Source organism: Nannobrachium achirus, assembly GCF_963921795.1.
Source record: "Nannobrachium achirus genome assembly, chromosome: 22".
NCBI classification, from domain to species: domain Eukaryota; kingdom Metazoa; phylum Chordata; class Actinopteri; order Myctophiformes; family Myctophidae; genus Nannobrachium; species Nannobrachium achirus.
Genome location: NC_137829.1, coordinates 19390536 through 19534714, shown reverse-complemented (window position 1 = coordinate 19534714; position 144179 = coordinate 19390536). Strand labels below are relative to the sequence as shown.

The following is a 144179-nucleotide window of genomic DNA, read 5'->3' as shown; positions in this document are numbered from 1 at the left end:
CAGGATGACCTCCCACTTGGGATTCTTAAACTCCCCTCTAAGCCACAACCTACTCTCATACCCCCACACACCCCTCATACGGGTGAGCACAGCCCAAACGGGCGTGACCCATCACCCAGAAGGTCCCAGGCCCACCGGACCTGGGTGTGAAGGCATGAGAAAATAAAGAGAGACCCTGACAGACCGAAGTCCGCCTCATTCAACTAAATGAAAAGGACAAGTCCGCCTTATAAGTAAGACACACTATATAAGGAAAACACAGGGTCCCCCCAAAATACCCCAGGTGGCTACATGCCCACCTGTGGGAGGGGAAGATCCGACTCCTCTATGACGTAGAGGAGGCAACTGCACCCAGAACCGAATGCACTAGCGAAGAGGATTCGATATCCAGGTGATAGTAGGCTGCAAAGGTAGAAGGCGAAGACCAATTCGCCGAAACACAAATCTCCTGAACGGAGACTCCCTTTGCCAGTGCCCACGAAGTAGCCACACCTCTAGTGCTATGGGCTTTAAGTGCCGCCGGCACTTCCACACCCGCACTAGAGTAAGCCAGCCTAATAGCATCCACAATCCACCTCGAAAGAGTGGGTCTAGACACCGGCTTTCTGACAAGAACATTGCCCATTTCTACAAAGAGCTGAGAAGAAGCTCTAGAACCAGCAGTCCTGTCACAGTAGGCCTTCAATGCCCTGACAGGACAAAGGCAATTCAGCCGTTCATCCTCCACCGAGACAAACGGAGGAGGATGAAAAGCCAGAAGAACAACAGGCTCCTTAGGAACCACCATGTTCTTAGGAACAAACTTAAGATGAGGCTTGAGCAACACCTTGAGATCATTGTTCATAAACTGCATGCACTCCGCAGACACCGAGAGAGCTTGCAGGTCACCAACTCTTTTAGCCGTGGCCAAAGCCAGCAAAAGAGCCGTCTTGAAACTCAAAAGTTTCAAAGGCATCCCTACAAGCGGCTCAAAGGGAGCCCGACATAGGCCCCCTAGAACCACCTGCAGATCCCAAACTGGGAACAAAGACCTAGTCACCGGCCTCAAACGTTCAACTCCTTGCATGAACTTGATGACCTCCGGGACTTTAGAAGGTGCCTTGCCCGCCACCCCCAGGTGACAGGCATTAATAGCCGCCAAATACCCCCTAAGGGTAGAAAATGCTAGACCACTTCTCAAGCGGTTCTGCATAAATTCCAGAATTTCCTGGGCTGACGCCACATGAGCCACCACAGGTGGAACACGCGACTCACACCAGTCCTCAAAGGCATTCCACCTTCCATCATAAGACGCCCTCGTAGAGGGCGCCTTAGCACTCTGAATGGTAGCAACCACTTCAGAAGAAAAACCGGCTGCCAGCAGGTTTAACCTTTCACGTGCCAAACCCACAGGTCTAGGACCTGCAGGTCTTGGTGGAAGATCTCCCCCCTGGCCTGACTCAACAGGTCCCTGCACTGAGGCAGCTGCCAACCCGGTTCGCAAAGGAGAGGGGCGATCGCCGATCTCCACGTGCCCTTGTAGGGAGCCACCAGGAGCATCTCCAGACCGAACCTCCTGACTCTCTCCAGAGTGGGTCGGATTAAGTCGAAGGGGGGAAACGCGTACAGTAGACCTCTCGGCCACGTGTGCGCTAAGGCGTCCAACCCCAAGGGGGGACTGCCCTTCACCGCGAAGAACAACGGACACTTCGTATTCTCCGCTGACGCAAACAGGTCCGCCACTGGCTGACCAAACTTGCGAAAAATCTGGCTCACCACCCTGGGGTGGAGAGACCAATCCTCGTAGCGAGGACCTCCCCTGGACAGGAGATCTGCTCCGCTGTTGAGGAGACCTGGGACGTGTGAGGCCCTGATCGACTTGAGGCGCGACAAGCACCAAACCGTCAATTCTCGAGCCAGACGGTCCAGTGGCAACGACGACAGGCCCCCCTGTTTGTTGACATAAAACATGGCCGTCGTATTGTCTGTCCTGACCAGGACGTGACAATGCAAAATCCAAGGCTCGAAATGCTTGAGCGCCAGGAGTATAGCCATCAACTCCAAATAGTTGATGTGACGACCCCTCATCTCCAGAGGCCAAAGCCCCTGCGCTGTGCGCCCCTCGAAAGTGGCTCCCCATCCACTGAGACTGGCGTCTGTCGTGATCGACTTGTGGGAAACCACCTCGCCAATCGAGACTCCGCTGGTGAGGAACCCCTCCACCAGCCACGGAGACAGGGCGATCGCGCAGGAAGGGGAAACCGTAACCTTCTTGTACTTCAAGGAGGGCGGGATCCCGAGGGATAACATCCATCTTTGAAAAGGTCTCATATGAAACCTGCCCAAACGCAACAGATGTACTGCGGAAGCCATCATTCCCGTCAGTACCATGCAACTCCTGTAAGTGACCTCCTGGCCCACTTGAAAGGAGTCGAGACATTCCCGAAACCTGTCCACCCTCTCCTCTGAGAGACGGGCCGACATGTCGGATGAGTCCAGAAGGACCCCAATGAATGTAAGACGACTTGCTGGAGTCAGCATGCTCTTGCCGTGGTTGACTATGAAACCTAAGGCCTTCAGGTGAGCCAAAACCACTTGTGTGTGACGCGCCACTTCGTGGGCGGAGCTCGCTGAAATCATCCAATCGTCGATGTACGTCGCCAACCTGACGCCCTGCTGTCTCAGCGGGGCGATGGCTGCTTCGGTCACTTTCACGAAAACCCTCGGGCTCAGTGACAGACCGAAAGGGAGTACTGTATACTCGTACAGGCGACCCTCGAAGGCGAACCGAAGAAATTTCCTGTGTGGGGGATAAATCTGGACGTGCTGATAAGCATCCTTCAGATCCACTGAACAGTGGAAATCCCCTTGCCTGACCGACCGTAACATGGTGGGTACTGTTAGCATCCTGAAAACGTATTTCTTCAGGTACACGTTTAGTGCCTTTAGGTCCAGGATGGGACGTAGCCCCCCCCCCTTTTTGGGCACCAGGAAATAACGGCTCCAAAATCCCATGCGGGATTGGGTCCTGTCCAGCTCCACTATAGCACCCTTGCTTAGCAATGAGCTGATCTCTTCTCTCAAAAGACTTGCTTTTAAACCACGTGCTCTGGTATGAATAACCCTGCTCGAAAGCGGGGGTATATCTGCGAACTGTAACCTGTAACCCCTGGTTATCGTTCGAAATACCCAATGGCTCGGGTTGCATAACTTCCACTGGCGCGCACAGCGTGCTAGCGTGTTTTGAGCGAGAGAAACCCCACCACTGTGCTTCCGTGACGGCGGAGCTTTTTGGCGGCCGGACCGGAAGTGGGGAACCTGCGTATCCGTATCCGGAACGACCGGATGCGGAGCGCAAGGGTTCAATAGGCCGCATGGCGGAAACACCTTCTGGTTGTACCGCTTGACTAGCGGAGCTATTTTGCGGCGGGACCGGAAGTGGGGAACCTGCGTATCCGTATCCGGGACACCCGGATGCGGAGCGCAGGGGTTCAATAGGCCGCAAGGTGGGAACACCTTCCGATTGTACCGCTTGACTAGCGGAGCTCTTTTGCGGCCGGACCGGAAGCGGGGAGCTAGCGAATCCGTATCCGGTGAAACCGGAAGCGTTCGGTTTTGGCTCGATAGAGCGACAGGAAGAGCAAAGCGATTCGACTGATAAACAGACTCGCCCACAACTAAAGCATTCTCCCCTGACAGGAGAGGAACTTTTACGTTTAATACCTGCTCTAAGGCCTTTATGCTTGTCCCTTGACCCGGGCTCATAGTAGGCCGACAGAATTTCTGACTCAAGGTTAAATTCATAGCATCGCTCACGCGAGGGAAAATCCACTCGCGCGCATGAGGAACCATATAATTGTTTGACGTTAACATTACTGGTTGCTGATAAAACCTCTGACTGATTAAAGAGTCCTGACGGGACTCCATCATTCTTACAAGAGGCATGCATAAAGGATTCATATTGTCGACGCGAGGGATATCCCACTCGCGCGCTTGAGGAACCACATAATTGTTTGACATTAACATTACTGGTTTCTGATAAAACCTGTGATTGATTATCGAGTCCTGACAGGACTTCATCATTACTACAGGAGGCATGCACGATGGGGTCGTCTGTGCTAGTGCGAGAGAGTTGGACAGAGACAGACTTTGTTCTTTCAACATGTTTATTGTCGACACAGGAGGCATCAAAATTAACATTTTCATTTCCCCGACACGGGGTACCGAAAAACGCCCTCGTTTGGGGGGAGGGGGACCGAGAGACACCTCGGACCCCCGCCCCAGCACAATTCCCCTCTTCAGAGTGTCATTTGCGCTGTCCCCTACCGCGGCCACCGCGGTATGAAGACTGCTGCCTGCCATCCTTGGACGGGCGGCGCGGCTGAGCGCGCTCGGGAACCACAGCCTTGCTGCGGGGCCTGTCAGGCGCCCTGGCTGCAGAGGCTCCCCTGGAGGAAGACGAGTGCTTCTTAAAAGAAGCAGAGCGGCCCCTTTCCTTGGCGCGGGAGGAGCGGGACGTCCTCCTAGCTTGCTGCGGTTCATCCTGTGGCACTGTGGTGGACTCGACGATGTCCTTAGCCGCCTTGAAGAAGGTAACTCTACCCTGCAGCAGCTCCAAGCCCCCACCCATGAGGGTGGTGGGACTGTTCTCCATGTTTATGAGAGACTTGTACATCTCCCCGCGAGGACCTAGAGGCTTCTCGCCCACGTCCCTCTTAGGCTCGAGGTCGACATAGTCGAGCCAGCGGGCTCTCTCAGACTGGAGGTTGTAGTCCATGGACCTGCCCATCCACTTAACCGCATGCCAATTGACCTTCAGCATGATGTCAAATAGAGTGTTCAGTTCAGCTGTGTGCTCCCCCGTGGGCAGACCTTTGACCAGGTCCTTGGTGGAAGCGAGCAAGAGCTGGATCAGATTTAGGTCCTTAGCGGCCAGAGCAGCGGACCGGTAGGCGTTACGAGCCCTGTCCGACTGTAGCTTGTCCTCCAGGACAGTGAACCCCGGCGGGTTGGTGCCGACGGGGCCAACAAACGGCCCGTTTTTAGCCGTGCCTACATCTTTGTACTGGGGTCTGACAGAACTCAGGAAAGATTGTGCCAACAGGTGGTCCAGGTTAGGGCAGGTGGACATGCCTGCCTCCGCACCGCCCACCAAATCCAACACAGAAAAAGGCAGCTTCCTGGGGTCTTTATGTGTCTTCCATGAGGAATGGAGGGCCTTGGTGAAACCTTTCACCAGCGGCAGCCTGGAGAGGACATACGGGGCGGGAACCGAAGGCTCCTGCCCGGGCATTTCATCATCATCCTCGGCCTCTTCAGAGGGGAGAGGAGGTGGCAACTCCTCTCCAACTCTGGCCAGAGCTCTCATGTAGACTGTGAGATGATCCAGCATTTCTGCTGCAGAATCGACGTCCTCTGCTCCCGCTTCACTCGCTTGACTGGCGGGTGGAGGGGCAGTGGTGCCTGAGGAGGCCTGGGAGCTCCCTGCGGCGTCCAGTTGACGTGCTGGAGCCGCAGGGGCATTACCTTTCACAGTGACCGTGAGTCGAGAACCCTCGTCATCGACGGAGTCCTCCTCCTCCACGGCCGTGTATCCAGAGTATTCAGAACCAGAACCCTCGCTCTGACAGGAGCTCAGGTCCGACTCTCGCCTGAAGGTCTGGACTGTTTTGGTGATGCTCACGTCGAGGGGGACGTCCCCGACGGTCACATCCAAGCGTTTCTTTTTGGGCACCGCGCCCGAAGGGGAAAAGGCTACCGGAGATTTCGTCTGGATGTTAGCCTTCTTGGTCGCCTTCTTAGCGGCGACTTCACCAGACCCGCCAGCTCCAGTGACAGTGGAGCTAGCTGCGGTCGGTTGCGCGGCAGGCGGTGTCTCATGTAGCACGGCGCCATCTTGACTTGGAATGGCGCGCTGGTTGCCAAGCGGATCTCCGGAAGGCAGCGCCGCACCTTGACCAACGGTGCGGTCCGCCTGGGGAAGGAAAGACTGGGCTGTGGGGTTGAGAGCAGTGGACCCACCTGGTGGAGCGCAGGCCCCGAGGCCTGCCCTGGCTAGGTAGAACCGGTGTATCAGTACATCGCGGTCGTAGGCCACGCAGCAGTCACAGAAAGGTCCTGCTCTCCCCTGAGGACTCAGTGCAGAGAAGGCGTGTGCAACGCCCATGCAGCCGACACAGAGATGGTGAAGATCCTGTCCGTCGATGAGTCCTGGACAGCCTGGACATTGCCTCGGCAGGAAGGCCAGAGGATCCATGGCGAAGCACTGTAGATAGAGTTAACCAGAAGCAGACGAGCTAACAAGCTAACGGCTAAGGCTAGGCCACGCTTGATTCGGGCAGGGCCTGAACAAGCGGTAAGCAGTGTAGCTAACGTTAACAATAGCAGACGAGCTAACAAGCTAACGGCTAATGCTATGCCACGCTTGCTTCGGCGGAGGCCTGAACAAGCAGTAATAATCCTTTGTTATAAAAGGAAATAACCGTCGATTTAGGACGGAACAAGAATAAGTATTCTTAAGTACGGGTTAATTCAACACTCGCCAGTGGGCGACTCCAATGCCACCGCTTTAGGCTAATGCGCGAAGAATAATAATACAAGGCTGAGTTTCAACTTATCTGAATGTGATATCGCAGAGAGTGAAAAGAGGATGTTACTTCCGCCTCCGGGGGCTTATATAGCCTGGAGGCGGGTCACTCCGGTTTGAGTGACAGGCCCTTCCTACCTACGTTAGTACGGGAGCTGAAGTAGTTTCTCTGAATGATCGCCAGGGGGCGTCATTACCCAAGTGGGAGGTCATCCTGGAATATTGACAGTAAACAATGGTTTCTATTTCAGCATGTTAACTTCCCAGGAAGAGAAATGCCGTAGTTTCCATTAGCTTGAAATCCCCACCAATGGTGTCTTCTGCCAGAAATTGTGCCATCTTATAATGAAGATAAGCTTGAAAATGGGTGTTCCTGTAAAGCTACAGTATAATCTGGGACCTATTTTAACAACGTAAACCATATTGCCAAGCCTGCTTGTACCAAAGGACTTTATGACTGTTTTCATTCTACACTAAATATCTTTGCTGAAAATAGCCAATCTACAAGCTCACAACTGATTGTAACGCAATGTGTTACAATCACTGTATTAGATGTTGGCCTTGCAGTGCAACGCATCATCATGGGACGTTATCAGACAGACCCCTCCCTCCTCAGACACGTCTGAGCGAAACCCACACCTGGCGACCGAAGAGATCCGCCGCGTGCTGAAGGGTCAGATCCTGTGCTAATTAAAAGCCCCAAATGTCAGCCAAGACCCTGGGGAGGGGGTCACGTCATGTGTCATCCCCCCATGCACCCCTCGAACCTACACACGCACGCACACACACATCATGTCCTGCCAATCAATACCGGCCCGATCACATTTAGAGGGCTGTTGTAACAGGGTTTGCATGGGTGGGGAAGAGGATCTGGGACTATCGATAACACAGCCCCATGCCAGGCCAGAGGTACTGTGCGTGGAGCGCCCATGGAGAGAAAGAGAGAGAGACAGAGAGAGAGAGAGAGAGTGGCGGCAGGCAGCAGCGTGCGTGGGTCAGGGAGGACTTTTTCAGCGAGGGCAAAAATAACAAAGGCAACGATCGCGGCCATAAATCCCGGCGTGGACGCATCAAGCTGTCCGCGCACTCCTTAGGTGGAGCGTGGGTTGTTTTGGGAAGTGAAAATGTTCAACCCCCCATCGTGGCTAACAGGGTCATAACTCAAGACCCCTCAGCTCCCGCGTGAGTTATGGCCCCTCGTTGCGTTTGGACATCCTGCCCTCTCCCTCTCTTTCTCTGTCTGTCTGTCTGTCTGTCTGTCTGTCTGTCAGTCTGTAGACTCATTCTTTCCTCATCTCAATCTATCTATCCTTCCTTTCCCTCCATGCTTTTCTAGTTGCTTACATGACTGATTGGACATGCAGTCAGTCTTCTCTTTCTATATCTCTATCTCTCTTTTCAACCCCCCTTCCTTCCTTCCTTCCCGTCCCGTTCTGGTGTAACTGTGAGCTGTGTATCTGTTGCTGGCCCGCTCCCAAGGGGTCGTGAACACGATATTCTCTTACTCAGCCTCCCAAAAATGCGCCGCAAATGTTCAGCTTGGACGAAGACGGTGGGGAGTGGCAGCGTCGTTTTGGTCATCACGCGGAACTTTATTTTTACGGTTTGCGACACACGACGCTCACATGCGATATGGACGCCTAATCTCCCCTGAGGGGTCATCTAGATTGTATTCCTCCAAGCACCTTCGCTACGAGGCCCGAGGCCCCCCAGTGGACGATGGTGGACTGCCCGAGCGAGAGTGAGAGAGAAGGAAGAGAAAGAGAGAGATTTGGTGAGAGAGGGGGGTGGCCAGTCATGGGATCTATACAGCAGAGGTCCTTGAGGGGTCTGCAGCTAAATGAGTTAAGCATCACATTCATTATCTATCTATATTTTAAAAATAGCAGATGTACAAGAGCACAGCAGCGCGGCACACATTTTTTAAATATTTTTGAATTTCTTAAAGGAGAGTTTTGGCCCAGAAGTCTTTCTTACCTTTAAAAGTACGTATTTCCTCCACCAAACATTGGTCGAAGTGTTAGTTTTTCAAAAGATGCAATACAATCCATTTTTGGCTTGATTTGTCCTACCCGACCAGGGCTTCAGACAGGAGCCATTGGGTAAATTGTTAACACATCGGATGCCCACGTGGTGTCTACAAGTCAATTTCTTTGATGTCGCTGGAGGCCCACAACGCGTTTGACGCGTTGTACAGTAAACTATACTGTACTGTAGCTACTGCACTTGGCTACAGCGGTGATGAAACAAACTCCATTTCCCAACATGCAGCGCGCAATTACGTCACCCGGACGTGCTGTGTGTCTCGTTGACTTCCTGTTTAGCGGCTGCACAAAAATGCTGTTTTCTCTGGATTCTCTTCCTTTTTTCATTTTTTTCTCAAAACGGCAGCCTCTTCTACATGCCGTAACACAAACACTGTGGCTTAGAAATGATATAAAACGGTCCTGACTGAAAGAAAAGATTTTCGCGAAATAAACAGGACATACTCGGATTGCATTTACTCGGATTACTTTTCTCGCCAGTACTCTCGCCGGTAGGTAAAATGACGCGTTTGACGCGTTGCCATGGGCACCAGCAAATTAAGACTTCAAAACCACGTGGGCGTCCGATGTGTTAATCTGTGTATGTTTCTCGCTCAAAAGTCATTTTTTTTTCGAGACATGTCTGCCTCAGATACTGTAAGGGTATTTGAGGACAGAGTGCTTGAAGGTGATGCTATAGATAGAGATAGATAGTCTATATCAGTGGTTCTCAACCTTTCCAGGCCGCAACCCGCAAAATAATCATATTTTAACTGGGGACATGAGAGGCGTTGTGAGCATGTAGATCGGCTATTTTCACAATTTCTGCCTCTAATATTTGACAATTTGACCAATGATTAATTTGTGATTTTAGAGATATTAAAAAGTCCTTAAATTGTCACTTTAAAAGTGTGCAGATACCCTCATATACACTTAAACTTTATGTTGGTTTGTTTACTGTTGAGAGAGAAAACAATGTTGCACATTAACCCATTCAGGCCAGGTACACGTTTTAGTGTATGGGAGGGGCTTACAGTACAGTATATAGCAACATAATTTCTGATTTAGGCCTAACTATAGGTTAGGCCTAAATGGGTTAAGTTAATCATCTGGGGACCTCACAAAATAATTTGGGGACCCCCCTGGGGGTCCCGACCCACAGGTTGAGAACAACTGTTCTATATTGTAAAAATCCTCAGTGCATGATGTGACTGACAGTGTATTCGTCACAGTCACAGACCTTCAAGGGTCCATTTGGTTCCTATCTGTCATTTCTATCATATAGCCGAGGACCCCCTGAAACCCTCTCAAAGGACACCCTGGGGGTCCCCAGGCCCCACATTGAGAACCAGTGGCTTATATAGTAGGGCATTAACGACTCGACCCAGTAAAAAGTTTAGTTGAAGTCGACTTTATCGTTTGATGATGTCATCACATCACACACAACCCCCAATTATTATTTTGGGGGGTCCCCAGTTGATTAACTTAATGTGCAACATTGTTTTCTCACTCAACTGTAAACGAAAGATAAAGTTTAAGTATATTAAAAAGTCCTTAAATTGGCACTTTAGAAATGTGAAGATACCCTCTATATTATAGAGGGTATCTTCACATTTCTAAAGTGCCAATTTAAGGACTTTTTAATACCTCTAAAATGACAAATTAAACATTGTCCAAATTGTCAAATATATAGAGGCAGAAATTGTGAAAATAGCCGATCTACATGCTCCCAACACCTCGCATCGCGAGGCGTTGTGAGCATGTAGATCTACTATTTTCACAATAGGACCATGTTATACCAAATGTAATGTAGCACTATAATATTGGATCATTCTGTCCTTGACAATAAGCAATCCTATACTGTTTGAATGCTGTACAGACGCATACATGGAGCACAAATAATAATAGAAAAAAATAAAAACTATTTTCAACTTCGACTTTCTCTGGTGGGAGTCAACTCAGTCGACTTGTCGACATTTTTCGTTAATGCCTATATAGTGTCCTTAACCCTCTCAGCCAGGATCGGCCTCATCTCTGATCACTTCATTTCCTCCCACTGATTTATCGGGTGGAGGGGGGGGGGGGGGTTCAACATAACCCCCCGACAGGGGCCGTTTAAAGCCCCCCGGTAATTCTTCTGCTCATTTCCCTGAGATGAAATACCGGCGGCTTGAATCAACATGGACGTTCAATGAGCTTTAACTGTTGAGCGATGAATGAGGGATTTATATTTGGCCTTTTTTTGGGGGGGGGGGCTGCGGAAGGGGGTGTTTTCCCTTCGTAATTCGAGTATACGAAATAAAACGCTCCGCCAAGGCGTTGTAATCGAAGCGTGTGAGAGCCGCCGTGCATGCTGGGTAGATTTATCACCCGTACAGCAGCAACCCTCCCCTGGCTAGATAAAAATGTAAAAATGTTACTTGAGAAAATGTCAAAACCCTGCTGCACAGGAGAGCAAGAGTGAAGGGAGAGTGAGAGAATGAAAAAGACATACAGAGAAATCGAAACGAGGTGGTGAGAGATGGAGATAGACATACAGATAGAGAGGGAGAGAGAGAGAGAGAGAGAGAGAGAGAGAGAGAGAGAGAGAGAGAAGGAACTCAAAATGAGGTGGTGAGAGATGGAGATAGATGGATAGCAGAGAGCAGGGACATGCAGAGAATTTTAGAGAGGCAGGGGCTGAAATATCTAAAAGGGCCTTTTGGTGAAAATATTGAAAATAGCAGACCTCCAAGCTCACAACGTGTCGCAGCACGACACGTTGTGAGCTTGGAGGTCGGCTATTTTCAGTACTTGATACCACACTAAACTAACCATAAAAAAGGCAATGTGACGTACAGCATGGAGTTCTATACAGAGAGGGCAATTCTTTCAACATAAGATGCCGCATTGAAGTTCAGGAGAGTTTGGACAAGGCCATTCTCTTGAATGCTGCCTTCAGGTATGGCATGGAAAGAGGGCATTTGCATTTCTTCGGGGTGGGCACTTTTTACAGATGGGTAAAAGGGCAAGGGCTCAAGCCCCCTTTGATGTCTATGTGTGCACGTGCCAGAGAGAGAGAGAGAGAGAGAGACTAGTTAAATAAATCCAGGGTCTTCCTGTCCACTGATCTTCTGGCACGTGTTCTTATCTCATCAGTTGGATCAACTGTAAAGACTCCGGGTTTTCCCCCTCTCTGGTGACTGACTGATAGCCCAGCAGCGGAGGAGAGGAGAGGTTTGTTCAAAGAGATTTCATCTGTTTTCCTTCTCTTTTCCTCCCCGACACCCGACTGGAACTGTGGCGACAGGCGGTCCCCCGGGGGAGGGAGGGGAGGGGAGGGGAGAGCAGCCCCTGTTTAGTCGGCGCTAAAAGAGGTTATCGGTAATATAGCAAGGTGCTAAGCAGAGATCTGTCAGTGAAATCCATCCTGCCTGGAGGCGCTGCGAGAACTGTGATGGAATGGAGGGAGGGGGGTGGAGAGGAGAGGGTTCGAGGGAAGGATGGAGGGAAGAAGGAGCAAAAAGCAGGGGTGGAAATGGAAGCAATGCATTTCGTCGGTGTCGGGTGGAAACCTTGCATGTCCAAAACCATTTGTTTTGTAATTGTCATTTTTTAAAATGATTTAAACTAGTGAAAACAGCCGATCTACAATTGTTGTGTGCTTGTAGATCGGCTGTTTTCACTACTTTTGTGTGACGGCCTTGTATGATGAAGCAGGGCTTTACTTACAAATTTGAAACTTGGAGATACGACTTGGAGATACGAGGTTTATGTCCGACAGTGACGATTTGTGAATCGACAAACAGCTGGGAGGAAGAGGAGATGAGGTCAAGGTCAAGGAGGTCAAGGAGTTTATTTTGTCATTCAGTACAAGTACAAAACAAAATTTGTTACCCAGGTCCTGGACATGGCGAGATAAATATAATAAAATATACCCTATAAAAAAAACGACATAATACCTAAAACACTTTCCCGCTAAAAAAGTCAGTACTAAAGCAGCAGCATTAGAAACAGCATAGTTCATGGTGCAGAGTTCATGAGTAATCTCCCAGTGCAAGATCACAGTTTCAAAGTCCAGAGTTCATTATTCTCACAGCTACAGGGAAAAAAATATTCTTTAGCCTGGTGGCACTGGCCTTAAAACTACACAGCCTCCTGTCCGAAGGGAGAAAGGGCAAACAGATCGTGAGCAGGGAGGGTGACATCTTTCATGATGCTGGTAGCCTCATGAAAGATAGGGCGGGAGAGAAAGACCGATAAAAGATGTGCTGAAAGAGGGAGAGAGGAGGGCCGGTCCAATGTGTGTAGTTAGGGAAAGTTTTTTACCTATCTATTCCATCCCAACTCCCTTGGGACACTTTGTGGGAGCCAATCAAAGTTGACTTTACTATACAGGAACAAAATACAAAAAATAATTCTGCATGTGAGGGGTCAAACTTCACATGATTCTGAATCAAGCAAGCATTTGTTTTGCACAAAAAACCTTCCTCAGGCTAAAAACAGCTCCCACAAAACTATGGTTTGGTGATGAGTCATCGCTTTTCACTATTGATATTCTATGGATTCAGAATCATGAAAAAAACGTACTTTGACCCCTCACATGCTACTTAAAGCAGACGTATTTCTGTTTTCTGTATAGTGAAGTCAATGGGACCCCAACTTAGATTGGCTCCCACAAAGTTTCCCAAGGGAGTTAGTTGGGTTGGAACAAATTCAGAGCAGAGGTGATAGTAGACACATTTATGAACACATTTGTGAAGAAAGCTATTGGTAAGCATTTATTTTCCAGATGGGTCAAAGATTCAGCTAACATTTCCTAACTAGTGAGAGAGAGAGGAAACTGAAGAAAGAGCAGGAGATGAGATGAAGAGAGACAGAGAGAGAGGGCCCCGGGATGCTAGAAGAAGCTACAAGCTTTGAGAATAGGATTCAAATGCAAAGGTAGTGGATCTGCTACTTTTGATGCTTTTGTGTGATACTGTAGTATGATCAAGCAAGACATTAATTTACGAAAAAAACACACAAATATGGAGATAAGAGGTTTCTGCCCGACAGGGAGTCAGGGATGATTACAATTAGGCTTTTAGCAGACACTCTTAATCCAGAGCGACTTACAATAAGTAATACAATAAGCAAGGTAAACATCAATACATCAACATCAATACATCAAATGCATAGAAATATCAATCTAGAAAAAAAGACCAAGCACTTAATCAGTAAAAAACTTTATATAAAACCTAAACATGCTATCTAGTGGTGAGTCTTCAGGCTACGGCGGAAGCCAGGGAGTGAGTCTGCTGTTATAAGTGCGACAGGACCAGGAGGGCAAATTGTCTAGGACGAGTGTATTTTTGTCCTGGGGTTTTTAGCGATGTGATTCACATGACTGAGAGCTCTGGGAGCGCTGCTGCTTCACGGACCAGTGCTGGGGATGCTGTTGGTGGGGTTGCCGTGGCGATGCCGTGGCGCTCCCCCCGGCCATGGGAATGCATCCTGGGATGAAAGAATAGACGACTTCAACTGAGTTGTTGGTCTGTGGGAGGGGAGGGGAGGGGGGGTGTTCTAACTTAATTAAGGACTAATATGAAGCAGTCTGATCCATTCGCTTTGTTCGGCGTGTGTGTTTGTGTGTGTGTGTGTGTGTGTGTGTGTGTGTGTGTGTGTGTGTGTGTGTGTGTGTGTGTGTGTGTGTGTGTGTGTGTGTGTGTGTGTGTGTGTGTGTGTGAGGCCTGTGAGGGCCACAGGGAGGTGAGTGTTATTGCAAGAGAATAGAAGGATTAGTGTGTGCGTGTGCTCGTGTTGCATTGTCTGAAGCTGAGTCACAGGTTCCAGTAGACCTGTTTTTTGAGAGGTGGTCACAACGCTCCTATACGTGGCCGTGTGTGTGGGTATGTCTGTCTGTCTGTCTGCGTCTGTCCGTGTCTGTAGCCTACAGTACCTTTTTTGACCACACATGTTAAGGGAGGGGCGCTGTTGTTCAGGCCCCACACACACACACACACACACACACACACACACACACACACACACACACACTCTTGCTGTTGCGCAGCCTCCACGACCACCGCTCAGTTCACACGGGTGTGATTTTTTTTTTACGGGGAACAAAGAAAAAAATGTACAATTTAAGAGAATTCAAAAATCAAATAAAAAAGAAACGAGAAGCAGTTCTGGAATTAACTGTGGCTGAAAACACGATTTTACTGCAGCTGTTGTGGAACAAATTTGATTTGTTTGAAACTGTTTGAACATCAGAAGGATGGGTGATAAACCTGGCTCACTACATACTGTACGTGCACACACACGCACACGCACGCACAAACGTTTCTTCATATTGGCTTTAATGTTGCAGTTATTCCATTCCAAAGAGGAATTACGTTGGGTTCACTGTGGTCTTGCGTGGTCTGGGGCGACGGAAGTCTTATGATGAGTATCGGCATGAGAAGCTATAAAGTGCATGTGAAGCCTCCTCCCCACTTCCGTTTCATTTTTACAGTCGTGCACATTTATCCTAATATAAATAAAAATCTGCTGCTGCTTGCTGCTTATCAGAAATGATATTTTAAAATGTAATTTTATGACGGAAATATCAGCTTCCGATACTCGCCGTTGGGGAGCTGTAGTTCCAGACTTTAGATAGGAGGTTTAGATAGGAGGTGTGTGTGTGTGTGTGTGTGTGTGTGTGCGCGCGTGTGTGTGCGTGCGTGCGTGCGTGTGTGTGTGTGTGTGTGTGTGTGTGTGTTTGTCTGGCCAGTGCCCTGGTCATTGATAGAGGGATTAGAGTGGGGCTCGGAGCTCAATCCTCTGCGTTGACAGATGACCTCTATTGTGTGTGTGTGTGTGTGTGTGTGTGTGTGTGTGTGTGTGTGCGTGCGCGTGTGCGTGTGTGTGTGTGTGTGTGTGTGTGTGTGTGTGTGTGTGTGTGTGAGAGAGAGAGAGAGAGTCACTCTACACACTCTCTGGAGTCACACACTCCCTGTGTCCTCATCTAACCTGACCTGAGTTTTGTGTGTGTGTGTGTGTGTGTGTGTGTGTGTGTGTGTGTGTGCGTGCGTGCGTGTGTGCGTGCGTGCGTGCGTGCGCTCGCGCGGCAGCGCGCATACTTAGACGATCTACAGATTTGAACCGCTGTTTTAGGCAGTAGATAGGATCTTTGACCCAAGACACAACTTACAGTACATTTGACAAAAAGGTTATTGTCTCCACCAGCCGAAGGCTGAGGGAGAGTATGTTTTCCCCTCCGTCCGTCCGTCCGTCCGTCCGTCCGTGCGTCCGTGCGTGCGTCCGTGCGTCCTCGCAGTTTGTGAACAGCTAATCTCAGTCACCGTTGGCCCGATCGCTGCCAAACTGAGCACACACACTCCCTGGATGCCAATCTAGAACCTCTGCCCCACATTTTTCAAATCAGCCTCATGGTGGCGCTATAACAGGCCGATTTGTGTGGCCTGGTTGTTACCAGCTAATCTCTGGCGCCGCTGGCCCGATCGCTGCCAAACTGAGCACACACACTCCCTGGATGCTAATTCAGAACCTCTGCCCCACATTTTTTAAATCAGCCTCATGGTGGCGCTATAACAGGCCGATTTGTGTGGCCTGGTGGAGACCTGTGCTCGGAAGAGCACTGCTTCTAGTTTTCTTTGTGCTCGACAAAAGTGAAATATATACAGTAATATCTTCATGTGGAGTAACTCGACTTGGGCTCTGCAGCCATGACTGTCTTGTTAGTAAACACAAACACGCCCACAGCGCGTCTCCGCATGTGATGTTCAGGAGTACACAGCTGCAGCTCGCCAATTAATCTGCATAAAAGATTGACTCAGTTCTTCTCAGGAGCCAAGATTACATAAGTAAAATTTAAAAAAATATTCGTTAAAAAATAACGACGTTACAGTAACGAATTACCTTGTAATGGGATTTAACCCATTTAGACTGGGAACACATTATTACACATTAAATCCTACTATGTTTCTATGTCAGTGGTGCTCAAACTTTTTCATGTGAAGGACCCCCAAAATGATATGTATTTGGCCACGGACCCCCATCTCAAAATATTTAGTTCCAGGGACCCTCCAGAAGCAAAATTTGAGTTACAAATGTTCGCTTAAAAATACATATATTCAAAGATTTCCACACATTTTCTCAACTTTTCAAAAATAGCAGATCTACAAGCTCACAGCGCGGCACATGAGCTTGTATATCTGCTATTTTTCAATAGCTAACGCGTATAAAATAACTATAAGGCCCCTCCACCTTGGGCCCTAGTAACTCAGTCCCACTCCCCCCCCCCCCCCCCCCCCCCCCCTTGTGACGCTCCTGGTAGAACCCAGGGCTGCATGAAACACCACAGGACTGGAAGTCATGTTTCTGTGTAGGACCGTTGTAAGAAGACAATACTGTTGCTGAAAAATAGTGGTTTAACAGCTTTTGGAAATCTTTGAATTTAATTTGTTACTTAAACTAGTCCTGTGTGATGAGGGATTGAATGTAGGAGTCTCAGAAGTAATGTTGGAGAAACCAGACCGGTGCCCGTTGGGCAGAATAGTCACCATCGATGTCCTGTTGTGCAATACCCCTTGTATCCGTCTCTCTGGCTGGCACTCTTTTATGCCCTATGGTGTTCTGTGTCCAGGCCAGTCTGTGAAATTTGGGCACTGTAGTGATGTCAGTTGGGCTTTGGTGATGTCAGTTGGGCATTGTTACCATGGTGGCGACACTGTGTAGTATCAGTGATGTCAGCATGACAGACAGACGGTCAGACATTCGCTAAATAGTAGTTAAATAACAGATCTCAAAATGTGTCACAATGTGATGCGTTGGTCAAGTTTTGTATAGTTTTTTCAAATATACTTTCTCATCACTTTTCCGAAGGTTTGCCTGTATGTTGTGGCTTACTGCCTTATAATATATTATTATATTCTACCCCCTCCCACCCCACCCCTCCTCATGTGTCCACCTGTTTTCTAAGCAGCCTCTGTCTGACACGCAGCAACACTCCTCTTTGTTCCAAAATCCTCACAAACCCGGAGTTGCAGACCCTTGATGTCCGTCCGGCACAAACCCAAACAACTCAGCCAATTACCAGGTTGGATGTGGAAGTCTTACTGAATGCCTGTGAAGTGTGGCTCGCTGGCCGAGCCTCGATATCGATGAGTTGTGACATTTGGGAGTGAAGGGGATTATTTTTAAAGGTTTGGAGGGTTCGCATTAAAATGTCAGTTTAAGATTTGGAAATGTCTTCCTCAGAACCTGAACGATTGTTACGTAAAACCTAAGAATCATTTGAAACGGTGACACGTGAATACCGGTAGGAGTGTTAAACTATTAATGTCGCCGGGAATTACAAAAAAAAAAAAGGCTGAACTCTAAGTGAAATATAGGGGCTGTGGCTTGGGGACCGGACCGCAGCGGTTGCCGATGACTGCAAAGTGAACCATGTCAAAAATCTGTCATGAATATCCCATGTGGGGACAGAGCCTGAAATCTTTTAACCCATTTAGGCCTAGAATTATTGAATGCTTTAAAAAAAATAGCAGATATACAAGCTCACAGAGCTTGTAGATGAAAAAGTCGTGAAAATGTTTGCAAATCTTTGAATATACTGTATGTATTTTCAAAGCGAACATTTGTAACTCAAATATTGCTTCTGGGTGGTCCCTGGAACTGAATATTTTGAGATGGGGGTCCGTGGCCAAATAAATATCATTTTGGGGGTCCTTCACATGAAAAGGTTTGAGAACCACTGACATAGTATTCTCTCAAGAACAGACTAACTGAGCTCCAGTTAAGTGAGAAGAACTTTTTCTTTGGCGATGGCTATAGCAAGATTGCTGACATAGAAACATAGGTTTTTCAAAAAATCTCAGAAGGATTCAAAAGACACATATTATACACACATTATAGAATCGGGTCAAAATTCCAATTTTCACGATTTTTCAAAAATAGCAGATCTACAAGCTCGCAGCGCAGCACTCGGTGCTGCGCTGTGAGCTTGTATATCTGCTATTTTTCAATAGTTAAAGCATAAAATAATGATACACAATACTGTGTACCCGTTCGAAATGCGTTTAAAGAGGGCAGGGTGTCTCTTAAAGGGACGCGTGTGGTGGAAGCGGAGTCTTGTACATGTCAGGGTTGCCTTTGGGGGCAGAGAAATTGAAGCCTGTCATGAGTAATGAGGCTATTCCCTTTAAGGCCTTATTATTTTTGTGGAGGTGGAGGGGGTTTAAAAAAAATTGGCGGAGCGGGTAGTGTGGAGCCTGCCGATCCCCAACGCTGTCTCAACACACACACGCACGCACGCACGCGCCACCACCCTGTAGACCACCCACACGCACCAGTGAGCTGTCAATCATTCAATTTCGGGGATAAACATTGCAGTATTTTGTTACTTGTCGAAGGTTCTAGCCCCATATTTCTTTTGTACGCGTTAAAAACGGGAGTGGACATGGATCTATCGCTGTGGTTTACAAACCTTTTTGTGGTTTGCTTCACTCTGGTTGTGTTTTTGTTTTTTCTGCTCTGAGCGGTTTTCTAAATGACTTTATTTTTCTGGACAGGAAACTAATGGAATCCAAGAAAGAGTTTTTCCAATCCTTGTGGCACCTTGTGCTGCCACAAGTTGTACTTTTTTCTGTTTTGTATGTGTCTATGGAGTTAACATTAGTCTAATAGAACACATGGTGTGGTTATAATGTGCAAATTTGCCTTCCCTGAGTATTTTTGTTTTCTTCCTGAAAGCTGGAAGCCTCTGAGTCAAAAGGCCCGATCGAAAACCCCAGAGTTAATGACATCATAAAATCATCCACTCCCCTTTTACCATACATCCAACTTCATCTGGGTCACCATGCACCCACCTGACAACTAAGCAACTGGTGGGTGTGGCCACATAAAAACATAATTTTAACACTTTATGTACACTTTTTTGGAAAATACTCTTCCTCCTAGTATAATCATAATATCATGATAAAAAAATCATGGCACCCCATCTTTAAAGAAAACTGACCCTCTGTTTTTAAACTGCTTGCATTGGGACCTTTTCAGGGAAAACAGTTGCACAGACCAAGAAGGTTCAGCCTATATCCATTCTGTTGTTGAGAGTAGTTCCAGACACCAGGGGTTCTGGGATGCAGGAACACACCGTAGGCGAGCCTTCTGCAGTCATCATGGGCCAAATTGAACATGGCATCATCTGGTTGTTCTCCCCGTGAGGGAGAAAACCCATCCGGACACTGAATGAAGCTCAGAGAATCTTTATGACTGCAACATTTTGACAAGCACTTCAGCTCTTCATCAGCTAAACCCGATGACCTGAAAACCAAACATCATAGCGCTCACCAAACCCCTCTGGCTTGGTTTCCACATGACTGCTCATCCTACCAAGTTTGTGGTGGACAAAGTACTCAACCCCAGTATACAAGGCATGATAGTTGTTATTTTTTTTATTTTTTTTATAATGAATACAATTCTGTCCAATCTGTATGGTAGAGTATGTTAATACAATATGACTTATACAATTGGGGTGGGTTTATTTTGGTCTCCCTGCTCTTCTATTGATGTCTCACCTATAGACACAGGATCTGACACAAACTTTAACCCGATGGTCAAGATTCAATTTATCCCCTGAGCAAGCAGGCTCCATTAGCTCAATGTTAAAAAAAAGAAAAGAAAAAAGAAAAACAGCCCTTGCAGTAAACCGGGGTCAACCGGGTTGTAGAAGTGGAAAGCGTACAGTTTTAAGAATTCAAAAGTATACATGCTATATTCACTATATTTGAAAGAGGGCTTACTGTCTGAAAATGTCCACGCTGAATGTAAATTTAGATATTACTGTATTTGATTGAGAAACATACAACCAAATGTATTAAATGTCTGATACAGTACATGTCTGATATCTGCTGCCGAGTGAACAAGTCAATGGCCTGCACAGGAGACTCAGAAGATATTCTGGTAAATCTGCTGCAGGTGTTTCTCTACTTGCACAAGGAGCATTTCTGCCTAATTTTATTTCTATTTTGACCATTATGCACCTTATGTGTTTGACAGCCAGACAAATATGAGTTGAAACTCTTGAGTTTGCAACAACAACACTGTTGCTGTATAGCACTGGTTCTCAAAGTGGCGTCCGGGGGACCCCCAGGTGTCCTTGGGGGGGATTCCAGGGGGTCCCCCCCAGCAAATGTGTTAATACAGCATCACTATCATTATTATCAAAAATCACACCCAGTGTGAAGTGAGCGGTGCCTTTTATGAGTTAATTTCATTAAAAGTCCTGCCCAGCTTTGCGGGACAGACATACGGACATACTGTACAAAGCCAAATGTAGGAGCGGTTATTTCTGCTCAAAAAAAGCAGATCTACAATCTCACAGCTTGCAAACTTGTACGTCTGCTATTTTTTAATTCTTTTTGAAAAATATCTAAAATGGAATATTATTGAACAATTTCGATGATTTTTTTACATACATCTTCTGTCCTGGGGGTCACTGCCACGAAAACTTTTGGTCCACGGCATGAAAAAGTCAGGGAACCACTGCTGTACAGAACGAATGCTTTGCCGGTGGGTTTCGATATTATTCATGGACACACAAACCCGTTTTTGTATCCTTGGCGTGGGTTTCTTTGTGGATGAAGTTGACTTTTTTCTAAGCACAGGAAATTGCTTGCGCGTCACAAGGGGATTGTGGGTCGGCGACCTGCCTGTATGTCATCACTCCAACAGTGACCATGTAGCAAATCAGCGTTACACAAATTACTCTGTTCCCTTCAATCTGTTATTCTACCACTTAAGGCCTACATAATTTATACTTTGTCGCACGACGATGCTGCACGGTCGAAAATAGCCGATCTGCAAACTCACCGTGAAACACGAGCTTGTAGACCGACTACTTTCGAAAGAATTTGGAACATTTTCTTTTGTAAATGTTTGAAGATTAGGGACGCCCAGTCTTTAGTGGTGAAGAAAATGTGTTATTTCTGAGCTGTTTAAATCAGTAATGTTAAAACTGAGTTTACCCCTGGAAACCACATTTCCCCCTTTAGTGACCTACCTCAAATTGCACACCGCACCTTGTATTCTCTTAGATAAATATATATGTTTTTGTTCTTGTTCAAAATTATGCACAAACAATTCTACTCCAGTATCTGGCTTAAAGTCCTGTTCGCAATTTGGTGTTAGGGGAGTTTCTCACCTGAACTGAGTCAGTGGGTCCCTAGACATGAAAAATCACAGAGGTGCTCGTCCGCCATAGTGCCAGGAATGGCGCAATGGCCAAATCAAATATGGCTGCCATCGGCTATGATGAAAATCCAACTTTTCTGTTTCTGGGTGTATATGCACATGTAATACCTCTATTTGGACTAATTGTGGTGTGGGGAATTCATTTCTGATATTGTTTTGACCATTTTGGGCGATTTGGACCTCAAAAGGTCATGGTCAAGGTCATTTTGCTATTCCGAAGACCGTGGGCCATAACTTGGCCATTGTTAGGAGTAAAAACAGGTGCAGTAGGTCTAAATCAACTAATGATGACATGTATAATTCATTTCTGACATTGTTTTGACCATTAAGGATCATCTTGTCTTTGAAATATCAATGTCAATGCCATTTTCTAAAAACGATTTTGTTCATTACTTGCACTTTTATAGTATTTTTTGTAAGTTTGTTACTATTTTATAGTAAGTTTGTTTTGTTTATAACAAAAGACATACTAGTGGGAAATACAACAAGTAAACATCCACATTTAACTTTAAAGGGGGGTTTTAAATGGGTGTTTAAATGAGCAATAAGTATTTACGAATAAAAGTGACAAATAAAATCACACAACAAAAGCACACACAAAATTAAATAACAATTTCCAAAGTGCACCATATTGGGATTGTGTGCATCCAAGTTAGTATGATGTGTTTTTACAGGATGTATTCAGCAAGGCAGCCATATCCTCGAGAGTCGAAGTGTTCCTTGCATCCGTCCATGTTCCATTGGTTCTAGTCTTTCCTCAGGTTCCTTGGCTGTTGCAAGCAGGTGGCAAGACATGCACTAGAAAGGTGCCTTGTTGGTCTCAGGCAGCAGTTGTACTTCTCTGCTACCAATGCTGTCTTGTTCTGTCAAGGTCTTTGCCTCTCCAAAGTTTGTTAGATATTGTATTCGGTCAGAAGCCATAGCTGCATGCTTAGTCCCCACCTGGCCCATGCAGTCATCTCCAGTTTCCAAGGCATATGTCCCCTGATCACTGTCTTGGCTAGTGGTGCTCCAAGATGAGAGACTGCTTGATGCTGTAGAAGCATGTGCCGCTGCACACCTAGTGCCATACTGCTACCAGATCTACTTAATCCCCAGTGCTTGGAAGTATCACTACGACAACTCTCTGGGGTCCACTCATAATCCTGGCGACCCATTATTCCCTCCATTAGGTTAGGGTTATGGGTAGGTTTAGTTATAATAGGGCCAGTTGACTCCACATGTACCAGCAGCTTGGTGACAGCCTCCTCAATCTAGTTCAATCTTTGGGATCTCTTCACCTCCAGCCCCTTTTGCAGGGAGCCACTCATCATCATCAGAGATAACAGAGTCGATAGACGCACCCATCCCTCATCAACTTTACACATTCTGGGTGTCTGAGGTGAACAAACAGCTCTCCAGCTGTGTGTTCGGAATATGGTGGCCATTCAAGCTTGTGGCGATGTAGGTAGAACGGCTGCCTTGGAATCTGAAGGTTCCAGGGTCGATTTATGTCTCCTCCTGCTTATTTGTCGAATTGTGCTTAAGCAAGACACTGAACCCCTAACTGCTCCCGATGAGCACCTTGCATGGTTTCTTGGTGTGAATGTATGTGTGAATGTGTGTGTTAATGGGTGAATCTGAAATACATTGTACAGCGCTTTGGAGAAGAGCGCTATATACTGTAAATGCAGTCCATTTACTATTATCAGCTCTGTTGTCTCTGTTGATGATGTCGCTAGTGGAGAAGAGATCCCAGACATCTTGAATAGGATTAAGGAGGCTGCACCTGGTGCATGTACAGCCTCCATTATAACTAAGCCTATCCCTAACCTTCACTAACCTAATGGTCAGAATAATGGGATGTCGGAACTATGAGCGGACCCCAGAGAGTTGTTGTCTCCTTCACATTACTGCTATACTACACCCCATATTTCCAAGCACTGGGGATGAAGGAGATCTGGCAGCAGTATGGCACTGGTGAGACTCACTTGCACTGCATCAAGCAGTCTCATCTTGGAGCACCACTAGCCAAGACAGTGATCAAGGCACATATGCCTTGGAGACAGGAGATGACTGCATGGGCCAGGTGAGGATTAAACATGTAGTTATGGCTTCTGACCGAGTACAATGTCTTTGGAGAGGCAAAGACCTTGACAGAACAAGACACAGTATTGGTAGCAGAGAAGTACAACTGCTGAGACCAACAAGGCACCTTTCTAGCGCATTTCTTGCCACCTGCTTGAACAGCCAAGGAACCTGAGGAAAGACTAGAACCAATGGAACATGGAACAGGGCATGACATAAAGGCTTATCCTGTTGTCCGGGACAAGTGCCCATACTATGGAGTGGAGGGAGCAAGGGGGGTCATTAGCCGTCCTTTTGTTATTATTTCAATGTATGACATTTTTATCCGGACAAGTGACTTTTGTCTCCGGACAAGTGAATGGGAAATATACTTGTCCAAAGGACAACTGCCTCAAAAAGTCAATGTCAAGCTCTGATGGATGGAAGGAGCACTTTGACTTTAGTACACTCCTGCCATGTCTGAAGCAAGACACTCGACACTGATGGAGTTCTGTGCATCATATTTTGCCATGGAACAATGCCAAATCAATCCTGTAAAAACACCTCATACTAACTTGCATGCACACAATCCCAATATGGTGCACTTTGAGGGAAATTGTTATTTAATTGTGTGTGTGATTGATTTTGTTGTGTAATTTTATTTGTCACTTTTATTCGTAAATAGTCTTATTTGCTCATTTAAACACCCATTTTAAACCCCAATTTAAAGTTAAATGTGGATGTTTACTTGTTGTATTTCTCACTAGTATGTCTTTTGTTATAAACAAAACAAACTTACTATAAAATAGTAACAAACTTACACAAAATACTATAAAAGTGCAAGTAATGAACAAAATCGTTTTTGAAAAATGGCATTGACATTGATATTTCAAAGACAAGATGATCCTTAATGGTCAAAACAATGTCAGAAATGAATTATACATGTCAGCATTAGTTGATTTAGACCTACTGCACCTGTTTTTACTCCTAACAATGGCCAAGTTATGGCCCACGGTCTTCTGAATAGCAAAATGACCTTGACCATGACCTTTTGAGGTCCAAATCGCCCAAAATGGTCAAAACAATATCAGAAATGAATTCCCCACACCACAATTAGTCCAAATAGAGGTATTACATGTGCATATACACCCAGAAACAGAAAAGTTGGATTTTCATCATAGCCGATGGCAGCCATATTTGATTTGGCCATTGCGCCATTCCTGGCACTATGGCGGACGAGCACCTCTGTGATTTTTCATGTCTAGGGACCCACTGACTCAGTTCAGGTGAGAAACTCCCCTAACACCAAATTGCGAACAGGACTTTAAGCCAGATACTGTATTATTCAGTCTGACCTCGCCCCCAGTCCAGTCCAAACCAAGCTAAAGCTAACTCATTCTAATTCCACCTCTCTCATTCCATTTATTTTGTGCAGACAAGCTTTTGCCTTCTGGTAATCCAGATTTTGGCGTATTATAATAACAAAGATTAAACAGTCCATCCCATCTCATGTCATCCTCTGGCCCAGACGTGCTTTTTAAACCTCACCTCCCCTTGCCTTATGAATTCCTGCTGTGGAGTACCGTTGTTAAAACATGTTTTTGGAACAAATCGGACCAGAACAAGTCTAGTAGATTTTCTTTCTCTTTTTTGGGGGTATTTATTTTCTGTGTTTAATTGGACAAATGAATAGCATTCCAGTGCAGGGAGAACAGTGGCATTATTGTTCTCAGCGAATAAACACAGAAAGGGTCCTGCATGGACTATAAAAGTCCAGAATAAACAGGCCTCTCAAAGGCTGGTATTGAATGACTGTTTATGACTAGTAATATGAAGTGCAGAGCCCTAACATCACTAATTACATCAGCTATGTGGATTTCTGGAAAGGGCTCTTAAAAGGGGTATTGGTAGCTGTATGTGTGTGTGTGCGTGCGTGCGTACGTGTGTGTGTGCGTGTGTGATGTGCGTGTGTGTGCGCGCATGTGTGTGTGTGTGTGTGTGTGCACGCATGTGTGTGTGTGTGCGCACACACCCGCTTGTAATTGTATTACAATACAAGCCACAGCAGAATTTGAGAAATAGACATTGCAAGGACAATTTCTCCTGGTCCTCACAAGGGAAAAGGTTGTGAGGTTGTGGTTAGGGTTGGATTGATTGCATTATATTTAATGATAGATTATTTATTCTGTGTTTGCATTATACAGATTAGCAGCTAAGCACTGGTTAAGTTCACTGTCAGCTAGTATGCTAGATCCACTCCAACCTTTAAATAGATCACGGCGGAAATAGCGAATGACACACAGTATGTGTGTATGTACTTGCTGTACCTGTGAGTGCGAGGGCCAAATGTCCCCACAACACGAGTAGGTATAGTAACTAAGTATAGAATTTGTGAAATAGACATTGCGATTACAAGTTTCCCGGGCCTCACCGATAAATTATTGTTTGATTATTTAAAAAGCTGTTGTAGGGGTTGTGTTTAGGGTTGGAGTTATGCTTGATTCCGTTGTTGTCAGGCAGGAACCTCTTATCTCCATCTTTTAACTTTTCATGTTTTTTTCGCAAATTAACTTGATCTCTACTTGATCATACTACAGCGTCACACAAAAGCATCAAAAGTAGCAGATCCGCAAGCTCGAAACGTGGCGCGGAGCGACGTGTTTTGAGCTTGTAGATCTGCTACTTTAGCTATTTTTTTATTTGAATCGTGAAAAGTAACAGTTTTGGACATACCGTATGATGTTTCCACCCGACAGTGACTATTCATAGTATACTTAGTTGCTTAGGAGGGCATCCGCTGCATGGAAAATAGATGATCTACAAGTTCACTTCACATACTGTACGTTTTTAGGGATTAAACTGGCCAACTATTTGTAAACATGGCCTAAAATCTTGGAAGCACCTGCTATTAAAGTGTCATTTTTAGATGACTCTCGCTCTCTCTCACGCTCTCTCTCTCTTTCTCTCTGAATGAGAGTGAATGGAATCTACTCCTGGTTCTTGGATCACAGAGTAAAGAGGCAACAGATAAATATAATGGACAATATTTGGACATAATACATAATACAGTATGTAAAATTACATAAGACAAGCAAAAAAAAAGAGCCGGTTATTCAGAGAAAGGAAACTTTCATAGCTCTCTCTCTCTCTCTGTGTGTGTGTGTGTGTGTGTGTGTGTGTGTGTGTGTGTGTGTGTGTGTGTGTGTGCAGCTACGTAGTTTCCCCTGAGCAGAACTCAACGAACAGGCCGTCAATACTGCCGGCCAGGGCTGTGTGCTCCGTCACCTCATCACTCAACACACACACACACACACACACACACACACACACACACACACACACACACACACACACACACACACACACACACACACACACAGCTCACACACACAGCTCACACCTGCAGGCTCTGCTGCAGTGCAGGGGTCACAGGGAGGTCTCGTGGGGTCTGAGCTGTCACTTCATATCGTTGACGTCAGGGTAGAAACCTTGTATCTCCATATTTCACCTTAAAGGGGCACTCCACCACTTTTCAACCTATGTTCATGTAATTGGTCCTCACTCAAAAATAGCTTCTTTTTTTTTCCCCTCTCAGAGGAGGGCTGTGGGCAGGTCAGAAACCCATCGTCTTGTGACATCATCGATTGCCAATCCAGTTTATAGAAACTGCAGGCTTTCTATTCCTGAAAAGTTGCAAAGTTAAAGTGGAAGCCATTGTTCTCGCGATAATAAAAATCTAATTTTTTTTTTCAAAAATAAATAATTAAAATTTATTTTTGGAAAATGATGATGTCACAAGACGATGGATTCTGAACTTCCCAAAGCTCTCCTAGGAGACTTGGACTGAGTAGAAAAAAATTGTGATATTTTATCATGAACATTAGTGAGGACCTATTATATGAAGACAGGTTGAAAAGTGGTGAACTACTCCTTTAAGTAAACATAAACATGAGCTCTTAAAGGGACATTTCACTTTGTAAAATATCGAAATACTGAATCATGTGACTTAAAAATCCTTCCAGGATGGCCACAAAAGCTGGTCGCTGATTATTAGACGATAAAATGATCAAAGGTTTTTTTAAAAGTGAAATATCCCTTTAAGCCTAAGTTTTTCGTAAATTAATGCCCCACTTCGTCAGACAAGAGTGTTGCGCAAAAGTCACGGAAACGGACGAACCGCAAGCTCACAATGCGTCATGAAGCGATGCATCGTAAGCTTAGATCTGCGGGTTTCGCATTTATTTTCTTTTATTTCACATTTTGTTTCCCAAAAATATCCAAATGACAGTGGCTGTCTTTTTGTGGGTTTTATAAATATTTAGCCGATGAAAAGTATTAGCAAGAGAGAGCTTGTCACTAAATAACAAATACACTGGATTCATTTATTATACCAGTGATTCTCAACCTGTGGGTTGGGACCACCAGGGGGGTACCCAAAATATTTTTGGGGGTCCCCAGATGGTTAACTTAAAGGAGCTATAGTCAACTTTTTCTTGAAAAACGGATGCTAAAATAAAAATAATGTTTCGAAAATATTTGATAAAAAATATGCTTCATATATGTGTTTCTATTCAAAAATGACCACAAAAAGCGTAAAATAATGATAAAATAATCATTTTGGCCATTGTCAGACCGACACTTTGTTTACATCCTAGTCTATAGACTAGGATGTAAACAAAGTGTCGGCCCTACAATGAAAAAGTTGACTATAGCTCCTTTAATGTGCAACTTTGTTTTCTCACTCAACAGTAAACAAAACCCACATGAAGTTTAAGTGTGTATCTGCACATTTCTAAAGTGACAATTTAAGGACTTTTTAATGCCTCTAAAATGATTAAACATTGGCCAAATTGTCAAGTATTAGAGGCAGAAATTGTGAAAATAGCTGATCTACATGCTCACCACGCCTTGCGTTGTGACTGGTGAGCATGTAGATAGGCTATTTTCACCATAGAACCGTGTTATACAAAATGTAATGCCTCAACTCCTAGTGCTCGTCAGGGTGGGGGGTCCCCAGTTAAAATATGATTATTTTGGGAGTCGGCTTGAAAAGGTTGAGAACCCCTGGATTAGAACACAGGCTCTTTGTGTACATCTCCTGAATAGTAATGGTTTTGTACAGTACAGTACAATAACAAGGTTTCCAACTCAGTGAAGGTATATGAGAGCTGGACACTGAGTTAACACTGGACCCCGCCTCCAGGGGGACCACTGGTCCGGATGGATGATGGACAGCCTAATAGGACAGTTAAGTTCTCAAACGTTTTCATGTCAAGGACCCCCAAATTGATATGTATTTGGCCGCCGACCCCCACCTGAAAATGCTTTGTGTCCATTGTCCCCAGAAGCACGGAATTGAGTTACACATTTTATATAAACTAGACCAGGTCAACCTGGTTGTGCCAGACCCCCTGTCTGTCATCATCATTTATGACATCATGCCTTTTGTAGGCATGTCATCATCATGTCATCATCATATATACCCTTTATATAGAAAACCCGGACAGACCGACATTTGCTTATGTAGGCCTACCCATTTCATGGGTCTGGCAAAAAATATATATTGAAAGTTTTGCACAAAATGTTTTTTATCCCCAAAAGGACCCCACTTTGACAACCAGTGCTCTGGATGGATGATTGACAGCCTGTAGGATGACCAGAGGTCTGGATGGACATGGGTGATTGACGGACTGTTCAAGACGACACCTCCAACTGACTGACCCTCTGACTGCATGGCAGCTGTTACGCAGGTGTGATGACAGTGACGCACGCACACACGCGCACACACACACACACACACACACACACACACACACACACACACACACACACACACACACACACACACACACAGCTGTTACGCAGGTGTGGTCATCACAGTGAGGTCATCATTGACAGAATTGTGCCTCAGTCATTGAACCAATTTTTTTTACAGCGTGACAAGAGGCTAGACGTCTATGAAAAGGGTCTGTCTGTTTGTCTGTGTGTCGGGAGGGGGTTTGGACATTCTTCAATTATTTTGAATTCATTTATTTACATGAATCTTCGACCAAATACACACATTTGGGGGTCCTTGACATGAAATTGATCCCCCCCAAAAAATGGTGGTTTTGAGAACCACCGTCATAGAACTGATCCACTTTGGAGACACACCATTTACAGATAAGAAATTAGAATGTTGTGTAAAAAAGTATTGCAGATGCCCTAGCACCCCAAATCATAACTGACTGCAGAAACTTCCCACTGGACTTCAAGCTACTCTGACTTCAGAAGGTTGACATTTCTCTATTATAAATCCTTGTTTTGAGTGGTCTTGTGATATATATTTTGACTTTTGATATTCATGAGCTGTATGCCATAAAAATTCAAAATGTTAACCAAAAAAGGTCTGGAATAATTCAATGAATGTGCAATGTATCTCGAATATTTGAAAGTTTCAAGAAATATTATGAAAGTTTCAAGAAAATGTACTTTTACACAATATATATATTTTTTTTAGATGGATCTGTATATGGCGTTCCTGAGAACCACATAATGTCGCCGACAGGCAGAAACCTCTTATCTCCATATTCATTTTTTTTGTATGTAAATCAACACCTTGCTTAATCACACTACAGCATCACACAAAAGCATCAAAAGTTACAGATCCGCATTCGTGCCACGTTTCGAGCTTGTAGATCTCCTTCTTTTGACATAAAAAAAAAAAGTGAAACCTAATAGTTTTGGACATAATATGAGACTTCCTTACCTGAAAATGTATTTTCTGATCACTAAAGAGCTGGAGAGATGGGTTACTGAACAAACACTATATTTAGAGCTTTTTCTATTGTCATTCAATGTGAGATACTTAAATGGTTTCCTGTGGAAATAAGCTTAGTCTTTTCATGGATCTCCTTTTAGTAGACCTTGTACCAGTGAACTGTACCGTCATGAAACTGTACCTTTTCCTATGCAAACTTCTAATAAAGTCTTCAATCAATCAATCAATCAATCAAAACACAGATTTTAACCAGAATGTTTTTATATAAAAATAAAATAATAATAACTTACGCTCCCTTTAACCTATTTTATTTCTTTTCTTGAAAACGGGGGCAACGGCTAATACGTCATTTCATTTTTATCACCACTATATCATATTCATATTCACCGGGTCAGATACAGAGCAAGTTTGTATCTCGTGTATTAGATAGTGAGTGATGGATACAATACGCTAATGTTGTTGATCGTGTTAAGAAACACTATCTTGAATGCATAAAACAACAACAACAGCAGCACTCAAATAAGCACCCATAAGGACCCACTTTCACAGACCGCACTAGAAAAACTATATGGGAAATATGGGTCATCCACTAACCTTACATACTGTATCATATTCACCACATATACTGTACATAATGCTACCATTTAAGCCCCATATCCTGCAGTATAATGGTGTGTGTGTTTCATGCCGTATAGATTGAATATCAGCCTTGTTCTCTTCTCTGTTGGTTGACACATTTTCTGTTGGGTTACTGTTAAACTGGTCCAATAAGACCAATATTTGCCCCCTGAAGATCATAAGAAATCCTATGTTAAAACCTACTGTAAATCATAGCCCCATCCAACTATTATGTTAGTTATTTATTGGCACACAGCAAAATCCCCAGTGTTAATTTGAACTCTGAGAGTGTAGACATGGACCCTTTAAGTTTAAGGGTTTATTTATATGATTTTTTTTTTTTTTTTTTTTTACAATTTTACAAGTTAAATTAATAGATAAGATAACAATATAATAATAATAATAATAATAATCACATACACATCCAAATGATCAAAAGTGTAGGCTACGACAGTACATTTCATGTAAGATACACGCACCCCTTTGGAAGGGATGCATTATTAATAAATGAATAATATGAATTATTAACCATGGTACTGTAATGCATTTCTTTCAATGGGAGATATTAGGATTTGTATTTTTCTTTCTTTTTCAGGATCTCCACGGACGCACCGCTCCAAAACAAATGCTGTGGGGTCCTAGTGGCGAGGGAACTTTGCAACGCAACAATAATGTTGTCAGAAACGGTATGTATTAACTTTAAAATGAATAAATAAATAAATACAATTTCGGTACATTCCGTGTTCAGAGGGGGGACACTTGCACTCGCGACTAAGATATAGTGTTTAGAGAAGTTTATCCACACACATTTACTGTATGTGTGGATTATGGTAATTGTGGAAAAATATATCGCTGTAAGTTTACAGTATTGTTTGGTGGAAATATGTCCAGAACTTATCAGGATTTAAATTCAAAATTAGCAAAATTAGGAGATCTACAGTAGGCCTACAAGCTCAAAACGTGTCGCTTGGCGCCACATTTCGAGCTTGCGTATGAGCTACTTTTGATGTTTTTGTGTGATGCTGTAGTATGATCCAGGGGCGGCAGTGGCTCAGGCCAGGGGTAGAGAAACCGTCATTAGAACACAGAGGGTTCCCCCAAGTTAGTGTCCTTGAGCAAGAGTCTGAACCCCTAGTTGCTTCTGGTGAGCAGGTTGGTGCCTTGCATGGTTTCCTCTGCCATCGGTGTATGAATGGGTGAATGTAATGCACAATCTGTGTAAAGCGCCTTGGATAAAGGCACTATATAAATGCACCATTTACCATTCATCTAGTAGGGCGTTGATTTATACAAAAATAAAATAAAACACAACAAGTTAAAATGGTTTCAGCCCGACAACAACGACGATATCAAAAAAATACTTTTGTTAAATGGGAAAGAAATCACACAGCAGTATGACTTCACCACTGAGGATTTGACTGTGAAGATAAGCAGCCACTTCAACAGCTGCTGATGGAGATGGGTAATAAAACCCAAAGTGGACACGCACGGCACGGCAGAGGCAAAGTAGTACTGTATGGCTCTGTGCCCATGCAGCCCATGGGCACTAAAAGTGCCAGTGGTGCCATGTGGTGGTATATCAGTGTGTGTGAGTGAGCGTGGTGTGGCTGGCAGCCATGCCTTGGACAGAGTCCTATAAACCCAGCCATTATAGGCTGAACACTGCAGCAGGTGGTGGGAGGCCGGTATTAAGCCTCCCTGACATGAGGAGGCAGCACAGTGTAGCTGCATGGGATGGGGGAATACTTTTGATACTGTTTTTTTTTATCTTGGGTGTTCTATACATCCGGCCAGTTCGTTGGTGCTTTGCGCTCCTGTGTCTTTCTTGAGTACATCCACATATGTTTAGTATGGGACGTCCTCGTGACTGGTGCCCATGTGTTGGCTCCCACAGCACCAGTTTACTGGCTGGCAGCTCTTGGTGTCTTTGGCAGTGTCCTGTGAGTCTCATTCTCCTGGATGCTATTTTATCGCTCACCCTGAATATTCCAGCATACTGTAGATTCTTGTTGGTAACATGTGTACTCTTGCTGATGTTGAGTACTACACTTAACATTCTGGTGTAGCACCCGTCTAGAGACTTCTGCAGAGTTGGCTTCAGGGTCCAGCATTCACTGCCATATAGGAGAACAGACTCTACCGTCGCATAGAAGAAGCTGAGTTTGATTTGTCGGGGGAGGTTGGAGTTCCATACACTGGCCATGCCATTCAGGGCCCTCCATGCAAGTGCACTGTTTGATTTTATTCTTTTATAAATTATTGCTGAAACATAATTTCGTTTGTTTTGTTCTAACGCTGCTTGCAGACAGAAAAATTAATGACAAATAAAGCAATCTTGATCTTGGATGTACTGGTGGAAGAAGTATTGACAATTTCTTTGTACTTTAAGAATCAATACTGCAATGTAGAAGTATATATTCTTTTGCAAGTAAAAGTCCAGAATTCAAAATGTAGGCTACTTGAGTAAAAGTACAAAAGTATTCGTATCAAAATGTACTTTAAAAAGTACATTTCAAAAGTAGCAAAAGTAGAAAGTACTCATTATGCAGAATGTCACATTTCAAACGTTTTCAAATGTAGAAAACTTAAAAAAATAGCCCATCTAAAACTAGCACATAATAAAAATTTAGATCTGCTATTTTCAAATGGCCGAAATGTAGGCCTATATGTGGTGGAAATATTTAAGGTGTGTTTTGTAATATTAATCAAAATCTACAAATAGGCCTGTATTGCAACTAAAGTTTTCAGTACAGTATTGCCAATAAAAGGTATCTTCATACTGTATTTCAACTTTTTATGTTTTTTTGCGTTAACGAATACTCTACTTCGTCATGCAAGACTGACGCAAAAATAGTTAAAAGAAAAAAAGGCGATCGACAAGCTCATAACGCGTCATATCATGCCGCATTGTGAACTTGTTGATCTGCCATTTTTGAAAAAGAAAAAGGTGAAATGTGGTGGTTATGTGATTTAACAAAGGTGCCATCATGAGTTGAGAAACAATGGCCTAGGTCAGGATTACCAGGAGGAAAAGCTGTGAATGGACAGCTAGGGGAGACTCAAAGTAGGGCAACACTGACATCTAGTGGGCAGGGTTAGTAACAGCTGTGGCTTTTGATCTCCACACAGGCCAGGTCTGTGTGTGTGTGTTTACATTGTGATGGGTTTGAATGTGGCATTAGTGGAAGGTAAAAGTAGTGATACCACAACGCAGAAATATTCTGTTACAAGTAGAAATCCTGCATTCATAATTTTGCTTGAGAAAAAGCATTAGGTTTCAATTAAAGTGGGGTCTGGGGGCGTTCAGTAGTTCTATTCAGGCCGCGACCCCCCAAAAAACATATTTGAACTGTCTGTGGAGTGTGTGCCCCCTGGCACTGACATATTGTAAGAGTTGAGGCATTACATTTAGTTTGACTCTGTTCCACAGATGAATATTGTGAAAATAGCTGATCTTAACATGCTCGCGCCTCGTGTGTCGCTTAGGTTTTTTCCAAACGTCCGAGACCTAAATCCTGTAAGGGTTCAAAATGTTTCACACCTCACACATCACACACTTTATTTTCCGCCAGCGTGTTTATTTCCTGCCCGCAGGGCGTGTGAGAAAGAAAGAAACGGAGCTTGTAAAACACCTCTCTTTTTTTCGCTCTCTCTCTCCACGTTCAGGTTTTAATCTCAAGGCGGACAAAAAAACAAATTAACTCTGTATTTACAAGAAGGCCAAGGGCTCTTTATGAGGCTGGGTTCTGCCTTCACGTTGTAAATGTCTCACCTACCGAAATTAAAAATTCTTTCTGGAGAAATAACAGAGCAGGCCCGTCACACACTCTCACATAACCTGACACTGCATTAGCACCCCGGCAGTGGTTTGAAATAATCACTACAAATTGCGTTTAAGTGGGGCAGAAAAAAAGGTGATATTAAAGCAAACGGATCGTGTGCACTTAAGTGCTGGCTCTTTTGTTTTCATTTAATTTAATTTGACCGTTAAGTAATACATCACACCCTGAAGATTAGATGACACATTAACTCGCATTTAAATAGCAATATCTTTCCCATAATAATGAATGTGAGCAATCCCATTGCTGTATTTTAGTTTGGACAGAATGTCCAAATGTGCTTGGAAATACAGCGGCCAAGTGACATTTGCACATAAAGTGAAAATAGAACGCTTATGACTGCCTAAGTTTTCACTTGTACATAACTTTTACTCAAGTAATTTTTTTAAAGCAGGATGTTACTTGTTACGTAAGACTGCTACCTTATGGTATTGCTTTTACTGAAGTGAAACATCTGAGTGGGCTACGTCTTCCACCACTGGCGTAGGAACTGTATAAATCCAGACAAGGTTACAAGGGGCAGTAAAGCCAAGCTATCATGTGTGTGATATTTAGTATGGGATGACTGCAGTGACAGGAACTGGCAGCAGGGGAACACTCTCAGAGTCTTCCCCCTCGTTGCTCCACAGGTTGCGATCCGGTGGTCCTGGACCTCAGGTGGTCTCCGAGACTCCGACACAGGCCTCAGACTCCTCATCTACTAGATCGTCTCTGTCGGGTGGAAACCCCATACTGTATGCCCAAAACTGTTACTTTTCAGGATTCAAATTCGAAAGTAACAAAAATACCAGATCGACGAGCTCCTTTGAGCTTTCGGGTCTGTGTGACGCTGTACTATGATCAAGTAGAGCGTTAATTTGCAGGGGAAAAAATGGAGATAAGAGGTTTCTGCCCGCCAGCAGCGATATGACCCCCTCTAATTTTTTTGCCTGGTTTGGCCCAGGTCCAGGCTCTGAACGGTTCCCCTCAGGCCCCGCAGTACAGGAAAGCTGAGAGAAACCAGACTAAATCATACCTGTCCAGCTCACTTTCCCTTCTGTGTGTGTACTTGTATTACTATACTTGCAAGGGTCAAATGTCCCCACAAGTATAGTAGACTTTGATAAATAAGACATTATGAGGAGAGGATGACCATTTTCCTGGTTGTTATATTGAGAGTGAGAGCTAGGCTGGTATGGATTAGATGCTAGAAGTTATATTTAGAGGTCGGTTGGAGTTACAGTATGCCAATTTATACCTACAGTAGTTGTGTGGCTTTGTTGCGCAGCAGAAAAAAGCCGATCTATAAGCTCACTACAACCTACATATACAGTAACTACAAACTGCAGGGACAACCATCACCGTTTGAGAGTCGTTTCTTTTGCACAAGGGTCTTCAACAGAGTTACTACAGGGGTCCTCCAAATCTTTGAGTGATGGAAACATTTTTAGTTTTATATTAACCACTTGAACCTTATAGTGTCCATATTCTGAGAAGCCAAAAATAGCTGATCTACAAGCTCACAGCGAGGCGTTGTGAGCCTCGCTGCGCTTAGCCTCGCAAAAGGTTGTAGGGGTCCCTGCTTCATCTCTCTCTCTCAACTAAAGGGTCCTTGGCCTGAAAACGTTAAAGACCCCTGCTTTAGCACACTGATGCCTGGAACAACACGCACGGTGTACTGTAGGTAGGTAATAGTGGGGTGAAAAGCCCCCTTTTTACAAGGAAAGAGTTTTACAGCGGTATGAACATAGTTTACATGGCTTCTATAGCTGCCGTGGGAACCCCAGTACACACATGCACTACATCTCTCTGTTTGGTCTCCCTGACAGACTCGCAGCGACCGTCCAAAGATTTATTCCTTTCAAAAGCCGGCTATAAAAAAGGCAGAGGGAGTAAGAGTGCTTCAACAGGAGTAACAGACACAAGTTTATTTGGGAAATGAAGCGTGCCAGCGAATAACACACTGTTACATCCTAACCAGGATCTTATAACAGTCACACACACAAAAAAACAAGAACCAACGGTGTAAATCTTGTGACCACCCACTGGAATAGCGCTCATGGTGAGGTAACACGGTTAAGGAGGGGAGGGGATTGTAAGTGGATATTTATCTTACAAAAGGCCATTTCTTTCATAGACATAATATACAGTCTCTGTTGTCGGGTGGAAATCTCATGTGTCCAAAACGGTTACTTTGCAGGATTCAAATTCAAACAGCAAAAAGTATCTGATCTACAAGCTCAAAACACGTCGATTCACGCCATGTTTCGAGATTGTAGATCTGCTACTGTTGATGTTTTTTTTGTGACGCTGTAGTATGATCAAATAGGGCGTTAATTTACGAGAAGAAAATAAAACACAAGATTTCTGTTTCTTCCAGACAGCAATCATTAGGTGTTACAGCTTGCCTCAGTCTGCCAACATGGTGGCCAATGTCTGGGTGGTTGTCATGGTGATTCAGGCGACAGTGAGTATGGCTCGCTCTCTCCTCCTGCGCTTCTTCTTCTTCTCCACCAGGCGGCCGGTGGCGTCCGCGAAGAACATCACGTCCTCCTGGCTCTCGATCTCGCGTTGCAGGAACTGGAGGCCCGCGCTGTTGAAGCCCAGGATGTCCTGGAAACACAGCAAGTGAAGGTGGGGGTTATAGGTAGGGATGGGACGATATGAAAATGTCATATCACGATTATTGTGACCAGAGAAATCGTGACCAGAGAAATCGCTCACAATGCGTTGCAATGCGTTGTGAGCTTGTAGATCGGATATTTTTTGGCAAAGAGATTTGGTAGTGAGTGAAAAACATACAGTTTTACCAATAGAGGGTTTAAATCTTACCGGATATGCAGCTCGTCAAATAAAAGGTGAATTGATCCCAGTGCATGACCGAGGATAAATTCTCCAAGATACGATTATCGTGAGTGTTTTTTATCACAATACACCATAATATCGCTTAACGTCCCATCCCTAGTCGGGTCCAGTTTCAAGTCCGCTGCTGAGGTCCCAGAGTATACTGCTGGGTTTCATCCTAGCCAACTTGTTCAGTACGCTTGGGATCCGGAACCGGATCCCAACATTGAGGGACCGGAATCGATTCCATCACATTTGGAAGCGTTTCCAGAACAGCGTTTATCACACTGTCAGAGCTGGTACAATATGTGGCAACACAATACCAGTCGTTCTCAAATTGTTTAATTTGAAGGACCCTCATAATAACCCTGAGAGTTTACAAATGGAAACCCTCCATTTGGCTCCATTTGTACACTCTCCCCCTCAGGCCAGGAACACAATTTTGTGTATTACAGTATGTAGCAACTTTTTTTTTTTTTTGAAAATATATTTGCTTTTTTCTGAAAGTTTTCTATGAAAGCCAAAGGTCTAAGCTATCAAATAGTTTTAGAATTTTGTTTCTAGCTACTACAGAGGCTGGGTAATAGTTTTCCAGAAAAATAGTGATGAATTTTCTCATCGGCCAAAGGTTTTTAAGGCTTTTTCAAATCGGACTTAGGCCTAAATGGGTTAAAGGGAACCGTCAAGGAATCGGAACAATTAAGAGGGAATAGTTATGGAACTGGCATCATTAAAATCCTAAAGGATCTCAAACCTACTGCTCAGTGGCAGTAAACCCTCATTTATCCTCACCAGCCTATGACTTCTCATGCCAACAGGACCTGATCTACAACAGATAAGTTCTAGTCGGTAAGCGAGACACATACATTAAGTTAAGCACTATGTTCTTTGTCGTATGACGAATTGCAATAAAAGTGGATCTCGTCTCATATCATGGTATCGATATAATATCCATATAATGAATTGCATTCTTATAGCGCTTTTCCAAGTGCTCAAAGCGCTTTACAATGGTCCATTCATTCATACATTGAGAGGTGAAGCGGCGAACAGTCGACGCCAGCGTCCTCACTTCCCACTTTCACACACCAATGGTGGCAAGCTTGCACCGGCCAACTCAGTGGAAGCAAGGTGGGGTTCAGCCGCCCCACATAGTGTCCAGGCCATGTTATTTATTGTCGTCCTAGACTCCTAGTCATCACTCACTCTAATTTCCTGGACTTTGGAGATGGTGTTGGTCCTCAGCTCGTCTATGACTGACAGCAGCATCTGGTTACTAGTGATCTGACCAAAATGGATCCTGGGAAGAGAGAGAGACAGAGAGAGAGAGCATCACGTTAGCAGGACCTCTCATGGGTATGATAATCTCCTTTTATTCTTCCTTGGTTGAGATAGTACAGAACCCAGGAAGAGGCAGCGACAGACCAGCTCTCCAGGCCCTGTTATTATTATTACCTGAGCAGGAAGAAGAGGCAGCGACAGACCAGCTCCACCTCCAGGCCCTGCTGCACGTAGCTGTTGAACAGAGACAGCAGCTCTGGGACGTAGGAGAACGGGAGCACCAGCAGAGACACCTCCAGCTCACTGAGAGAGAGGACACACACACGTTTCATTTGACCGGTAAGTACAGATTAGATGACACATTAATTGGATGTCATTATCTTTGTAATTATTTGGATACAGAGTGCCGCCATTCACTGCGCTTTTTTAAGAGCCCCGGAAGCCACAATCAAGTCCATGTTGTGGAAACCCAAAAAATGACTTATTTTCTATCAATTACACACCTCATGAAGCCTTGAATTCATGGAGATTATTTTAGGTTTTGTCACATTCCTAAGCCAATATATAGTTTGATGACCGGCGGAAAGATGCTAATGTCTCCGGTAGTGACCTACAGGAGACTCTGCCGGTCAACACATTATTGGATGCAGTACAAAGTACACATTTTAATGCAGTGACACAAGTACATTGTTGAGTAAATAATTCTATTTCTTCCATGAAAGTAGTGCCCATGTCTTACCTGGAGCGGACCTTCTTTATCACATCTAAGACGTAGCGTGAGGGCTAGAAGACAAAACACCAGGTACAGGGTCACCATTCAAATGAAAACATACTGGTTAATTGGCCACATGGCCAGACCTAAACACATTTACCATCCAATGGCATTGCTACGATAATACAATTTGACTGCTCAACACTATATAAATGTGGTATTCAAAATAACAAATTAAATCTAGATAACTAAAAGTGATCACGTGTATTTGTGGGGTTGTATGTCTGTATACTTTTGTGAAAATCTTATAAATAAAGTTATGGAAAAAAGAAAAGTGAAGTGAAGTGAACAACAGTGATCTATCCGATGTAGTTGTACTTACTGTAACATTTCCAAAGGCCACCAGGATAGGGTTAGGTTTGGGTGGTTTTAACTGCAAAACATAGTTTGATAAACAGCCTTAAAACACAGTACAGTTGTACGTACAGTATCATACAGCAGAAGTCTCCTGATCCAATGTACCGTACAAAGTTTCTCTTGGAAGTGAAGCATTTATACTTCGCCATTATGATGCTTACACCGCCTTCGCTGCGCATGTTTGATCTGCTACCTGGTGCACAACAAAGCTTAAATCAGGAAGTATTAAACATTCTATGGTGATTATCTAAGAAAGTGTTTCAATCAAGGATCAATATGCCTGCTCCTGAATGCAAAAAAGACGGTCTGCATGGCTTTTTCCAAAAGACCAGTTGTGATGGAATCATCAAATGTGTTTCTGGGTGGAGAGGAACTTGAACTTGTGTCAGAGTTCAAGTACCTCGGGGTCATGTTAGACTCAACCCTAACCTTTAAAAAACATGTAAAAAAGGTTACAAACACAATCAAGTTCAACCTTCAGAACTTTAAACAAATCACACCTTTTTTGGCAGTTAGTGCTGCTAAATCGTATCTCCAATGCATGATCCTATCACACATTGAGTACTGTTTCACAAACTGGTCTTGCGCAGGTATAACGACTCTCAAACCCATTGAACAGCTATATAAGAGTGCGCTTAAGGTATTCGATAGGAAACCCCACTCATATCACCATTGTAATATTCTTCAGAGGTACCGTTTTTTGAGTTTCGCTAATTTTAAGGTTTTTAAACAGGTCAGTATCATATATAAGACACTAAATGGTCTATGCCCACCTCCCCTAAAGGAATTCATAAAAAGGAAGCCTGATAGAGGACTCAATACTAGAGCAATCACTAGAGGGGATTGCGAAGTACCGTACCGGGTAACCGCTTTTGGAAAAAACACCCTTTCAGTGCAGGGATGTTCAATCTGGAATGACCTACCTCTAACAATAAGAGACTGTTTGTCATTTCCATCCTTCAAGTTCAATCTAAAAAAATGGTTAGTTGACAATCAAACCTGTGACCATGTATAGTTCTAAGAGTACAGCTCATGCCATGTACGTATATTTTTAACTATCCTTTTTTAATGTAGGGTACTGTTAGTAATATGTGTTGTTCTGTTGTTTTTTTCTTGGTTCAGGAAAAATAGTATTTGTATGTATGTTCTTAGGCGCCCTCTCCTAATGTAGGGTTACTGTTTGTTGGTATGTATTGTTTTGTCTTCATGTGGGGACTACGGATGAAATTTAGCATTCTTGCTAATTCCGGCTTATTTACATTGCATTCATGTAGTGTTCATTAATATGCATTGTCCCGTCTAAATAAACAAATAAAGTAAAGTAATATGAGAACCCGTCTGCAAAAAAAATAAAAAAATAAAAATAAACATTACATTGTTAACACTTATGTTGCAATGATTTTTTCTCTTCAATGTCTCGCGTTGCCATGGTTACCATAGACTTCCATGTAATTGTGCAATTGTGTAAAAAGTGCACGCCCATGCCTAGATGATGCACCACGTTGTAGATGCTGTTCACAGCTTTCAAACAAAAAAATCCGCTTGGAAATCCGTTCAGGCATTCATGATTTATGGGCCATTATGTTTTCTTCAGATGTAAACAAACATGGCTGCCATGTTTGAAAGAATGGGTTGGTATGGGGTTAAACATGCAATTTCGCGATCGCGATCATGCCTAAAGGTGGTTGCACACTGCTGCGTTTTTCGTTGCGAAATGCGTTTTTCAGGGCAAGGAGAGAGAGGGAGATAGAGAGAGCAAGGGACTGAGTGGTGCGCGAAACGGGCGGCAGTGTGCAAACGTGACTGACATAACGTGAGGTTGATTTTTTTATTTGCGTTTTCCGAAATTCACTCCGATATTCGGCCCGAAAAACGCAGCAGTGTGCAACCAGCTTAATACATTTCTGGAGGTCCCAAAAATGTTTTGGAAAAAAAGTTTTTGAAAAAATTTTTTTTTTTTTTTTTCAAAAACGGCCCAAACTCGGGAAACTCGGGGTTGGCACAGCGTTGGTATCAATACAAACTCGGGAAACTCGGGGTTGGCACCAGATGTGTTAACATGCCTAACTCTACACGTTGTAACTGGAGTAGCTGAATCTGTCTTGAGTATATATTATGTATATACAGTATATACTGTATATATAGCATCAAATACATATCATTTTGGGGGTCGTTGACGTGAATACGTTTGAGCACCACTGATATGGCAGAAGTTTTTCAGAAAACCGTCTTATTGATTGATTGAAGAATTTATTAGAAGTTTGCAATAGAAAAAAGTACAGTTTCATGACAGTACAAATCAATGGTACAAGGTCAACTAAAAGGAGATCCTAGAAAACACTACGGCTTATTTCCACAGGAACCACACTTTAGTGGGTTAAGACACATGATGCAACGCGTTCCTGTTGTGTATGAGCGACATGGTGGTGTAATGAGTTATTATGAGGGCCAGTACTGTACCTGTTTGCCTGCGTTCTCGCACGCATATTTATGTTCCTCCATTTTCCTGGCTTCTTCTCTGTAGAGCTCCAAAGCCTCCATGATTCGCTCCGCCTGCAAGGAACACACACACGCACACACAGCATGTCACGAGATCACATTTTGCACGCTAGCACACACGCAATTCAATCAATCGAAAAAGTAATTAATTGAATAATCGCTAAAGACGATAACAGTTACAACCCTGCCCTACCCTGCCGTCTACCGCCGTCACGATTATGTCATCAATCATTGCATTTTTGGCATTGAACATTGGAACATATTTATAGAAATGGCATTTCTGTTTGACTTTTAGTCGTCGTAAACAATTCCACCGATATGGCAAATAACTTAAATATGTTAAGAAATTACATATTTTATAATTGAATACTTATAAAAAAAAGAAAAAATCTAAAATAGCAGAAATAGCTTATTTCTGCTATTTTTGGAAACTATTATCTCAAATAATTGCAATTAGTCGATTATGTAATAATTCTGTCTGTGGCACATCAATCTGGCTAACCATCATCAAAGAAGAGTTCTCTGCGTAGCATCAGAGAGTGTTCTTGAGAGATTAGTGGCACATAAAGCTTAGCCTCGTGAACCAGGCTTTTATTTTGGCGATCGGAAAAAAAATAAAGCGCCTGGTAAGAAACGTCTATTTTTCTGGCCAAAGGAAGTTGGCCCCGCTCTCTATCTGAGCGTCCAATCATGTCTCGGCCAGCTCGGAGCAAACCCGCCCATACCGGATTTGCCAAAATAAAATCCTGTGTTCCCGAGGCGAGGGTCCGTGTAAACAGTTTGTAGATAAACTTTCGCTCACTCTGTAGCATATAGACGTGAAGGATGCACGTTTTGTTTTAACACAGAACGCTGCCACTGTGTTTATTGACTCCCTGCCGTGTACTCATGACTTGTTTTTTGCATTGAAGCGGTCGCTACCTAATTGGAATGGACGAGAAAATTTACTTTGTTTTTGTTTCACCGGATTGAGGATTCACTAGCATCCAGCAGCTACATCGAAGCTAAAGGATACCATACAACGTATTGGTAAGCAAATCAATGTTATTATCTGTCTGGCAGTGGTGTAAAAAAGGGCCCAACATGTATCAATACTGCAATGTAGAAATCCTCCGGAAAGTATTGCCATCAAAATCTACTTAAAAGCATCAAAAGTAAGTCCAAATGTTTGAAAATAGACTACAAGCTCACGATAGTGTTGCATCGCGCCGTGTAAATCCAGACTATGTATAAAGTATGGCTACAGTGCTCAATGTAATATTTATTAGGCTATAATGTCTGCAAAGTACAGTACTGGAGTAAATGTAGCTACTTTACACCATTGTCCGACCATATCATGCAAACAAGAACTGCTTTAATCACATTCAACCGATCACAAACAGTAAAGCATCATTCCCACATGGGCCACAATAATAACTATATAGGTCCTATCTTTCAACCACTTATGGCAGTTGAATGTGATGATAAACAGTTCTTGTTGGCGTGGTATGGCCGGACATCAATGGTGTAAAGTAAGTACATTTACTCACTGTACTGTAGGTTTTGTAGCCATATTTTTATTTCTACTCCATCCCGGATCCAAATATTGTAATTTTATTCCACTATATTATTTGAAAACTTTAGATGCATCCATTATAATACATAATATTATAAAACATACATAAAACACGTTAGCCCTATTTTTTACCTTTAGGCTGTTTGAAAATGGTTGATCTACAGCTCGTTTTAAAAGGGACCATCAGTCAGAGGACATTAATTTGCAACACAATATAGTAGACCTGACACCATGATTCCTGATACTCAATAGCTACACAGAGTAAGCCTTAGAATTGGATGATGTGGTGCTAAGTGGTCTAGGTGTGTGCCTGGCATTCCAGGTACTTTATAAACAATAGATGTTTTGCCTTTGTGTAAATTTAAGGGTATATAGCCAAACAAAAGGTGCCAATTTACATTGATATTTTAATAGCAGTAACAAGAATGCTGTCAGACACAGTTTCCCATTTGTTTTAAGTAAAGGGACTGTTTGAAAACATTGGCTTATTTCTAATTGTAAAGGGTTCATAATTAGCTCAATCATTATTGTTGTTTCAGTGTTGTGATGTTTGTTTTTTCTCTTCTCCCACAGGGCCTGCGACAGCCAGGGACAGAAGTTCCTTTTAGGAAGTGCCATGGAGAGCTGTATTCCATCCTGTTTGCATCAATACCAGTGCACTCACAGCATCAGCGTCTTAGGGAGAACATTCATGTAGAAATGAAATGCAGATTTGGTGTTGGACACACTTGCCTTCTGGTCAAAATGCAACCTCTGGGTGTACAAATAAAGCCTGTTATTATGACACTTGCCTGGACATTTATTTGGATATGCACTATATGTAGAATGTTTTACCTAGCTTAATGTATCACCTGTGCTGTGAGTATTACTATAAATGTTCAATATCAGTCTGCTGCTGGATATTATGACAAATGTAGATTTCAGGTTATTTGTATAATGTATGAGCATATAATAAGGAACTGCTCTTGCAAATATTCCTTGACAGACCTATTTATGTTTTGTTCAAATATAATCCCATCTACATCAAGTAGGGGCTATAGAATTATTATGTTTAATGATTGAGCAAATGCATACATAGACAGCTCTGCTGTTTGGGATTTTCATTTACATTTCTAAAATTAGCCATGGATGCCGTTTGTACAGGCTGGGTAGTAATACAATTTCTGTGGAAGTGCTGGGCCATTATGTTACAGAGATGTAAGCCTACTGACTTGATTACTTTTATATTCAAGTCTAACTAACTTTACCTCTGTAAGAAATAAAGTAACAGAATATTATGATTGTTGGGGCCATATGCTACTATTGGATTTCGTGTTTAATATTACATTATTAGTAGTAGGCTATACTACTAGCTGTAAAACAACTAAACCAGTAAGTCATATCCTCACCCTATGAATGCCTGATTTATGCGTTTTGGTGGTGTTTTCATGAAGGCTATTAAAACGTACGGCATATCTTTCCATTGTTTGATTGCTGCTTATTCTGGTAACTCAGATTAAACTGCTCGACAATCACAGACGACAGTTTATTATGCTAACGAGTTCGGTACTTAATGCTTTCTGTCGGTAGCATTAGCATATGGCTGGCTGACACATTAAGGTGAGTTGTATGTTTAGGCCTATTTGAAATCACCATTTTGGCTGCATACATGCATGCACGTTGCACTGGACTTGGACAACAACAACAAAAAGATCAATGAAACATGATAATGTAATCGGTGGTGGTGACTTTGGTCAGTCAAATGCACTAGAATCAGACCATTACACAAACAATTCACATTCATTGAAATCCTTGACCCTTTATAATAATATTGCTATTTCTAACATGTAGGCATATAAATGTATGTTTAAGGATTGGATTGTTATTTGAACTGGGTGATTCAAAGTAGATTATGTTTATTTTGTATTGTAGCGACCCTGCAGGAACGTTCCCACTTCCCGGTAGGGGTTTCCTACGGTCTCGTTTTACACTGAGCACCCACTACTGTGGGCGACGCCTCCTTTTCTTCATTGGCTGTTGATTTGTGAAAAAAATCACAGGGCAACGCCCCTGCAGACCGGGTTTCAATGCGAATCCCTCCAGACTACATAAAGCTCAACTCACAGCTTTAACAGTCTCAATGGTCTTCTTGCCTGCTGGAGCTGCCTCTCCCTGGGTCTCTCCTGGAACCTGAAGGAAACACAACATCAGTGTACTGGCCTGTCAAACGGAGGGCACTCACAACATCTGAAACCCATCTCCATATTTTCGTAAATGAACGCCCTACTTTTTCATAAATTACGGTCCGAATTTTCAAAAATAGCAGACCGACAAGCTCAAAACCCATCGCTTAGAGCTGTGTTTCGAGCTTGTACATCTGCCCCTTTGGATACATACATACATGTGTCGCTGTAGTGTGAAGAAGTAAGGCATTCATTTACGAAAAAACACAAAAGGTTAAAATATGGAGATAGGAGGTTTCAGTTAAATTGCTCAAAGACAGGAACAATAGCTACTCACCACAGGCTGGTCCCCTTTGGCCATGCTCTCCTCAAACTCAGCCTCTCGCTCCTGTAAAAGGACAATGTTGGTTTAGTTGTGTTCTTTATTCTTCTGTGACTTTAATAACTTAATTCAGTTCACAAAGGGATTTAAAAAAATAAAAGCTTGAAAAGGTGACCCCTCGCACTCGAGCTCTGTGTCAAAAACAATTTGCTCATGGGATGCATTGATATTATTACTCTAAATTAGTTTTGTGATGTTTTACATACAGCCAACCATTTGAAGAAATCACAGATTGGGGCTTTAACCTTATACACAGAATTATCTGTGAACATTATGCTTCTGAAAATGTATATTCTATTGCTAGTTAGTTCACATAGCTTCATTTATCCCACATATGTGGGGTAGTAAAACCATGTGAAAGAGGCAAGACATGTCTTTTGGAACTCATTGTAACACTCCTATGTTTTAGACACGTCACATTTTCAAGATGGCGCCCACGTGAAACGACTTCTCTCTCCACCCCCTCCTGTGTGGTTCTTATTATCTCCCTCTCCTTCTCTCTTCACCTCCTCTCTGGTTCTCTTACCATCTCTCTCTCTTTTTTTTATCCCATGATTTTGTAACGCAGCGTCAATTGTCTAATGTAATCCTGGGCACTACACTCCCTCTGCCAACCCCACCTAGGGTATGGGCACTGATGATGCGGAGGAGAGAACATGCCCCCAGCGCCCACAGCGCCCCCGGCGGGAATCGAACCCAGGACTTTCTAGCTGTGAGGCGACAGCGCTGCCGACTGCGCCACCATCTTACCATCTCCCTCTCCTCCTCCAGGATGATAGGCTCCCTGGTTCTCTCCCAGAGGCGGAGGGACTTGTCGTGGGATGAGGAAACGATGTGGTCCCCGCTGGGACTGATGGCCAGGCACCACACCTCATGATGATGACCCTAGAACCAAGAGAGAGAGCAGAGTTACAACACAGAACCTGTGAAGTAAATTTTAAGGTACTTTTACGTTACTTGAGTATTCAGTTGCGCCTCAGGTTGCACTTGTTGGTGGTGACGTCACCAAGAACGGTGCTCTCTCATTGGCTAAACGCCCTGCCATTGTACTGTCCACCGGATACAGACGGCACCGAATGTAGTACTGTCTTGCGCGCGTATAATTAAACTATATAGAAAGTATCTCTTAGCAAAATGCAATAACATGATTCCCGATGAAGCCGGTCGATTTGACATATGACCCAAGTGCGTGCCACCAAAACTGTGGGAGGGGTAGAACGGCAAAATAAAGTTTAGGTCTCCAACTCGTTTTTATCTTACTTCCTCTAGCTTCACGGTTCAGTTTTTTGGAGGCCACAGAGCTAATTGAAACAATTATTCCAAATGTCTGCAGTCTTTAATCCCGGTAATTAGCTCACAAATCTTTCCAGGAGTGTGATGACAGAGAGCAAGAGCCCGGTTTCCAGAAGAATAGCAGCGTAGTGAAAAGAAAAGTGGAAAAGGAGTATTTTCCGGTCTCTGTGGGGAGGATGAAACTTATTTTAACAGCTTCATCCAGTTTGATGGCTGCTCAGATGGATTAGAGTACACAGGATGACGAGCTGTTACGGGGTCAAGTGTCTTGCTCAGGAACAGTTAAATATCCGTACTAACTAGGCAAGGCGAAAGAACAGACCTGCTGCGACTATCCAGTTCTCTACCCACTCAGCCACGGCCACCAAAGAGATATCGTCGCTGTCAGGGCATATTCTAACGTTTTGTGTATTTTCGTTAAATTAACACCCTACTTGATCATACTACAGCGTCACACAAATCATCAAAAGTAGCAGATCTGCAAGCTCGAAACGTGGCACATTCTGAGCTTGCAGATCTCCTACTTTTGATATTTTTGAATTTGAATCCTGAAAAGCAACAGTTTTGGACATAAGAGGTTTTCTCCCAACGGAGACGATAATAGCTTAAATTATATACATAATTATTAGTCACATGATACCGTTGCTCGGCAAGAAAATGACGATCTACATTATACAAGCTCACAGTGTGTTGCATTGTAGGACTAAGTATAAATCAGGCTATAGGAAGAGAAAGAGATGAATGAATAGTGAAGAAAACGATAGAGAGAGACAGTCACCTCTAAGGTCTGGATGAGCTCAAACTTGTCAGCGTCCCACTGTTTGATCTTCCTGTCCTTCCCCGCCGTGAAGAACAGATGAGTTTTGGGGACAAACTGCAGGAACATTACGCTGAAGGGGGGGGGGGGGAGAAGAGAGAGAGACAGAGAGAGATTTAACTAATGGAACAGATGAGAAAACAGATGTAGAAAGGCAGTGACATGACAAGCAGGCAGCTGGTGTGAAGTCACTGGTCAGAGAGCAGTCACCAAGGACATGGATCACAGCCTCTGGCAACAACACATGAAGTCATACGGTACAGTATATGGTAACTGGAAACACAAAACCCACAGAGGCCAGAGCTTATTAAATGATATCATTACACACTTACTTGTGTTTCTTTATGCAAACAATGAACACATAAGCTGTGTGTGGGGGGTTTTGCCTGTATGCGTTGGGTTTATTCAGTGTGTGTGTGTGTGTGGGTGTGTGTGTGTGTGTTGCCTTGACCATCAGGTGATGGGTCTGTATTGTATCTGAGCAGTCTTTATTTTCTTGATATACTGTACCTTTTTTAACAATGGAAAACATCTCTGTCTTTTGTCTTCTTCAATAAAAGTTAGATTATTTTGCGCTACCAGTACTTCAGTACTTCATGTCCAGTTACACACTGGAGAGCTGAGGAGTAGAGCGCTAACCCACCCGAAAAGAGTTACAGCCCATCTCGCCGCAAACTGACGCCATCACATTTTACTTCTGCATTGTTCTTGTTCTAGTAGGCTATACAGTGTGTGCGTTGCTGCTCGCTAGCGAGCCTGGCTCTTTAGTCAACTGGGAACGCACATGCCATCGGATATCGGGGTCCCGGGTTCACCTCCCAGCCGAGGCTACATTATCTCTGAGCGCACGGAAACTAATTCCAAATCAACTGTAAGGCTTGGCAATGAAAGTTTTGTTAATATCCTCTACAAGAGTGTCGTACTGGCTCTCTCAGTAACTCTGGGGATCCGTCCCTTTGTGGAGGCCTATGCTACAAAAGGAAACACTGCTTTCAGTTTGAAAAATAACTTCAGTACCCCAGGGAAGGCTTTAGCTAACCTGTCGTCGTGAGCAAACATGGAACGATGGCAGTCGCCAAAGTCCAGACCCCAGATCTTCACGTTCCTGTCGGCGGAGCCTGTGGAGATCAGTGTGCTGTCCTGGAGAGAGAGAGAGAGAGAGAGAGAGGGAGAGAGAGAGACAATGACGATGACATATCGTCTATCGAGTGTCCGAAACGTACTTTCCAGCATTCAAATTCAAAAACATCAAAAGTAGCCGATCGGCAAGCTCGAAAAGCTTGCAGATCTGCAAGAGAAAGCACTCACGTGTGAGATGTCCAGGCAAAGTACAGGCAGCTTGTGTCCGTACAGGGACAGGAAGAACTGGAGAGAGGGAAACATCAGTCACATCATCAACTAGCCTAAAATTCCATCCCTTCACACTGAATGCCATCGAGGAGCTCTGCTGAAGCTAGCCTTTCTCAAGTACTGTACACCTCCATGGATGCCTGATTTATGTCTTTATTTTTTATTATTTTCTCGCCTATAATTATGCTAATTAATCCACCCCACACATTTCTGTGTTTGTTGTACTAGCGCCTTACGTCCCTTCCCGTTCCCTCAGATCCAGTGAAGCCCAAATCCAATTACAGTACCTGGGGGGACAGGGCTTTCTCTGTTGCTGCCCCCCTCCTCTGCGAATGCACTCCCCAAGACCCCAATAACCATCTAAAAAATGCCCCCTTACTCCTTCAAAACCTCACTCAAAACCCACCTCTTCAAGATAGCTTTTCCCAGCTGAGGTCTGGTTAAGATGCCCCCACCCCATGCTTAACCTTTTTCTAGTTCTTGTCCAGCTTTACTATTATTTCATCTAGAGTAACCCCAAAAGTCCATTGAGTTCAATGGAGGAGTGGTGCAGTTTGTCAACCTTCACGTGACATCACAATACATAATATAAATAGGCAACCACACTTGGAATTTCCAAGAATTGCACCTTTCTAGTATTTTATAGTTTTTCATCTTAATACAGTTGGTTCCTTCTTTTTCTTTATGTGAAGTGACTTTGGGTACTTAGAAATCTAAGCTATTACTATTATTATTATGTTACCTTGAGAGTGTCTGTGTAGAAGATCTTATTCTTATTATTGATCATGTTACCTTGAGAGTGTCTGTGTAGAAGATCTTGACGGTGCAGTCCAGCAGAGAGACGGCCAGCAGCCTGTGGTTGGGAGAGAACTTGACACACAGCACATCCTCCTCCAGCTGCAAGGTACGTGTGTGCTTCAACGTCAGCCTCCTGGATTAGGCAAGGTAAGGTAGATGTTATTTACTGTTAAGAGTTCTCAAATTCTGCCCGAACCAGACCCTGCCCAAACCCGACCCTAACCGAACCTGACGTGACTTTTATGGTATCGTAGGGCTTAAAATGTATGCAAATTAGTAGGGCCGGGCTGGGCCTCGGGCTCAATGAAAACAGAAAATATAATTTTGTATTATTTATATTACTTTTACTCTGTGATAGAGTTCTCAAATTCTTTCCGAACCCGACACTACCCGACCCAATGTTTTCGGGCCGGGTAGGGCCAAAATATGATAATTAGTCGGGCCGGGCTGGGCCTCGGGCTCAATGCAAACAGAAGATAGAATTTTGTATTGTTTATATTACTTTTAGTCTGTGATAGAGTTCTTCTTGAACCCGACACGACCCGACCACAGATCGCGTTAGACCGGTAATTGCCGGTTTTGACAGTTTTTTTATGGCCAAGACCGGAAAATAAAATTCCTCCCGGACGCTCTGACCGATTGCAAAACTGCTCCTCTGCGCAGGCTGCCTCTTAGCAATCAACCCATATAAACAAACACGATACAATTGATTGAAGTTCTTTATGAGGAGATGGAGTGGAGACAGTAGGAAGAACAAACATGCACATGGACGCACTGTCTGTGTCACCACTCGACAGTGAGTATTGGATTCATTGCTGGCCAGATGACTCTATCAACCTTATGAAGCAATTGCTATTTTTCATTATTCTGAAGACAAGACATGGTATTGTATTGTTGGCATGAAACATGTTGCAACAGAAAGACCTTGTTGTGAAAGCAGTGTGCCACATGCAGACAGCCTGCGTGATTAGTCCAATATAATTCCCTTATGCAAGATTGAAGCGTTTTCTTTTTAGCCTACTTTTTCATTCAATTCGTTTTCAGTCCCAACTATGCAGTAGGCCTAATACTTTAACTGTTGCTATTGGCTGTTTGTGCACCTGCTTGTAATTTATGCATTAAAATGATTATGTCTGGTATTTTCTTAAGATGTCCGGTAAGTTTAAATCATGCCGGTCACGGTGACCGGCAGTTTAAAATCCTAGCGCAAAGTCTGTACCCGACCCAACATTTTCGGGCCGGGTAGGGCCTAAAATATATGATATTTAGTCGTTAGGGCACAGTAGGGCCAGGCCTTATTTTTCAGTTACAAGGTGCTGCACAACAACAATAAAATAGGACAGGGGTCTTTGACTGGGGGTCCTCAGCGTTACTACAGGGGTCTTCGGCTGGGGGTCTTTCTTTCTCACAATCTTTGTGTGATAAGAACTTTTTTCTTGATGGTTAATTGATGGTCTAAGTGGTTAAATGTCTGAAAATACTGTACACTTTAACATGAATCTAACATACACTGATGACAGTGCTCGTCAAACAAGTCTATGGAACCACCTAAGAAATCTATGAATTTAATCTGCAACACAGGTATATGTAATGGGGGTCCCTGCTTCATCTACTCTCCCAACTTAAGGGGTCCTTGGCCTGAAAAACGTTGAAGACCCCTGAAATAGGATGTTTCAAAAGAGGTAAAACAGGATAATAAGACATTAAAGCTGCAACGCACGAGTGACGACTTTGTGATGACTTACTTCTGTTCGGTCTTCTCGTCCTTGACCAGCTCAAACTCCCAGAACTTCACGGTCTTGTCTGCACCTCCAGTCACTATCCCACGCTGTGGAAATTAAACACAGATTCAGTCGCAGTTTCGGATTACGTCTGTTTTCAAACCCCAGTGAAAGAATTACCAAACAAAGGTTTCAAGGTACAGTACTACACAGACAGACAGATGGTCAGTACCCAGCGATCAGTCAGACAGACAGGGCGATGCCATTAGATCAGGGGTCTTCAACGTTTTCAGGCCAAGGACCCCTTAGTTGAGAGAGAGATGAAGCAGGGACCCCCACAACCTTTTCATAGATTCCATAACGTTTGACAGCACAATCATCAGTGTATTTTGGATTCATGATACCTAATAAACTTGACATCTCACTCTGTACTTGGTCTGCCCTTTTTCCCCCCTAAACCAAACCTCTTTGCTGCGAGGCGTTGTGAGCTTGCAGATCTTCTCAGAATATGGACACTAGGGTGGTTAATATAAAAAAGGTTTCTATCACACAAAGATTTGGAGGACCCTTTTCTTGTAGTAACTATGGGTCCACCAAATCCAAGTCCCGGACCCCCGTTAAAGACCCTTGCATTAAATAGATCGGAGAGACAGACAGACAGACAGACAGTGACATATACCTGGTCAGGAGCCAAACAGAGGGACCACAGGGCTCCGTCGTGTGCGTCTACTCTGTCCAGGAGAGTTCCAGAGGCCAGGTCAAAGATCTGCAGCTTACCACTCTGAAAGGGAGAACATGATGATAAATGTGATGTCCATTAAAGCTGGTGTACAGCAGTGGTTCTCAAACTTTTTCATGGCAAGGACTCCCCAAAATGATATGTATTTTGAAAAAAAAAACAAAAACATTTGAGGTGAGAATAAAAACCTTTGTTCCAAGGATAATCTGTCTGTCTCCGGGCACAAAGAGGGAGCAGAGGGCATATTCACATGCCATGGTACGTATCACCTGCAGAGTAGACCTGAGAGGGGGAGAGGATTTTATATAGGGGGGGAGGATTTAAATAATAGCCCAATAAATGCACTAATACATTTTAGCATGCAGCATGTGACATCAATTCACAACATACAAAACCATTGCGGAAAGAAAAATCAAACCATAAAAGGCCACACTGGCCTGTAGCTTTTGCCATAACATTTTTTTTTGTTAGATTGAGACTACCTGACACACAGAGGCAGCTCATTCCAAAGAGAAATACCTGTGTAAATAAAGTAACTCTTGCCACAACCTTTGACTCTTGGTATCAAGAGGGAATATGGGGAGAGGGAGATACCTCTCAGGCTAACGTTATAGCCAATCGAATCAACTCATTTCACATTGCCCACCTATCAAAATAAATACAAATAAAAAACAACAATCGATCCTCACCTGTTCCACACTTTGACAGTTTCGGCGGAGGCGGAGAGGACAGCCATGTTGTCTGAGCTGAAGGCCAGGGTGCGGGCGTCGCTGCGGTGGCCGCCCAGGGTGAGGCGGGACGTCTTGTTGGCGGCGGGGAGGGGTTTCTCCTGCGTCTTCAGGCTGTACGTCTCCACCGTGTTGTTCTGCAGCAGCAGCGCCACCTTCAGCTCGCCGCCCGCACACGACACACAGTCCACCCACCTGGCGGGAAGCCGGGGAAGGGATGGTATTAGAGTTCAGGGAGTTCCAGCAGACAAACACCTACTACACACAGTAAAGCCTAATTAGTCGCTTACAGATCTACAAGCCAACAAATGCGTTACATCGCAATGTGCCAAATCGCAAAGTGCCAAATCCCAACAAGTTGTCTCAAGGTACTAACATGTAGAGCAGAGAGTCATTTGGCGTCACGGTGACACAGAAAAACTACAATTTAACTGGAAGAAGACAGAGAGAGACAGAGGCCTACCCATAAATGCACCCAGTCAGACAGACAGACAGACAGTCAGTCAGTCAGTCAGACAGACAGACAGACAGACAGACAGACAGACAGACAGACAGACAGACAGACAGACAGACAGACAGCACACTGACCTGATGCTGGCAGAGGCTTTGATCTCAGTCAGTCTGAGGATCTCGTCCTTCAGCCTCCTCTCAACGCTGGGCTCCACCGTCTCTTCTGCACCTTCCTGAGCTCTACAGCAGGGGGCAGTCACACCACTGTTAGCACTTCTAATGTCATGCCCAAGATCTCATCACTGCTCTTATTGTTCAACCATTTAAAAGGGTTCTGATAGTAATCATTGCTAAAGAGTGTTTGGTCAGTAACAGGGTCCTCCACCATCTCTCCAGCGCTTTCATAAACAGAACATACATTTTGTGTACTAGTTTCAATTAAGTCTGCTCTTTTCATTTCTCATTTCATATGAGTTCTCTCTCCTGATTGGATAAAATTGGTATCCCGACCTGAAAATGCATTAAAGGAGACCCCTGTTATTGAACAAACACTCTATAGGAACAGAATATATAGTCATTTAACACTTATTATAAGCAAGAAATATCACTCAACAATAGATGCCCAAAATAATGACGAAACAAAAATATCAATATCTGTTGAATGACAGATATATGAAAACATGATGTGTGTTTATGTAGGGTTTCCACCAGCCAATTTCAACCAATATCACGATTGAAGATGACTATTACAATTTGCTACGGTTACACATCATACAGAGACATGTTTGTTCTCACTCTCTCATCTTCTTCTTGGCCTTCTTCAGTCTCTTGGCCAACTTCTTCTCCACCTCTTCTTCTGAGAGCACAGAGAACAGCTCTAGAACCGAGTCTTTACCCTGAAATGAATACATCAAAACACAAAGTTTTATCGGACAAACCATATAAAAATTACATACAGAACAGGGAATCAAAATTGCAGACTGAGATTACATCCTCCAGTGTTAACCACTTGAACCCTATAACGTTGCTGTCCCCATATTTTAACTTTGTGTCTTTCCGTAATTTGAATGCCCAACGTTACGTGATCACACCACAGCGTCACACAAAAGTAGCAGATCCACAAGCTTGAAAGAAATATTTTTAGCTTGTCGATCTGCTAAGCATGTAAGAGTGTCCACCGTGCCTCTAGCCTGGTTTAGGCTGGTCCGGCGCATCTCAGGAACAGGACTTGAATGTGTAGATGGAAGGTACTGGAGCAAACACGGACTGTTTAGGCCTTTTTTATAAGGGTGCAGGCAAGAGTGACAAACGTTTTGATGTCAATACATCTTTGTCAGGTCATAGCATGGAGCGTCTACAAAATGGCTTAAATACATGGGAAACAGGGACTGGCCCTTCAATTAGCCAATGTCCAGAGCCAGCAATAATGACAATGACAATTTTAACGTGGAGAGTTCTCCAATAGTGAAACAATAAGTGCCCTTAGGGCTACATAGTCACATATAAATAGCACAAATCAACATTACATAGATTGCAGATCATAGGCATATAATAATAAGCTTTTTATAAACACTTTTTTAAATATTTGTGTCGATCTGCTACTTTTACAGTTTTTAGAATTTTAATCCTGAAAAGTAACAGTTTTGGCCATGAGGTTTCCAAACAACAGAGACGATACCGACTCCCCCCAGAGGCTCATGTTTGGTCCGTTCCTTTTCCCCCCCTCTTACACCAAATCCATTTACTGAAAATAACAAGAAGCGTTGCGACGCATTGTGAGCATGTAGGATCAACTATTTTTGCAGAATGTTCGCCCCCAGAATAATATTATGGACGCTAGGTTTCATGTTGGTCAAGGTGCGGCAACGTTGCAACTGAACCCACGAGTTCACTCGCTTGATACACGTCAATGGAGTCTGTATAGGTGGTGTACAATCGTAAAAAAAAAAAGAAAAGATAAATATTCTGCATAATGAGCACTTTTACTTTAGTTGCTTTTAAGTATATTTGGAAGCCAATACTTGTGCTAACAGACTTGGCCTCGCGAAACCTCTCGGTGGAGCCTTGCGGCTGTTTGAACAGTCATAAAGTCTGACGTTACAGAGACAGTCACACACTCACATGGCACGCTAACACTTTGCCCCGGGCGTCTGTCGTCATGGAGACCACCCGGTCCCTCGCTGTCCTCAGGATGGAACCTGCTTCCTTACAGCTCACTATCCTCTGTGAAGAGAGAGAGAGAGAGAGAGACAGAGAGAGAGAGAGAGAGAGAGAGAGAGAGAGTTAAAACACACACTTAGAACAACAGACTGACTTCCTAGCTTCCGCTGTGGCCTGAAGACTCACCTCTTCAGACTCCACCTAAGCCCATAGGACTTACCCTAGCACTCACCTACCCTCAATGACCATATATGAAAGCAATTACATGAAAAGCATTTTTAGGTTTTATATCAAGTTTTTACTGATTAGGTGCTTGGTCTACCTACGTTTTTTTTTTTTTCTTGAGTGACATTTCTATGCCTTTGATGTATTAATGTTGATGTTGACCTTGCTATTGTATTGATGTATTACCTGCTTATTGTAAATTGATCTGGATTAAGTGATTAGTGACTAGTGTGAGATAGCCGAGTTCATTAACTCATTGACTGCCAAGGCCCGAGTTTCCCGAGTTATTACAGTAGTCCCAGGCTGCCACAGCCCGAGTTTCCCGAGTTGGAAGCCATTTTGATTTTTTTTTTCTTTTTTTTTTTCAAAAAAATGTTTTATAAAAGAAATTCAAAAAATGCCTCAAATGTATTAGGCATGATCGCATTTGCGAAATTGCATGTTTAGCCCCATAACAAACACATCTTTCAAAATGTCAAAAATGGCTGTTTTGTCTGACTTTGAAGGCTTGTATCTCATGAATGCCTGAACAGATTTCCATGCGGATTTTTTTGTTTGAAAGCTGTTAAAAAGTACTACACATATGGTGCATGATCTAGGCATGGGCGTGCACGATCCGTGCACTAAAAATTGATCCGTGCACTAGAAATTTAGGAAGGTGGCAGTGTTTGTTTTGTCTGACTTTGAAGGCTTCTATCTCATGAATGCCTGAACGGATTTCCAAGCGGATTTTTTTGTTTGAAAGCTGTTAAAAAGTACTACACATATGGTGCATATATGGTGCATGGGCGTGCACGATCCGTGCACTAAAAATTGATCCGTGCACTAGAAATCTAGGAACGTGGCATCCTGGTACTTGGCGGCCATCTTGAAAAGGGCATTCAATGAGTTAAGTGTTGTTTAAAACCCATTATGGACGGGAACATATTTTTGTGTAGTACAGCACATGTACAATATGCAGCATGTTTGTTTTTGTCATTTTTGAATAATATTAGAAAATGTTCAGAAAACTTCAGGTCAGGCCTTAGAAGGCACTCCCAGAATCTGCCCCAGGCCTAAATGGGTTAGAGCAGTGCTTCTCAAACGTTGTCGTGTCAAGGACCCCCAAATTGATGTATATGGCCAGGGATCCCCATCTGAATAGGTTTTATGCCAGGGACCCCCAGAAAGAGAAGAATTATGTAAAATAAATTCAAAATTATTCATCATTTTCCTATACATTCTCAAAAATAGCAGGCATACAAGCTCTCAGCGCAGCACGCGCTGTGAGCTTGTTGATCTGCTCTTTCGGAATAGCCAACGAATAAATGGATGAGGTTTTGCGAGGACCCCTTGGAACACCCCCAAGAGACCCCACTTTGAGAAGCACTGGTTTAGAGACGATAAGCTCAGTCAGTGCTCACCTCAAAACAACAATTCATTATAAATGTATTCACTCCTTTGAACACTCCTGTGATCATTACTGTACCTCTTCAGCGCTCTCATCTGGCCCTTCATCATCATCATCATCCTCCTCGTCCTCCTCCAGTAGACTCTTCCCCTTCTTCTCCTTAGGCTCGCCTTCTGCTTTACCCTAAACAACACAAGACAGACTCATCAATCCACTGATCCAATGTGAACCAATGTAGATCGCTAAAGTGATCAAAGACAGCAATTTACACAAGACAGCTTTCAAAATAAGGTGTTCAGGAATTAAGTCTAAATCGTTGATGAACAAATCAAGCTAGGCTAATCAAATTGTATTGAAGCTGGGCAAAGAAGATGTTTGAATCTACACACCCACAACACAATTCATCAATCATGTTCTTTAATGAAAAGAAATAAAAAAAAATATGGTTTTAGCGGGTTAATTTCTACTGGCTGTAAAGCCAAACTGACTACAGCTGTGTGTCCTCACCTCCTCCAGGTAGCTGAGGTCCCAGGCTCTCAGCTCACTGTCTGAGGAGCCAGTCAACAGCCTGCGCTCCTGGTTCAGTAGCACCATGCTCCACACCTAAAACATGCACACGCACGCACGGACGGACGTGCGCACACACACACACACACACACACACACACACACACACACACACACACACACAGACACACACACACACACACACACACACACACACACACACACACACACACACACACACACACACACAGTATACAAGTCACATGTATTTATATAGCATTTCATACGACAAGCACAGACTCAATGTGCATTAAAGAAAATGCAAAGGTCAGTAATGACACAAAATTAACACGATTACATATGATTAAATGTAAAAATGTATTAATAACACTAAAGTACAGTTTAACAAAACACTCAGTCTGAACCTAGCTGAAAGCTTGTGTGAATAGGTAGATCCTTAGTTTGCTTTTAAAAGAAGACACTGTTGTAAGGATATATTTCCCCCAGGGGCCTCCTCCTTTTTTCCGCTCTACATCAAAAACTCTTTGACGAAAATAGCAGACCTAGATCATCTGCTATTTTCTGCTAAGATTTTCCCCAGAGTAGGGACGCCAGGGTTCATGTGGTTAAATTAATAACGACACAATACACAAGGGGCAATGGCTCAAGAGGTACTGCATGTCAAAGTGTTCTTGAGCAAAACACTGAATCCCTAACTGCTCCGGATGAGCAGGTTAATGCCTTAAAATGATTGTCTCCACCACAGGTGTGGTGACCAGACCATTTACACAAAAGCTAACATGTGGAAAACAGAGAGGCGCTGTGACTCACCTGACTGCGGTGTCCCAACATGGTTTTAAAGCAATGCTGAGTATCCAGGTCCCACCACTTTACAAAGGTATCTGTGGAACTGGACAGCGAGAAATCAAAGAAAACATACAGTAAGTCAGTGTGATCCGTAGACAAAAGTGTGGTTAATTAAGCATTTAAATCATATGTCCTTGTTGTCGCGCAGAAACCTCATATCTCCATATTTTTACTTATTGTATTTTTGGAGCTGTGTGCAGCTCCCTATACGTGGCTGTGTGGGTCTGTCTGTGTGTGTGTGTGTGTGTATGTAGCCTGACTTCGGCGCGTAACTAGTGCCGCACCATTTACGCCACTCGCGCAATATATACATCAAAATGTGCGGCTCGGCCGGGAATGGTGTTCTATTACCTTTCGTTCCGATCCGCCTTACCATGCCGACGTAATCGGCAAAAAACGATGCTTAATTGTCCCCATTGACTTATAATGGGACAATGCAAGAAATCACTTTCAAGTATTTTTCTCTTGTAAACCATAGGAGCTACAGTTTCAAACCTCGGAGAGGAGATTCATAATGATTTTAAGAATGAATCGAAAAATAATTACATCACTCGGCCTCATGGTGGCGCTATAACGGCCCACTTTACGTTTTGCCCCGTAACTCTTGAACCGTAGATCGGAAAATTAAAATTCTTTTTTCCCTGGATTCCTTGGGTCAAGACGCATCTCCCCATATAGGCCACGGATAGATTTTCCGCCATCTTGAATTTTCTCCAAAACACACTTTTTGCTCCTTTTCCTACATATTTTCTTCAAATGTCACAAAAATCGGTACACATGATCTACACACACACACACACACACACACACACACACACACACACACACACACACACACACACACACACACACACACACACACACACACACACACACACACACACACACACACACAGCTCCACTTCACACGGGTGTGATTTTTATTCTCACAAATGAAATCTGATTTTTTAAAGTAATTTTAATAAATAAATGAAAAATCTAAGAAATTCCAAACATTGGATAACAAATGTCTAAGAAGTAGTGAAAATAGCCGATCTGCAAGCACACAACGTGCGTTGTGAGCTTGTAGATCTGCTGTTTTCACTAGTTCGGGTCCCGGGGCAAACGTCTAATTTCTCTTTTGGGTCACGGGCTAAAAGGTTTGGGAACCACTGCTCTAGACCAAATCTCTCTCTCAAATGTTCACCTGTTCAAGCCCAGGAGAGAGATGCTAGGATGCATGTGGTCTGAGTTTCCCTAGTGGCTCAATGAAGACAGACATGTTTACCTGGTGACCAGCAGGTTCTTGTCCTTGAGGAACAGCGCCTGGGTGATGGCGTTTTTGTGACCCTTCAGCCGGTACAGACCACACTCGTTAATCACGTCCCAAACGATCACATCCGTGTCCTGAAGGAGGGGCAAGGAAGAATTATAAATTATATATACCATGTTGTTTTTATTGTCGTTTATATCTAACCTTTATTTTACCATCACTCAGTCATAGCACTTACAGTATAATTAAGCAAAAACAGCGCACTTCTGCGCTGCCTACGGAACTCGCCTTCGGCTCTTTCTGCAGCAACACAGGTGTGCTGATATTCACAATAACACACAACTTCAAGTGTAATATTGTGATTATACAACAGTTACCCTTTAAAAGAAATATGTGAACTTAATTTCATTGTAATATTCGATAGGGATTTGTAAATTTTCAATGCCACATTTAGCTACTATGTCCATGAACTTCACATGAAACTGCTAGCGTAGCCACTTACAAGGCATCACCTACGAAAACAATGATAGCGAGCAGGGAGCTTTTTTGCGACCGGCACAGGTGATTTCTCTGTTTGATGAGACCCGTTCCATAATGCTCAATATCACCTTGGGTAGATAGCCATTTCAACCAGATTGCTTCGTTGGAACTACCTGTTGTATAAATACATTATGATATGATATTTGGCAGCCTGTAGGAGCAAACATTTCTCAGTTAAACCTGATAACTATTGTTTTGTTACAGCCAAACTGTTATGGTTCAGCTAGACAGTATAACTAAGGTCTGAGCCCTGTGTGTCTAACGTACTTAGACCATAACCATCACCACGTAGATTATTGTCTCTCGACTGCTATTGCCACTTGTACTGTACATCATTCATGGATCATTTTTGTTGCATTCCTTCACGGTGAATGAAGAATCCAAAGATAGGGGTTCCACCAGTATTAACAACGGCTAAACTAAACGTCTTGTGCATGAACGGGGAGTGCCGGAGTGGGCCTGTGCGCGCACGTGGGGTCAAACACAAGCCGGGTTCATACAGACGTGCTCTCCCAGGGAGCGCTCATCATTCATGGTGTCAGACTGTATTTCCCAGAAGTGTTTTAAACAGTCAAGTTTGAGAGAAAAATGCTTGGAAGTACCGAGGATACGCCTGGATACAAAACACACGTGTGGAAGTTTATAAACTGATTCTTATAGTTTGTCTTTGGTATTTTCTAAAAAGAAATATTCTTCATTCACAATCAAGGTATTGCAATAAAAAAACAGACAGTTGAATGACACATGATGACAATTACATATCGTCTCCGTCGGGTGGAAACCTCATACTTCTATAAAACTGTTACCTTTCAGGATTCAAATTCAAAAATAGCAAAAGTAGCAGATCTACAAGCTCAAAGCGCGTTGATGCTGTAGTATGAACAAGTAGGGCATTCATTTACGCAAAGATAAGAGGTTTCTGCCAGACAGGAACAATATGCGTTGCTAAATGATGTTACATAAACAAAATGGGAACAATTTTCTTTTTTAAAACACAAAGACTGTTGTTTTACCCTAGACCCTGTGACCAGCCGGGCCCCCAGCGCATCATAGCGGATGACGGTGACCGCTGACTTGTGGCCGTTGAAGGAGACGTTGCTTTCGCCGCTGACCAAGCTGAAGATGCGCACGGCGCCATCCTCGTAACCCACGGCGATGTGGATGCCATCGGGGGAGGGGCAGAGGAAGGTCACTTCGTGTTTGACTCCCTCTAGAATCAAAATCTGCAGGGAAGTGACAGAAAAGAAAGGGTTGTTGTTGGACCGAATATGGAAGCAAGTTCCCCAGCTCTTATCTGGTAGGGAATTAACCCCAGAGGTTGGGCAGATTGATTGATTGATTGAATAATGTATTAACAGTTTGCAAAAAGAGGTACAATAATACTAAAAGATTTCAAGATTATTTTATTCAGTCCCAAGGGAAATTTGTCTTGGCCATGCAGGCTGCTACATAACATACAACAAGAAAAACAGAAAGAAAGAAAATTAAAAAGAATAGTGCAAACCACACAAGTTACTGAGTGCATACATTACATTACACTACATTATAGTCACCACACCCTACTAACGGCCTGAGTTTAACAGAGTAACGGATATGGGAATAAATGGGTATTTGTATCAATTCAGATGTCTTTTCTTATTTTTCACTGGGACTCTGTAACGTCTGCCAGAGGCTAGCAGTTCATATTCTGAATACAGGACGGGAGGGGTCGGCAATTATTTTCTTAGTTTTCCTAGCTAATTACAGTTTCCTCAAAGATTGCTTTGCCTTGAAGGATGGGGTGCTCCCTCACACTCATGTCATCAAAAGGATGACACAAAAAGCCCTGTCAAACAACTAGGCTCCTGAACTGTCTCACCTTCTCAGCTTTGCGTGTGTCCCAGATGAAGACGTGTTCGCACGCGGCCACTGCCACGTAGCGTCCTTTCTCGCCTCCCCGGAGGGTCACGTAGCAGAGGTTGGCCTTCGGGCTGCCGATCACCCCAAAAACTGCGCTGGCAACGTAGCGCAGGTACTGCTTGGTCAACCCCATGGTGGCTGGTGGCTCTGCAGAGCCTCGCGCCAACGATGGATGACGATGCTCTGAAGTTACACAAAGGAAGGGTTTATTAAAACAATTATTTTGCTTTTGATCAACCCCTACAACCCCACTCGTTCACTCAGATCAGCTAACACAGGGATGCTGACAGAACCCTCGCTAAAAACCCCAGGACAAAAATCCACTCGTCCAAAACAATTCACCCTCCTGGCCCCCAAACTATGGAATAAACTCCTTATCGCACTTAGAACAACAGACTCACTCCCTAGCTTCCGCCGTGGCCTGAAGACTCACCTCTTCACACTCCACCTAAGCCCATAGCACTTACCATAGCACTTGCCTACCCTCAATGACCATACCTGAAAGCTAGATAGCTTTTTTTTTTCATATAACCTTTTTTTTTTTTTTTTAATTAGGTGCTTGGTCTACCTACGTTATGTTTTCTAGATTGACATTTCTATGCATTTGATGTATAGGTGACAACAAAAGACAAGCAGTTTTAACTTTTAGTGGAACTACTAGGCCTGTTGGAAAACAGTTAACAACAGTAAGGTGTTCACATACTAACTGCATGGGCTTGTTCTTATCCACTGGCTAGGTAGGATGATGAATATGATGGTTTGCCATCCTATTATGACACATTAAAAAGACACAAAGCCACGTTGAAAGATTTTCATATATATAACATTTTCAAAAATAGTGGAAACAGCAGATCTACAAGATCTGTGACGCGTTGTGAGCTTGTAGATCGGCTATTTCCACTATCAATGTTCTATTTTAAGTATAACGTTGTCAAACATGTCAGTAATTTCTTTCTATATTTAGGTGACAATTAATCGTAATGTAAAATGTCATAATCATGACAGCCCTATAGGTGCTGGCTATTTGCTATTTGTGGAAGCTTTTCATGTAGTTAAATGTTATTCTTCACCAGAAATTGAACAACAAACAAACAAACAAATAACAAACAACCGTGTAACTACTGACCATGTACAGTAGCTAGTCAAAAGCTCCATCACTACATTTGCAGTGGCACATCGAGGGGTGAGAGCGGTTTTTAACATCTTTCATCCATTTGTAGCTTATACACAGTCATATGTGTTATTCACTCATTGTCATAACATGTCACAGTACCAATGCATTAGGTACACATTAATACAAAAGTCTTAACTTCAATGTAGCCGTCTACTATTACACTATTGACTTTGTAGCAGCTATAGCTATCTACTTATGTTTGAAAGAGACCTTTGATGTAGCTTTACGAATACAAACTAAAACTATACTGTAGTGTAGCCTGGCTACACTGATTGATTGATTGATTGATTGATTGATTGATTGAATACTTGATTGAATACTATTAGAAGGTTGCATAGGTAAAGCACAGCACAGGACAGTACAGTTCAGATACAAGGTCTACTAATAGGATTTAAACCCAAGAAATCACTATGGCTTGTTTGTTTTGTACTGAATTCATAGAGTTATGAATAATAACTCTGCTGTAGCATACCCTGGCTATACATTATAGTTGTGTAGCTTTATAAATAGTCACTATACTGTGGTGTAGCCTACTGACTGTGTAGCTACAGTATAGTTTAATGTAGCTTTATAAATAGTCACTGTAGTGTAGCCTGGCTAGTGGCTACAATGTATATTATAGTTTAATGTAGCTTTATGAATAGTAAGTAACAATACTGTACTGACTGTGTAGCTGCATTATAGTTTTAAGAGAAAAACTGTCAACATCAACAGCGTGTTCACATGCTGATTGTTAGTTTCATTTAACGGGTGGGCAGGATGAGCGGGGTTTACAATGTTTACACCGTTAAGAGACATCTATACCCCCACCAAATCGGCCAACATTCACGGCAAAACGAGCACACCTAGTAGCTTTGCCACAGATCACTCACACACATCATGCACCCACGTGGTTGTGTTCCTGCCTGGAAGGAACTATACTTTACAAAAACACTAACACGAGTTTCATTGTTGGGGAAACAGATGTATATAATTGTCTTACATTTATAGCGGATCATAGAAGATTAAAACCTTGATCTTACCTTTAAAATACAGCAACTACTAGCTAACAGTTCGTAGAGTGTTTCCTTTGACTTCACTAGACTATGTATTCCAGGTCCTACCAATCGAACACAGCTCGATCGATGAGAAGGCGGTCGCATTTGGTCTGAAGTTAGTCTGAAGAGAAGAACGTCAACACCTCGTTTTTAATTTATTTTCTTAATTAAATACGATAAAATACGCGTAAGTCCTTAATTGCATCTGTTACTTTGTTTAAATATGTCATGTCAATATACATAATAAGGTATGTATATCTATAGCACGTACTTTATTGCTTCTTTTGTTTGAATTTTTCTGTCATTTTTATTTAATATAATTTTCAAGGAACAAGTGAGGGAAACGGAAACGTACTTTCCGGACTTTTACCTGTAACGTAGTATCTACATGGCAGTAATTGGTACTTTTAATCAAGTAGGAATTTTTAGTACTTTTTCCACCATTGCTCCGAGATGAAGTTCCTGACTATTACACACAATCGGAAAGTTGCGGGGAAGCTCCGCCGTCAGGAACACTTCTTACCTTTTGTGTACATCGTATCCAAAAATTAAAGGTCCCATAACCGTCTCTCAGGTGTTTAATTCTTTAGCGTGGAAGAAAATCTAAGCGGCGTGTTGAAATAAAGAGTTTAAATCGCTGTTTTTATCAGCCTGTGGCCATTCCTCCCCCCCGATGCAATTTCACGTGACTGGCCATCTGTGTTGCAGAAATGTTTCGCCACCAAGCGGTCGTGGCGAGAAAACTGGCCACAGGCTGACAAAAACAGCGATTTAAACTATTTATTTCAACGCGCCGCTTAGATTTTCTTCCACGCTCAAGTAGTGAACACCTGAGAGACCGGTTTAGGGCCTTAACTTTTTGGATAGGATGTTCACAAAAGGTAAGAAGTGTTCCTTGACGGCGGAGCTTCCCCGCAACTTTATGATTGTGGATGACAGTTGTGAGGAACCTCATCTCGGTGCTACATAGCGGAGGGAGAGGTTCTGAAAGGAGCTACACGTTTTCCACAAACGCTTTCATTGACCACACGTCCCTAGCCATCCACAACGGAAGTGTTGTTTTTTTCTGTCATTGTCAGCTGATCAGGAACTGACTCTCACCACACACACTGATAACATCACTTACCTTTAGCATTGTGCCTACACATTGTTATATGCAGGCACAATCTGACCGCACATAGAGACGGAGTGGATCCGTGGACGATGAGGGAAAACAATAATACTTTGTGATTTTTGTTGTTGTAATTATTTCAACATTTTGTATTTGCTGCCACTTCCCTCCAGTGCTGATAGAAGGAATCGCAAGGTAAGTGACAATGCTAATTTTATATTGCTTGGCCCCATTAAAATACGATTGAAGTCGATAACTAAGAAATCAGTTCAGAATAATTTTAGCCAAATTTAGATGACGATACATTTTTTTTAATTAAAATAAATCACTGGATGAGGTATTGTGGTTGCACTGCCTCGAGTCGCCGACGCTGATTCCAGCGACGTCATCTTGTAGTTCAATATTTGATTTATTTACTTGATTTCATGGATGAAAGTTCTGTCGCCTAGACTGATTTCACAGTCATTGGATTCCATCGAGGCCAGCCCAGCAAGCATGTCTTTCTATTGGCTTGTGCCTTGTGGGCTTTAACACGGCTGCTCTGCTTGCGAAATTAGAGTCAAGCCTAGAAGATCAATTTTATTTTAAGATTAAAGAAGAGTATTGGTCAAACTGACAATTTCAATATAGACCTGTGCTCAGAATCTTCCATAAAACCCTATACCATTGCTTTCATAAAGGCGACAGTCTGTGATTTCTTTCTTGTGGCTGTATGTCAAAAGCAGGAAATATAGTCTAATAGAAAGATAATATCAGAACCTTTTACAGTACATAATTGTCCTGGTTGTTTTAGTGAACAGAGCGCTGTGGGGAAGCTGCCTTTTCACACTAATTCAAAATTGCAGATTGGGACTTGGCCTAACAAAAACTGTTAGTCATGAGATTTGTTTTGACTAATCCATGTGATTTATTCAATCACTTGTCTTGAACCATCTACAAGCTCACGACTTGTAGATCGTCTATTTTTGGCCAAGATATTTGGTGTGCAGAGAGATATGTAGCCGAGGACCCAGGTCAACTTTGTGACAACGTAGGTAGGCCTACAGTATGTGCTGATTTACTTTATTTATTTATTTAATGCTATGTACCATCTGTGGAGACGAATACAAGAACGCTCGCCCCGGGTCAAAGCTGGAGACCTCGGAATTGTCACCCCCAGGTATTCCTAAACGTAACCTCAGTAAAACTATGCCTAAACCTAAGCGTATTCCTAAACTTAACCTCAGTACAACTATGCCTAAACCTAACCTTATTCCTAACCTTAACTTCAATAAAACAAATACAAGAATGAATACAAGAACCACTGGGGGGCGAGCGGCCGGCCCGTTACTGTGGAGACCAACAGTCAACTCTCTGACTTCCAGAAAGTGTTTACCAAAACACAGTTAGAGTGTGTGTGTGTGCGTGCGCGTGTGTGTGTGTGCATGGTTTGCTGATGATGGGGATGAAGTAAGTAGGCTACTAATGGGCTGAATGTGACTCGCAACATGTTTTTTCCTCTTTCAATCAAATTCGCAGATGCAATTAAGTTGCGATTTATGGACCCGATCAAATGGGAGCTAAACACACAACAAGCAGTGTGTTTTGGAAGTGGCGGTCAAGGTTATGATGAAAAAGCAGACAACCTTTTTAGCCACCCGTTGTGGTCGTGTCTCCGTTCGCATCCCTCTTTTACACCATCTCTCTCATCCGTCTTATCTTTGGGTACCCCTCCTGCTCTGGTTCTTGCATGTTGTTGTGCTGTGCATTATAGCATGCAGAGTTATCCCCTCCTCTCTGCCTATCTGCAGTGGAGCTGCCTTGAGATTTGGTGCTGTGGTCCCGTGCTGAGGAGGACGGGCAGGAGGAGGATGGATCCTCTGGGAGCTCGCTCTCAGTTTGTGGACATCCAGACTCTTCCCACATGGGAGCGGGCGCTGCCGGAGGCCGGGCCCGAGGAGCAGCCGGACCCCCGGGCAGAGGAGGTGGAGACGGCGAGGGAACACGATGACGACGACCTGCAAGCCTTCCCGTCTCCCTTCCCTTTCAGACCAGACATCAACAGGAAGATTGTTCTCTTGTGAGTCAAAGCTCTCCGTTTCTTCACGTGTAACTCGTTTCCATGTGCTGTTTTATTTCATTTAGGTTTATTTGATCCATTAAGACCAAATGCCTTCTAAATCCGTGTTTCTCAAACCTCTTTGTGCCGAGGACCCCCAATCCCCATGATGCAAGTATAAAGACAGTACAATTCTATATGTTGTTGTTGTATAATAATATGCCTACCTACAGTAATAGGTAATTTCAATTGAGTGAGAAACTGTGTATGCTTTGATGACGACCAGTGATGTTACTAGGTTTTCAATGTAATGGGTCCCGGGACCCACAGGTGGTCATTCAAATGGGTCCCAGAAAAGTTTTATGAGTCCTCAATATAAAGTTTACGCGCGCAAAATGGCGTCGGACGTCGGTGGAATCAAAACATTGACGTTTCTATCGCCTGTTTAAGACTTTCTACGTGGATTTTATTTGTGTTAACTTAGGGTAAAGTAGGATGCTTTCACCCATGAACAATGGTGGTGTCTGTGGAACTTCTTTTACCGGTAAATTATTTTAACATGGACTCCAATGGAGGCGCATCCCCGGGAGTCGGGACCCCAGGACCATGACATGAATGAGTCCCTGGGTGACTTGAATGAGTTTTTGATGCGGGATGCGCACGTAATGACATCACTGGACGACTCTTATCGATTAACAGGTTAAAGAGGTGGTGCCATAGTTTTGTACTTTTTCTGGTTTTCATGTGTCTAGGAGGTTGACAGTACTTCATTAGACCCCCCGGTGTGGTTGTTATGAGCAATTATGCATTCTCTTTATTTGGGTTTTTAGCCGGAGGATGCCACCTGCTGGGTCAGACGTGCCGTTCCAAAAACACCCATACTTATTACATCATAGAATCAACCCCTCCCCTAATTACCATTCACCCAACACATGTGGGTGTGGCTAACTTCAGCTGGAGTCACCACCCACCATGACAACCACGCATACCAATGAACTGGTGGGTGTGGCCACATAAAAACATCATTTTAATTTTTTTGGAAAAATTCTTCCTCCTAGCATAATCATAATAGTAGATAATCATGTTTTATAGAGGGGGAAAATCATGGCACCCCATCTTTAAACGGTTAATCGTTAACATCCCCAGACGGAACATGTCATAAATCCTCTTTTATTTGCAGAGCACATGACCGCCCAGAGCCCAGGCTGCCAGGAGCCTCTGTCTCGCTAAAGCCCCCCTTGTGCCCAGCACACACATTCCTGCTGCTGGGCTATCAGACCTCGGCTCAAGGGAGAATTGACCCTGAGAATTAAGGGTGGCATGCTTGTGCTGCTAGACAGAGAGAGAGACGCATGCTTGTTCTAGAGACACACACTGATAGTATTGAGAAGTATAGAGAAATATTCAAGATCTCCCATTAAAACCATGAAGGCGCCTGTGTCACTCATTATTTTATATTTTGGCTATTAAAATAGCAGATGTACAAGCTCATAGCGCGTCATTTAGTGCCACGCTTTGAGCTTGTAGGTCTGCTATTTTGGAAAGAGTTGAGTTGCTGATTTTACATCGTATGTACACACTGTGTGATGAAAGATTTGTAGATGGAAAAGACTATGGAACAACATTGATTCATTGGACAAAGATAAATCTATACCTGTATTAGTAAAAAGGCCTTATAGCAACTATTTCAGAAACTAATTGCTAATAAGTATACTATACCATAAATAACATGACCTCTTTGGATTTTTCTGTCTGTAGGCGTGCTGTGTAGACCATAAAATACTAGTGGAAAAAGCTGAAAATGCTCTGGTTCAACAATAATTCACCCTATCAGGATGCCTCGGATTCTGCTGTGTTCAGATCTTGTGACGAAAGAAAAAGATACGCTCACTTGGAGGTTTTGTCCTGCTAAGCATGTTTCTAGCACAGATGGGCACTGCTGCTAGCTAGGTGCATTTCAAGACAATTCCCTGTTGTTTATGCTCAATTTATATGAAAATAGATGATCTAGAAGCTCACAGCACGCTAACCTGCAGCATTATAACATGTATAAATCAGGAAATCAGCATCGCTGATAATAATAATAATAATTAAAAAAAAAGTATTTGCGTTGCGATCCTCTGTGAGTGTGACACATCAAGCTCTTCTCTCATCCTATTTTTTTCCTCCTTTTTCTCTTTCGCCAATGCTTGTTGAGCCCCACAGCGCGTCTTGTGATCAAGTGCTTTCAACACATGCTTGTGTAGTTCCCTCTTTAGGCCCCAGTTAAAACCCGAGTGACTGTAGAACAGGGAACAGGAATGCCTATTGAATGCTCTCACTGATGTGGTAATTAACGTTTCACTAGAACTGCTGCTCTTCCTATAGACCTAGACTATGAAAACAGTATAATAGGCTTTAACCACTTAAACAATATATCGTTGCTGAGAAAAAAACAGAGACCAACCGGGTGCTCAATGGAGATATTAGACGTCTTTAAAAGTGTGTGGTGCTTCTAGGATCAGCGTGAATAATTGTTTCCACCTGTAAGGTCTTCATCAGGGCAAGAACTGACTGACTATATCGTTGCTGTCGGGCATTACTGTATCTCCAATTCAACATATTCTAACTTTTTGTGTTTTTTCGTAGAATGAACCCCCTACTACAGCGTCACACAAAAGCATCAAAAGTAGCAGGTCTACAAGCTCGAAATGTGGCCCGGAGAAACTTTGAGTTTGCTATTTTTTAATTTGAATCCTGAAAAGTGACAGTTTTGGACACCTGAGTGACACAATATATTTCAGGTGACGTCATTAGTCTGTGTTTGGCTCCCCCCCCCCCCAGCACTGGAGACGTAGCGCTGCTGAACTGCACAGCCATCGTCAACACCAGCAACGAGTCGCTGACAGACAAGAACCCGGTGTCTGACAGCATCCACCAGCATGCAGGGCCCGAGCTCCGGGACGAGCTGCTCAAACTCAAAGGTATCACAATAAGAAACACTTGTTTACTTTAACATTGAGGGCCCTATCTTGCCTGACCCCTTATGCCGCCTACACCTTTTTGGCATTTGTTTGCTATTTTGAAAAGGCGTGCAAGATAGGGCCCTGAAAATATGCATTTGTATACACTGTGCATTTTTCCAAAAAGAAAAAAAGATGCGTTGTAAGCTTGTAGATCTGCTATATCTGCTATATTTTATATAAATGTTTGACATTTTTTTATTTTTTTTGGTCTAAATGTTCAACAATGGAAACGTTTATGACTATTATGCTCAGATCAGCTAACAAGGGATAATGACAGAACCCTCGCTAAAAACCCCAGGACAAAAATCCACTCGTCCTAGACAATTTGCCCTCTTGGCCCCCAAACTGTGGAATAAACTCCCTGTCGCACTTAGAACTAGTCTTCAGGCTGTGGCCTGAAGACTCACCTCTTCAGACTCCACCTAAGCCCATAGCACTTAAGGTCATTGCACCCTGCTGCGTTTTTTCGGGCCGAATATAGGAGCGAATTTCGGAGCACGTAAATAAAGAAATCACCCTCACGTTATGTCAATCATGTGTGCACACTGCCACCCGTTTCGTATTTATTTTCGGACCACTGGGTCCCTTGCTCTCTCTCTCTCTTTCTCTCCTTGCCCTGAAAAACGCATTTCGCAACGAAAAAACGGAGCAGTGTGCAACCAGCTTTACCGTAGCACTTGCCTATCCCCAATGACCATACATGAAAGCTAGTAGCATTTCTTAGGTTTTATATAAAGCTTTTTACTGATAAGGTGCTCGGTCTACCTACGTAATCTTTTCTAGATTGATATTTCTAGGCCAGGGGTCTTCAACGTTTTCAGGCCGGGGACCCCCAAACTGATGGGGAGATGGAGCAGGGACCCCCTACCACCTCGTAGGGTGGGGGGGGGGGTCGGGGCTACGACATATTTTTTATTTTAAACATGTACAAGTTACAGCGAGCAGGGTGGGCCGTACCACTACCATTTCTAAACATACTACTTATTAACTGAGAACCAATGTCAATAATATCAACAATCTGTCAACTGCATAGTAATCATGTATTCAAGCTATTCAAAATGGATAGGATCATGATTTATTTTTTAACATAAATGTGAAAAAAAAAACATTTTTTGAAATCTTTTTTTTTTTTTAGCAATAATTTCGCGGACCCCCTGCAGTACCTCCGCGGGCCCCCTAGGGGTCGCGGACCCCCTGTTGAAGACCCCTGTTCTAGTCATTTGATGTATTGATGTTATTTATTACCTTGCTTATTGTATTGATGTATTACCTTGCTTATTGTACGTCGCTCTGGATTAAGAGCGTCTGCTAAATGCCTAAATTGTAAATTGAAAAATAATTGAGACTATCACTCTGCATCACTAACGCCTGTGGTTGTTATCACGGCTGTCCGCAGGGTGTCGGACAGGTGAGGCCAAGATGACCAAAGGATTCAACCTGGCGGCGCGGTTCATCATCCACACCGTGGGACCCAAGTTCAAGGCCAAGTACAGGACGGCTGCCGAGAGCTCGCTGTTCAGCTGCTACCGGAACATCCTGCAAATAGCCATGTAAGAACCTCCGCTCACTCATAGCGTTTTACAGCCCCGCCGCCACCAGACAATTCTGACTTCCTGTTTTCCCCACCCGCACCAAACTGTATACATCTAGGGATGGGACGATATGAACATTTCATATCGCGATTATTGTGACGAAAGAAATGGCGATTTACGATATTATCGCGATAATCAAAATATCCCCAAAATCCATTATCGTGGTGCGTAACATTTGACCAAAAATAGCAGATCTACAAATTCACAACGTGCCGCGTTGCGAGCTTGTAGATCGGCAATTTTGGTAGAGACATTTGGTAGAGAGTAAAAAAAAAAGACTCGAGTATGTATATTAGAAGTATGTTTTACCAATAGAGGGTTTAAATGATTCGGATATTTAGCTCGGCAAATAAAAGGTGAATCGATCCCAGTGCATGACGGAGGACGATATCACGATAAATTAAATCTCCACGATAGGATTATCGTGAGTGTTTTGCATCCCAATAAACGATAATATCGCTTATCGTCCCATCCCTACTCATAGCGTTTTACAGACCCACCACCAGACAATTCTGACTTCCTGTTTTCCCCACCCGCACCAAACTGTATACATCACGCCTCAGCAATGCTGTGGCAAGCAGGCGGCTCGGATGAAGGTGTGGTTTAGGTTTTGATAGTGGGAGATGGCTTTCTTCTTGCTAGCCGGTCCCGGTGCAGTGGTCCCTATCTGGACCATTAATCCGGACACCTTAAACAGCTGATAAAACAATCTGGGAACCCATTTGGTAAGAATGGGGGCTGGTGCCTCTGAGGAAAAATATGTGTGGGGGCTTTTAACCCATTAAATCTGTGAAAGCATCTTTGTTATTTGCTATTGTTTAGCGTTACAGCTTGTAAAAGCTTGTGAAAGTGTGAAAACTATTGATTTTAGAAGGCCTGTGTAGAATCGGCCTCAGGTCTTAATACCAGTAAGACACCTCAGGGCGACAAGCGACCTCGCGCCATGTTTGGCCATCTGGCCAGTGATGTATATCGGACCAGTTACCAACACGGAGACCCCTGGTACACATATATGGAGATCCATGGTATATGGAGATATGCTGTGATACCCCAAACATGCTTACTCAGTTATTCGTTATGTGAAAGTCCTATGACGTCTATGACATCTGACATCATACATACCCTATTGTGCCCATATATGGAGATCCCTGTCTGTAGAACCAGCCACACAGATTTGGGCTGTCTTCCTCCATATATGGGCATTCCCATATGAAGTATTTAGATATGGGCTTGATATTGATGACATCAGGGATCTCCATATAAGGGCATAAAAGGGATTCTGTTAGTGTGGTTCCCTTGACATCACAGTGATGTCAGAGCGTGATGTCAGAGCGTCAAACCCATAGACCGTAAAAAAGCATACACACCTACACGGACAGATGTCCGGACGGATGGAGACACGATGTGCCGTTTCTCATACTAAATTAGCCAGACCCGTGTGTGTTTGACCACTATTGTATGGTCCGGAGGAGCCTGACTCGGTCCACTTCTCTCCTCCGCTCCACCTCGTGCTGGTCAGGATTGAGTTTAGCCGAACCGCTCAGATGTCATCTCAGGACTTGTTGATTTGATTTGGACTCATTCACACACACAGAGGGAGTTCTCTCCTCTGCGTCTGAACAGAGAGGGAGCACTCATTAAGCTCATGTTCTCCACTTAAGTCACTTAAACACCCAACTGTGTCCCGCTTTGTCTGAGCTGCTGTTGGACTCTCTGTGCCCGGGGGCCAGTGTTAGAGGCTGTGTGCTGTGCCGTGTATGTGCTGTGTGCAGGGACATAACACACACACCCCCTTTCACTGTGCCTGTACTGTACTACCCCCGCAAATCTGTGTGTTAAAAAAAAGTAAAAGAAATATGACTCATCACTAAACCATCGTTTTGTGGGGCCATTTCTAGCCCAATGAAAGTTTTTGGTGCAAAACAAATTCTTGCAATGGATTCAGAATCATGACAAACCCCTAGTTAGACCCCTCACATCCTACTTAAAGCAGATTTATTTTCTGGGTATTTTCCTCCTGTATAGAAAGTCGATGGGAGCCCACCTTGATATGGATATTATATGGGTAAACATCAAAATAAAGTTTGGTACCCAAGGCTAAAATCCATCGTTAGGTCCTAAAGAAGCCCCAAAAAAAGTTTGCCGCTTTTATCCGCTTCGTTTCAGCCCTACTAGCAGGTATGACCGATCCACGATAAGACCGTTAGAATGACACTGAGTTAAAATGTGAATTTAAGAAGATAGTAAGTGCCAAGCAGGGAGGCACTGGGTACCATTCTTATAGTCTTTCGTATGACCGGGCAGGGATTGAACCCTGATCTCAGGGCGGACAATCTAACCACAATTGTTAGACTATAGAAACCATGAGAAATACCAGTGTTGCGTCCATAATTTCTGTTCGATGTTTTTATGTATTGTTCATGATTGCAGAGAGCAGTCCATGGTGTCTGTGGGTTTGTGTGTGGTCAGCACAACCAAAAGAGGCTACCCGTTGGAGGACGCCACACACATCGCTTTCAGTAAGACACACACACACACACACACACACACACACACACACACACACACACACACGTTGGAAGCTTGCACATAGATCAGCTATTTCCGCTATTTAAAATACATTTTTAATTATTGAATTATTAAATGTCAGTAATGTCTTTTTATGTTTAAAATTTGTCATATCTTCCCTGTCCAATTTTTGATTATGAAGCTTTAAAGCTATTGTTCAATGACTTTCATAAATGTGACAGCTCTAACACACTCACACACACACACACACACACACACACACACACACACACACACACCGCTTTCAAGACAGTTATCGGTTTCAGCCCAGAATGTCCCAATCTCTGCATGCTTGTGAAATAAAGGGGGGGAAACAGTGGAGTGTCTCATCTAAGCACAAATAACCTTTTGGTAAACTGAAGCAGCAGTCGATCACATGCAGCATTTCATTGCTCGCGCTCCTCGCAGACAAAAACACACAATCACACATTCACACACATATGGACACTCCCCCAAACTGGTCACACATGCAACACACAGCTAGAAATGTGATTATGACACACACAGTGGTATCACTTAGCCCAGTAATGTTACGTCGCGGACATGCCACGGTCGATTAGGTCTAACACGAATGATTGCCCCATAACTCATTAGCTGTGGCATGTAGAGGAAATCACACACAGGCTGTGGTCGTGAACGTTAAGTTCACCCTTATTTCTGTCCAATTTCAGGGTAAGGCTATATCTGTTTACACCAACTGTTTGTACTTTGGCTATTCAAAAATAGCAGATATACAGTTACATGGCACGTCATTTCATGCCACTCTATGTGCTTGTAGATCTGCTATTTTAGAAAAATCGTGCAAATCTTTGAATGCATTTATTTTTAAAGCAAATAATTTTGGGGGTCCTTGACATTAAAAAGTGTGAGCACCACTGATATAGCAACATAAGTGAAAATCTTTAGGATTTAAAATATATATATATATTTTTTTAATCTGCCTCAGATCTTAATGGGTTAAATAGTCTTAAATTCATATTAAAAAAAGGCTTCACAAGGTATTGAATAAGGTATTAATTAATTAAAGGTATTGTATATGTATATCGCTTAGACCAGTAATGTATATGCCACGGTTAATTAGGTCTAACACGAATGATGGCCCCATAACTCATTAACTGTAGCGTGTAGAAATCACACAGGTTGTGGTCTTGAATGTCAAGTTCACCCTTATTTCTGACCAATTTCAGGGTAAGGCTATATCTGCAAGCATGCCTGACTATATGCCAACAAACACATCCTTCTTAATTAAAAAAATAAAATATCTACCGGTAAGTGCGGAGAGAGCTTTAGGTGTGTAATCAGGGAAATTAATTGAAAATATATACCCAGAATATCCCTGCTTGGAATCCCACATTGCACAGGGGGGATACTGTTCTCCAGTCCAGACAGTAATACAAATATCTTTTCAGGCACAGGTTCTTGGAAAATAGTGACAGAAGCCTGGCACGCCATTTTCTCCATACTGTGTACAGTGTTAATGTATCCATTTGTAACCCTGAGAGTGTACAAATGGCCAAATAGACACTTACAGCAGACTTTTTCTGTCTCAGGGCACCCCTGTAAATAACTTTTTCATCCACGGCACCCCTGAATTACACTGTTAATTTTTAGAATCTCACAAAGAAATATCCGTTTCCATCAGAACTGACTGAAAATAACGTTATATTTGACGTTTAACCACTTGAACCCCATTATGCCTATTCTGGGGGAAAGGTTCACCAAAAAATAGCCGATCTACAAATTGTGAGCTTGTAGATCTGCTATTTTTGGTGAAGAGAGGTTAAAAGTTTTAAGAGTATAATAAAGTGTGTGTGTGTGTGTGTGTGTGTGTGTGTGTGTGTGTGTGTGTGTGTGTGTGTGTGTGTGTGTGTGTGTGTGTGTGTGTGTGTGTGTGTGTGTGTGTGTGTGTGTGTGTGTGTGTGTGTGTGTGTGTGTGTGTGTGTGTGTGTGTGTGTGTGTGTGTGTGTGTGTGTGTGTGTGTTACAAGGAACGGTGCGCAGGTTTCTGGAGAGCCATGGGGAAAGCATTGAGACTGTGGTGTTTGCTGTGTCAGAGATGGAGGAGGTAATGCATGTTTCATGTCTGTGATTATGGATTACGGTATTGATGTTGCTGTCGGGAAGAAACCTCCTATCTCCATATTCTAACTTTTTGTGGGTTTTAGTCTATTCCACTATAACCTATCACCAGTCTTTCCTGGGGAAAGCTTGGTATTCGTTTACAACAGGCCGTTTGATCCGGTCTAGGCGGAAACCACAAGCAGAAGAAGCGGTGTCGCATTGTTTTGGTTCCCCCCGTTTGTTTCCCTAATCCCTATTAACTCATTTGTAGCCGATCCCGAGTATACTCGCGAAATATACTCGAGTATTTATAGTGCCGATCCCGAGTATACACGCGATATTTACTGTATATACAGTAAAGCTGGCAAGGACTATGTACCGTCCGTTGGAAAGTGCTGGCACGGGTGGACTCGCCGATTCATCATCGCGCATCCACGTGCACACAATAGTGATCCCTTAACATGGAAGCCAACGGTCTTTCTCATCTTTGATGTCCATTTTCTCCAAAAAACACTTTTGATGCCAAGGATGGCATTGGATTCTCGCTAAAATAGTACAAGCTGAAAGGCATCGATCCGCCATTACTGTTTACGCTTTGGACGACAACACTTCCGGGTAAATCTCAAACATCGTCAAGTAGGGAATTGTGAGCGTGATCTACTTCCGGCCTTCAAAATAAGAGACTGGCCGCGGGCGGAGCAGGCAGCCGGCAGCTTGGATTTTTAACCCTTTCATGTCTGGAGCACTAAATGGGTTAAAATGCTTGTGTAGCCTATTGTAGTCTTGCCCGTCTCTAGGAGTTGGACTAAAAGATGCATATACCAAACGAATTTTCCAAAAGCAAAACTACGCATCAAGGGGTTTATTAGGTAGACTAAAACATGACGTAGAGTGGTTTCCGCTCCCGACCGGATCAAACCCCTAAATGTGAAGCGATCCCAGGCTAATTCCACTACAGTATATCTGATTGAATAGACTCTGGAACTTTGCTTATTTTTTACTAGAGGGCAAGACTGTACCTCCTCTTGTGACTCAACGCTAAAATCATAATGTGTGAAAAACGCCACATAACTTCATTAGCAACTATTTTCAGAACGGATGTACAGTACCGTGAATCTGCACAGGGTTTAAGTTCTTGTTATTTTCCCACCAGCCAGTGAGTGTAGTAACTTTTTATTTATTTTACCAATAATTGGATGCATTGCTTGTGTACATTTGGGTGTTTCTGTGAATGCTGCCTGCGACAAGTGTTTTCATTAGTGTGTGCACATGCGTGTGTCCGTCCCATAGCCGGTGTATAGGAAGTTACTGCCTCTGTACTACCCTCGCTCGGAGGAGGAGGAGAGAGACAGCCTGCCCCTCATCCCGGCGGACATCGGTAACTCCGAGGGAGAACCCGTGGTGCCCGAGAGACAGATCCGCATCGCAGAGAAACCAGGCAGCCTTGAAGGTAAGAGAACAGAGGTGAAACCTCTCTTCATATCGTGTCTCCCCTTTTTTCTAACCCTAACCCTGGGAGAAAGTTGTATAATATTTATTGAGGCGATATGTTCCCAATCTGACTTTAAGTAATGGTGTGATAGAGTTTTGCCAAGTGATAAACCGAGAGAAAATGAAATACGATAGAAACCAATCATGAGGGGCGCCCGCTGGCCTAGTGGTCAAGGCGCATACCACATACTAGGCTATGATGCCTGCTGGCGTCGCTAGTTCGATTCCCGATGCGGACGACCTTAGCCACATGTCATTCCCCATCTCTCTCCCCATTTCCTGTCAGTCTACTATCCTATCAAATAAAGGCATAAAAAGCCCAAAAACAAATCTTTAAAAAAAAAAAAAAAACCCAATCATGACATTTTCTTTCATACTTAAGGATACCTTTTAGGTTAAGTCACGTGGCCGCAAGAGATCGTTCGTCGAAGGCAAACTAATGGTTCTACAGCGATTCTGACAAGACACTTTTTTACTTTGTCCTTCTTTGGGATTCAGTCAAGCAAGATAACAACATGCGTTCTCTGTAAGATCACCATACTAGCAAACTAACAGCTTCATGGGTAAAATGCAAGTTTAAAAGATAAATGAATAACCAACGTGGCCCTGTGCCTGCTTAAGCCCCATTTCTTTTTTTATGATTGGTACTTTATTAAGTTTTCCTTTTTTTTTAACAAGACAATAATGACAATACAACATACAAACATACACATACAAAAAATAAAAATACAAAAATACAATATAAACAGTTTTCAAGCGCGCACAGGAACAACGGACATCCACAGTCAAACCCCCTATAAAAATGTTATTGTTCACGTTCACCAGTGAGTACAGGCTCGCTCACGAGCCGGGAACGCCGCCCAGTCCCAAGTCCTGCAGCAGGTAGTGACCCCACTTCAAATCGTATTTGTCCGTATTGTTAAGCAACCTGTAAGACAACCTCTCATAGGCCGCGACTTGACCTAAGGCTGCACTCCATTGTGATAGAGCAGGAACTGTTGGATTTTTCCACTCTTTGACCAGGAGCCTCCTGCCTAGCATGATAGCAGTCTGAATCCATTCGGCCAAACAGGGGGCAAAGGCGGACAGTATATTGGGGTCTCCTAAAATGAACAAGCTAGGATTGAAAGGGATGATCAGGCCTGTTATCCGCTGCAGTCTCTCGTGAATGCCCCCCCAATAGTCTTGGACTTTAGAGCAGCTCCAAAGCATGTGTACCAGCGTACCGTCTCCGTCTTTGCATCTCCAACATTCAGAGTTTTCAGTGAGGCCCACCCTAAATAGTCTTGAGGGAGTCCAGTAAATCCTATTAATTATTTTAAATTGAATCAATCTAGTACGTAGTTCTCTCGACATTTTCCTGATATTCCCCAGAATTCTGACCCATTCCCTGTCCGAGATTGTCACCCCCAGATCCCTTTCCCAAGGGATCTTGATTGCGTGCATAGTAGTATCGGATGCTTCACGAAGCATGACATAATATGCCGACGCTTCATGGCCAATCCCGAAAGTTTTTAATAGAATTTCTACTGTATCGGATTTGGGGGGGGGGGATGTAAAGGAGCCGAATGTTTTTCCCAATAAATGTCTTAATTGGAAAAATCTCCATTGATGATTCTGTGGTATACCGAATTCAGTTTTTAATTCTCCAAATGATTTTAAGACAGAGCCATTATACAAGTCTCTCAGAGTTGAGATACCTTTTCGGTGCCATGATTCCCAATAGAATGGCTCTTTATTTATGCACAGCTTAGGGTTAAGCCATATCCCAGCAGACCAGTGAAGAAAGGGATCGAACTTGAACGTACATGATATTTTCTTCCAAACCCAAACAATATGAGATATAATAGGATGTTCCCTGGTTACAATATCCAGTTTAGTTGACAATGAGTCAAAGGGCTTGATTGGTGATAACACCGCACTCTCAAGACCATACCACGGCGGGGCCCTTTCCGGAGGTAAAGCCCACTGCATCATATGCCTCATAGTGAAAGCATAATGGTATAATAGAAGATTTGGGACACCCAGGCCTCCTTTGTCCACCGGCCTTTGTAATTTTTTCAAATTCATCCTGGGCCGTTTATTATTCCATAGAAATTTGTTGCAAATTTGGTCAAATTGTTTAAAGTAGTGCAGTGGAATTTTAACCGGGAGAGCCTGAAGCAGATAGTTAAGTCTCGGAGCGCAGTTCATCTTGATAATGTTCGCCTTACCCCACATTGAGAGATACAGAGATGACCATCGCTCTACGTCAGTCCGTAACTTATCCAGTAAAGGTTCAATATTAGTCTTAACCAAGTCATCCAATTTAGGTGGGAAAGTTATGCCTAAATATTTTAGGCCCTTTTGGGGCCATTCAAAGGAGCCCAAATTAAACAACGTCTTAGGACAAAATGAAGAGAGAGGGAGAGCTTCAGATTTGGACCAATTCACCTTATAGCCTGAGATAGATGAGAACTTATCGATAATGTTGAATAGCACCGGGAGGGATCGCTCTGGTTCAGAGACAAAAAGGAGGATGTCGTCGGCATAAAGCATCAGCTTATGCGTTGAGTGTCCCATTATTATACCTGGAAATGCCTGTTCTCTACGAATAGCCGCGGCTAAAGGTTCAAGGGCGACGGCGAAGAGCAGGGGAGAGGCTGGATCTCCCTGTCTGGTCCCCCTACCCAGCTGAAAAGGGGATGATATAATACCGTTGGTTAAGACCGAGGCAGTGGGAAGAGTATATATAAGTTTTATCCAATTGATGAATTTTTCGCTAAAACCAAAACTTTCCAAAGTGGAAAGCAGGTACAGCCACTCTACACGATCGAATGCCTTCTCCGCATCTAAAGAAATGGCCGCCAAGGGGGCGGAGTCATCTTGGGTGGTCCACATTATGTCAATCAGACGTCTAATATTGTCAGAGGAAGTGCGGGAGCGAATAAACCCGACTTGGTCTGGGTGGATAAGGGTCGTAATAACCTTGTCCAGGCGGTTAGCCAATATTTTCGAGAATATTTTACTGTCACATGATGTTAAACTAATTGGTCTGTAGTTTTTACACTCTAACGGATCCCTTCCTGCCTTAGGAATGAGTGTAATAACTGCTTCAGTTAATGAAGGAGGAAAGTGACCCTCCGACAGTGCCTCATCATACATTTTCAATAATAGCGGAGCTAGCTCCTCAGCGTAAGCCTTAAAGAACTCAGCCGTGAATCCGTCCAGACCAGGAGCTTTACACGTAGGCAGAAGTTTGATAATGTCTATAATTTCGCTTATAGTAATTGGCACATCCAGACGAGCAGTTTGGTCCTCTGACAGTTTTGGCAAGTCTAAGGTCGTTAGAAATGAGTCAATTTCGTCTTTGTCCACTCGTGACTCAGAAGTGTAAAGGTGTTTGTAAAAATCTCTGAACGCATAATTAATCCCTCTGGGGTCCGTGATAAGATTGCTGTCGTCGTCCCTAATAGCAGGGATTGCACTCATAGCCTCTCTTTGTTTTATGTATCTGGCGAGTAATCTTCCGGCTTTATCACCCTCCTCAAAATATTTCTGCCTAGCCCGGAATAGACTGAATTCCGCCTTCTGAGTCATAATAAGGTTGAAATCATATTTGAGTTTAGTTAAATCAGCCAAATTTTCCGTAGACATATCATTTTTGAATTTAGTTTCCGCACAACCAATCTTGCGTTCCAATTCTAGGAGCCTAGCCGCATTCTCTTTTTTTTTGTACGCCGCATGTTGAATTATGTGGCCACGGAGAAAAGCCTTCAAGGCCTCCCAGGCGATCCCAGCCGATGGAGCAGAGGGCACGTTGGTTTCTATGTACAGGTTAATCTGTGCTCTCAATGATTCCTTAAAGGTCTCGTCCAAAAGCAGGCTAGAATTGAGTCTCCATCTGACAGATCTCTCAGGCTTACGAAATGACGACAGGTTTAAGTAAATTGGGCTGTGATCTGAAATAATTCTATTGCCTATTTCAGTTGTCACTACTGATGATACATAAGACTGCAAGACTAAAAAATAATCAATTCTACTAAAGGAGCCGTGAGGGGAACTATAAAAAGTATATTCTCTTTCCATTGGATGCATTAGACGCCATATATCTACCAAACCAAGTTCCGTTGTCATATCATTTAGAGCAACCTGCGCCCTGGATAAGCGGGGAGCTGACGAGCTACGGTCAAGTATATTATCCCGGACTTCATTGAGATCGGAGCCAAGAATAATAGGATGATCCCCCATTTCTCCAATCATCCGTTCAAGAACACCAAAAAATGAGGGGTCATCTACGTTGGGAGCATACACATTAGCTAATATCACAACGTTCCCTTGGATTTGACACAATGTTAACACAATTCTTCCCTCCTCGTCCCTGCTCTCCTTGATACATTTAAATTGCAGATGTTTACTAATCAGTGTGACCACCCCTCTGCTACGACTATTTCCCCAGGCTGCTCCCACAAATCCTACCCAGTCCCTACATAACTTCTTTGTCTCTTGAGTAAGTAAATGGGTCTCCTGCATGAACACAATATCACATTTTTTGGATTTAACAAAGGTCAAAACTTTTTTCCTTTTAACCACGTCATTGAGACCTTTGACGTTCCAGCTCATGAGCTTCAACCCACTTGAAGTGCCGGTTGACACAAGGTCAGCCAGCTAGTGCAGAGGTCTAACTGCAACTCCCCTCCCCTGTGCTTGCTTAGCTTGAAATATACATTATACAAAAAACACATAGACATACACTGAACAAAAAAAACAGCAGACACCCCCCTCCCTGACCGTCTGGTAAACCAGGCACAATCCCTGCCCTTAGATTGGTCCATGACTCCCTCCAACAGCTGCCTGAAATCGAACCCTCCCACACCCGCCCCACATCCACTAATCTAACCCCAGCTGGGCGGGAAGGGGTGGGTGAAACGTCCCCCCCCCCCCCCCCCCCCGCTCCATCATTAACCATCGTATATTATAGTAAAGAAACAAAAATTATAATGATTGTAAAGTACACCCACCGACCTCATTCGATTTTTAATTATGCCCAAATTAGTAGTGCCGCTAGGACCCTGGATCATTCAGTCTAGCTCCCTCATATACCCGCATACACACACATGCACGCCCAGATTAACATACAGAGTGTGGGGCCAATAGCTTCATCCCCCACTTTATATAAGGCAAAGAACGAAAAGGAGATGGAAAACGTTGTTGGCCCCCGCCTACAATCTCGCACGCACATGTGCGCACGCACACACCCACACCCACACACACACACACACACACACACACACACACACACACACACACACACACACACACACCAGGACCCAGCAGCAGCTACTCTCATTTGCAATTTCCCATCAAACAGCCAGCCCTGAATTGAGCCTGCTGCAACAGCCCTGAGAGTATCCCCGTTTTATCGGGGCCTCTTTTAGACCCTATGTGCAGTTGTGCACCTAACCCCTCAAACAAAAAATAAATAAAAATAAAACAACAGTTTACCTATATAAATGGGAGGCTCTTATGAACTGTCCCCCCATGCGCACACACACACCTACACACAGAGAAGGCATACACACACACACCCAGACAAATAACTCAACATTAATCTGAAGTATTTTCATACTAAACAAACCCAAGCACACAGATACACACAGAACACATACCCACACACACACTCCCACAGACACAAATGCTGGCTGAGCGACACGTGAGTACACTGCATGAATTTACACTATCTAACCACCAGGTGACGACCCCTTCCATGTTTAGAAGGGTCAGAGGCCGTAACCTAGCAACAGAAGAGGCCATGTGCTTTGAGCAGCTGTAGCTTGTAGTTTTGATCAGAAGGAATGCACACACGCCCCCTAGTTACCGGGCAGGCCTCTTCCCCTTAAGACATAACTCCATGACGTCACTCATTCACACCCTCCCTTCACTCATACACAGAGCGCATGGCTTCGCAGCCCCAAGGAACCAGCCATACGGTTCACGTTTAACCCCACCTCATCTCGGGTCTAAATTGAATCCTTGAATTAGATTAAACACTTTGTTGAACACAACATTCACCTAGTTACTTCTTCATAACTAAAAATTGTTACAGAAACACAATAGAATAAAAACTGAGGATGAAAGGTAAGAAATAAGAAAAATAAAAGATAAAAGCTATACATATATATATATAAATATCCACCTATACACACATACGTACATACATACATACATACATAGATCCACAAACCCATAAGTATAAAAATAAATACAGAAATAAAAATAAAAATATATAAAGTAAATTATAAAAAGATTCACCCCAGGCATGGGCCCCAGAATGAGTATATAATATGGCCTGCCTTAATACAGAGCACTCTTAAGTCACCAACATGAAACATGTTACCTATAGCAAAATACAAAATGAAAAAGAACCAAGATCCAAGACTAGGCCAAGTTTTAACATTGCCCCACCAGTTCTATCCTATACTATCCCTTACGAAACAGAATGGTAGCCTAGCTACACTTATTATAAAAAGTAAATACAATTAGCTTAAAAGCTAGGAAAACAGTAAAAATAGAAACTAAGGAATATAAAATGAGACCAAAAGAAAAAGAAACAAGGAAACAAGAATAGACTTGATTAAGGCATTAAAAGAAAAGGGTCATTGTAAATTAAACAAACAACAGAAAAACAAAACAAAGAGAGAGGATTAAGTAGAATAAATAAAAAATGTAGGTACTTGTACTCAAAGAGCTACCACAGCATCAGCGTGCGAAGATCACCCCAAGGATCGGATGAAGACCATGGCCTTTGAAGCATCTTCAAAGCGGCGCTTCCCCTGCGGCGTCCGAATGACCAGGACCGCAGGGAATTCCAGGGAGAAACGCACTCCCAAACCGTGGAGTGCTTTCTTGCTCTCCTTGAACTTGAATCGCCTCTCCATGACGAGCTTGGAATAGTCGGCGAACACCATGATGTGATGGTCGTTCCATACGACGTTGCCCATCTTCCGTGCTGCGTCGGCGACCAGGTTCCTATCCTGGAATCTCAGGAATCTGGCGATGATGGTTCTCCCAGCCGCAGGTTGACCACCGCCGCCGTCTGCGCCGCCCGTCTCCCCGTCTCGTAGTGGGCCGGTTCGATGTGCCCTCTGGAACTCCAGACCGTGAGGGAACTGTATGTTCAGCAGAGTTGGTAATGTGTCGCACAGAAACTTGATGACGTCACCCTGCTCACAATGAGGTGGAAATCCAACTAGTCTTAGGTTTAAACGCCTTTCCCGGTTCTCAATGTCGTCCAATTTCAGTCGTAGAGCATCTAATTCAGCTGAGGAGGTTCCCGGTTCAGCGGCCCGTATGTCGTCGACCGCCTCCTCCAGCGAAACCACCCGTCTTTCCACCTCGGAAATGCGGTTAGCTATGTCAGCTAGCTTGCTATCTGTAGCTTTCGTCGTCACACTAATAGCCTCCAACTTTTTATCATGAGCCTTGGATTTCGCCAAAATAAGTGCAGTGAGTTTCTCAAACTCCTTACTCACGTCCCCAGACATCCCCCTGTTGCGAGTGTCCACGGTTTTATCTTCCAGTCGTGTCGGAGCCGGAGATGGGGGGAATAAGTACACTCTCTGCGAGTTACCCTGTGTTTGGTCGACGCTAGCCTCGTTGTTAGCCGCGTTGCTAGCTCCTCGTGTGTTGACCGACGACGTCACGCTTGCTTTAGCCGCATATGAGACTTTTCGTGTCTCTTGGGGCATTGTGGCACCTTATAAAGGTTTCTACAAGTCGGTTCGAAAAGTTTTTAGTTCTTTACTATTAAAAATAAGCAGAATGTGAAAAGATGTGAGAGCCGTTCTCCTCTACGCAGCCATCTTGGTTGAGCGCGTCACGTGACTCCTGCTTAAGCCCCATTTCATACCAAGTGTGGCATAAGCTTTGGTCGGTCTGCTGATAGTGAGTGGCTTTCACAAAGGATGCACATGACAATATTGTTAAATAGTTTTATAGTATGTCGAAACCCAAAGGCGGCTGACACCCGTGTTCCTCATGAGTCAGTCAGTCTGTCAGTCAGTCAGACAGACAGACAAACAGACAGTTGGTGACGTCAGCAAGCTGTTCCGAGGTAGTCGTCTAGTCGATGGACATGGGAGATTAGAAGCACGTAGGAATGAATTACTGGGGAACATCTGGACACAGCGCACTGTATCTTCTTGTCTTTTTATTATTTGTTTCATGTTTTGACAAGACAAACTATACAGACAAAATAACATCACAGCACAGGAGAGCAATTTACTATAGCAAACGCAAAACACGAATGCATCTTTTTGCCGCATTTCGCGCTTGTGGATTTGTTACCTTTGATGCTTTTGTGCGGCGCTGTGGTATGATCAAGTAGTAGGGCGCTGATTTACGAAAAACAACAAAAAGTTAAATAAAATATGGAGATAAGAGGTTTCTGTCGGACAGAGACGACGTATTGTTTAGCGGTCGACCGGTCGTGTCAAAGCGCTGTCCAGGGATGTGTGCGATGCTTTGCCAACACTGGACCGTGGCAAACGGAGAGCAGGCGTTCCTCTGATGCGTTCCAACAATGCAAGATTCATAGCCTTTATGCTTTGCAAACATGAGCTGTAGCAAAGGGGGGGGGGGGGGGTCATTTATTTTATTTTATTTTGGTTCATGCTGTTTTTTCTCAACATATGTTACAGTTGCTGTTTTCTTTCTTCTGTTTTATGATTTGCTGGCCTGTCTTTCACTTCCTCGTTGCTATGACTTTGGGTTTGACCCCCTGTTTGCCTTCCTGAGACCAAGCAAGGGTTGATTTACACAGCAGCAGCCTTTCCAAAAAGCAAGAGTTCAGGGCTCTACTGTGAGAGGCATGAAATCGGGTGTTTACATGTTTTCATGGGATTGTATGACTTTGACCTTTTCCCCGGCTTTGCACGTTAGTTTTGTTTTTTTTTAGACAGCTGAGCTTGTCACTTCCCGCAACCTCGGATCTGATGTCTGCTGTCCGTATGGGCTCGGCTAGGGACATTTTAGCCACGAAAGTGTTGTTTGCAAAGCAGGCACGCGCCTGTGAGTAAGCCCCAAACACAACAAACTAACAGACACACGCCCGATACGCAACATGGCTGTAGACAGTTCCGTATGGCCATAAACATCATAAATTACAGAAACAAGTGAACTAGAGCCTGATGTTTGAGGGAAGGAACTGGAGGATAGCCCACAACCTTGAAACACACACACACACACACACACACACACACACACACACACACACAGATACAGAGGCACTCAGAAATCCTCTGATGCGCAGAACCAAATCAGCAGATCAGCAGCAGATGAGGTGATATGTGGCGCAAATGTGACACAGATCTGTGTTTATACGCAAACCGAAACCAAAGCGCATCAATGGGCTTTTTTGGAAAATGATCAAAATGTAAACAATGAACATAAGCCCCGGAGAGGTCATCTAAAGTGTCTGTTTGTATTATGTTACCTAATGTGGACAAGTGAAGTGTGTGTGTGTGTGTGTGGGAGAGACCTCTGGAGCATATCGTTGTCGAGAAAGAACCTCTTATCTCCATATTCTAACTTTGTCTTTTATTTTTGATCATACTTCAGTCTGTCACACAAAGGTATCAAAAGTAGCAGATCCACAAGATCGAAACTGAATATATGAGGTTTCCACTCGATAGACGATGTCTACAGTGCGCGAGTGCCCACCGTCTCAAGCAGACGCTCGACTCACTCGCTTTATCTCGCTCGGCAGTGTCTCACATGGCTCAAGTCCGCTTCAGACGGTGGGCCTCCGTCATCTTCACCGAAAATAAGCGTTTCTTTACAAGGCATCTCCTACGGATACAATAATAGCCTTCAGTACGTGTGTGTGAACAGCACTGTTGGAGAACATGATACACTTATCAACTGTCCAAATGTTTTGTTCCTGTGCATGACATAATGAGATTGTGTGTGTGTGTGTGTGTGTGTGTGTGTGTGTGTGTAGATGACTCTGAAGACGACAGCCTGGACTCTGACCTGGGCCAGGTGGGGACCCACGCCTTCGCCAGGATGGAGGGGGACGTGGACAAGCAGCGCAAGCTGATCCTCCAGGGCCAGCAGTCGGAGGCCGCCATGCAGAAACAACACCAGCGGAAGTGAGCTCATCCTTCCTCCTCGCACACTCTGACCAATCACAAGCGCCTTAGGAAAGATCCAATACTCTAGTCCTGTGTCCGGAGGTGTGCACAGTAGCCTATCTGAGGGATTGAATGTAGGAGTCTCAGAAGTAATGTTGGAGAACCCAGACCGGTTTTATCTGTCTGTCTGGCCCTCTTTTATGCCCATATATGGTGTTCCGTGTCCAGGCCAGTCTGTGATGTCATCTCCAAATTTGGGCACTGTAGTGATGTCAGTCATTGATGTCAGTTGGGCATTGTTGATGTTAGTTTGGTATTGTTGATGTCAGTTTGGCATTGTTTTAGCACGCGGCTGACACTGTTTAGTATCAGTGATGTCAGAATGCAGACAGACGGTCAGACAGCGGACGCCGTACGGACAGACATTCGCTAAATTAATAGTTGGATATTAATGATATCGGCTACAACATGCTAACGGATAGTGCGAGCCCCGGATACGCATGCTGTAAAAATAGGATTGGTTCTATTTTGTACACGCGGGTATGCGTTTTGTACACAGACTCCTCAGGTCTCCCGCACAAATACTCCCTCCTTGGTGTAGCCAGGGGCTTTTCGCACGCGTAAGGACAGTGCTCGCGTGTGTGCACATTTTCTGGAGTATTCCGGCCGTCAGACTTACTAAAGGACCACGTTGTTGTCTCCACCAGCCGAAGGCTGAGGGAGAGTATGTTTTCCCCTCCGTCCGTCCGTGCGTCCGTGCGTCCGTCCGTGCGTGCGTCCGTGCGTGCGTCCGTGCGTCCTCGCAGTTTGTGAACAGCTAATCTCAGTCACCGTTGGCCCGATCGCTGCCAAACTGAGCACACACACTCCCTGGATGCCAATCTAGAACCTCTGCCCCACATTTTTCAAATCAGCCTCATGGTGGCGCTATAACAGGCCGATTTGTGTGTCCTGGTTGTTACCAGCTAATCTCCGGCGCCGTTGGCCCGATCGCTGCCAAACTGAGCACACACACTCCCTGGATGCTAATTCAGAACCTCTGCCCCACATTTTTTAAATCAGCCTCATGGTGGCGCTATAACAGGCCGATTTGTGTGGCCTGGTGGAGACCTGTGCTCGTTCCATCTGTACACTCCCAGAGTTAAGTGTGCACTCAGGACTGTGTAATATTATATTTATGACATGCATGCTCCAGCAAATCCAGAAATCATTGAAAACACATTTTGAAGAACGTCATTTTTGTAAATGAAATATTTGTATTGAAAGCACACTTTGATGAACACAAATGATGGCTATGTCATTTTTGTCAAATTAAATATCCATATTGAAAACACATTTTGATGAACGCAAATGATGGCTGTGTACATTTTTGGTAAATGAAATATTCATATCACTAAACTTTTATTTTTGAAAAAGAACAGTCCTTAAATACTAATTGGCGCCACCCTCTAAATTAAAATTACAGTGTTTATTCAAAGTAAATTAAAAGCAGGTCCTTCCCTTTACTCCAAATTCGGCTTACTTCTTGAGAGAAATGGCCTTGAGGTTTATGACTTAATATAGAAAATTGTCACGCATGAGTTGCACCAGGTGCAGCGCCAAAGTACACTCATCAGCGAACCAGTGTCTAATTGGTATCAGCCATTAAAAGTCAAAATGTCCCAGGGATATCAGACATTTGTTTACATGGCCTCATATCCTTTAACCGGTTAAACCCATTCGTTGTCCAGCGGGTCAGAGCATGGTTTCCTCCATGAAATTGAAATGTATTGTGAAGTGACCAGTGAACTATAACCTCTAGTCTAAGTTATTTACTTTTAAGTTGACATTTGTCTCCTCTGTACAGTTATAGCCGCTGGCTGTGTCAAGCCAGGGCCGAAGATCTGTCGGATATAGCTTCACTTAAGGCCTTATATCAAACTGGTAAGTGTGTGTTAGTGAGAAATGGATACAGAAATACTGTGTGTGTGTGTGTGTGTGTGTGTGTGTGTGTGTGTGTGTGTGTGTGTGTGTGTGTGTGTGTGTGTGTGTGTGTGTGTGTGTGTGTGTGTGTGTGTGTGTGTGTGTGAGTGTGTGTGTGTGTGGGGGGGGGGGGATGTATCTGTTAAGGTGAGGGTCAACATTAGGCATGTGATTGATTGAATACTTTATGAAAGGATTGTAATGAATTTATGAATGGATTGTATGTTTTCACAAAGATTGTTTAAAGAATAACACAAAAAGCCCTAGGGGCTTGTTTCCAAGTTAAAGGACAACTTTGTTTTTTTTTTACAACAAGGGTTCATATTTTGATTGTAATTAGAGAAAAGAAAAGGTGAGTGTTAAAATGTTTTCATTTACTTTGTTCTATCATTTTAGCACGTTTAGCGATTTTGATTTCAGTGGGTGGGGCATGCATACAAGTGGCTAAATATGTCTTTTTAGACAAAATAAGCCGGCAATTTCTTTATTACTATTTACAGTAACACCAGTAAGGCTCCCTAATCGGGAGATAAGCGACCGTAGGTCACTTATCTCCACAAATAGGGCAAAAATGTGTTTTGCCAAAATCTTCCTGATCCATGTTGATGACATGAGTGTAGACATACTGTGTAGTGATTTTCGTGATTTTAGGGCAAAATCTGTAGGAGCAGTGTCCAAAAATGTGTTTTAAAAAATCGGCCTGGAGGTGGCGCTATATGGGAGAGATTCATGTTGATGGGATGAGTGTAGACATACTGTGTACCGATTTGCGTGATTTTAGGGCAAAAATTGTAGGAGCAGTGTCCAAAAATGTGTTTTGCAAGAATCGGCCTCATGGTGGAGTTACGGCATTTTATGTGAGCTGCAGTGTAGGGGGTCCTCCACTGGGGGCGCCACCACTTTTGCATCCGTTCTGGAGCACCAGGAGTCGGTGGTCCCCGGGAATTCCCCGTGAGCAGCCCCGTTGGGGTGGTCATTTGGTCAGTTTAGCAAATTTGGTCATTTTTTACATCTGGGGGTCCCCCAGGGACCTGGGGGTCCCTGGAGCTCCGGGGCAAAATTTGGCATGGATCGGGGCAACGGTTGCGGAGATATGAGCAGGGCAAGAGTGTGACGTGTGAGGTGTGACTGACTGACGGACTGACGGACGGACTTACACTTTGTGCAGGGTTTGATAGTAAATGCGACCTACGGTCGCAACTACTAGCCCCCATAAGTCACATCTGCCCATGAAAGATTGTGGTTAATCTTGGGAATGTGTTTATTATGTGTAAAAATACATATTTAGACACTTAGAAAGGAGTACCGGTAAATGAAAACATATTAACACTTTTATTTTCTTTAATTACAATCTAAAATGTGAACCCTTGTTTTAAAAAAACAAAGCTTTCCTTTAAGCTCAGCATTCTTATTGGGCATGGATCTGTTAGCCTAGGGTTACGGTAATGCTTAATAGGATGCCATCATAGGGTTAATGGAACTTACCGGCGCGCGTGCATTGTGCGTGCGGACCTCGGCGTGTGTGACGGGCGCACATGCGATCGATAGCGTTTTGATCGATAGCGTTTTGATTTCGCTCATAACATCCGCCATTTTACATGCATTCTCTATGGGGGCTTGTGAAGGCTGCGCTACGCTGTGTCCTGTGCACGTGGGCTGACCAGGAAGTGCTTGCGGCTCACCTGGCGATAAATAAGCCTTATTTATTATGATTTAATTCCAGACATAAATTAATTGCCAGCCTTGCATTAAAGACGTCCCCAAATGTCTTAAGGCAGCCAAATAGTTAAGTCGATGGGATATGGAATGAATGCAAAGTCCCTAAAGGTTTGCAACACATGCATGCGCGCGTCTTCCCTGTTGCTTTTAGAAACTTCTCGGCTCTGTGGAGGACATAGGTCATCAGGGATTGAAGTAAATCCCTTTTCTCATTATCTGTTTCCGGGATTATAACCAGAAAAGAAATTGAATGTCCTGTGTGCTCACAGTTGGCGCTCCTCTCAAACACACTGCTCTTGAACCTTCAGCTGTCTCCATTTCTGTCTATTATCTGCCCCTGTATCTCTCTTTGTCACTGGCCCTTACGACCAGTAGGAGGCAGTATTATTCCACTGGCAGGCTTGCCAACAGACCAATGAGACCATCTACAGTACTTTTTACCTTATCAAGCTTTTTCTGACAAGGTCATGCAAACACATAATGAAAACACAATTAAAATAATTGTCCATTGTTCAAATACTTCTCCTTCCTGTCTCTCTCCTGTCCAAACAAAACCCCAAAATGTTATAGAAGATCTTAAAAAACACACATGAACTTGGACTCGATTATATTTCATCTTCATATAATTGATTCACACTAATGGGACATTAGTAACATTTTTGTCTACTCTGTGTCTCAGAGGAGGGCTGTGGACAGTTCACACTAAAGCATCAAAACAAGCAGATCCACCGTTCCACGTTTCGAGCTTTTCGATACTACTTTTGCTATTTTTGAATTTGAATCCTTAAAAGTAAAGACATTTGAGGTTTCCACCCGACGATTATTGTCATTGCAAACGGATCAAAGGACTGATTTAAACAAGTCTGTCCTCTTGCTTTCTCGCTCTTCTATATCCAGATAGCATAGATAGAAACATAAACACCTCATAGGCCGCTGCATGTAGTTCATTGGAGCAACCTGTCTCTGCGCGCCCATGTCCATTGAAGCACATTTTAATCAAGCAACAACTTGTTAATTCTGTGTGCACACTGACATGAGCATAACTGTGTATAACATGTACATGGTATGTTTTAGGTGTGGACATGTGTGGCAGAACAGTAATGGTGGTCGTAGGAAGGAATATCCCCGTCTCCCTCATTGATCTGGAGAAGGTAACTCTCATGACTCTGAAATGCCATTTTGAAACCCTTTGAAAATAGAAATGCGTACAGTTTTCAGGACAAGGACCCCTTAGTTCAGAGAGAGATGAAGCAGGGACCCACCACAACCTTGTCATAGATTCGATATAGTTTAATTGTTTGACACCACAATCATCAGTGTATTTTGGATTCGCGACTAATTTGTGTTTTCAGATATTTAACCACTTGAACTGTCGTCTGTCAATACTTAAAAAACTTGACCTTTCACTCTGTACTTAGTGTGCTCTTTTTTCCCTCTACACCAAAGCTCTTTGCCGAAAATAGCCGATCTACAAGCTCACAACGCCTCGTGCTGCGAGGCGTTGTGAGGCTGTAGATCTGCTATTTTTGGCTAAAGTTCTCAGAATATGGACACTAGGGTTCAACTGGTTAATATAAAAGTTAAAAGAAAAATGTTTCGGACCCCCTGTAGTAACTCTGTGGACCCCCTAGGGGTCCCGGACCCCCTGTTGAAGACCATTGGCATACAGGATATGTGTTGTCTATATCCAGGAGTCCATGGCATGCGTATGTGTGAGGATGTTTGGCGGTTTGCTTTTTACATCTGTGATCATAAATATTTTTTGACCGAAAATGCGGTGACTGTGTCTCCACAGATTATTTGTCGAGGTAATTCCTAGTATTCATGGATTAAAGTTCAGTCATTTAGATTCCACCCAAGCCAGCATGTCTTCTTTGAAAGCAGGTTTCGCACCGAAAATAGCAGCAGCGTGTTTAGAAGTTAGAGATATGCCTGATTTACACTTGCATGCTGGTGTCGTGCACCAAGAAATTACAATCTACACGTTGTCAGCTTGTAGAGCTGCTAGTATATCAGAAAATAACATTCATAAATCACTATCGTTAAACCATTTAGGCCTGAATGCAAATCTGTGTCGCTTTAGATTTGAACCACTTTAACCATTATTTAAAAATAATAGCAGATATACAAGCTCACATCGCGGCACCAAGTGCGAGCTTTTAGATCTGCTGTTTTTGAAAAATGTGTGCAAGTCTTTGAATATTTTTGTCCCGATTCTATAAATGCCTTCTTCTAAATCAGTGGTTCTCAAACGTTTTCATGTCAAGGACCCCCAAAATGACATGTATTTGGCCATTTGGCAAATATTTGTGTTAGAAATTTAAAAAGATATATTCAAAGACTTGCAAAAAAATCATACATTTTCAAAAATAACAGATCTACAAGCTTGCAGCGCAGCACTCGGTGCCGCACTGTGAGCTTGTATATCTGCTATTTTTCAATAATTAAAGCATTAAATAATTCTAGGCCACTTGAACACTTATGTCTTCACCAGTAACGTGTGTGTGTGTGTGTGTGTGTGTGTGTGTGTGTGTGTGTGTGTGTGTGTGTGTGTGTGTGTGTGTGTGTGTGTGTGTGTGTGTGTGTGTGTGTGTGTGTGTGTGTGTGTGTGTGTGTGTGTGTGTGTGTGTGTGTGTGTGTGTGTGTGTGTGTGTGTGTGCAGGCCCTGCTGTACTTCATCCACGTGATGGACCACATCACAGTGAAGGAGTACGTGATGGTGTACTTCCACACCCTCACCCTGGAGCACAACCACCTGAACGCTGACTTCCTCAAGAAGCTCCACGACATCGTAGATACCAAGTAAGATCCATCCATCCATCTATCCACCCATCCATCCATCCGATTTCGTAAGAGTCTCTTACGAAATCGGCAAGAGTGCCTCTCATTCTCAATACATAAAAAGGCTAAGCTATATAACCTCTCCATCATCAGCAATAGTCAGTGGTGCGTGTTCCCCACACTCCCAAGCCCCCACCGTTGTGCTCAGGTTCACCGGGAAATACTCGGTCGCATCCATAAGATGGCAAACAGTGCCAGTAAGAGGTCAGCCCATTTAGAGCTTTCTATATGAAAAGGACAATCTTGGAAGTTGATTCTGAACAGTAATGGTAGCCAGTGAAGAGAGGCCAGGACAGGGGTTATATGGTCTCTCTCCCTTTTGGACCAGTTGGAGTAGGGACTAGAACGACTAAGCCCAGTGTAAAGGGAGTTACAATAGTCTAAACGGTATGATATGAGGGCATGGATGACTATCTGGAGGTCTTGTACAGAAATAAATGTATCTTTTTTATGTATAAAGCCACCAAATAAGTCTGGTTTTATTATGTGTGCCATACTGAATCCCCATTGTGATAACCAGGACCACAGCGATCAAAGAAGGACACGCATCCATCGATCATTGAAACGTTTACATTGATCTACTCTAGGCCTATTTGCATTGCAAATTAGTCAAATCGCTTGCATATCTTTCCCTTGAAGACGAGAAAATGGGTCCAGCCTTCATCCCTCTCTCTCACGATAGTGTTTTCACCACGGCAACACTGTTTTACTGTTTCCAGGACAAAAGACCTTTTTATTGTCTGCTGCTGTACTGTATGTGCTGAGGTTCTTTCTAAGAATTGACATAATTTGGCTTGCAACCGCTTCTCTGACCGCATCTCCATGTTTTAGTAGCCGGAGCTGTGTCCAAAACCAGATTCAACACAAAGTCTTTCAGTGGATAGGCGATATGGTTTCAGAGTGGAAGAATGTCCATCCATATGGCATAGCGGTATGCCATAAGCCTCCCGACAGCTTCTTGGCCTTGCTCGGTTGGGGTAATAAGATACTAAGTCTGACCAGGTGCAACCTGTGGATGAAACGTGCAGTGCACAGTGCAAGATGAGCTTGTTCTTAGGGATGGGACGATAAACTATATTATAGTTAATCGTGATAAAAAACACTCACGATAATCGTATCGTGGACATTCATTTATTGTGAAATCGTCCTCTGTCATGCACTGGGATCAATTCACCTTTTATTTGCTGAGCTGCATGATATCCGGTACCACTTACACCCTCTATAATTGGTAAAAAGGTATTTATAATATACGTACTTGATACAGTCTTTTTTCACTCTCTATAAATGACTAGCAGTGACTGTTATGTGCACTCTTTTGTTTGGCACTGTTTGCTAAGTTATGCTTGAGTATAGCTTTTTTTTGTGTGTGTGTGTGTGTGACGTGTCACTTATGAGCGTTGAATGTTTCGTGGTCACTTTATGTATATATTCTTCTTCTCTTTTTGCAATAGCTTTCGACACTTTATGTTTTATTTATCTTTTTTTTGTGCTTGCTCTTTGGACTGTATACTACAGTACTCTTTTTCTTTTTCTTACTTCTCTGTAACTTGTAACCTTAACTGCTGTGCTGCCTCTGGGAAACTGAATTTCCCCTGTGGGATAATAAAGGTATCTATCTATCTATCTATCTATCAAATGTAATTGACAAAATATCTTTTGTCAAATGTTCCACTCCAGGATAATGGATGTTGGGGATATTTTGATTATCACGATAATATTGTAAATCGCGATTTCTTTGGTTACGATAATCGTTATATGACATTTTCATATTGTCCCATCCCTACTTGTTCTCATGCCCTCCTCTTCCCGAATTGCTCTTCAAACCGTGAAGACCAATGTCTCTAAACCGTCGGTTTGTAGTTCTGGGGGTCTTGGCTGTCACGCTCGATGAGAGCCTGTTTCCTCCCAAAGCCCTGTTGTGTCTCCAAAATGGATAAATTAACACTGAGGATTTTACTGCACTTGCAGCTGCACGACGCGGCCAAGGTCGCAGTGTTTTGACTTTTGGAAAAAAAACTAAATGAGCTGTGAAAAGCATTTCGGTCTTTTTTTTGTGGGCCAGTTTTGGAAAATCTGGCGCACCGCTTCTTTCTCTGGAACAGGAGCCTTCCCTCCCCTTGGAGAGTGTCCTGGCCAGGTGATGTATTGTTTGCGACGCTTCCCAAATAGAGTTTTGAAAAGATGCCATTGTTTCGCTCACAGCCCTGGACGGACTTCAATCTATTTTTACTATCATCACTCTGCAAAAGCCTCATTACATATGGTTGTAAACTTCACTAGCAATACAATGAAACTCTGTTAGTGTCCAATATCTTACCAACCGCAATTAAAAAGCCATGAACCTATTCCTTTTGACAGCCCTTTACATTTTATGATGGAGAGATGCACAGGGCTGAGAAAAATGTCTATTATATTGATATTGTGATAATGAAACTAGACATCATCTGGGATTGTTAATATTGTGATGTGATATAAGTGTTGTCTGTTTCTTTATCACTTACGCTATTTTATGCTTTAAAAAATAACTGATCTACTAGCAACAATATCGATGAAGGTATATTGGTCAAAAAATGCACATCGCGCACGATCTGTGCACGGATCATGCACCAGGCGTGTGTATAGTAGAGGACCTGGCTAAGATATGTATGCGCTTAATTTAGGAGAGAATATCTCAACTGTTCTTGGCTAATATGACCCCAAGGAACAACTTAAGAACTGTGCGAAATTCTCTATCCGGGGTGAAATACCCGAAAATGACCACGCCCTTTTAAAAATGACCACAACTTCCAACATGGCTTTATCTTCTAAACCGTTGGAGCTACACATTTTCTGAAGTGCTCAACATGTTCAGAATACCAATGTTTAGGCGGACATATACGTGTGTAACATTTCTAATTTCGATATTTTATGACAAAACAACTAAGAAACGCTAAAAACGGTCAACTTCTTATTGTCCAGGGCCTTAGGGAAAATTTTTGCACTAATCAGTGTAAAACCATCAAACTTGTCCCAGATGTAACCCAGAGCATGCTCTAATGTTTTAGGAAGGGTGCCCAGCGACTCTTCAGGGTCATCATTGTGGCCAAATCCAATATGGCCGCCATCTCAAAACAGTTTTGGCTATAACTATTGAACCAGATGAGCTACAAATGCAAACTTGGTGTCTATTTCATGTTTTTTGACCATTAGAAACATGTTGGAATGCTTGTCTTTATGTCTGGGTGTATCTCAACATATTTCAAAGATGACGTGTATCTGAAAATGTATTTGACTGTACCTTACTTAATCTTTGCCACCTTTTAGCAAACATTGTGTCTAAACACAAGGGTAGAGCACTAGAGCACTTTAATTAGCTTATTACGAGTAAGATGCCTCAGGGCGACAAACGACCTCACCCTAAAGGGCGAGGTCGCGCCATGTCTTGGCCATCTGGCCACTGATGTATATCGACCAGTTACCCATATATGGAGACCCGTGGTACCCGTATATGGAGATCCTTGTACTTTATATGGAGATGTGCTGTGAGAGCCCAAACATGCTCACTCAGTTATTTGTTATGTGAAAGTCCTATGATGTCTATGACATCTGACATCATACCCTTTTATGTCCATAGATGGAGATCCCTGTCTGTAGAACCAGCCACACAGATATGGGCTGTCTTGACCATCTGTCTTGGCCATATATGGATTCCGTTAGTGTGGTATGTGGCCGATGTGGCCTCCATATACTGTATGGGCATGGGCATGGGTATGAGCATTCCCATATGAAGTCATGTGAAGTCCTTATTATGTTGCCTGGTTAATAAACCAGACTGCACTCAACACCACCCCCTGGCGGTAGTGAAGTGTGTGATAGAGGCTGGCACCGCCAGCAACTTATTATGGGCTTAATATTGATGACATCAGGGAACTCCATATATGGGCATAAAAGGGACTCTGTTTGTGTGACATCACAGTGAAGCCAGGGCGTGACGTCAGAGCGGCAAAGCCATTCTGTTAGAGTGGTTCCCCTGACATCACAGTGATGTCAGAGAATTATGTCAGAGCGGCAAACCCATAGACCGTAAAAAAGTGTACACGTCCAGACGTCCACGCATCCAGATGGATGAAGTCAGCATGTGCTGTTTCACATACTACACTGCGGCCTTCATGACATCATCGTGATACATTATTACATGTATCATTATGTAACATAAAGTTTCATCCAGATTGAGTGTAGAGTTCTAGGAGTGAGTTAAAACTGGAGAAAACAAACAACCTATGTATCTTAGATGCTTCTTCTCCTTTCGCGTATCATCGTCCGGTTGGCAACATTTTAGAAAGTAACAAGAAATTTTAAGATTTCTTGTTACTTAGGGGAGGCCATGGGGCTGGCTGTCGTCTTCTCCCCTTTGCTGACGTCAGCCTAGGCAGGGTCTGAACCACTCACCTTCCGTATGAAGGGCTGGGCATATGCACTAACCACTACACCAACGTCGCTTCTTAGATGCAATTTTATTGAAACAATATAAGAGTAGACACAGCCAGTACAATATTGTGTAACAATGTTCAGCAAAAATGTTGTATATAAACGTCATTATCTTTGAAATATGCAAATTGGTTCGGACCCACCCAATCATAAAGATAAGCATTCCAACATGTTTAAAATGTCCAGAAAACATGAATAGACACCAAGTTTGCATTTTGTAGCTCATCTGGTTCAATAGTTATAGCCAAAACTGTTTTGAGATGGCAGCCATATTGGATTTGGCCACAATGATGACCCTGAAGAGTCGCTGGGCACCCTTCCTAAATCATTAGAGCATGCTCTGGGTTACATCTGGGACAGGTTTGATTGTTTTACACTGATTAGTGCAAAAAGGCCCTGGACAATAAGAAGTTGCCTGTTTTTAGCGTTTCTTAGTTGTTTTGTCATAAAATATCGAAATTAGAAATGTTACACACGTATATGTCCCCCTAAACATTGGTATTCTGAACATTTTTAGCACTTCAGAAAATGTGTAGCTCCAACGGTTTAGAAGATAAAGCCATATTGGAAGTTGTGGTCATTTTTAAAAGGGCGAGGTCATTTTCGGGTATTTCGCCCCGGATAGAGAATTTCGCACAGTTCTTAAGTTTTTCCCAGGGGTCATATTAGCCAAGAACAGTTGAGATATTCTCTCCTAAATTAAGCGCATACATTATCTTAGCCAGGTCCTAGACTAGTACACCCGATCACAGCTTTCAAAGAAAAAAAATCCCATTGAAAAAAGACACTTCCATCTGAGCTCCTTCTAGCACTGTTTACATGATAGCTAACGGTAGCTGCGCTTTGGTCCTGCCCCCGACCGGATACGTGGTGGATTAGACCCCGATGAGCGATAAACAGCGATTATACATTTAAATGTTTTATAGCGATTAAAGCATGTTAAATTCTCTGGTTTATCGGGCCTGGCGGAGAGGCTTTTTCTCTGGATTATCGGGTGAGGCAGTAAATGAGTTAAATGAACACCCTACTTGATCATACCACAGTGTCACACAAAAGCATCAAAAGTATAAGCTCGAAACGCAGCGTGAAGCGATTGTACATCTGCTACCTTCGCTGTTTTGGAATTTCCATCCTGAAATGTTTTGGACAGATGAGTTTTCCACCTGACAGATATGTGAAAGTGAATGCGTGGCGGTAACATTTGGTGTCAATAAACCCTTTTGTAAATCCCGCCCCATTCTGCCCTGTTACTATGATGGGACATTAACCCTGGGCAGATTGTTTTTATAGTGGAAGTGGATGGGATTTTTTTTCCCTTCATAGCCTCATTACAGCTATATAAAGTACCACAAAAAACACATCTACGTGATATTAATAAAAAGGGAAGAAAAAGGTACAGTAATTACATAGCAAAACAGTAGTTTTCCCCCGAAAAATAAATGTTTTAATTAGTTTAATCCTCTGGATCAGAGATAGAAAGAGAAGCGCATTGCATCTTGGGTACTAGGAAGAGGACAGAGAGAATGTTTCTCCTCACATAATAGGCTGGCTTTTCGTAATTCTGCCCATTTAAATTATATGTACCCAATCGTGACTCTTAGACCATTGATAAGGTACATGTGAACTAGTTTGTTGAAGCTTATTCGTTATGATGAGCGAGATCGCTTGACGCTTGCCGTCGCTATCACCGTACCGGCCGATCTCCGTGTCGCGCACTGCGGACAGTTGTTGAAAGCCACATTCAATATTCTCCACTGCACAAACTCCACCCCCGATAGCAAAAAGTGAATGTTTTTTTCTGGTTGGCCAGTCAGGGAGTCTCAGGGACCAATCAGAAGGCTGACAAACGGTCTATTGCGAGATTAGCCCTGGACAGACAGACAAACAGACTGCAAGCCTCCTAACAAAGAGATTAGCCCTGGACAGACAGACAAACAGACTGCAAGCCTCCTAACAAAGAGATTAGCCCTGGACAGACAGACAAACAGACTGCAAGCCTCCTAACAAAGAGATTAGCCCTGGACAGACAGACAAACAGACAGACTGCAAGCCTCCTAACAAAGAGAGATTAGCCCTGGACAGACAGACAGACAGACAAACAGACTGCAAGCCTCCTAACAAAGAGATTAGCCCTGGACAGACAGACAAACAGACTGCAAGCCTCCTAACAAAGAGATTAGCCCTGGACAGACAGACAAACAGACAGACTGCAAGCCTCCTAACAAAGAGAGATTAGCCCTGGACAGACAGACAGACAGACAGACAGACAGCAAGCCTCCTAACAAAGAGATTAGCCCTGGACAGACAGACAGACAGACAGACAGACAGCAAGCCTCCTAACAAAGAGATTAGCCCTGGACAGACAGACAGACAGACAGACAGACAGCAAGCCTCCTAACAAAGCCACACCGTAAAAACATGTCTGAAGTATCTTCCAGAAAGTGATGCTCACCAGCTTCTGGTGAAAATACTTGATACTTAAATATGGACTCTGTTATTTTGAATTTTTAATATGTTTTTGAAACTTAGTTATCTATAAAAATCCTGGTGGTTTTTAGCACTCTGTTTTTTTTCTAAAGCATCTAATACATGTTTACCCCCCTAAATGGCCTTCAGAGCCCCCTCTCTGTGAAAGCAGGTTTGACACTCGGTTGTCTTCGTGATGTCATCCCAGAGCACATCAGGACGCACCAATCATGGCCTCTTCAAAGTCTTGAATATATATAAAGTGTGCCGATTTGGCTATTCAGCCTCATGACAAGAAGCAAAGCTACAAGTAGGACCATGAAGTAAACACACACGTGAAAGAATGTAATAGTAGGAAGCAAAGCTACTAGGAAGTAAACCATGAAGTAAACAAGCAGGTCGAAGAATGTAGTTGGCAATATCTAGTTTTTTTTTGCTCTCTCACGTTTGCTCTCTCACGCATGTGTGTGTGTGTGTGTGTGTGTTTTGGTGCAACATAACGCGTTTCTTGCGGCGGGGAGCATTCTGCATATTAAGTAGGGGGGATGTCGCATGTTGGCATATTAATGAGGGCATATTCGACAGGCGTGGCATAGTTGCATATTAATAGATCCTGGAATTTTAAATTTAGTATAAATAGGGTAACGTTTGAGAGGCTTTTGAGAGACTCCAAAAATCTAAAATACACAGGGAAGACATTTGCATATTAGAACCACACCTGGGGGTCTGTTAGAGTAAGGTTAACTCCATAGACACATACAAAACAGAAAAAGTACAAAGCTATGGCAACACCCCTAAAACTACTTTAACCCAATTCTTAGTTGACTGGGGTCCACAAGGGTTGTATACTTAGTGCACTCCTTCTTTACCTCTACACCAGATCTTTACACCAAAAATGGCTGAGCTTGTAGATCATCTATTTCCGCTAAAATGTTCACCCTGGCCTACACTTAGGGTTCATGGTTTGCAATTTGCATATCATCTCTGTCAGGCGTCCAAAACTGTTACTTTTCAGGATTCAAATTCTAAAGTATCAAAAGTAAAAGGTAAATAAATAGTAACTGGTGCATTAGCGCCTTTATCCAAGACACTTTACATAGATTGTGCATTACATTCACCCATTCATACACCGATGGCGGAGGAAACCATGCAAGGCACCAACCTGCTCACCGGGAGCAACTCTTCAAGGACTCTTCGACACTAACTCTGGGGGAGCCCTGGATCGAACTGGGAACCCTTTGTGTTCTAATGACGGTTTCTCTACCCCTGAGCCAATGCCGCCCCTAAAAAGTAGTAGATCGACGAGCTGTTTCATGCTTGTAGATCTGCTACTATTTATGCTTTCATCTGATGCTGTAGTATGATCAAGTAGGGCGTTAAACAACACAAAGATATGTGGTTTCTGCCCCGAAAACTGCGATATCCGCCTATCCGGTTAGGAAATAGGGTGGCCATTCTGGCCAATGGTGCAACTCGGAGCAGACCCTCACATTTTTTTTTTCAGTCAGTTTAACGGTAAGACAGAGAAGAGAAGCCACATCCTCCCCATGTACAAAACCGCTCTCACCTAAGGCCATGCTTGTGCACAGTAGTGTCTAATAAGATTCATTAACTTCTATCAGTGTGTGGTGTGAATGAAGGCTTCCTCTCTTGTTTTTCTCATCTCACCACATCCCCTCTGCCTCGGGGACAAAATAAAAAGCAACTTCCTCTGTCACTGGGGAATGTCTGTGCAGTGCAGTCACAATGCATGTTTTTAATTTCCATGTGTTCCTGCCTGGGCCATTCATGTTTGGCCCGGTCCGGTCGGACTGTTCCAGATACAGGCAGAGAGGGGGAGGGGGGGGGGGGGGGGGGGGGGGGGACAGTGAAAAATAAGAGAGAAGCGACAAGTTGGGTTTCATTTAACAGTGCGTGACTCTAGTAACTTTATTTACAGGTTATTTTCTGTTCTTTGTTTTGACATTTATATTGGGGGTATTATTGGTCACATTGAACTACAGTAAAGAGTAGAATACCCATTCCTAAAATCACTATGGACATGCACACAGGCAGGCACTTAAAGTGCAGGCACCATGCAATTTACCTTGTAAAAATGTCTCTAAAAGTCCCCCTAAGTATTTTTAACATATATTTCATATTAGTTTGAAAATACATAGTTACATTTGAGGTTTATAAACTAATAAGATCAACTGCGGCCATTTTGGGAAATAACTTCGGAAATAAAGTTGTTGCATGAAGATGACGAGAGCGAGCGAATCTCTCTTGCCCTCTTGTCTGATCTTGTCTCGGTGAAATGCAAGCTGGACTCGCCCATCACGGCCGTACAGACAGAAAAGCGCAGCGGTGGAAGAAGTACTCATATTTTGTACTCAAGTAAAAATATATTGTGATTAATGTATGTTTTGTAATAATAATTAAAATCTACAAAGTATTTTTTTATTTTTTTTTAAATAACTGCAGGGGAGTAAAGTAGCCTACAATGTTTTCTTCTGAGATGTAGTGGAGTAGAAAGTACTGAAAATGTGAAACACTCCAGTAAAGTAAAAATACCTCAAAATTGTACTTAACATTTTTACAATATTTGAGTAAATGTACTTAGTTACTGACTGCAGGCGAGCCGATTAGAAGGAGAGCTGGTCGTGACTATCTCCGCCTCAAAGTACATCAAAAATTGTACTTGAATAAATGTACTTAGTTACACTCCACTCACTGCAGGCTAGCTGCAGCAGAGATGCGAGCGGCTCTCATCCTCTTATAATGATGAGCAGGCCTCGGTCAAAGTGCTTGGTTTAATGTTTTATTTAACTCTATCTTCTAATTATGATTAGCTTTCCCTCACAAATAGTCGCCCTGTCCGGCTGTCCCCTATTTATCTTATTTTGTCATGATGATTTGGCCCTGGAACGGGAAAGAAAAGCTCCATAAGAATTCACCGAGTCATAAGGCTTGTTCGTACCGCACATGAAGCTCTCATCACGGCATGAACAGCGGACAACAGCCGCTGTCCGCAAAGCCTGGAGCGAAGTCAAGACCCGCCCCTGTGCGACTCGTGCTTGCTCTGTTTCAGCATGAATACAGCGAAATCAGTCAGGTCAATTACAAAAAATAACAACGTGTGATAGCATACATATCGTTGGTCATGGTCGCTGACAGTTATGTATTTACTTTATTATTAGAGTACATAATATCGTAATTCCAACAGCCAATTCTCCATTGACTTACATTGGGTCACGTGACGAAGATTCTATAAGTGACACGCTGTTTTGGCTTTTCACTTTCTGAGCTTGTTGAGCGGTGCTTCTGGAGTTGGGACCACACTCTTCCTACAGCTCCAAATATTAACCCTTTCAGGGTATAGTTGCATTGGCAAATATTTTCACAATTATGTCACAGTTCTTTTGACACAAAGTAGAGCCCGTTCTGTTACCTTTCCATTAAATTTAATTAATCTATTGTCATTGATACCTTTGTCGCATTTCAGAAGAAGGCCACCAGGTTATACCCGTCTTACGATTTTACGAGAAGGAGGATGTTTTGAGCCAAGCATACATCAAAGCTTCCCCTTTCACAGTGAACAGGGGGAAACCCTTACACTCATAAGAATCCAATGGCTGTTGGAAAACCCTTAGCTCATTGGTTGCTGACAACCGTGAAACGAGTCGGTCTAGTGTACCACGCAAATTACTTTCCGTCAACTTCCTCAAACTCTCATCACACTTTCAGATGGGACTAATAAATCTCACTAGAACGGTGCTGTCATTTACAGGGCATTGTTTTGCTGCCAAGGCTGGCAGTCGTTGTGTGTTCGAGTTCATCAGGCTGTCAGTCTCCATATTCTTGCACACGGTTGGACAGAGAGAAACAAATAAGAAGAATGACAGAGAGAAGATACAACTCTTAACCCCTTCAGTCCGGGAAAGCATCCGTCCATAGATTTTGCTGCATTTAAACTACATTTCGTTGCTGTTGGGCATTATGTCCACATTTTAACTTTTTGAGTTTTTTTAATGCCCTACTTTATCATGCTAAAACGTAAATAGTAAATGGTGCATTTGTCCCATTTTCCGGTATGACCCTTCAGAGTTTCAGAGAACTGATACATTTGGGTTTGGCCAATCAGAAAGCATACAATAATCTCCCAATCTCCTCAGACCCACGGTCAGACTTTTCGGTAGCTTTTCGGTTCTCGGAAACCGTTGGTCCGTCTGAATCGCCCTTTGGCACAGTACACCTCGGGGTCAAACGAGACACAAGCAGAAGGTTTGAGAGCGTTCGGTCGGACACTTTCCGAGTTGAGCTGGCCACAGAGTGTCACACACACACACACACACACACACACACACACACACACACACACACACACTCACACACTTGGAATTATAGGATTGATAATGGCTTCTTATATTGGGTACAATTAACATTAATTTCTCTGTGTTGTTCAGAATATCTTGGAACAGAACTAGGGATGAGGAGGATACTTTTCAAATGTATTATTCCTCTTAATTGGGTAATTACTGCAATAGGTAATATCATTTTGATTACTTCATCAACATAATGTTGATTACTTCATCAACACAATGTAACTTGATTACATTTTCATGACTTTTCTAAATCCAGGCATTGTTCTGTGTTACACAGTTACACTGTTGGCCTTCGTTTAGATCTTTATTATTTTCTTGTTTAGTAATTCTGCACGTACTTCAATACTTCCCAACCCTGCTCACTGTTTAATAAACACCACTTTAGAGATATGATTATGTTGTGTTTTTAAAGTGGACATGACATCCAAAAATATTTTTTTATTTTTTTTTATTTTTTTTTAATGTTTCCTGGCCTCAATTACACCAAAAAAAAAAACGCAACTTTTGACATGCAGTGGTTTTCCTGCTATCTGTGTGTTTGTGCCGGTTTCTGCATAATGAGTCTCAAACGCGCAGTTCATTGGCTACTGGACTCATGCGTCGTCAGTCGATTCACCCCCCCCTCCCTTCCCCCTCCTCTCTCCCCTCTCCCAGTCTCCCTGTCTGTATTTCTCCACAGCCCAAGTTTTGAGGAAGTGACCTCTTACATTATATTATCTTTTAATTGTAAATATGGGCATATAAAATATATTTACCCATTCGGATATCTTATTTACATCAATATCCTTCATATCAAGTAGTCAGTTTATGCTTTTGTGAAATAATGAAAATCGCTATGTATCGCTATGTATTTTCCGCCCTGGCTGGGTCCGTGGACAGCGCCTCCCTCCTCATTACCGAGTCCGAGGACAGCGCACTTCTCCCGGGGCAGAGCTCCGTGGAGCAGCCGACTATAACTCCACGCTGCCCTGTCCTCCCCCCACACACACGGGCACGGCGACTCGGCGAGCAGACAGTAAAACGCTATGATAACACAAGCAATAGGTGGTTCTCTAAACGGAGGCATTTAGCCAAAATATGTTACTATAATAACTACAGAAGGACCGTGAAGTTTTTCTGCAGCGCGGAGCAGAGCTATTGAAACGTTACCGCGTACGGTCTAAATTGAACTCCGCAGATGTAACCACAGAGATCCGGTAACCTCGGTCCCGGGGTAAGAAAAAAACACTCGCGACTCTAGATGCTCTGTGTGTGTGTGTGTGTGTGTGTGTGTGTGTGTGTGTGTGTGTGTGTGTGTGTGTGTGTGTGTGTGTGTGTGTGTGTGTGTGTGTGTGTGTGTGTGTGTGTGTGTGTGTGTGTGTGTGTGTGTGTGTGTGTGTGTGTGTGTCACAGTGTGTCTTGTACCAAAGCAAAGCAGCAAAACACATGCATCGCGTCTGCGAGCATGCATCTCTCGGTCATTGTGTTGGAGCTGGGCGGACCTCTGTGTGTGTGTGTGTGTGTGTGTCACAGTGTGTCTTGTACCAAAGCAAAGCAGCAAAACACATGCATCGCGTCTGCGAGCATGCATCTCTCGTCATTGTGTTGGAGCTGGGCGGACCTCTGTGTGTGTGTGTGGTGTGTGTCGTGTGGTGTGTGTGAGCGTGCGTGCGTGTGTGTGGCCAGTGGCCACTTTGGGTACCATAGTTTGAGAACTGCTGGCCTATAAGGGCTGAAGTGAGTGATTTGTATTAATAATCAAAATCAAAATGATTGTAGTGGAGAGATAAAGTGCATTTGCCTCTGAGATGTAGTGGAGTAGAAGTATAAGAATTGAAAATTGGAAATACTCAAGTAAAGTACAAATATTTAGAACCAGTAAGACTCCCTAATCGGGAGATAAGCGACCGTCAGGTCGCAGCGTGATTTTAGGGCAAAATGTGTAGGAGCAGTGTCCAAAAATGTGGTTCAAAAAATCGGCCTGATGGTGGCGCTATATGGGACATCCATATTGATGAGATGAGTGTAGACATACTGTGTACCAATTTGCGTGATTTTAGGGCAAAATCTGTAGGAGCAGTGTCCAAAAATGTGTTTGAAAAAATCGGCCTGATGGTGGCGCTATATGGGACAGATCCATGTTGATGACATGAGTGTAGACATAGTGTGTACCGATTTGTGTGATTTTAGGGCAAAATCTGTAGGAGCAGTGTCAAAAAATGTGTTTTGCAAGAATCGGCCTCATGGTGGCGCTAGAAGAGGGCCATGTGAGAAATGAGGGGTGGGGTCTCCGCGTTGCCTTGGCGGACGAATAGGTACCGGCCCCGGCTCTCCCGGACGCTCCTAGCCCGAGTTACGGCATTTTATGTGAGCTGCAGTGGAGGGGGTCCTCCACTGGGGGCGCCACCACTTTGGCATCCGTTCTGGAGCACCAGGAGTCGGTGGGCCCCGGGAATTCCCCGTGAGCAGCCCCGTTGGGGTGGTCATTTGGTCATTTTTGCACAATTGGTCATTTTTTACATCTGGGGGTCCCCCGGGGACCTGGGGGTCCCTGGAGCTCCGGGGGTCCTTGGAGGTTGTAGTTTGGCAGGCAAGGAGTGTGTGTGCAAAATTTGGCATGGATCGGGGCAACGGTTGCGGAGATATGAGCAGGGCAATAGTGTGACGTGTGACAGACAGACGGACGGACTGACTGACTGACTCACAGTTTGTGGAGGTTTTGATAGTAAGTATTTCAGGTGACAGACCGTTTTTCATGACACCTAAACAGAGAGAGAGACCATGTCTCCATGGAGTGGATTTTCAAGTTTAAACATTTTAAAACATGTTTTTAGGACCAGGGCAAAGACTTTTATGATTGGTAAAAACAGAATGTCATTTGACCTTTAAAGTATTGAGCAATGAACATCAGGTCATTGGTTTTCCCCTAAATTATTATAATTTTTTTTGTGGATAACCAGATTAACCACTTCTGCTTCCTATGAAGTACTTGCTGCTGTAGCAGGGTATTATATTTTTGTTATTTAATCCTCAATAATTCTTCACAAACATTTTCATGAACCCCCAAATTGATTTTGTATTTGACCACGAACAGACATGGTGCCAAAGACCCCATAAGAGAGGATTTGTCAAGATTTTTCAAAAATGGACAAAATCTAATAGGGCTCAAATGTTAAACTGTTCCTCATTTTTCTGGGGTTCCTCCTGGCACCCCCTACCCCCTCAAGGACCCTTGTGTTGTGGCTTCCCAGACTCTACTTTGAGAACTAGTGCACTACGGCATTTCATAGATTCCATATAGTTTCATCGTTTGACAGCACAATCATCAGTGTATTTTGGATTCATGTTTGGATTCAATTTGTGTTTTCAGATATTTAACCACCGCGTTGTGAGCTTGTAGATCTGCTATTTTTGGCTAAAGTTCCGAGGATATGGACACTAGGGTTCAAGGGCATGCATATAAAAAAGGAGAACAAAAGTTTCTATCACACAAAGATTTGAAGGACCCCCTGTAGTAACTCTGAGGACCCCCTGTTGAAGACCCTTGCACTACGGTATTAGTGCCCTGCAATAGAAAGGACAACCAGAAAGGTTTAGGTGACAAAACTCATTGGCAGCTTAGTGACATAGGACTGCAGAGCGAGTGGAGAGCACCATTCAAATACACGGGAGACAATTACAACTGTCACGCCAAGCTACCCTGGAAGGTTTCACAGCTCAAATGTTGAGTCCTCTGCCAAGAAGTGATCTGAGACCCTCGGGGCAGAGTTTTTATGCCTCCCTGTCCAACACCAATGACTCGTACTTGTAACTCAATTCATGTCACGTCAAACTTAATTTGTGTAGCAAAGGAAAAGTCATACTTCCCAGAGAAAAGTAAACAAATATATATTATACAGAAATGGTGTGCATTTCCCATGTGAATATTATGATATAATTTTATATTGTATGAAGTGAAGGTGGATCCATGTTTTTGTGAGCATTTATTGTCTCCACCAGCCGAAGGCTTGGGGGAGAGTATGTTTTCCCCTTCGTCCGTCCGTGTGTGCGTCCGTGCGTCCGTCCGTCCGTGCGTCCGTCCGTCCGTCCGTGTGTCCTCGCAGTTTGTGTGCAGCTAATCTCAGTCGCCGTTGGCCCGGTCGCTGCCAAAGTGAGCACACACATTCCCTGGATGCCAATCTTTTCAAATGGGCCTTTTCTAGCGCCACCTAGTGGCCGATGTTCGCAAAACACATTTCTGTGCACTACTCTTACAGATTTTGTCCAAAAATCCTACAAATCGGTAGGCAGTATCTCGACAGTCATGTGATCGACACAGATCTGTCCGATTTTGCATATTCCTTCCTGATTGGCTAAAATTGGCTTCCAAAATTTGTAGGATTGAGACGTTTTGAACAAAATGCCTCAAATCCCAAACGCAAAGTGCAATTATCATGAAATCGCGCACACATGTTCCCACTAGGCCGAGGAAGAAATGCCACTTACTTTTTTTTAAATCAGCCTCATGGTGGCGCTATAACAGGCCGATTTGTGGTTTTACCTATAACTCCATCGATCAGTTTCAAACTTTGTAAGCGCACTCCCTAGAGGCTAAGGATAAACCTTTGCCCTGCATTTTTCATATCAGCCTTTTATAGCGCCACCTTTGGGCAGACTTATGTAAAACACATTTTTGGATATTACTCCTTGAGATTTTATCCAAAAATCACGCAAATCGGTACACAGTATCTCTATAGTCATGTGATCAAGTCCGATCCGTCTGATATTTCATATTCCATCCTGATTGGCTAATATTAGCTTCCAAAGTTTGCAGGATTGCTCCGTTTTTGAACAAAATGCTTCAAATCATCAACGCAGCTTGCGATTACCGTGACATTTGCCACACATATTCCCACTACGTCAAGGAACAAATGCTACCTTTTTTCACATTGGCCTGTTATAGCGCCACCAGCAGGTAGAGTTTAGCAAAACACATTTTTGGAACACAATGCTTCAAATCATGCATGCAGCGTCCGATTTCCATGAAAGATCTATGGTGAAGAACACATGCCACCCTTTTTACATTGGCCTATTATACAGTAGCACCACCGGGACACACGGCCTGGTGGAGACCTGTGCTTGGAAGAGCACTGCTTCTAGTTTTGACTGATTTCTTTGTTGTATTTAGCTCGAGTTCCTTCCCGTCTCATATACTACGCATATGTACAAGCTTGTACTTTATCTATGCAATTTTTCTGTTCTAAATCCGTTATCTGTCTAAACACCTGAACGTGGCCAGAGCGCTCTGACTTCTGGTCTGTGGAATGTGAAATAAGAGCACTGTTTACCTATAATGTGCCGTTTTCACTGTTGCTACACCTAAAAATATAAAATAAGTGTGAATCCATAGTCTTATTCATAGCTACTAGGTATTTGGCATACAAATTGAGGTATGACATTTATTGCACAGCCAAAGAAAGTAAAAGAAATACTGTAATTAAAATGTAACCTATTATTTTATAATGGACGATTTACTTTTCGGGCAAGTGGGCATGACCTTTGGGCAAGTAGAAGACCTGTACTTGCCCGATGGGCAAGTGCCTCTGAGACCTTAGTGTCAACCCCAGTTAAGTAACAGAACATCTATGTTCAGGTAGGGATACCAATTTCAGATCAAATTGGGGAGAAAAAAAGGGTTAAAAAGACATTGCTTAAGGCCTAGAATTATTGAATGCTTTAACCAGTGAAAAATAGCAGATATACAAGCTCACAGCGCGCGCTGCGAGCTTGTAGATCTGCTATTTTTGAAAAGTCGTGAAAATATGTGCAAATCTTTGAATATATGTATTTTCAAAGCGAACGTTTGTAACACAAATTTTGCTTCTGGGTGGTCCCTGGAACTAAATATTTTGAGATGGGGGTCTGTGGCCAAATACGTATCATTTTGGGGGTCCTTCACATTTGAGAACCACTGACATAGTGGTCTCTCAAGAACAGACTAACTGAGCTCCAGTTAAGTGAAAAGGACCTTTTTTTTGACGATGGCTAGCCAGATTGCTGACATAGAAACATAGTTTTTTTTAAAAATCTTAGAAGGATTCAAAAGACACTTATAGAATCGGGTCAAAATTCTAATTTTCAAGATTTTTTTAAAATAGCAGATCTACAAGCTCGCAGCGCGGCACTCGGTGCCGCGCTGTGAGCTTGTATATCTGCTATTTTTCAATAGTTGAAGCATAAAATAATGAGGGGCGGGTGACGGCAGCCAAGGGTCTTGTGCTTGATAGCAGGCTTCCACGATTTGTAGCGTAAATCATCTTAATTGACGTGTAGTAAGACACACTTTGGAACGGTGCCTTTTTCGAAATGTCATCGGTTCATCCTTTACTAAGCATCTGGCCTGCACTCCTCTCTGTTCTGTCCCGCTGGCCATGTTTTAGCAGAAGGATTCATCCACATCGAATCGTTGTTCGTGCTCCCCGCGGCCCCCAAGCCGCACCGCTCTGTGGCCCACAGCCCCTCCGAACAGCCGTCCTTGAGGCCAGAAAAACACTCCAAAACACTCATGGAGATTATGATCTATTATTATTATTATTATTTTCTCCAGGAAACAGATGAGGTGGTTGAGGAGGTCAGTCTGTGTTTTTTGGGGGCTCTAGGGATGCAGGGGGGGAGGGTTAGGATCAGATCATGTGATCTTGATCATTACGTCACGTTGTAACACTCCATTCTGAGTTTCTCTCCGGGGTGCATTTGGTAAGTTTGTCAGCTGGTGTTCATCGCCTCGTTGGCTCATGCTGACCTCTGTCTATGAACAGATGCGGTCCATACCAGCCGCAGCACCAGTGTGTGTGTGTGTGTGCGTGCGTGCGTGCGTGCGTGTGTTGACAGCCCTGTTCTGGTGAAGAACGGGGGCTTTTTGCACTGATGATGAGTGACTTTGTTTTGAAGTACTTGAAGCTAATGACTCACTATGGTCTGACATTAACCGATATTGTCGCACATATGAATATGAATATCTCCATATTCCAACTTTTTGTGTGTTTTTCTGAAGTTAAGGCCATACTCAATCAGACTGCTGCATCACACGAAAGCACCAAACGTTTTTTGATGTTTTATTTTATCTTGAATCCTGAAAAGTAATAGTTTTGGACATTTGAGGTTTCCACACAACAGATGAATACTCTGTGAAATCGTATTTTATTTAACAACTAAATCCTATTCATTACACAGCTTGGTTGAATGCTTGATTCTGATCGGTCAATGACTGAAATCAGCTGTGAATTATTTCTGTATCATGACCGCTCCGCTCTATAATGGACCGATGTCTAATCAAAGGCTCAGAGCACCTGCTGCACTCAGGCTGCACTGTGTGAATCTTGTGCTGTATCCAACATGTCAGCCATGTAAACAAACACACAGCGACATTTACAACTAAACGTTGCTCTCAAGAATGTTTTTGAAAACATTTGAAGCGAGAAATAGACAATGCAGTAACCAAATATGGATTCTATTTGATCAACACTTCCTTGTTTGCGTCCAGGCAACGTTGCGCTCTGTGGACGGCCAGTGCAACACTTGTGGAATACTTTCACTAAATACTTTTTATTAATTAGCCATGTAATAAACGGGATAACGTCTCGCTCAGCGGTCATTATCGAGTGATATAATCTCTTCAGGCTAAAATGAAACTAAAGTTACTTCCCCAAAAGGAATGGCAGGTCTAATATTAATAATGCAATTATTCAATATTTATATTTGCAATAATTCATCTATATGGCATGCTAATGTTTTGAGTATCTTATTACTACATAATAGTAAATAAATAGTTCTACACAATAAATACATGTTTTAAATAACTGATCTTAATATTATGGACCAATAGTGATTATAAGTTTTGCCATAATCATGTAACAGAGGCACAGCCATGACAGCATTTCTTTTTTTTAAGTGTTTATTCGTTTTTCGGCCAAGTGTTTCCTATATTCGGTTTCGGACAATAATTTCCCTTTCGGAACATCCTTAAAGTATTAAGATATGACAAATGTTTCTGTGACCAATTAGTGACAGTGATAGTTCAGTGATAAACATAAGACTTCTTTCACCTTCATGTTGTGCTTTTTTTTTTTTTTTTCAATCTGCCTCAGGCCTGGGATAAGGTGTAATTATGTCGATTTATCTGAACAAATTGTGTGACCACAATTTGCACAGCAATGTCACGTGTAGCCAGTGGATTAACTAGAAAATATCATCTGTTCTAATGACCCTGTGTCTGTAGAAGGGAAGAATGAAGAGTTAAAATCTTAAGGAAATTAGTAACTGCTATTTAGATAAGACTGATTAGATTATTTACTTAAGAGTATGTTGCTTTTATGAGTAGCATGTTCAGCTGTTTTTCCGCAGGCGTTTTCCATTTGCTCAATATAACGGTGTGTAAACTCTGATTGGTGATGTTTAGTTGATGAGGATCCATGCAACGTGGGGGAGATATTGGCTAACTGTGAGGGAAAATAGTTACGCTAGGTGGTCTACTCTGGGTCCCTCTGTAGCACTGGTTCCCAAAAGAGAAACTTGACGTCTGCCCGGGACCCAAACTAGTGAAAACAGCAGATCTACAAGCTCACAACGCGGTGTGTAGCGACGCGTTGTGAACTTGTAGATCGGGGAGAGCTTGTAGATTGGCTATTTTCACTACTTCTTCATCATCATTATTATTATATTTAATTAATGGAATTTCTTAGATGTATTTGTTTGTTTGAAAATGTATACAATTATTTATTTCAAAAGATTTTCCATCTTTTGAAAATATATATTTTATTTTTTTGTAGGCAAACTAAATGGGATTTTTACTCGAGTCGTGACCCATAAAAATCGGTCTGTGACCCACAAATAGGAAACAGTGCTCTATAGTGTGTATAAATCGTCTCTGTCGTTTGGAAACCTCATATGTCCAAAGCTATTACTTTTCGGGATTCAAATTCAAAAATAGCAAAAGTAGTAGATCAACAAGCGTGAGACGCGTCGCGAACTCGTAGGTCTGCTACTTCAGCTACTTTTATGTGTCGTATGATCGAGTAGGGCGTTAATTTACGAATAAATACAACAAGTCAGAATATGGAGATAAGCGGTTTCTGCCCGACAGCGGCGATATACACTATGTTTAAGTGGGTGCATGTGTGTGTACGTAGTCCAGCAGGTAATTGTTGACATGTGATAAAGATGGCCTTTTTATGTTTTTTGTTCAACACACGTGCAGCTTCTTCTGCTCTGCTACATAGCTTAGAGCAGTGGTTCTCAAATGGGGGTACATGTACCCCAAGGGGTACGCAGGGGTACTGCAGGGGGTAGTGAGAAAAAAAACTAGAAAATGGGAGTATGCATGTGTGAACCTTTTCAGATGTAAATTGTTAAACCAAATTACAACTGTCATTGAATAGAAAGCAATGTTTATTTGCCATTATGCAGATTTATTTTTGAACATATCAGTATGGGAACTGGACTTTTGATCTAAAACTTTCTAAGCAAAATGCTGTAGTCAGGGAAAGGGGATACTCGGCTTCAGAAATCAGTATAAAGACTCTATCAGAGTCCAGGGTGAAGAGCTATTCACTTCACCGCCTTGTAGTTTCCTAGCTATCACCTCGGCTTTGTTATGTATTTTTAGGTGATAGCTAGAAAACTACACAGTGGTGAAGTGAATAGCTCTTCACCCTGGACTCTGATAGAGGCTTAAGGGGGTTCCGACATGGTGTGCTTTGGGATTTTGTCACAACTATACAAAAAGTTATGTTTTTTTCTTTTTTAGTCACTATTTGAGCACTCATTTCCAATACGGAGGCTACATGTAGGTCATAGTACTTTATAACACCGATCTCCCATGAGTCCTGAACATCTGTGAAAATGCCAAAAGGCCACAGGATTGCACTATTATTTGGAAAGAAGGCGTTGATTGACTGAATTAACAAGAGTGGCACTCGATCATTATTTGGCAGTGAGTGCATTTAATATAGTTGAATTACAGCCTGGAAATTGCAGGAAATTACTTTACCAGGTGCTGAAAATATGGAAAATCTCCCCCTTCCCCATTCCACTGTCGAGTAATTAATTTTCAGGAGAGTAGCAGTGTTAGCTCTTGCATTGGCTGCAATACAGTTCAGAGACATATTGCATTGTTTCTTATCACACACTAAAATCTGTATCTGTACTAATTTAACTCTGAAGAGGGTGCAAATTGTATGAAAAATTAACACTGATCTGACAACAACTGATTTACAAACAACATGAATAATTTGCGTACATGTATGATTACATGTGTGTCCTGTCCACATGCATGTGTGCGTGGACTCGTGCATGCGTGTGTGTCTGTGTGGGTGTATGTGGCGGTGCTCGTGTGTGTGTGTGTGAATGGTAAATGTTTCCATGCCATTGGATGATTGCGAGTTGAGTGTGTGTGTACCGTTTGTATTCTTTGGGACAGGACCACGTACCTTGGCCTCAGAGAAGTGCTTTTGGACATACTATTAGAAGTGATTATATGCATATTTGGCCAGTCCATTAAAAATAAAATGAAAAGGAAGATAAAGTAAAATAAATAAATAATAAAAAAGAATGGCATATTTTTCCCCTCTGTCATATTTCTGGGTTTGATACAGGGGCTGCTGTTTTTATTTTTTATTTATTTTTATTTCGTCGGACAGGAAATAACGAGTCATTATCACGATAACGATCTCACATTCTGATACAGCGCTGTAAGCACTTCTGTTTTCTGCATTTCAGGTTTAAAAGGAACCTGAGGGCATTCTACTTTGTACACCCAACCTTTCGCTCCAAGGTAAACAAAACAACACACAATACACTCCCATTCTTAACTAATTGGTATAGTTAATATCTGTTTCATGGCTTTGGTGGTAAGAGGTGAGATGAGGTCCCTGGATTCACATGAACATGGATCGAAGCAGTTTCAAACTGTGTGTGTGTGTGCATTTCAAAACTTCACACGTCCTCCCATTGGCAAGACAGTAGATTTTCAGGGGATTTGCAGAACATTGAGCTTGCAGATCAGCTATTTTTATGACCTTCTCTGACTTCGAAGTTTACATTTAACTATGAAGGTGGATTCTGCTTTTCAATGGGAATGGAGTGGGTTAGTGGGCCATTTGCAAGTTTCTCACACACACACATACACACACTGTGTATATACAGTATAGACCGATTTCCTGAACGCTACCAGCAGCCAGTGGTGGAGTAGAAGTGAAATTATTGAAAATGGGAAATACTAAAGTAAAGTAAAAATACTCAAAATTGGCTACAAGTTACTTAACACTACGGTTTACACTGCAGCTAATGGCGGCGGCACCCTCCAATACAGGGTGTCGCTCAGGAAATCGGTCTATATATAGGCTTGTCTTTTTTCCCTTAATGACTATGTCTGTGTGTCCCTCCCCTCCCCAGGTGTCCACATGGTTCTTCACCTCCTTCAGTGTCTCTGGGATGAAGGAGAAGGTGCACTACCTGGACAGCCTGCGCCAGCTGTTCACCTGCATCAAGCCCGAGCAGATCGACATCCCTCCCTTCGTACTGGAGTACGATGCACGGGTCAGTGGCTACACGCACGCACGCACACACGCAGGACGCGCGCGCGCACACACACACACACACACACACACACACACACACACACACACACACTCACACACACACTAGGGCATTAACGAAAAAGTAGACAAGTCGACTCAGTTGACTGCATTACACAAGTCGACTCCCAGAGAAAGTCGAAGTTGTAAAAAAATCTACAGTATTGTGAAAATAGCAGATCTACTTGCTCACAACGCCTCGCAACTGTAGATTGGCTATTTTCACAATTTCTGCCTGTATATACTGTATTTGACAATTTGGCCAATGTTTCATTTGTCATTTTAGGGGTATTAAAAAGTCTTTAAATTGGCACTTTAGAAATGTGAAGATACCCTCTATACACTTAAACTTTATGTTGGTTTGTTTAGAGTTGAGTGAGAAAAAAAAATTCACATTAAGTTAATCATCTAGGGACCCCCCAAAATGGGGGTTCGTGTGTGATGTGATGACGTAATAAAACGATGAAGTTGACTTCAACTCAACTTTTTACTGAGTCGAGTCGACTTGCAAAAATCACAAGTCGTTAATGCCCTAACACACACACACACACACACACACACACACATGCACACAGATGGAGACACACATGCATGACAGGCAGATGCAGACAGATGTACGAACCCATGCAGATAAACGTTCACAAATGGTCACTGGAACGTGCACAGTGCATACACACATACAGGTGCTGATACCAATATTTGCTTACAAACAAGTACACACACCCTGGCTCATGCATTCATTCATTACATGTGCACACACACACACACACACACACACACACACACACACACACACACACACACGTAGGCTTTCAACGGCTTTCACCTTTTCTAACTGATAATTGGTTAGCCACCACAGCAGAGGAGAAGGGCTCGCCAGCCAAAGCATACCTGCGTTCTTTGGCTGGTTGGCTGGTGTTGGTTCACGTTCCCACCCTGGATGAAGGATCCACATTGACGTTTCAACCAGGCCCTAGCCAAGCCCCAACTGCACATAAAACACACCGAAATGTGTTCAGACACGGAGATGAATTGGGCTTTTCATTGTATCCCACCTTTCCCGGGTTTGCACATTTTTCTTGGCCGTATTCTATTCAAACAGAGAGAGGTTTTCCTTCATCTCTGGCTGTTCATACAGCTACTTTTATGTACTCCCATAAGTCCCATTATTTATAATTATATTTGATGAGTCATGGTATACTGCTGCAGGCTAATCTGTAGTATGATCGTAGTAGTAGGGCGTTAATTTAGGAAAAAACACAAAGAAATGTAAATATGGAGATAATTATATATATATATATATATATATATATATATATATATATATATATATATATATATATATATATATATATATGGACCCCTTAGCTGAGAGGGAGTTAAAGCAGGGACCCTCACTACATATTGTATAAAATTGTGTAGCAGATTTTCACAGATTTCAAAAATGGATTCATAGACTTGTTTGACAGCACTGTCATCAGTCTATGTTGGATTTGTGTTAATGTGTTTTTTCAGACGTTTAACCACTTAACCTCTACACCAAACCTATTTGCTAAAAATAGCAGATCTACAAGCGCTTTAAAATAATTATCCTATCACACAAAGATTTTGGCGGCCTCCCTGTAATAACTCTGAGGACCCCCTAGGGTTCCCGGACCCCCTGTTGAAGACCCCTGTCCCCTGTGACTTCCCCTGTCAACGTATCATTGTGTTTTACTGGAAGCATGGAAACCTGACCTCAAGCTGATCTCTCTCTACACCGTAGCTCTGCACGCTAGCAGCCAAACACTGAACATGTTTTTAAAGGCCACGTGTTTATGGTTTTCACTCATGGGTGCCTTGTTATAGCAATCACCATTTATCAGGAGTTTGTGAGAGAGGTAAAGCAGAGCCCGAGAAAGGAATACGCAACAGAATGGTGTTTGTGAAATAGACCAGAGCATATGAGGGGGGTTGGAGTTAGGGGTGTCTTCTAAAAATCGACGAATCGACGCGTCGTTTTAAGCCCCGGGAATCGACGCCAATTGTTTGAGTCGAAGCGAAAATATATATTTTTTTATATCACCAGTTATAGCCTACTACTGCCAGTACTGCGGTGCACTGCTGGACTGGTGTGGTGTCATGTACTTCCAATGAGAAGTAGCAATTGGCGAACAGTTATTTATTGTCTCGCACCAGCGTCGGGTTGAAAGTGAGACGGAACGGCCAGAACGGTTCAGAACCGCCGCTTCGTTAAAACATTCAGAGCCGGGACAGTGTTCCGTTAAGAGGAGGAAGCACGCTGTCAAAATCCCATATTAAATAACCTGCCACAGCACAAACGCGCGTCCACTAAGTAGTAAACCAGTAAGACTCCCTAATCGGGAGATAAGCGACCGTTGGTCGCTTATCTCCACAAATAGGCCAAAAGTTTGTTTTACCAATTATCAAGACATACGGGCAGTTGACAGTTTGCCATGGTTACTCATTGAAGTTGAATCTCCATATATGGAGACATAAGTTGCTCATACCATAGCAACCATGTTTTTTACAGGGCCTGGGATTGATGACATCAGAAATCTCCATATATGGGCATGAAAGGGATTTTGTTTCTGGAAATATGTCTGTGGGGTGCCACATTTGGAATAAAACACTTACATCACACATCTGGATATCCATACAGCCCATCTAGTTTGCCTGTGTCCATTTATGCCCATATATCTGATGACATTGGGACAATGATCTCCATATATGGGCATAAAACTTATGTTAATTAGTAAAGCCTGGGAATCTCCATATATGGGCATGAGGGGTACCCTAAAAGGGCATCATCTGGGAATAGCAAATATAGTTATCCTAGAAAGTGAAAATCTTACATCAAAGGCCATAACTACCTACCTACCACCATACTGCATTCCTCATTAAACTACCTACCAGTAAGATGCCTATAGGGAGAAAAGCAAAGGGCGAGGTTGCACCATTTCTTGGTCTTCTGGCCAGTGATGTATATCGGACCATTTAACCATATATGGAGACATCTGGTACCCAAATATATTCACAGATATGGGCTTAATATTGATGACATAAGGGATCTCCATATATGGGCGTAAAAGGGATTTGGTTCCCCTGGCATCACAGGGATCTCCATATATGGGCATAAAATGGATTTGGTTACCCTGGCAACACGGGGATCTCCATATCTCCATATATGGGCATAAAAGGGATTTGGTTCCCCTGGCATCACAGGGATCTCCATATATGGGCATAAAAGGGATTTGGTTCCCCTGACATTACAGTGATGTCAGTGGCTGGTTCTACAGAGGGGATCTCCATTTATGGGCATAAAAGGGAATGTATGTATGATGATGTCAGATATCATAGACGTCATAGGACTTTCACATAACGAATAACTGAGTAAGCATGTAAACCCGTAAAATCTATATTTGGGCATGGCTGATTTATGACCTCATCATGATGACACGAGCAAACACAGCTGAATTGTATAAATGATCAGTGCAGAAACCAACAGAAGTATTTGACCAAGACTCTTCGATTTAAACATCAACAAAGGTGTGACGTTTGTTGATGGTCACAAAGGTGTGACGGACGGACGGACGGACGGACGGCCGGTGGAGGTTTTCATAGTAAACTGCTCCCTGGCGGTCGCAACAATCTTCTAAAGTCAAATTAACATACACAAGTGTAGGCTACAAGTTACATTTTCTAATTAAAGTGCTTCTGAATTGTTCCAGTGTTGTAATCCATGATGAATGATTGTGTTTCGCTGTGTTTGCGTCCATGACATGTCCACACTGCTGGCTCAAGCGGGAGCTGTGCCTCCACCTGTTTATGATCAGTTTCTGAAATGAATCCGTTCTCGACACCGACTCATTACTCTGTCAGTGCTCTGTGTCCCGCGACTGCGGACTGGATCCCATCGTTCATTTAAAAGAGCCGTTCAAGAGAGCGGAATCGTTCGCGAATGTCTCATCTCTACTGCACGCTGCAGAGAGACGGGGCAGAGTTGAAACAGCGGAGATGTTTTATTTGTTTTAACGGTGTGTTATAACTCTACGGTTGTACACTGCTATGCAGATAACATTTGTGCTCGCGCACCGATATCACCGAAAACACTGTGTATTCAATCCATCTCTTAATGTATTATTCTATTATGTTGACGTGGTTTAAAGCAACACTTTTTTATCCTTTTTTTTTTTACACAAAGTAGACTATAAAACGATTCGTCGACGCGTCGGATTAACCCCCGCGACTCGAATCGACTTCATAAATCCTGTGTCGAAGACAGCCCTACTTGGAGTTACTATCAGCTAATGATTGTAGTGTGTAATACATGTTGTTGCAGTGTGTCTATACATGTCAGTCTGCATGTCTCTGTGTTTATTTACAAATCCTGATCAAGCATGGCAGATGTACAAGCTCGCAGGGCGCCATGACGTGACGTGATCAGCTTGTATATCTTCAATAAATTATATACCAGTAAGACGCCCTAAGGGCGAGAAGCGACCTCACCCTAAAGGGCGAGGTTGCGCACATGGGCACGTGCACATGGCTGCTTTGGCATGTATACCCCTATGCTGAGCTGGTCGAGTCATCACTGTGATGTCAGCTATATCCATATATGGAGTCTGTGAGGTCAGATGTAAAGGTAATGACCGGCTCCATACACGTCAACCACACTGGTTAGACTCACACAATGTCCAAATATGGGCATTCACAGATATTTGCTTAATGATGGGCATAAAAGTGATTCTATTAGTGTGGTTGCCCTAACAGGGCATCATCTGGGAATCAGATGTAGAGGTCAGCTCCATATGGAGATCTAGGTGATGATCCAGTCGTCTCCATGTACTGATATCCAGGGTTTGATGAGGTCAGTGTTGTGATCTTCATATATGGAGATCCAGGTTATGATAGTCAGCAGTCTTGATTTGCAAATGAATTCTGTCTTGGCCATATGGAGCGTCCATATATGGGTATTACCAAATATGGGCTTAATATTGATGACATCAGGGATCTCCATATTGCCAGAACAGGCTGTCTTGGTCATTGAGTCAATGTGATGTCACAACAGGTCAGCTAAAGACGTTGAGGTGTTATTGACCCACTGCCTCACTGACGTACGGACAGGATCTGCCGGGTTTCATAGTAAATTGCGACCTATGGTTGCAATCGTTTAAGTTTCTGAACCACTGAGTTTGTACACAGACCGTTATGCTCCCACAAGTTTAAATATTCACATAATGCTCATAAAATGGTCCATGTGAGTGAGAGGTGGTATCCTTGACCCTCCTCCCTCCTCTGTCCTTGGTTTCCCGTGTGTGTGTGTGTGTGTGTGTGTGTGTGTGTGTGTGTGTGTGTGTGTGTGTGTGTGTGTGTGTGTGTGTGTGTGTGTGTGTGTGTGTGTGTGTGTGTGTGTGTGTGTGTGTGTGTGTGTGTGTGTGTGTGTGTGTGTCTGCATGTGGCCTTGTGTTTATCTTCACGTCTGCGTGAATGAGAGATTGATTAATCACTCAGCTTACTCAGCCTCAATTAAAGTGACATTGTTCCGTCGGACCTCCCTTTTGAAGTTGCAAGGTTCTGGTGTGTGCCGTATGTGGGTCATGTGGGGATAACCTGGAACCGAGCGCGCGGTCAACGAGGGGGTTTGGCGGGGCTTTTAAGGACGAGGTCTGGTTGTGTATGGAGGAGAAATTATTCTAAAAAGAAACGTGTCTCTGACCAGAGCGAGTGTCTGTCCGCCCCCTCGGCACCACCTACAGTAGACGTGTGAAAACGAATGTCTTTTGTTTACCGCATGAACAGAAGCAGGTGTCCACAGGCAGTTTAAAGAAAACCAGGGTGTCTTTTTTTTTTCTTAATGGATGGAAGGGTTGGACTGCATCATCACTTTGGCTACCTGTGGTTGTCTTCTGTGGAGATGTAGCCTCGGGATCCAGTAAATTTAGCGGAGATGTACGGTACTGTAGCCCAGTACAGTACATCCTAAGGATGTAACTATAATATTTGGACCTTGTACAATATACATTATTATACCAGTAAGACTCCCTAATCGGGAGATAAGCGACCGTAGGTCACTTATCTCCACAAATAGGGCAAAAATGTGTTTTGCCAAAATCTTCCTGATCCATGTTGATGACATGAGTGTAGACATACTGTGTAGTGATTTTCGTGATTTTAGGGCAAAATCTGTAGGAGCAGTGTCCAAAAATGTGTTTTTAAAAATCGGCCTGGAGGTGGCGCTATATGGGAGAGATTCATGTTGATGGGATGAGTGTAGACATACTGTGTACCGATTTGCGTGATTTTAGGGCAAAAATTGTAGGAGCAAGAATCGGCCTCATGGTGGCGCTAGAAGAGGGCCATGTGAGAAATGAGGGGTGGGGTCTCCGCGCCGGCAAGGCGGACGAATAGGTACCGGGCCCGGCTGTCCCGGTCGCTCCTAGCCGGAGTTACGGCATTTTATGTGAGCTGCAGTGTAGGGGGTCCTCCACTGGGGGCTCCACCACTTTTGCATCCGTTCTGGAGCACCAGGAGTCGGTGGTCCCCGGGAATTCCCCGTGAGCAGCCCCGTTGGGGTGGTCATTTGGTCAGTTTAGCACATTTGGTCATTTTTTACATCTGGGGGTCCCCCAGGGACCTGGGGGTCCCTGGAGCTCCGGGGGTCCTTGGAGGTTGTAGTTTGGCAGGCAAGGAACGTGTGTGCAAAATGTGGCATGGATCGGGGCAACGGTTGCGGAGATATGAGCAGGGCAAGAGTGTGACGTGTGAGGTGTGACAGACAGACTGACGGACTTACATTTGGTCATTTTTTACATCTGGGGGTCCCCCAGGGACCTGGGGGTCCCTGGAGCTCCGGGGGTCCTTGGAGGTTGTAGTTTGGCAGGCAAGGAACGTGTGTGCAAAATGTGGCATGGATCGGGGCAACGGTTGCGGAGATATGAGCAGGGCAAGAGTGTGACGTGTGAGGTGTGACAGACAGAGGGACTGACACTACTTACACTACTTACACTTTGTGCAGGGTTTGATAGTAAATGCGACCTACGGTCGCAACTATCGTCTCCATATTCTAAATTAATGCCCTACCTGATCATATACACAAAAGCATCAAATTAGCCGATCTGCAAGCTCGACGCAAGCTTGTAGATCTGCTACTTTTGCTGTTTTTGAATTTAAATCATAAAAAGTAACAGTTTTGGACACATGAGGTTTCCAGCCGACAGAGACGATCCACAGTACATAATTTCAAACCGTAATATTTGGACTAATGATCTTTGTTAACCACTAACGCAGCACATTGCGACGAGTTGTCAGCTTGTAGTTTTGTCAACATTGTGTTAACATTTCTCAAATCTTACAAAAATGTGCCTGGTTGTGAGTGGTAAAAAAAACACTGGGTATTTCCATGATTAGGTTTGATGTTCCCACACTATTTATATTGTTAATTCATCCCTAATACGTTTGGATTGGACTTCAAACTTTGAGAGCTTGTGGTTTGTGTTGGCCCATACCAAGGACAGATGCATACATGGCCTGGTGTTCTGCTGGAACTGGGATGCTGCCCGAGGTGCAAAGTAACTTGAACCCGTCAAGTTGTTACTGCTCTCGGGAGAACCGCTGAGAGAAGGCTTGACATTCACAACTCTTTTCCTCATCACGGATTCTTTGATTGAGACTCGAGACAGTTGTGTACAGCTTTGTCATGGTACTTACTGGTGCAGCAACGGTATTTTTTGGTTCTGGAAGTGGGGTCTGTGGGGACTGGGGACCCCCAGGTGTACTTAGGGTGGTTCCAGGGAGGTCCCCAGCTTAATCACAATAATTTTGACCACTTTATCCATTATTTTATACTTTGGCTATTCAATAAATAGCAGATCTACAAGCTCAGAGCTTGTACATTTTTGCTTTTTTATACAAATATATTATTTAATTATTTGTATTTTTATCATTTCATTTAAATATTTTTGGCGGTTCCCAAAATGTTTGTTTTGGACATGTTGTCTTTGGGAAAGGTGTGATAGATAACATTCAGCTACACATCACAACACCTCTGTTGCATAAATATACCCGTAATTGCCGGACTATAAGCCGCAGCTTTTTCCCCATGTTTTGAACCCTGCGGCTTTTACAATGGTGCGGCTTATATAGAGATTTTTACAGCTAACGGCCAGTTAGTTATTTTTACAATGGTCTTTAACAAGGATTTATATATAGATTTTTACAGCTAAAGGCCACAAGGGGCGCTCTTGCAGGAAGCAGGAAGGACACCTGCGGCTTATAGTCGGGTGCGGATTATATATGTAAACATTTGTTTTTTGCTGGTGCGGCTTATATTCAGGTGCGGCTTATAGTCCAGCAATTACGGTATCTTCTTTTTTTTTGTAGGAGGTGATGCTTTTTATCGACACCTTTTTTTAAAAGGTCTGTGGACGTATTGTTTTCTTTTTATTATTCGTTTACATAACAATAAAAATGTTATCGATATCACCTTTTGAGTCAGACCTTTGATTGTTTGCGACCGAAGGTCGCATATACTCTGAAGAACCGTGTCGCTTGAGTGTCCTTCCTTCCTTCCTTCCTTCCTTCCTTCCGTATCCTCGTGACCGTCCTTCCGTATCCTCTGTGATGTCAGTGTGATGTCAGCGAGTTGTGACATCACTTCCTGTACAGGGCGGCTACACGAAATGTGGATAACACTATATATGGAGATAGTCCAGTCCATCATGTCATATGGGACTACCGTCATAGAAAGTAGCCATTGTTAGGCCGGAGTCATTGGCTGTCTAAACATGGAGATGTGGATAACACTATATATGGAGATAGTCTAGTCCAATATGTCATATGGGACTACCGTCATAGACAGTAGCCATTGTTAATCCGGAGTCAATGGCTGACTGTCTGTACAGGAAGTGATGTCACATGACATACTTTTTATGCCCATATATGAGTCCTAACATGGAGATGTGGATAACACTATATATGGAGATAGTCTAGTCCAATATGTCATATGGAACTACCGTCATAGACAGTAGCTATTGTTAGGTCGGAGTCAATGGCTGTCTGTCTGACTGTCTGTACAGGAAGTGATGTCACATGACATACTTTTTATGCCCATATATGAGTCCTTCTGTACCACATCTCCATGTTTAGGCAAACTCCACACAGAAAGGCCCTATCGCCAACCCAACCTAGGGTGTGAGCGATAGGGCCTTTCTGTGTGGAGTTTGCCTAAACATGGAGATCTGATCCTCTGATCTGATACGGGCGGCTGGACTTAGATCACCTATGAAAGGATGTCCATGAAAGAATGTCCATCCACCTGGAGAAAAGAAATTGTAACAAGGAGGTGGCAACAGGGCGGCCAAATAAAGTTATTAGGCCTGGATCCAACTTTAAGTCGACGCACATGATTCCAGAAGTGTAGTGCTTATTCGCTCTTGTATCAAACCGGTACTCGAAACGTACTTAGAATTTAACATATTTTCTAAAGTAAATATGGGGGCTGCTGTGTTAAGAACGTTTCGTTGTCAAGCTCAACGTTGGGCATTTGGACCTATACATGGAGAAATGGAGCGAATCTGTTTGGCCTAAACATGGAGATGTGGATAACACTATATATGGAGATAGTCTAGTACATCATGTCATATGGGACTACCGTCATAGACAGTAGCCATTGTTAGGTCGGAGTCAATGGCTGTCTGTCTGACTGTCTGTACAGGAAGTGATGTCACATGACATACTTTTTATGCCCATATATGAGTCCTTCTGTTCCACATCTCCATGTTTAGGCAAACTCCACACAGAAAGGCCCTATCGCCAACCGAACCTAGGGTGTGAGCGATAGGGCCTTTCTGTGTGGAGTTTGCGTGTTCTCCCCGTGTCTCCTAGGGTTGATACCCTCACAAAAACATGAACAAACTCCCCCCAGAATGACAACAACTAGAATCGTCAGAGAAACGCTGTGGTTGGCCAGATTGTCAAGAATTGGCGCGACCTCGCCCTTTAGGGCGAGGTTGCATGTCACCCTGAGGTCGCATTCCACCCTCGGGTGTCTTACTAGTATTGTTAGATGGTTAGATAGCTAGATCCTGAACAGATCTACCGTAGTTTCCCTCTCTCTGTAATGAGTGGCGTGGGAGGTGTTGATAGCCCGGGGTAACTAAACAACTGCACTATGTTAAGCCCAGTTGGCCCGCGAGGCGTTCAGCTCATCAGAAGCTTGGTACGACGCCAGCCAGGCTTCCTTGAGAAGCCTCGGCGCTGTGAGAGAGTGGACACGTTCAGCTCAGTTCAGTTTTTATTTATTTATAGTGCAACATCACCCCAAGGGCTCTCTGTACACTTCACACCAAGTCATACAACAAAAACTCAATAGCAAAGAATACAGAGTAAATATGCCAGCACGTACAGTATGATTAAACAACCGATATACGCCGGTGCAGCTGTAAAAGTACAATCAAAAAGTAATTAATACAGTATTTAAAACCACAGGGTAAGAAGAGGTGGAAAACCTTTTTTTGTAAATTAACGCCCTACTTGATCATACTACAGCGTCACACAAAAGTATCAACATTCTGCAAGCTCAAAACGCGGCGTGAAACGCAGCGCGAAGCAACATGTTTTGAGCTTGTAGAACTGCTATTTTTGATGCTTTTGAATTTGAATTCAGAAAAGTTTGGGACAGGAGATTTCAACCCGATAGAGACGATAATTATATGTAAAGAACCTCAAGTTTGATAAGTCCCCCTCAAGGACCCCTTGAAGAGTGTTGGGATCAGATAAGAATCTAATGAGATTAAATTCGGACCAGAGATGAACTGACCGATGCACACACACACACACACACATGCACATACAGTAACCCGCACAAATACACGATACGCAGCACGCACAGCTACTCAACCTTGCGATGGTGGTGTGCTGTGTTTTATTGCTGATAAGCTTGTGAGAGAGTGACAGACGGGCGGAAGGAGGATGAGTCGTGCCCTCCCGACAGATAGCAGAGTTCCTGGAACAAAGTGGTGAAGTGATAAACAGCAACCGTGTTGCACTTTAAAACCCATTTAGGCCTAGACTTATTGAATGCTTTAACCAGTGAAAAATAGCAGATATACAAGCTCACAGCGCGGCACCGAGTGCCGCGCTGCGAGCTTGTAGATCTGCTATTTTTGAAAAAGTCGTGAAAATGTGTGCAAATCTTTGAATATATGTATTTTCAAAGCGAACGTTTCTAACTCACATTTTGCTTCTGGGGGGTCCCTGGAACTAAATATTTTGAGATGGGGTTCCGTGGCCAAATAAATATCAGTTTGGGGGTCCTTCACAAGAAAACGTTTGAGAACCACTGACATAGTATTCTCTCAAGAACAGACTAACTGAGCTCCAGTTAAGTGAAAAGGACCTTTTCTTTGACGATGGCTGGCCAGATTGCTGACACAGAAACATATAAAATCTTAGAAGGATTCAAAAGACACTTATAGAATCGGGTCAATATTCTAATTTTCACGATTTTTCAAAAATAGCAGATCTACAAGCTTGCAGCGCGGCACTCGTGCCACACTGTGAGCTTGTATATCTGCTATTTTTCAATAGTTAAAGCATAAAATAATGATACACATTAATGTGTACCCGTTCTAAATGGGTTAAAAGCCTCTCGAAGCCCGCCTGTCCCGTTCAAAATGTCCAGGCTCACCTTGATGGTCTTTCATCTACAAAAGTGATTTATGCTTCAGGCTCCGTACCGTTCGTCACATTCTCTGCCGCGAGATAGTGGTGCGCACAACTGTTGCTGCTTCATTAGGTGGGAATAACGAGTTTCAATGCTCTGTTTAATTGTCTCTGCCAGACCGAAGGTGTGGCCGATATGTTTTGTCGTCTGCCTGTCTGTCTGTGTGTCCATCTGTGTAGAGCTAATCTCCGGCACTGGTTGACACTGTGTGCACACACACTCCCTTAATTTTTTATATTACTCCGACATATTTTGTCTAAACATCACACAGATCAGTACACATTATGGTTATGTGAATTGGCTAAGATATGCATCTAAAGTTTGGAGGAGTGGTTCGCTTTGAACAAAATGCCTCAAATCAATCAGCGTTCGATTGGTGTGTAAGTCACCCTTTTCACATTGGTACTCCTACACATTTTGTCCAAACATCACGCAAACCGAGACACAGACATTTAGTCCATCCTGATTGGCTAAGATTGGTATCTTGTTCTTAACAAAATGCTCAAATGAACACAGTGCAAAAACGTCGTCAACATTAACCCCTCAACTTCTACAGATTCCACTGACCTATAACGACTTTCCTAACACTGTTGGCCCACAATAACCTACCTGACCTGTGCTCTGACTCGGAATTGCATAATAAAACTAGAAAAAGTGCTCAGTAGGGACGTACCAAAAATTCTTGGCCGAAACCCAATACTGAATATAGGAAACACTTGGCCCGAAAATCAAATACTCAAATAGCTGAATTCTTAATTATATATATAAAAAAATTGTACCGTTGCTTTCATGGCTATTTTAGAGCTACATGACTATGGCAAAAAGTACAAGGGTCTATATTGAGATCAGTTATTTAAAACATATATTTATTTATTGTGTAGAATTATTTATTTACTATTGTGTAGTAAATTTGTAATAAAATTCAATATGTCTCAAAATATTAACTTGCCATACAGTTGAATTATTGCATAATAAAGAAATATCAAATTATTAAAAATAAAGACATTAATTAAAAATAAATAATATGCGTTTTTTTGGCGCTGAATATTCGGCCACCGAATATATTCGGTGCGTCCCTACTCCTGAGATCTTCTGAGGAGCACTTAGTGAGGACCGATTATATGAAGATAGATTGAAAATGGATGAAGTCGTCCTTTAAGTGGTTAATTCTACAGGAGAACAGCGGCCATCGAGATAGTTACATCGAGATAGTTACTAAACTTGTCTTCTCTGTTTCAGGTGAACGGGCCCTGCAGTCCCACCCAGCACGGTTTGTGACCGGAGAGAGAGCGACCCGAACCAACTCACCGCTGTGGATGGGAGGTGAAGGACCATCCAACAGAAGCCCTTCTGGCAGTCGCCATGTTGCTAACAATGATTCTGCAACTCCCGAGAGCTTGTCAAGGCTCTGGGCCTCGCACTGAGGAAACCGTCGGCTGAGGACGTCCTATGTAAAGACGAGATGTAAAGATACTGTATACAGTAGAGGTAAAAGACTGGCTTCTCTGAACAGCAGGTTGTGAACCTTTAGAAATTGTCAGAAGAACTTACTGAGCTGGAAGACGTATCGTACGGTATTTGACCGGCATTCTACTGGAGGCTGTGCTCGTTGTCCTGCCCTCATTTTTCTTTTCTTTTTTGGACTACGTTTTAAAGCCCAGAGGTTGGTATATGTCCCATCTCCCCTCCAGGAAGATCATGGATTTTCATTTGCTTGTCAAGGGGATTGTTGAGAGCATTCTTCAGTAGGGCATTCACAGAATATTCGAATATCAAAATCACTATTCAACGTTGTTCACCAAAGTCGTTTTCTTTTTTTCTTCATGGTTTATACAGCTTGGCTAGATAGGAAGTCATAAGAATGAGTTGTCAATGACCCTGGTGTATGAATTGGTTAATGCTCTATACTGATGTCATGCACCACGTTCCGTCTCCCGGAACTAATTATCAGTGGGAAAAACAGCGTCCAGCCGGCAAACTCGATGTCATGATGGAGGAAGAGCCAGCTAATGCAACTGTCACTACTAGACAGAGAATTGTTCATTTTTATTGGATGAAAAAAAAAGAGAAATCCTGTCAAATATTCGACTATTTGAATACTTTGAGGTTGAATTATTTGAATACTAAATATCACTATTGGTGAATGACCTATTCTACAGTGCATGGCTCTGTCTGGGACGTCTCCTGTACTGTGAGGTTATTCTGTGTGCTGGACGACCACAAGTGATGGTCTTCCACTGTTTTATTTCAAATAGCTTTCTTGTACAGACTAGAGCGTACGTGCCTAGACCTTATGTACCCGGCGACCAGAACCCCAATGTATGTCCTACCATACCTTCCAGAACCTATGTACCCTACCACACAAATCCCCCCAAGTCCCCAAATTATTTTGGTGGGTCCCCAGATGATTAACTTAATGTGCAACATTGTTTTCTCCCTCAACAGTAAACAAACCAACCAACAACAGTATAAGTGTATACAGGGTATCTGCACATTTCACCTAAGTTACAATTTCATGACTTTTAAGACCTTTCTAATACTAAATTGACCAAATTGATAAATATGATTTAAGAAAGAGGCAAACATTGTGAAAATAGCCATTCTGCAAGCTCACAATGCCTCGCAGTGCGAGGCGTTGTGAGCTTGCAGTTGAGATTACACGACACACGTGTCAACATGGCCACGAACTACACTCTTGTATTCCTTATAGCTGCGTTCAAAAGACCATGGAGGGACTCAAGAACATCAGATCCAGAACGACGTTCTCTCTCAGGAATGTTAATACAATCAGATTATCAGTCTGATCTCTCCTCTTAGAGCAGTGTATGTGTGAGAAGTTGATCTCTTCTGGATTTTTCAACCACTGCACTCCATGTGTGCTGTACAGTCCTTTACCATTACTTTATTTTCCATCACTATTTGCCCCTTTGTGCATATGTGCGTGCGTGCATGTGTGTGAGAGAGATGAGATGAGAGATGATTGAAGGATAACCTCTCAAAATTATTATTATCATGTCTGAAAATGTCGTTTTGTTATTTAATCACTTTTTTTCCACAGCGTTCACTACAATTTCACAAACTAAACCTAGGTTTACAGGGTATCTGTAATGAATGAATGAATGAATACTAGTGTTTTTGTTGTACATTTCTGTGTAACAAGTGGGTGGGGTTCACTGCGGTCATGTATGTTGGGGGTCCATAAAAACACATGTGTAGCTCGCTGTGCCATATACTTTCTAGCGCTGGTTGGCTGACTTACATGTGCTAAACACCACTGGTTCTCGAAACCCTTTCATGTCAAGGACCCCCAAAATTATATTTATTTGTCTGCAACCCCCATCTGAAAAGGTTTTATGCCAGGGACCCCTCATAGTAAACACAAATCTTTATGTAAAGAACATTTTTTAAATCTTTCAAACATTTTAGATACTAAGTGGAGTCCCCGGACTTTGAGAACCAATGTGCTTAATGGCATGTAGCCTCCCCAAGCTGTGCAACAAACGACAAACTATAAACAAAAATGTGCAGATCTACAAACGCAAAACGTGCCACGATGCGACACATTTTGAGCTTAGTAGATCTGCAAATCTTGTTGCCGCTTTTGTGTGACACTGTGTAGGGCATTAATTTACCAGGAAATACGAAATCATGTTATTGGATTCCCACCTAGAGCGCTGAAGTCTGACATCACTGTCCACTAGAGGGCAGCATTGCCCCTGGGTCACGGCGCTATTGTTTGTATTGGAATTCCTATAGAGGAATCTTAGATCTGGTCATATAAGAAGTGTGTTCCAGGAATAAACAAATGAATCCTGCGATTTTACTGGATATGGATATGAAGCACCAACTGACGGTAAAACATACTTATTTATCCAAAGAGTAAGACATTTAAGTGTAGTTTTTCCAAACAGACGTTATCAAATGTACCTCAATATAATAAACAAGAGTCACATACCTGACAAATTCCTGGGGTGGTTTGTTTAGAGTTGTTACATGACGCGATCAAAGATTACTCTATTTGCAGTGGTCTTCAACCAGTGGTCCTTCAGGGAGTTCCAGGTGGTCCCCAGCTAAATGATGGAGAGTTGGTAACCAAATGGACCCTATACCCTTTAACTGAGTGATTGGCAAAGTGAGTTTAACGTTGTTTAATGCAATCAGATAGGCCTTTTCTGTTTGGATGTGTGGGCTGTCAAGGCTAGAGAGTAGTTTTTTGCCACTCAGCAGGCGTTCCCGCACAACGTCCGGGTATGCTGATGATGTCACGAGCATACCCTCTACAGCATGACATTGTGGACAAAATCTCATCCGACAACAAAATATTCTAAAGTTTTAGGTCTGAGAGGCTAAATCTCCAATGGTGGTCCGTGGCTCAAATGCCGAATAAATAGCGAACCCTGATGTGAAAAGGGTAGAAAACCATTTCCCTATGGGAATTCCAATACAAAAGATAACACCGTGACCCCGGGGCAGTGGGAGAGACGCCAGGACTTTCGGTACGCTGATAGATGCTTCTTTTCACACGCTAATCGCTGTGCACTGTAACCTCACCGCATGCGATTCCCACACTCTAGTTATAACGTCGAGGTCACACACATCTTTAAATCATCGCATTAAAGTGCTGGCAGGAGGAGGAAGGCCACCTCGTGTTGTTTTCCGCCAAGATTAAATATTTTCCCCTCAGATATCCCTTCCATAAAGAAAGAGTGATGTCATTGAAACGTTTGATCTGACATTCTCTCCCGTAGCACTGGCCGGGGTATTTTTAAACCACGACAGTCTTGACAGATCGATAAGCTGTCGGCGAACCGCTGTGAGTGTTTAGTCGGACGCGTCCAGAGATCTTGATTAAGGTTTGGCCGACCGGCGTGATATTCCACAGAGCGAGTGAGCGAGCAGGTTGTGTGTGTGTGTGTGTGTGTGTGTGTGTGTGTGTGTGTGTGTGTGTGTGTGTGTGTGTGTGTGTGTGTGTGTGTGTGTGTGTGTGTGTGTGTGTGTGTGTGTGTGTGTGTGTGTGTGTGTGTGTGTGTGTGTGTGTGTGTGTGTGTGTGTGTGCCCCAGCGGTACGAGAATCTAACTTCTGACAGCTAAAGCATGATTCAGTATATACTGTACTTTGTTGCGTGCCGGTGTTGTGCTCAGTAAATAGCAGATGTACAAGCGTGCAACACGTCACAAATGCAATTTCAACTCTTCCTTTCAACTATACAGAAGAACTACAGATCTGTTCAGACGAGACTGAACGTGCAACCTCTACCTGAACTACTGTAGTAGTTCTCTCAAACTTTTTTTCTCTCAAACTTTTTTTTCTCTCAACAGTAAACAAACAAACAAAGTTTAGGTGTATAGAGGTTATCTGCACATTTCTGAAGTGTACAATTTAAGGACTTTTTTAATACCTCTGAAATGACATTGGCAACGCAAGGCGTTGTGAGCATGTACTTCTGCTATTTTCACAATAGAACCGTGTTATACTAAATGTAATGCCTCTTAGTGCTCGTCAGGGTGGGGGTCCCCAGTTAAAATAGGATTCTCTTGGGGGGTCGCTGCCTGAAAAGGTTGAGAACCACTGACCTACAGATATATAACATGATGTCATGTCGTCTCTGTCAGGTGGAAACCTCATATGTCCAAAACTGTTCACTTTTCAGGATTCAAATTTAAAAAGTAGCAGATCAACAAGCTTCATGCCGCGTTTCGAGCATGCTACTTTTGATGCGTTTTTCCTGTGACGCTGTAGTATGATCAAGTAGGGTATTCATTTAAGGAAGATCACAAAAACGTATGGAGATAAGAGGTTTCTGCCCGACAGCGACGATATAACATTTTCTACTGCTCTGGGTTGGTGGTCCGTGGCTCCCTGGCTGTTATGGCAAAGAGTCTTTAAGAGGCCTAGAATTATTTAATGCTTTAACTATTGAAACATAGCAGATATACAAGCTCACAGCACGGCACAGAGTGCCACGCTGCGAGCTTGTAGATCTTTTATTTTATTTTTTTAATCGTGATTATAATTTTTTTGCAAGTCTTTGAATATATCTTTTTATAAGCGAACATTTGTAACTCAAATATTTGCTTCTGGGTGGTCCCTGGAACAACATATTTTGAGATGGAGGTCCTTGGCCAAATACATGTAATTTTGGGAATCTTTAACATGAAAAAGTTTGAGAACCACTGATTTAGAAGAAGGGTTTACTTTAGAAGACATTTAGATAATCGGGTCAAAAATATTCAAAGACTTGCACAAATGTTAATGATTTTTCAAAAATAGCAGATCTACAAGCTCGTAGCGCGGCACTCAGTATATCTGCTATTTTTTAATAGTTAAAGCATAAAATAATGGTTAAATTGGTTCAAATCTAAAGTGACAGAATTGCGTTCAGCTGAATGGCTTAAACAATGTACACACACACACACACACACACACACACACACACACTATCTTCAATGTGATGTTTTATGCTGTGATCATGTGCAATGTATATAATATACAGTAAGATTTAAAATATAAAAGTGTATATTTTGTCTTTTTGTTATGATTTAAAACTGAATTAAATAGAGGTTTACTTGTCTACAAAGTAGCCTACATTGTGAAGAGATTGACATTTCAATGACTTGATTAGCAGAGCATCAGTTTGGTTATATTTTTGTTTCCTTTTTTGATATACTCAATTAAAATGATTTCCTTTATTATTTAAAAACGCTTTTTGTTTCTTTATCAGTCGAATGAGGAGAAATAAAAGAATTGTATTGTTCTGTTGGAACAACATTCATTGTACATATTCAATCACCAAACTGGTCATCAACTGGTCATAAATTATTTCAAATGTGTGTGGGTTGGAATTTGAGAAAACATCCACAAATATTCCTATAAAAGAGCACAGATTCTGAAGGTCATTGTTCTCTATATTTTCCGATCGCTAAAGCCAAATGTATAACCAATATATATCGATGTTATATCGATCTTGCGATATATAACTTCTAGTTATATTTAATCATACACAATAAATTGCACAATAGGATGTGGCTAAGGTGCTGCACTGGTGTATAATTAGGTGTCTGTGACATGGATGCCGAGTAGAATCGGAGCAGGTTGTTGCCGAAGTTCACGGCCCCCAGTCACTGCGCAATGCAGAAGGGAGGCGAAGGGAGACCTCTTGTGTAAAGCGCATCTCCGCAGACAGCACAGTAGTAGTGTAAATACAATACTTTGGTATTTTATCAAAATGTTGCTACACTATTTTCGCTACACAATAAAAAAAAATCAAACACTTCTTATGCAAATACAAACACACACTCGAAACTGGTAAAAGATAACAAAGCCTATCCTCACCAAATACCATTTATTTTACACTGTGTTTTACAGTTTTTGTTTTCTTCTTTTTCTACATAGCACTGTGTTTTACTTGTCTGTCATTCTATGTTGTGAGTTAAAAAGGACCCCAATTGAAACAAAACAAGCACAAAAGCTTTTTTGAGGTATCCTTTTAGTTGACCGTGTACCAGTGAAGTGTACTGTCATGAAACCGTACCTTTACCCATGCAAACAAAAGCTCCCAAGCCGCGAGGGGTGTGAACTTTGGCAACAACCCGCTCCCATTCCACTCCTCTCAACATGGACAGACTGCTGGAGCTGCTGCTGCAGAGCCGTGTGGCCTGCAGCAGCAGCAAAAGTGCAGATTCAACATATTATAATCATAATTGTGAAATCATAATTTGAAGGGTCAAGGTTTGGCATTCATGGCAACACTTTGTGTTTTGTGTGTCGTCAGACCAAAGCTCTATTCAGCCTATATGAGATGGTACAGGGAAGTTGACAAAGGACATTAGTGTTATACTGTAGGTAGACAAAGAGAGACTCAGGGACGGCGATGTTGCAGTGGACGGTGACAAAAAAGAGAGAAGGACCAGGGAGAAACAGCCATGCGTTTGTGGCAGTTGGGCACAAGTTGTACTCTTTTGGAGGGAAGCGCAACTACAACGATCAGATTGATGTGCACGTCTTCAACACAGTGTCTTTGAGCTGGGTGGATTTGCCCCCAGTGACGATTGATACAGTAGAGCGTTTCCCTGAGGTATCCTCTACGCACTGGGGCCACACAGCCATGCTGATAGAGGATATCATCTACATCTGGGGAGGTGCCCCTTATGGCAACGTGCTTTATGCATTTGATGTCAACATCTACAGTTGGTTCAAGCCCAAGGTTTCTGGGACTGTTCCGGAGGCGCGGTGTTGTCATTCAGCCTGTGTCCTGGGGAGGATCATGTATATATTTGGAGGATTCACCTGGTCGACTAAATACAGCTCCAATGATATCTACAAGCTGGACACCACCCCAATGGTCTGGTCTTTAATTGACACCACCAGAGGCACTCTGGCACCACCTTCGGAATGTCACTCTGCCACCATCATAGGTAGGAAGATGTTTGTAATGGGGGGACAAGAGAGTCACTACAAATACCACAACAACATCAGAGTGTTTGACACAGAGACAAACTGCTGGCTGAGCACACCTTCCGCTCGGCTTCCTTCAGAAGGATACATGTGTCATTCAGCCTTTGCTTACAATGGTGAGCTGTATTTATTTGGGCACACTGAAATCAATGATTTTTGGAAGTTCAGCCCAGAGACCTTCTCTTGGAAGAAGGTTGAGCCCAAGGGGAAAGGCCCATGCATTAGGATGTGCTGTTCCATGGTGGGAGATCGTGTTGTCCTCTTTAAAGATGACCTGTACATCTTGGACTTTAATCCTACCATGAAGACGTTGTGCAAGATGGCAGTTATTCAGTATGGCCTTGAGCACTCGGAACTCCCACATGACATTAGGTGGGAACTGTCAGCCATGACTACAAGCGGCAACAGATGACAACAGCAGAGAACAAGTTCCAGACAATTGATATTTTTTTGTTTTTACGGCAGGGGTCTTCAACGTTTTCAGGCCAGGGACCCCTTAGCTGAGAGAGAGAGAGAAATGAACAGGGATCCCCACTACATATTGTATAAAATTGTGTTGCAGATTAAAAATGTTCATGGATATATATCTTAGACTTGTTTGACGGCACTGTCATCCTGTTTTTTCAGACATTTAACCACTTGAACCGTCAAATACTTAGTCTGCTCTTCTTTTCGGTCTACAAACCTCTTTGCCAAGAAATAGCCAATTGTAGATGTGCTATTTTTGGCTAATGTTCCACTAAGAATAGGGATCCCAGGGTTCAAATGGTTAATGTAAAACACATGATCCTATCACACAAGGATTTGGTGGCCCCCCTGTAGTAACTCTGAGGACCTCCTAGGGGTCCCAGAACCCCTGTTGAAGAGCTCTGTTTTATGGCATGGCTTGGTGGCTTTGTTGCGGTTGTACCCGTGGCCCATGATTGGCTATGGGTGTAAACACAGACACAGACAGGATTACTAGATAGATATAAGATACAATGACGTGTTACGATGAGATGCGCTGCTAGAAGTTTGTTGGTGGGGGAGGGGGTGACTCAATTTTAATACAGAAATGCACTGATATTAATAAAATAAACTTTAATTCCCAAGTGTGACCTGATATATAATTACTTTTGTCATTTATTTTTTTCATCACAGTCACACAAACAGTTGAGCATGGCATTAGACCTCAACCAGAGAGTCCTGTGTGAAATATGCTGTATTCAACAACAAAAAACGTGACTCTTCAAAGCATCATACAATAGCTCAAAGGAGAAGAAAGAGAAACTTTAGCCTTTTGTTCAAAGTGCCCTTTGTATTTTTTTTTTCTTTCATCTATAAGTTTATCGGGAGCTGGACCAATTAGCTCAACATTTATTGAGCACACTGCAAAGTCAATAGAGGTCTGACTAGGATGTCAGTATCATATAATCTTATCATAGCCCAATCTGCCTCTCCATTGACTTCCAGTGTTAAATGATTTAATTTGATTTTAGTTTTTAGACACTAATACATTCTAATTGTATGTCATGTAATTTAGTGTCTCGGTGAGGTTCTCATATAAGCCCTCCTAGGGTTTCTTACCTCACTGGCACAACAATATTCATTAATCTTTCCTAGGAAAGCAGTAGTATACTATTCATATATGTACAATACATCAGATCAATACAAATCTAATCATATTACCTTCCCCAGATCATAGCTTGTAGATCTGCTACTTCAGATGCTTTATGTAGTCTTGAGAGACTACATAAAAGCAGACAGACTCTATGCTATGCGAGAAGAGGAACTTTTCTTTGACGATGGTAAGCCAGATTGCTTTTATGTGACGTGTAGATCAAGTAGGGAAATTCATTCACAGGAGATGAAATAGTTAGAATATGGCGATATTGTTATTATAGTTTGGAGGCCATGGAGGTAGCCTGGGATCACTTCCAATTTCGGGCTTCTGATCCGGTCGGGAGCAAAATGGTGTCCTACATCATTTTGTTGTCAAAACGCTTTGGCCGGAACTACCAAACCGGATTCAGTTTTAACCGAAAACAATTCTCTGCGCTCAAGGACATAATTTCAGTACCTACCCAATAAAACCCTTGATGCGGCGTAGTTTTGCTTATTTTTTTAAATGTTTGTTTGGTATATCCATCTTTAAGTCCAACTCGCAGCGACTGTCAAGACTACACTTCTCTAGAATTTAAATAGAGATTGGGGAAACAAACAGGGGGGACCAAGACAAAGCAACGTCGCTTCTTTTCTTATGCCATCCAGTCTAGGATGCCATCCGGCCTAAACCGGATCAGATGGCCTAAACCGGATCAGATGGCCTGTTGTAAACGAATAGCAGGCTTTCGTCCAAGGTGGAAAGACTGGTGATGCGAGGTTACCATGGAGGTAGCAGGTATAGAGAAAAACAGCAGGTGTTTCACCCAATCACCCACCCTCCCCTCAGAGTCATATTCCAGGAAGTGCCCCCTCCCCCCTCCCTCCTCTGTATCTCTCCTCCCATGTTGCACGTCCTCTCATCATCCCCCCTGTCTATCTCTAATCTTTTGATGAACTGTAGATGGATTAAAGGGGCTGAAAGGGAGGATGGGGATGCTGTTGTTGTGTGTGTGCTGTACGTGAAGGAGCCAGCAGTGTGCGGAGGAGTACATTCATCTTCCACGGACCTCCCTCCGTGACGGGAGGGGATTAGGTGGACCAAATGGAGCGCTATAGAAAGAACAGGCTCACGTATTCGGCCAGACAAACGACACAGGGCTATGAAGACAAGGCAGACACACACACACAGCTATGAAGACTACACAGGGACAGACAGACAGACACACACACACACAGAGCTATGAAGACTACAAAGGGACAGACGCGTGTGCACTCTCGCACACACGCGCGCACGCACGCACGCACACACACACACACACACACACACACACACACACACACACAGATGGACAGAAAGAGACACACAGCAAGGCCCATATATTTTGTTAACAAAATTGAAATTCTATGACACCAAATGTGTGTATATACTGTAGCTTGTCTATTGTGTGTCACAGTCACCTATAAATATGAAATGAAAATTTAAAGGTCTCTATTTGGAAGGATGGAGACATAAATGACCAAACAGCACTAATTTGATGACAGGGAAGGTCCCGGATCCAATAAACTAGGTGCCGGGTCCAATTAGGCGAGGGAGCGTGTCCCCCCTTGCTCCCCCACAAATTAAGCACTGGCTAGGCCTATAAAGATCACATAGGGACCTTCATAGACAAACCGAGAGAAAATAATACTAATAATGTGTTCTAATAAACAACTACTTTATTAGGAAAAACTTTAAAGCAATAGAAAACACAAAAAGACACATGCATAATAGGCTATTGCATACACGGACACCTGCAGATATATACTGTAGAATAGATACAGTATAACACACACACACACACACACACACACACACACACACACACACACCTGGCTGCCCTTGGCTAGAGTGTGAGAGTGGCTGCGAGATTGAGTTTGAAGCTTACTGTGGGAACATTGAAGGGTTTTCTCATGGTGTCTAATAGTAGAACAGAACGCAAAATCATTTTGGTGCCGAGGCACATTTGGATAAAGCAGAGTCCAACTTCACACTGCACACAATCAACTGTTCGGAAACATTGTGCTCAATCCCCGCCAGACAGCAAAAACAAAGGACGTGCTTGACTAGAAGATTCATTAAGAAACGTAAACATTTAGAAAATACCATTTGAATTAAGCAAAATGTCAATTCCTCTCCTCAGGTTTTCTTAACCTTTGAGCAAGTGTTCAAGGCACAGATGATGAGCTCATTTCATGGTACACCAGTCAGTATGCCTTGCCTCGCCACCACACCTGTGGAAAAACCACTGGACTTGAACAATGTGACCTTTTATCCCATCCCTCAGTAATTAGAGGTGCAAGTACTGCAGGTGTTGGAGCACTATTGTTTTTGCAAGACTTATTATTGTGGGCTCATCTGAAAGACAAGACCAGTATGTTATGTTATGCCAAAACTTTATAGGTCAAGTTTATTCTCCTCAAAAAAATGACCGACAATACAAAGGCCTTTAGCCAATGAGGTGCAGCGTTCTTGGTGACATCACCACCAACAAGTGCAACCTGATATAAATAACAACACCCACATAAACTAGACCAGGTCAACCTGGTTGTGCCAGACCCCCTGTCTGTCATCATCATTTATGACATTATGCCTTTTGTAGGCATGTCACCGACATTTGCTTATGTAGGCCTACCCATTTCATGGGTCTGGCAAATATTTGGGCTCGCTGAAAGGTGAGGTCAAAATACTGTCTGACAGTACTGTTAGGATAAATTATGATACATAATTATGTTATTGGTGTATGAGTCTCATATGACCATATAAAGGCATAATATGAACTGAACGTACAGTATATAAGAGACCACAATTTGGTCGCATACTGTAGGTTCAGGCAAACTGATTAAAGGTCATAATAACTTTGAATGCCCTGAATAGAATCATGTTTTGATATACTGTGATACTGTATAAGTCACGAGTGGTGGAAAATAACCAGCACTACGTGGCACTTTCTTCCTGTTATTTCCTTGTTATGATATAGGAACAAATCAATGAGTTCCTACTACTTCCTTGTTATGATATGGGAACGAATGAATAAGTTCCACGACTTCTTACTGTCATAACTGTACTCTTTATATACTGAATGTAACTTCCATTTTGGGAGAGAGAATCCTCTGTCCTGCCGTTAGGGTGGGAAGAGATTATCG

The 144179-nt window shown here is 43.1% G+C and overlaps 2 protein-coding genes across 2 annotated transcripts; one reads left to right on the top strand and one right to left on the bottom strand.

Moving 5' to 3' along the window:
• Positions 1-36956: 36956 nt before the first annotated feature.
• wdr3 (WD repeat domain 3) lies at positions 36957-65920 on the bottom strand. Its single transcript, XM_080753070.1, has 27 exons — positions 65831-65920; positions 63594-63817; positions 62749-62958; positions 61211-61329; positions 59908-59986; positions 59077-59172; positions 58648-58752; positions 56916-57017; positions 55590-55690; positions 54933-55034; positions 54306-54539; positions 53805-53898; positions 53557-53658; positions 52902-52984; positions 51151-51289; positions 50317-50373; positions 50048-50148; positions 48970-49081; positions 47649-47783; positions 46854-46904; positions 46458-46523; positions 42761-42853; positions 40266-40316; positions 39911-39954; positions 39346-39474; positions 39097-39190; positions 36957-37662 (listed from the first exon to the last, which is right to left on the bottom strand). The coding sequence occupies exons 2-27, from the start codon at positions 63765-63767 to the stop codon at positions 37507-37509; spliced, it is 2829 nt and encodes a 942-aa protein (XP_080609196.1). The 5' UTR covers positions 63768-63817; positions 65831-65920; the 3' UTR covers positions 36957-37506.
• A 1047-nt stretch (positions 65921-66967) lies between these two features.
• gdap2 (ganglioside induced differentiation associated protein 2) lies at positions 66968-134785 on the top strand. The gene is made up of 14 exons (XM_080753204.1): positions 66968-67151; positions 68747-69015; positions 71818-71957; positions 73396-73549; positions 76022-76110; positions 78147-78223; positions 79510-79669; positions 89690-89840; positions 91669-91745; positions 94578-94654; positions 96166-96305; positions 118376-118430; positions 119051-119194; positions 132197-134785. Exons 2-14 carry the CDS (start codon positions 68807-68809, stop codon positions 132233-132235), a joined length of 1512 nt encoding a protein of 503 aa, XP_080609330.1. The 5' UTR covers positions 66968-67151; positions 68747-68806; the 3' UTR covers positions 132236-134785.
• Positions 134786-144179: the final 9394 nt, after the last annotated feature.

Bases quoted from the DNA above. Each gene is read 5' to 3' on its own strand.
- wdr3 (XM_080753070.1), bottom strand. From the start codon at position 63,767: ATGGGGTTGACCAAGCAGTACCTGCGCTACGTTGCCAGCGCAGTTTTT. The intron at 40,317-42,760 runs GTACAGTACTGG...TATGTTTTGCAG, and splicing joins GCGAGAACGCAGGCAAACAG to TTAAAACCACCCAAACCTAA. The intron at 37,663-39,096 runs GTGAGTGATGAC...CTGTGTTTCCAG, and splicing joins CCAAAGTCCAGGAAATTAGA to GACATCCTGGGCTTCAACAG.
- gdap2 (XM_080753204.1), top strand. From the start codon at position 68,807: ATGGATCCTCTGGGAGCTCGCTCTCAGTTTGTGGACATCCAGACTCTT. The intron at 76,111-78,146 runs GTAAGACACACA...GTGTGTTACAAG, and splicing joins CGCCACACACATCGCTTTCA to GAACGGTGCGCAGGTTTCTG. The intron at 78,224-79,509 runs GTAATGCATGTT...TCCGTCCCATAG, and splicing joins CTGTGTCAGAGATGGAGGAG to CCGGTGTATAGGAAGTTACT.